Below are 121,325 nucleotides of genomic sequence, written 5' to 3'. Positions count from 1 at the left end.
CTCTTCAATGCCTACTTTGAGCATGCAAAAACCTCTAACTTGAATCTTGAAGGTACTGAAAGTCCACTACAATCTGCCTGTATTCATCCTTCCACTACCCTCTTCAGTGCCTGTGCCGATTTCTGCCTCTAACCTGACAACTTCTGCTTTACAGGGATTATTTCATCACTTACCATCATAGGTGCTATTTTTCCTGGGAGCTACCTCCTTCACATAGCCCTTTCTGACTACAACACAACTATTTCTCATCTGAACCACTGAGTGCTTATAATACACCGGGCACTGGGTTAAGTCTGACACACACGCACTAAATGTTAATAAATATGAGCGAAATTATAGAACCGAATAGTTATCCTGTTCTTCCTACTTTCTGTGGTAAGTAGATTAATTCCTTCAATACAGTAGGTAAACTACATGCTAGACACCAAACTATACATTGAAATATGAGCAAGAAAGATTTGGGACTGGACTTCAAGATGGTAGAAACAATTTCTAAATGGTTGATATGTACAAAATATAAAATCCAAATGTGGGTGCATGTGTATGTATGTATTCTTTCATGTTCTGTAATCAAGTTATTCTTCCCAAAGCATTAAGCTTCTTGAGTACCCTATTGTGTATTTTAATTTTGAACTTGCATCAAGCTTTACTTAGAGATTTCTTCCAATTGGGATGTATTAACAGCCAACATTAGCATGGTAATTTGGGTTGGTAATAACTGATTTTACAGAGAAACTGTTAGCAACTGTAAGACATTTTCTACTGCTATGTAAAATTTTAAATAACATGTTAATCCGTATTTTAAAAATGTCATTTACAAGAAAAATAAAATTAATACATGCTCTGTCATAAGCATTAAGTAGAAAGAACTGTGCTCTTAACATACAAGTATTTTCTTTAGGACAATACAGAATCAGTAAATAAAAAATAGCTTTTTAAATTCAATATATTTGAAATAATCACTCAAATTTAACCTATCCTGAAGAATAGGAACTATGTATTTTAGTATAACCCAGTTTATATACAATAAAAAAATTAGGTGAGTGCACATAAAAACAGCATGAATATGTAAGGATATATATTAAAATGCAAACACTGATAACCTTTGGAAGGGTAATGTGAAAGGAGATCATAACTTTATTCCATAGATTTCTATATATTTGAATTCTCACATTTATTTACAGATTACATTAATTTTTAAATGCCTTTTGGAGCCCAGTAAAACCATCCTTTCCATCTATCATGTTAAAGCTACTGTGTCAAGCGGTCTGTTCAATAATTTATTTCCCGCTATTTTGCTTGCCCCATTTATTTAGTAACTCAAGATTTTGAGCCTGCACTTTTTTTGTTTGTTATTTCTTTGAAGTTGGAAATCAGGAGGCAGTCAGACAGACTCCCGCATGCGCCCGACCGGGATCCACCCAGCATGCCCACCAGGGGGCGATGCTCTGCCCATCTGGGGCGTTGCTCTGTTGCAACCAGAGCCATTCTAGGGCCTGAGGCAGAGGCCACAGAGCCATCCTCAGCGTCCTGGCAAACTTTGCTCCAATAGAGCCTTGGCTGCAGGAGAGGAAGAGAGAGAGAGAGAGGAAGGAGAGGGGGAGGGGTGGAGAAGCAGATGGGCGCTTCTCCTGTGTGCCCTGGCTGGGAATCGAACCCGGGACTCCTGCACGCCAGGCCGACACACTACCACTGAGCCAACCGGCCAGGGCCAAGCCTGTACTTTTAAAGGAAGGAAGTGTTTTTTAAAATGCTTTTTCCTAAATCTTGATCAGTGATTATATAAACATGTTCACATTACCTTGAGAATATTTACAGAACATGGAATTGTATGGAATATTAAAACCAAGTAAATCAGAGTCAAGTTAGGGGCTTGTAGAGTATTGAAATGATTTTTGATAAAGATATTCCAAAGCACCAAAAAGTGTAAACAATGGTTAAGTTGGTAACAGCCATTTTTCTGACAGTGGTGTTTTTTAGTAGACGACCTTCCTTTGAAAGTCTAAACACATTGACAGTATCTGCAAAGACTAAAACCAGATAACAATATAATCCTAATGTTTATTTATCAAATTATCTTTGACTGGCTTTTAAAGTAACGGCAGTTCATTCTTCTACTGGCATACATGGCAAAACGTAAGTACAGAAATCTTTTTCAAGATTTTTAAATGGGGCAACATTGTCAGCATTTGGTACATGAATATAATACATCTATTGACTATCTTCATGAAAATTTGAAGGTAATTAGTATAGCTTGAAATGTCATTTTAGAATGTTACACACAAAAAGGGCCTTACCAAGTACAGAAAAGTGGCATTTTTCTGTGTTTAGAGTACAATTTACAACACAACTGGTTTATATAACAATAAGTAAATTATACTTCAGGCTCCAGAGTATGTGAGGCATAAAATCTGATTAAAGTTTCATATGACAAAAACCCCAATCGTTTTTTTAAATAAATGGCTTATCATTCTCAGATTCAGTCTAATCATCCAAGAAAAAGTAGTTTCCACTCTTCTTTTGTTCTACATCCTAAAAAAGAAAATAGAGAGCAACAAAAATTAACACTGTTCTCCAATAGTGTAGAGGTAGACTTTCAGTCAGTGTGCTTGGTAGTGTTTATCAGTGTATACTGGGACCACTAAAAGGCAAGATTACTATTACTGCTACCCATCTCTCTATACCTCCCTTGGTTCACGTTAAGCAAAGCCCTTTTGCATAAAATGCCTTATTTCACACATAAAATATTGCTATATAAAATACCATTCCCAGGAAAACTTAAATTTCATTTTCATAATTTTAACTTCAAGCTCCTGGTACAAAAGGTCTATCCTGTAAGTTTGAGAACTGCCTATTACACAAAACAAAACATTTCCCTAGTACTGTTTTATCGACTAAGGAACGATCCATCTACCTATTTGTCTAGTTGCTCCTTTATTAGGGTTAAGGTATGACAGATGGTTGGGCAGAAAGAACTGGACCAGAAATTTCTAAAGACAAAAACTTCACAATACTTGAGAAGAAATTCTTAAGAAAATACTAAGCTGTACATAGGAAGTGTTCTAGAATTTAGATCCTCATATCTGCTTCATGTTTTCCAAAACTGACAAAGCTCTTCACTTTTGAGTCAAATTGTCATTTCATTATCCTAGCCAGTGAGAAGTCATTTATAAACAATACACACAGTGAAGGCTAAAGGCATCCAGCATCGTGTTGGGTGCTTGAGAATACATGTGTATGATCTTGTCTCTGCCTCCCAAGAACTCATGGTTTAGCTGCAAAGCTAGCCGAGTTCAAAATCTAAATCCAGTAAATGCTACAAGTATGGTGTATCGTCTAAAGTTTCTAAAGTATTAAGTACAATGGCCAGAGAACCATGACATGTAAACAGCATTTTAAGGAGGAGCTGCACAGAAATAGTTTTTTAGAAAAAAAATTGTGGGTTTTTTTGAGCAACCAAGAGATTATTGCCATCTAAAAACAAATTTCACAGGCTACATCAAGTGTAGGGTGCAAAATTCTTTATATACCACAAAGAAAGAAAAACTAAATTAACAATATTTTTCCATTGTTTAGAATTTTATGCTCATTGAAGGAACTTATTTGGACTTTTAAAATATACATTTTAATCATGTTGCTCTTGTGTATGCACAAAAAAAATACATGAGAAATTGATTAAGGTAGTCAAGAATATTTTTCAATGTCAAACTACCGTAATTTTTCTGAAGGCATTTAAAATGGCAATTAACACAGGTGGTACAACGGTAGGCAAGGGCCACAGACGACATGAGCAGCTCCGCTGGCTCAGGCAGCAATGGCAGCTATACCACAACTGCCTGTAAGACTTAGGTATGCCATCAGATACTAACATGTGAAAAGCCTGACTCCTGAAATTGAGGAAATACAGATTCTAATGAAACAGCCTTCCAACTAAAACATGCTTTACAATTACTTACACTGAGGAATAAATGATTTAATTAGGATAGTTTTTCTACATACCTTAATAGAATTGAGTTTGTTTATCCTTGGCCTGTAGTTGTTTGGATCTCTTCTGAATGTAATTTCAAGCTGAGATAAAAATTTATTCATGCCAGCCAAAAGGGTTTGAGGACTAGAAGAAAAACAGGATCAACTGTGATTAAATTTTACCTCTCAAATTTAGCTGTTTTTCTGGATAAAGACTATTAAGAATAACTTTAGTTCTCTCTAATTCCCCAATCATAAGTCATCTGGATAGTAGTATAATCACAGCATATTTTGCTCAGGAATTTCTGCGTGGACTGTAGTTTTGCTATAATCTGTGCAAAGCAACACAGTTTAACGTTTCTGGTCTGGAAAAAGAAACATTTAAGAAGAAAGTACTACTATACAAAAACAAAAAAGATCATTAGGAAATTACAGAATTTGAAATTAAAATTTTCAGGGGAGAAGAGAATTTAACAGAAAAGGTAATATTTATGTTAAAAATTAGGCAGTAAAGGGAATATGAATAACTAGTTTAGTAATTTTTAAAATTTCTATGCTTTATTTTAAATCTTGCTAAGTCACATCATACATGTGGAATACATATTTTATAAATACAAAAGGGCGGTAGAGCGTCGGCCTAGCGTGCGGAGGACCCGGGTTCAATTCCCGGCCAGGGCACACAGGAGAAGCGCCCATTTGCTTCTCCACCCCTCCGCCGCGCTTTCCTCTCTGTCTCTCTCTTCCCCTCCCGCAGCCAGGGCTCCATTGGAGCAAAGATGGCCCGGGCGCTGGGGATGGCTCTGTGGCCTCTGCCCCAGGCGCTAGAGTGGCTCTGGTCACAACATGGCGACGCCCAGGATGGGCAGAGCATCGCCCCCTGGTGGGCAGAGCGTCGCCCCTGGTGGGCGTGCCGGGTGGATCCCGGTCGGGCGCATGCGGGAGTCTGACTGTCTCTCCCTGTTTCCAGCTTCAGAAAAATGAAAAAAAAAAAAAAATACAAAAGGGGATCATTATTTGAATAAGTAAGCTTCATATGGCCTAAGAAATTGCCCTAACAAATATGTAATTCTCAGTAATTGATATACAAATTTAAAATGAAAAAGGAATTCTGGAAAGCTCAGTAAAGTATTTTTATTAATACTTCAAGTAACTCCATTCCTCCACAATACCAGAAAACATGTTTGAATCACATGAAATTCTGTTTTTAAAGATAAAAAATGGCTGCATTAAGTAAATTCATATGGTTCAACTTAATGTAAGGTTTAACACTAAAAGTATAAGAAATTTCTCAAAAATTGATTTAAATGTTAGGCTTCTTTATATTATAAATGCTTTCAATCAAACTAGTAAGGGAAAAAATGATAGGAAAAAAAAGGGAAAAGGTAAGATCATTCATTTTAACTGCAGTGTACATCAATACCAGACATTTGGGGTCTACTGTAGGTTTTACCACTGGCAATGTAAGTAGATCTTATTTTTTCTGTCATATATTAACATCTATGGTTTTCAAGGTCATTGCAAATCCCAAATCCTATTGTGTTTTGGAAGTTCAAATAATGCAGACAGAAGTTAACCTAAAAGAAAATCTGGGGAGCCCTAGCCAGGAAGTTTAGTTGGTTAGAGCGTTGTCCCAGTAATGCCAAGGTTGCAGGTTCAATCCCTGGTCAGGGCACATACAGGAATCAACCAACGAATTCATAAATAAGTAGAACAATGAATAGATGTTTCTCTCCTTCCTCTCTCTAAAATTAAAAAAAAAAAAAAAAAAAAAAAAGGTGAGAGGCCTAAAACCCTCTATGCTTATATCCCTGGGCCTGGAGCTCTAAACTATAGTCTGAAAACTACTATTCTACTGGGTCCCATCCAGCAGTCCATGTGAATAATCTTGTAAGTCACAGAATAATTCCTAGAATTTCTGGTTCTTAAAATGGTATAAGTAATGTTTATTAGCCGATTGGAAAAATTTTAATAATTTTCTAATTGTTATAATAATTAGGTTGAATATTCTAGAAAGTAGTTTTACCTGTTTGCAACTGTGTTCTTAGAAGGAACACCATCAAAAACAATGACTCGATCTGCTAGATAGGTGGCCATGATGAAGTCGTGTTCCACAACAAAGGCTGTCTTCTTAGCATGGAGTATGAAACTGAAACAGGATTTTGAAACCTCTTAGTTTCCTATCATCAAATATTCAAATGCTGTATTAGGCAGAGTTGTATGCCAGTGCAAATAACCAAAAGTAATATTCTTGTGAACAGGTCATTACCGTTTGACAACTCGAGCTGCCATCAATCTTTGCTCAGAATCCAAATATGCGGATGGTTCATCAATTAAATAGACATCAGCAGGTTTGCCCAAACAAAGAGCTAAAGCTACTCGCTGTAGTTCACCACCTGATAGTGTCTGCACCTATTTGGAGAAGAAGTTTAGCAGACCATGTAGAGACTGCCAGTTTAAAATAATAAAATAACAAAAAAATTAGAATACCTCTTGATCAATGATGTTTTCAATTTGCAGAGGCTTCATTACATCAGTCACAAATTGTGGATGAGTGTAAGCATCTCGTATCTTTTCATGTAGTAACTGTCGAACACTTCCCTGTTTTTAACGAAAAAAATATTGACAGTTTATTTCATTATAGTATACTCTGAGTCATAACAAAGTTCCATAGCAAAAGTACATCAGTTTGCGAACAACAGTTATCACCTGCAAATAGGAATAATTTTCAAGGTCAGTTTGGGTATTAAGTAACTTGACATAATCAGGAAGATAACATTGATAATGACGAATCTTAGGATGCCTACTGCTTATTATTTGAGGAAAGGTCTGAATTTGAGAACTTAAAAGGTAAGCTTACAGAAAATGTCAATGATAAACTTTTTATTGCAAACTAAGTCATCTCAAATAGATGAGTGGTGAGTACAGATAAAAGTTCATTACAACACCAGCAAAAGCTCAAGATTAACTTCATGGTTTCAAGGTTCACCCATATTTTAACAATGTATCAGTATTTTGTTTCTTTTTATGGCTGAGTACTGTTAACATACAATTTTATGGATACACAGTGTTTATCCATTCATCAATTGGACATCTGGGCTGTTTCCCACATTTTGGGTATTATAAATAATGTATTTGTGTGCAAATTTTGTGTTGAGATAGTTTTCACTTCTCTTGAGTGGAAATGCTGGTTAATAAGCAACTATGTTTAACTGTCTGAGGAACAGCCAGGCTGTTTTTCTAAGCCGCTGCACCATTATACATTCCCACCAGCAATGTGTAAAGTTCCATATCTGTATATCTCACCAACACTATTCTTAATTCAAGTCATCCCAGTAGGTGTGACATAGTATCGCCACTGTGGTTTAGATTTCCATTTCACTAAAAGGTCAAGATGTGCTTACTGAACATCTATGTATCTTCTTTGGGAAAATGTCTACTCAAATCCTTTCCCCAATTTTAGATTGAGTTTTAAGAATTCTTTATATGGTCTGGATATGAGTACCTTATTAGATACATGATTTGCAAACAGTTTATCCCACCCTGAGGATGGCCTTTTCACTTTCTTGATGGTGTTATTTGCAGCACAAAACACAGGTTTTAAAAGGTTCGTTTTGAAAAAAGATGCCTATCAGATTTTAAAAGCATTTTCCTAGTAGCGGGAATGAGTTTTTAGCCACTTTTTGATAAAACTGTACAGAAACTAGCTTGGATAAAAATTTTGAGACAGTAAAAGATTCTATAGGTATATATAAAAACTTTTACTTAATAACCAAATAGCAGAGTAACTCACAGTTGATTTGGGACTGATTTTCTGTGGCTTATAACTGACGTTTAGAACTGGTACTTCTCCTGCAAAACAATGCAAATAAATAAGACACTGAAAACTGCACAGGTCTTTCAAGTTTACTATGTGCAGCAGAGTAAAAGGACTCAAGATTAGAGCACTACCTCCTTCATCAGGCTTTAGTCTTCCAGCAAGCATTCTGATAAATGTCGTTTTACCAGTACCTGGCAATACAACACATAACAAATTGACTTAAAAGATGCTTCACAATTATAGTAAATTACCATGTCCTATTGGGTTTTCACTGAGAAATTCGTTTTAAAGATATACACAACACTACTGAATTCTGAAAGGTAACGCAAATACTTAAACTTTCATGATTCACCTATTAGGTATCCTTTTAAACTCAGAAGGAATACAAACTAGTTAAAGCTTATAATGACCATTTTAATGATAGGCCTGTAAATATAAGATTTGAACTACTTTTTAATATAACTAAAATGTTAATGCACACAATTTATTAAAACAGTATTGTCATGATCCATACCATATTATAAAGTCCTTTTACATGAAATACTTAAATTAACTGCAACCCACTTCAATATTCCTCCATTAACTACAGGCTGATCTATTGCAACAATCCTCATAAAAATGTTTTCCTCTATACTTTTGTAAACTGTAAATATACTTTTAAATTCATGAAAGGAACACCAGATTATTTGGTACTCAAATTCATCTTCTAATTATATTCATGATGGCAACCTAATGTTAAAAAATACTGGTAATACAATTATTTACAAAGGTAGACCAGTTTGAATTTAAAATAGGAAAAGCTCCCAAAGAAAGAGTGCAAGGAAGTCCCAGAAGACTACTCCCGAATGACCAGCACTTCCTTACTGGTCAGCATCCCGTGTGAGTAAATGCCCTATCAGTTTACACAAAGAAAACCCAGATTTAAAAAAAAAAATCTTATTTTTACTTAAAGGTTATGAAACAAATATGAAATTGATCGAATGACACTGAGATTAAGTCATACAATGTCACAAAATGTGTACTACACAGAGAAATGTATGGATTCAATCCAGCTTCCAGACCTTTACCTGAGTCAACGTTTTCTATTTAAACGTTGTACCGGGTAGTTAAATCTAAGTTACTAAGTAAACAGAACAGACGATGAAATATCACAAAATTAGAAAAGCTTACCATTTTCCCCCAACATCACCATGATTTCAGAGTCTGTAAACTCTCCAGCTACAATTGCTAGTTCAAACTCGCCCATCTTTTTCCTCATTCCAGGATATTTATACATACACATCTTTTTAACTTCTTCTTCATTTGCTGTCTCAGCCACTTTAAAAACAAGGGATGCATCTCTGAATCTCAAATTTTCTGTTGGCACGTAGCCATCCAAAAAAATGTTTATTCCTGTTGAGAAGTCATTGAGAATAGATTAATTAGTAAAGATCAATTAAAGACTAAACTTTTTCTACAGCAAGAAACTATTATTACAGGCTCTCTTGGGAGCTTTCTAAGCTGGAGATTTGTGATATAATATAGTAACAACATGTTTTATGCATCTAATGCAAGTTTAAGTAATTCATGCATGTATATACATGCCTAGGTACACACACATACAAAACACATCTTTTCATTATGATGTGATTTTTCTAAGATTTTTTCCCCATCAGGTTGAATGCAGAAGTATATGGTACCACTTCTGCTAGTTTTTAAGTCACAAACTGCAAGTATTCTCTAAAAATGACTACTAAAAGTGGAGTATTTTCATAGATTGACATAAAACAAAGTAGTTCAAGGAATTTTTTTTTAAATAAGAATTTAAATTATGAGTATTTATTTTCCATGAATTATATTCATACATTGAAGTTAATGGTTTGCTGCATTTCCCCCCAATTATTTTTGCAGGTTTTAAGAAATTTATAATAATGAACTTCATTTGACATTTTTTTTGGCTTCACTATACAAAGTTAAAACACCATTACCTAAAGTTTTAAAAACTATTAACATTATACATGAGAATCCGTCCATATTAATGTTGTTAAGATCCATAATGGCAGACACACAGAAATGAAAAAGTGGATTTTTCAAGAAACAAGGAAAAGATCTGTTTTCAGTGTTTCCGATATATACACATAAGAGAAGCAGAAGAAAGATAGTAGCTGAAGTTTTGGAAGGTCTTGAAAGAAAAGTCTACGAGTGTTATACATTTCATCTGGAACTGAGAACCACATTAGAGGCCTGTATGCTCTAACTAAAACTAAGTGTTCATTATATTTGCTGACAGAAAAAAAATGAATAGATCTATTTATTCTGGCAAAAAACGGCCTTAAAAAAATCCTCAAACTATTTAAAAACTATGTGAGCTTAAAAAATAAAAAATAAATAAAAACATAAACTTGAAGGAAACTTAAGTGACCACTTAGTCCAAGTGCACAATTTATCAGGTAAGAAAATGAAGACTCGGAGAAATAAGGGACTTTGAGCAAAGCATTAATAAATTGGCCTCTACACCCCCCCTCTTGCAATGCCTGACTTCTCGCCTTCACAGTTCCAAGGCAGCTTTTGCACGTGCTGCACTGTTTTCAACACAGTGAAGAAAAGCAGAAAGGTTAAGTGGTTTGTTACTGGAATTGTGTTTTTAACAGAGAAGGCACATTAAAAACCTCAGCAGGAACTATGCCTTCAATAGCACAGCCTTTACACATGGTGTTTATAACCACAATTATGGAGTGATTGCCAGGTGTCCTCTTCATTATCAACACGATTCGAGAACCATCACTACTATATGGTTTAGAGTAGGTGCTCAAAAAATCCTGGCTAATTGAGGCAAATAAGACATAAATAATATGCATTTATCTCAAAGTACAAGAAGATATGTGACAGCAAATTCTCCCTCACATCTTAAACTATTTATGTACCTGTACTTTTTATACCTTAAAAGCTACTGCAGCCTTTTTTATGTAAGATGTATAATGCAATTTAAATTTCTTTTTCAAAGTGTCTTAGGCAACTCAAAAATTATCGCTTACAGAATATGGTATTTTTTTCAAGATATGAACTAAGTTAGTCCTTTTAGGTGTTTTAGATTGTCAACTTAAAGTAGCACAACCAAGGAGAAGAAATGAAAAGGAAAGAGTGCGAGGAAATGACAAGGAAAAATGCATAGCAGGTCGAGGGCACACTGCTACTATTTCAGGAGCCTCTTAGTGACAGGCTACTTTTTACTTTTGTCTACCTTAGGTAGGGAAGTCCCTCTTTCCTAAAAGTAGAAGGAATATATAAAAATATACTTACTAAACTATTTTATTAGACTTTAGTAAGTTACTAAATTGTACTATATACATACTAACCTATCTTATTAAGACTTCTAGGCAGTCTTAACTTCTACAAACTTAGGACAACAGATGAATTTGAAACAAGATAAGCACTAAATTTAAGAGTTTTACTATTGGTATTGGTCTGTTATAGATCAAGTTGAAGATGTTAAATAAGACAATGATTCTACAGAAGCCAAACTATAAAACAAACTTAATATAGCAAATAAACAATAAAATGGATAGAACATTTCTACCTACCCAAACAAAAAGTTCTGCAAAAAATAGGTTTTATGTAACAACTGATGACTATAACCATACATATAGATTTATTTTCTGTAGTGATTAAATTCCATGAGACCAAAGTTTTATATAAATAATACTAGAACATGTAACTACTTAATATCAATGACACATTTTATAAGCATTAGAGGAAAAGGGGATACAGCATTGCGAAAACAGTTTTGCAAGTTACCTTCTCTTACACTAAAAGGCATAGTGACAACCCCGTAAGCGCTTGGTACACCATATAAACAGCAGATGAAGTCAGAGAGATAATCTAATACACTTAGGTCATGCTCCACCACAATGATATATCTGAAAATTAATACAGATTTAAAATGTAACATATATAAAATTAAAATTGTATTTAATTAGTACTACATAATTTTTTATCATATTATAAATTTTAGGAAAATAGATCAGAAGCAGTATTTTCATTAAATAAGACTATCAGTGTTCATATATCAAATTGGTACCTTAAACTAAAAAAAAAAGTTAACATGAAACAGTTTATGAATAGAAAAAATGTTTTACTAATAAAGAACATTTTTAAACTTGACAAAGCAGAAACAATAGATTTAAATCAGGTGTCGCCTAAACTGTTTATTATGTCATTCAGCTTACACATTAAACCCTACCTGTCCCATGCTAGCTGCAGAAGGGATGCAGAGAATGACGACAGCACCCTTAACCTGGGGATTTCCAATGTATCTGGGAAAGCCCAATCTCCTCTTCCTCAGGTCCCTAGACACAGTTCTCAGTTCCCAATGAAAAAATAACATCCTTAGACTTTAAGACAGCAGTTCTCAACCTGTGGGTCGCGACCTTGGCGGGGTCGCCTAAAGCCATCGGAAAATACATAATGCATATCAAGTATTTACATTCCGAATCATAACTGTAGCAAAATTACAGTTATGAAGTAGCCACCAAAATTATTTTTTGGTTTGGGGTCACCGCAACATGAGGAACTGTACTGCGGGGTCACGGCATTACAAAGGTTGAAAACCACTGCTTTAAGACCCTCTCAAAGTTAAGCTACTATAGTATTTTTACTTCTTTTCTATAGGACACTAAAAAATGGATCTTTCATTACTTTCTAAAAATAATCCACTTTTCCATTTGTGTGGGTCTCAGGGATCTTCTATCTCCAAAAAGGTCTCCTGCCTAAATCCTCACCAGTTGAAGTCCTTCCTACAGTCTCAAATCCTAACTTCTATAGGATCTCTCTTCTGATAGTCAATTCAATTTTCCTTCCCTCATTCTTGAATCTTCGTCACTCTAATCCAACACCTGAATTTTGTGAATACCCCACCACTACAACTTGGCTCCAAACAACCTGAAGCCAGACTGTAATCTCTATCTCCATGATCTTTAGTTTTGTGCTATGCACCAACAGATATTCAAGGAACTTGTGGAAGGAGAAGATGAGGAATTTGGACTTATGTTAACTTGCAATGAGGAAAACAGTGTCCAGTAGTTTCCCGATTATGGAAATGTTTGATCACTATGTTGTCCCATTTGGTAGCAAGTAACCACATGGAATGTGGAGCACTTAGAATGTGACTACTTTGACTTAAGGAAATGAATTTTTAATTTCAATTAAAATAAAAATAGCGCCCTGGCCGGTTGGCTCAGCGGTAGAGCGTCGGCCTAGCGTGCGGAGGACCCGGGTTCGATTCCCGGCCAGGGCACATAGGAGAAGCGCCCATTTGCTTCTCCACCCCTCCGCCGCACTTTCCTCTCTGTCTCTCTCTTCCCCTCCCGCAGCCAAGGCTCCATTGGAGCAAAGATGGCCCGGGCGCTGGGGATGGCTCTGTGGCCTCTGCCCCAGGCGCTAGAGTGGCTCTGGTCGCAATATGGCGACGCCCAGGATGGGCAGAGCATCGCCCCCTGGTGGGCAGAGCGTCGCCCCATGGTGGGCGTGCCGGGTGGATCCCGGTCGGGCGCATGCGGGAGTCTGTCTGACTGTCTCTCCCCGTTTCCAGCTTCAGAAAAATGAAAAAAAAAATAAATAAATAAAAAAAGCAAAATATGGCTAGAAGCTACAGCATAGTTCTAGAATAAAAGAATGAGAGGAAAAAATATCTTTGCAAGAAGCTTAGTCTGGCAAGAAGAACCAGAGTTTTTAAAAGGAAGCTATCACAGTAATCCAGGAGTCAGGCAGGTAAAGTAGGAAGGAAAGGAAAATGGGGGCCAGGTTAATATGAAAAGTACTAGTGAGCCAGTACTCATCCTGCCTTGTGTTCCTGTTTGGTAACATTCCATTATCTGGAGTAATCCTCTTTTACCACTAAAATCTTCAAGGGCCAATATAAGGCAGCATAATACTACCTAGTAGCTTTTACTTTACTTTGAAAGGAAAAAACAAAAACAGGTCAAACCTCCTGCTTTCCTTACTTTTAAATGGAACTTACGCAAACGTCCAAAATGTAAAAAATTTTAGGAGAGCCACTCTATTTTCTGAGGGTTTGAGAAGGAACAGAAATCTGCAGCATAATGAGAAATTTAAGCTGTGAAAATTTATACCCTACAATTAATTTTAGTTTTCCTGTTGGTTTTTAATCTTACTGAAAATAGTCTTAGAGGTTGAATCTCTTGCATTATTTTTTCTTTCTCCAACCCATCCTCTCTTTCTTAGTGTTTATCCAAGGATATGATCTCCAAATCTTTATAAAGCATTTAAGACTGAACGTTTTGTCCTGACATCAGTTGGAATTTCAGGCTGCAGACGTAATTCTTCTAACTTTTTATCAATTTACACTAAAGAGAGATTATCTATACCTGAGATCTAGCACATCTGTGAAAACATCTAACTCAATCATTTTCTTCACTTTGTCAATCTAATTTGTTTTGATACGTTATCCTATTAAGGTTGCTGTCTTCTCATAGGACCATAATGACTTGCCTTTTTATAAACTGAGATACATATCAATGTCACTTGGTTGTAAATCACTATCCTTTTCACTCTCCTTTTTATTACAGTTAAGACATAACTTGGTATTTTAAAAAGATTATGTGCAAAGGTAGATTGGGTATCTTTCTTGCAGCATTTCAATATAATAAAGGGTATAAAATATTTTATGAAAAGGAACTAGAGTATAGAACTAAAGAACTAGGTATTCTTTTCTTTAACAGACTGAGAAGTCCTTAATACTACATTTTATACTCTTGTATTCCTCCAAAACCCTATCATAATGCCCAGGCCTATGAACAAAGTAAAATTACAGCTAATATTTGGGCCAACTAAGATTCTTTCTTTGTTGCTTATAGTCTAAAGATTCTAATTAGGAATATTACTGTGAGGCTTAAATGAGATAATGAATTAATAAATTCTGCAAATTGGCCCTCGCCGGGTAGCTCAGTTGGTTAGAGCATCGTCCCAGTACACCAAGGCTGTGGGTTTGATCCCCAGTCAGGGCACATTCAGGAATCAACCAATGAGTGTATAAATAAATAGAACAACAACAACAAAAATAAAACAAACAAACTGATGTCTCACTCTAAAAATCACTAAATTAAAACAACAACAAAAATGCCTTTGCAAACTACAAAAAACACTGTGGGATTACCTAACAGATTATTAAGAATTCTCTTGTGCTTTGTTCGACCCTGAACAACTGGAATATCTTGGTGTTCCATATGTTCTAAATTTTGTGTGTTTGATTAACATACCCATTTGAGGATTTGGTAAAAGCTAAGGATCTGCTTCCCAGAAACCCACTGATATATACCAGAATTTGCAGATCACTTCAGAGTATTCACAGTTCCCTGGAAACAGGCATGGTAGTTAATCAATCTTGCACTAAGAACCTATGTTTTAGACCAGGGGTCCCCAAACTTTTTACACAGAGGGCCAGTTCACTGTCCCTCAGACCGTTGGAGGGCCGGACTATAAACAAATCCCTATGCACACTGCACATATCTTATTTTAAAGTAAAAAAAAAACAAAACGGGTCCTGGCCGGTTGGCTCAGTGGTAGAGCGTCGGCCTGGTGTGCAGAAGTCCCGGGTTCGATTCCCGGCCAGGGCACACAGGAGAAGCGCCCATCTGCTTCTCAACCCCTCCCCCTCTCCTTCCTCTCTGTCTCTCTCTTCCCCTCCCACAGCGAGGCTCCATTGGAGCAAAGATGGCCCGGGCGCTGGGGATGGCTCCTTGGCCTCTGTCCCAGGCGCTGGAGTGGCTCTGGTCGCAACAGAGCGACGCCCCCAAGGGGCAGAGCATCGCCCCCTGGTGGGCGTGCCGGGTGGATTCCGGTGGGGCGCATGTGGGAGTCTGTCTGTCTCTCCCCGTTTCCAGCTTCAGAAAAATTAAAAAAAAAACAGAAAACAAAACGGGAACAAATACAATATTTAAAATAAAGAACAAGTAAATTTAAATCAACAAACTGACCAGTATTTCAATGGGAACTATGGGCCTACTTTTGGCTAATAAGATGGTCAATGTTCGGTTCCATATTTGTCACTGCTAGCCATAACAAGTGATATGACGTGCTTCCGGAGCCGTGATGTGTGCGTCCCGCATCACCGGAAGTAGTACTGTACGTGAGCAACGCAGCGCTGACCACCCCCCTTCCGGAAGTGCGGCGGGGGCCGGATAAACGGCCTTAAGGGGCCACATGTGGCCCGTGGGCCGTAGTTTGGGGACCCCTGTTTTAGACAGAGGAAGGTAAATTCAAGCAGTAGCTCCAAATGACCAAGATAGAAACATCACTTGTATATGACACTAGCCCCAGTGTTTAATCTTTAGAAATCTGTAAAATCGTCCAAATGGAATAACACAGGCATATACCAAATCTATACTCACCTATCTGGATTTATTAGAGACCGGATAGTAATAGCAGCCTTTAAACGCTGCTTGACATCTAAGTAACTAGAAGGTTCATCAAACATGAAACTGAAAGAGAAAAGCAAATATAACTTGAAAGACAAATATAATTTAACATAATTCTCCGTTGCACGTTATTTTAAAGTACTGTAATATAACTTGCATTTGAACAACAACAAAAACCACCTTACCCTAATGGGGTCCACCCTATAATGGTGAAAACTTCTGTATGCTGCCATTATGAAAAGCAGGGCTGTGTATTGAGTGTGGGACACTCCCAGATCAGGCTAATTTATAAATTGCTACCTGCTTATGAAAAATATTCTGGTATAGAGCAAAGTCATTCAGAGTTTTTCTCTTAACTAGCTAAAGTCAGTTTCATTAAAGCACATGGTCTTTGGGAGAGCAGCGTACAGAATTCTGGGTGTTGTGCAGAAGAGCAAGCGTGCTGACACCAGAGCAGAACCGCGGCGCTAAACCGCGGCGCTCGCGGAGGACGGGAGCCGACGTCTGGGAAAAAGGAGCCCTGGCGCGGGAAGGGAATCACCCTTTCCTTCCCACATGGCAGCCGTCCCCAGTTCGTGTGACCTGAAAGACCTCATGTTCCACTGGAGGGATCTGAAAAATTTGCTGGCTTTGTTGGAGAGCTTAAAGTCTTAAAAAAGATTCCTCCTCTAATGTACAAACAGTTTAAATAATAAACTGCTTTACATTAAAAAGCTCTGAACTGCATGGGTTGTAAAGGACTCCTCTAAATCACCGAGCTTCTACCCTGCAGGAAGAACAGGGAGAATGGGCAGTGGCTGCTTAACTGCTTCAACACCTGACCTCGGAATTAAATCTCAGACCCTATCTGTGTTCCTTCCTCTCAACACCACTACTTTCTTAGCAGTGTTCCAAATAAAACCTCCACAGTAAGGATCGCAATCTAGAAAAGGTGTAAAGTAACCTACATATCAGCTTTCTGTATGCAAACGACAGCACAAGCAAATCTCTGCAACTCTCCTCCTGAAAGGTCTTCCACATTTCGTTCTTTTAGATGGGTTAAATCTACAAAGAACATAGAAGCATTGTGTTTAACGTTAAAGTGTCCTTTTACCTCTGCTAAGCAGAATGTACCCTGCAGGTCATTCTGGGTTTGAATATTTCAGTTGAAAATTGTGTAACATCAAAAGTAAGTGCTACAACTACCAGAGATTTCAGTAATCCATATAAAGACATTTAATTTATGAGTTAAGTTTAGGGCCTATTAAACCTCATACAAAATAAGCACTTACCAAGCTGTTGACATACAATTGCTTGTGTCTTTGTTTCATCCTTTCGGTCCAAAATAGACCCCACTGTCCCCTGTCATAATATACCAAAAATAGTTATCACTGATGTCCTCCAATATTAAAATTGAACTTACATCGATTATACTTCCATTGATAGTATAAAGCATAAATTCCTCCTGAAAGCAACTGACCTTTGCAGCCTTGGGAATCTGGTCTACATATTGAGGTTTGATAATAGCTTTTAGGTCATCTTCTAGAATCTTGGTAAAGTAATTTTGCAATTCAGATCCACGGAAGTAAGTCAGAATTTCTTGCCAATCAGGTGGATCCTGGCAATACACATATAATGACCTGAATTTAATTTAATAATACAATTACCAAGAGGATGGCTGCTATACAAAATAGAACACATGTCCAAACAATACTACTGGCTTCTAACTTAAAATTAAGGATTTAGTTTCAAATCAAGCCATAAATAACAGTTTAATGAAGATCAGAATAATCAGTTAGTAGCATCAACAGATTTTAATTAAAAATTAAGGAGTTTCATTTGTATGTAGTTTCTCAGCATTATACCACAAATAATTTTGAAAATAACTTAAAAAAATATCACATACAGGGGTTCTTGAGTTATGACAGTCTAGACATACAATGTTTCAAGTTTATGACACTCCCATAAAAACTTAAAATAATTGAGACGAGTGTTTCGGCTTACCCCGTTAGCATGCACTCCTGTACTACATGAGTGAACTAGTTTAGCTACACATGGCGGAAGAGCACGCAGTAGTGCGGCATAGGAGTAGGGGAGTTGGCGTCCCCCAGCACGCCTACCTACGCCATTGTGGACTGTTAAAAGCATGAGTATTCCGTTTGTGTTAAGCTAGAGTGTTTCGACTTACACCAAAATTCGGTTATGTCACTGTCATAGGAATGGGACTGCGTCGTAACCCAAGGACCCCTGTATACTCTCCTTCAAAGCCTCAAAAAACCCACCCAAGATACTCATCTTGACCAGGTGGTAGGTAATACATACATCATACTTTCCAAGATTTGGCTTTTGCTTTCCTGCTAAAATTTTTAAAGCAGTTGACTTTCCAATACCATTAGTTCCAACTAATCCTAAAACTTCTCCTGGACGAGGGATAGGTAACCTGTCAAAAATATACAGAAACAATAAAACTCAGACGGGTAGAAAAAGCTACATGACATCTGAATGATCTATTTAATACATTTGCACTCCATACACACCCATTAAGCTAAGAGATCTATGCCACATATTATTGGCTATTAAAAGAAAACCCAGCCAAGAGTAACTGTTAATAGTTAGACATGCATCTATGACAATATTACTCCAAGTTTTATTTATTCAATTTTCATTCAAAGTCCATTCTAAAGTAACAATTCTCCTTTACATATAAGACCCAGTTTTCATGTATAACAAAAATGCTTTAGCAAAAAATGTCATAGCAGGTGCAAGTTCACACTGTTTTGATTTTTTTTCTGCCTGCCATTTACTTACAAGGAGAAAAGTGCCACATCAACCAGAAACATTCCACTTCATTCTCCCTGCTGCAAGAGGCTCCTTAATGCTGGCAGGTTGAGAAACACCTTTTTATTAGTTAAACCTAGACTTCCAGATTCAAAATATTCATGTTCAGCAAATTAAAAACTTCAAAGGACTCCTGTGATTTAACAATAACATCCCCAAATTCAGAGTAATATTCTCTGTAGATCATGAGATTAATGGATCAAGTCAAAGATAAATTTCTTTACAAGTCATTTTGGAAATAAGGGTATTACTAACAACAGTGAGTCTCAACCCCAGTTAAATGTTAGAATCATGTGGGGGCTTTTACAACTTACTGAGGTCCAGACTCTCCATCCAGAGATATGATGTGATTCAGTTGGGCTAAAATCTGGTCATTAGTAGTTTTAAAAAGATTCCCAGGTAATTCTAATGTTAGAATACATGACTGAGATATACATATGATTCTGCATGATGTTACAATATTGTATTTCTCTTTAGTGCATGGGTAATATAATTTTTTCCCCAAGTTTTGCATTTCTCTGAAAATTCTATTAAATGCATTTTACTTTTCTTTTTTTTTTTTAATTTTTTAATTATTTTTTAAAATTTATTCATTTTTAGAGAGGAGAGAGAGAGGGAGAGAGAGAGACAGAGAGAGAAGGGGGGAGGAGATGGAAGCATCAACTCCCATATGTGCCTTGACCAGGCAAGCCCAGGGTTTCGAACCGGCGACCTCAGCACTTCCAGGTCGATGCTTTATCTACTGCGCCACCACAGGTCAGGACTGCATTTTACTTTTGACTGAAGAAGAATGTTGACTTGAAAATATACCTGTGAAGTTTGAAGGCATTGGCACAATATCGATGTGTTGTTTCTTTTTCCAAGTTGCTTGGTAAATTGACAATTGATAAGGCGCCAAAGGGGCATTTCTGTTAAAGAATTAAATTTGTGTTAATTTTTAGAAGTATACATGACTAAAATGGGGAGATTAAGACTTTTTATAAGCAATCTTACAAACGTGGGAGTTGTGCAAAGATATAAAAGTTTTCATTTTCTTATAGATTTAAAAAATAAGTTATGTTCCTTAAAGGTAAGAATCATATCACTAGTTTTGCATTACCCTTAGTGATGCTGTAATCTTAAGGTATTTAATATGCATTTAATACTTATTGAAAAATCTTATAGAACTTGGAGGTCCTATTTGATAGGTATTTTTATTTATTATTATTAAGTGAGAGGTGGGGAGGCAGAGACAGACTCCTACATGTGTCCTGACAAGATCCACCCTGCAAGGCCCCTATCAGATGATGCTCTGCCCATCTGGGGCCACTGCTCTGTTGCTTGGGAACCAAGCTATTTTAGACCCTGAGGCAAGGCCACGGAGCCATCTTCAGCACCAAGGGCCAACTTTGCTTGAACCATTTAAGCCATGGCTGAGGGAGGGGAAGGAAGGGAGGAGGGGAAGGAAGAGGGGAAGGAGGGGAAGAGGGGAAAGAGGGGTAGACAAGCAGACGGTTGCTTCTGTGTGCTCTATGAATTGAACCCAGGACTTCCACATGCCAGCCGATGCTCTACTGCTGAGCCAACTGGCAGAGCCCCCTATTTTTATTTTTTACATTAGATAAGGCTGAGAGGTAAGATAAAACGTGACTGCATCTTCAGCCCATGACAGATCCCTTCCTACCTTGTAAAGTGCTTTAAGGTCATGAATTGTACTCTTTTGGGGTCTGTTTATGTCTTAACAACAGCTAGCATGACATATGGATAAAGCAAGGACTGTCTTTCTATTGTGATTTTTAACCATCTTATATAAAGAAAATCCTTCATATTCCAACCAAGTAAATTCAGATGAAAAACAAGCTTATTCATAGAAAAGCTTACTCAAGTAACAGTTGACTATCAATCAGGTAAATGTCCACAGAAGACTGGCAAGAACCGGAGTGTCATTTAAGACTGGTAACATGGCTAGAAAGTCCAGATAAGTTAAAAAAGGTACATCCCAAAGAGCATCACCTCACATTTGAGATCTGTTTAGTAGAACCGCTCAGTGTGCTCAGGGAACAATTTAAAAGTCTCTGAATATAAGAATTTCTGTGAATTTCCATTTTATGTTACAAGAACACAGATATCGTTAATTAAAAAAAAACCCACCCAAACTTGTTTCCTAACAAAGTAATTACTACCCTCTAACCCAGCGGTTCTCAACCTGTGGGTCGCGACCCACAGGTTGAGAACCGCTGCTCTAACCAAAAAGATTAATTCTTTACATGAGACATTTATTCTGCCAACAAAGTTACCTTCATCTATAAAATCTCTTTATTCCATCAATGTACATAAAATGCTTAGGCTGCAAGTAATTTAGACTTCTCTAAATCTACAAGGAAAAAAATATCCATACTGTTCATATATGAGGTGTGTTATAAGTATCTTAATAGGCCCTGGCCGGTTGGCTCAGCGGTAGAGCGTCAGTTTGGCGTGCGGGGGACCTGGGTTCGATTCCCGGCCAGGGCACATAGGAGAAGCGCCCATTTGCTTCTCCACCCCCTCCCCCTTCCTCTCTGCTTCTCTCTTCCCCTCCCGCAGCCAAGGCTCCATTGGAGCAAAGATGGCCCGGGCGCTGGGGATGGCTCCTTGGCCTCTGCCCCAGGCGCTAGAGTGGCTCTGGTCTCGGCAGAGCGACACCCCAGAGGGGCAGAGCATCGCCCCCTGGTGGGCAGAGCGTCGCCCCTGGTGGGCGTGCCGGGTGGATCCTGGTCGGGCGCATGTGGAAGTCTGTCTGACTGTCTCTCCCCGTTTCCAGCTTCAGAAAAATACAAAAAAAAAAAAAAAAAAGAATAAGTATCTTAATGTTCAGGGCATATATACTACCCCACTGCCATACAGACTTATCACATTAGTATCTTTTCAGCCACTAAAGTGCACACCTCAAACTTTGGAACTTCATTTTTCTATAGCAGTGAAGAAAGAAAAGTTATTCTTTTTTTCATAGAATTAAAAATATATTGTTTCAAATCAGATTTCCAGCACCCAGAATTCTGGCATATAAGAGATTAGTAAATTACTGGCTGGAAGAAATATGTCCTGCTTATATTTTCAAAATAAGGGAAAATGCTTTCAGGTAGCAAAATATATCTGGATACTTAAACTAAGGATTCAAAAACCAATGCAAAATACACATAAGCCTTAGTAGAATAACTGATGGGGTGGCACCCATACTTTGGTAAAGGTCCTTTCTTTTTTTCTAAGTGAGGCAGGCTCCTGCATGTGACCTGACTGGGATCCACTCGGTAAGCCCTTCTGGGCAAATGTTTGAATCAGTCAAGCTATCCTTAGTGCCTGAGGCCAATGCTCAGACCAAATGAGCCATGCTCAGCACCCAGGACCAATGCTCGAACCAATCGAGCCACTGGCTGCAGGAGGGGAAGAGGGAGAGAAGGGGGAGAAGCAGATGGGCGCCTCTCCTGTGTGCTCTGACGGGAATCAAACCCGGACGTCCATATGCTGGGCCAACACTCTAATCACTGAGCCACCTGTCAGGGTGTAAAGGTCCTTTCTAACATATACAATCTACAAATAAAAATATCTAAAATAAGAAGTTCATAAACTGGCTCCAAGATACCTTCTATGAATTTAAGTTTGAAACTCAACATTCTTAAGTCAAAAACCCTAATCAAACTATTCAATGTAACAAAAACTAATTCAGTATTTTGGAAAATTGCACTATTGGAATACAGTCAACAATAGAATAACATATAATACAGCAAAAACAAGCATTTAAAGATTTTATTAAACGGAAAAATTTTGGCTACGTGTATGTGCGCTTCTATTTAAAAGGTATAAATTCAAAATTAAACAGAGACTTGAAAAAAAATGTATGCCACATAACTTGTATTTTTTGTTTTCCTATTTCCAAAAAGTTCTGGTGACAACATTGCTGGAGAATGCCCTTCTCATAAAAAGGGTGGGAAGAAAAAGAAATTTAATTTTACAAAATTGAGTGTGGTGAGGATAATGTTTAAACAAAACGTTGGCTTAATTAAAAAAAAGCAACAATATTAAATTATTACTATAAGTACAATTTTCTTAAATTTATATTCTTTACTCACTGCTTTGTATTTTGCCTCTTTAATTTCATTTTTAGGTTATAAATCTGATCCAGTAAGTAAAGTATCACTTACCTTAATACAAATACCACAACCAATACAAAGAGTTTCAGAAATCCACGCTATTTTGCTCTGGGGTGTAACCTCAATGCACAATTTTCCTGGCAAAGGAAAAGATACTCTTATCAGGCATGTGGGAGATGACTCTAATAAGTTTATTTTGTTTAATTTACTACTGGGGAAGAAAACATGCTCATACAATTGTGGCAGATCCTTAAAGTTTTGTTTTTAAGCTGACTTACCTAAATATTTAATTCATAAAATATACCTTGAAAATGGTAATGTATACTAGAGAAAAAAATGTCAGTTAAATTAGTAAAGTTCTCAAAAAGGTATGTAGTCATCTAATATACAGAAAAATTAAACTTAGAATATAAACAGATATTAAAACTATGAAATTTCTGAATAGCATGGTAGACTTTAATAGGTGTTATCTAAAGTCTTTTTCAGGAGTCAGTAAGTCTATACCTCACTAGTACATTTAAAATTACAATTACTTTAATATAGTTCTTAAAGAATACCAACAATTCATCAATTCTGAATTGCTGTAAATCTACTCTTGAAAATACGACAAAATTTCAGGAACAGTTATTCTTACTAAGCTCTTAAAAGAGAGATTAACATCAAATACAAACATATTGGATTTTGTAGAACAGTAAGAATCTCAGTAACTTAAACTCAGGTTTGTTTCATATTCAATAAATTTAAAAAATATATTTATACTAATATAGTATCCTTTAATGAAAAAAAAAATCACATGCTCATAAAATAATAAAAAAATTCTGTCTTCTTTTTAGATACCAAAGAAACTAGCAGCTAAAGTCTAGAGATTCAGCAATTTATTTATTTTTAAATCTTTTATCTTTAAATGATCCAAAGAACAGCTTACCCATTCGAACCACAGGGCAACTCTTTTTGCACTCCTGCCGACATTTCTTAGGTTTACATTTGTCATGGTTCACAATAGAAATTCTAGTTAATTTATCTGCCATAATTCTAGGTAGGCGTATCCAGCTCTTCTATTAAAGAAAAATTAACAATATGTAATTAGAAAATTAATCAATGTAATTAAGAAATAAGCCTGTCATAAAAGTTAAATAGGACAAACATTATCACTATAGTCAGATACAATTATCTGGAACTAGTAAAAGACTAGTATAAATAATAAAATAATTTAATAAAGTTGGAAAACAAATACATACCATTACATATATACCATTAATCAAAAAATTTATATAAAGAAACAAAAAACACCATCTTAAATAGTCACCAAAAAAGAAAGGATCCAAGAATCAAGGTAAGACAAACAAATGTGAGGCAACTTCAAACAAACCAATGAAAAACAGACAAGATCCCAACAAACAGAATGACAAGTCTGTTTTTACAATAGAGAATAGTTACAGCTAGAGATTTCAACCTTCCCTGAATTTATACATTTAATCCAATCTCAAGGAGGAAAATGTCAACCAAACAAACCAAATTTACAACTGTTATGCCTAAATAAAAGTAGTCAACAGCCAGGAAAGCCAAAAAGACCAAGGGAACTGGGAACCTCCACTTGGCAGACAAGACACAACTCCAGGCCTCAGCACTCAGTATTGACATCAGTGCCGGAGTATCAACAGGAAGATCTGACAGGACAACTAAGACACACCAGGAAGCTGCTGACTCCCCCAAACTAAGCATGACTTCCTGTCTTATCCAACTATAATGACTCTATCGATGAAAATGGCCATCACTAAGGTTCTTAATATCATGTTGGTAAGTAGCAAAAGTAAAAAGTGCATTTCTCTGGGAATCTGCAGTATGCACAGATGAATTTACCCAAACAAGCACTGAAATGAAAAGGAAACCAAGTAACTAAGTATAGACTGTGCTAACTTTTAAAGGGTTTATAAGCCTTGACATTTAACAGTGCCATCAATTACATAGCTAAAGTCAAAAGGAACTTGAAATTCTTTTACAATGTTGGACTTACTGAGAGACTGAAATTAGATGTACTTTTCTTAGGATGGTGGTTAAAGTAGTAAGTCCAAAAAGTGCCTTAATACTCTTTTCCAATATGTAATGAAAGAACCTCAAGCCAAAAGACTACCCACTGACAAAGACATTCTGTTGGGTTTTTCTACCATGACTGATCCTGAGTCGTAGTCTTTTTGACAGACTGTTTCCCCTTGTAGACCTCTCAAGTACCTTGCTCGCAAAAATTAGGGGATTAGGGAAGATACTCCAGTACTTGCAGCCTTTTGTATAGTGCATTTTCACCAATGAAATAAAAGTTGGTTTTGCATCTCATTTGCATAATTGAACTTTCTTTGATTTGTTGTTTGCTTTTCTGATACTATTCTTGTTTAATAAAAAAAAATCAAGTGCTTATTTTTTTTTATCGCTTCATATTTTTTGAAATATCCCCTCATTTTTGTGAGCAGTGTATTTCTCACACAGCACAGTATCATTTGATTTGGAGGGGGATAAGAGATCTTGCCCCTCAGTTTTACTTCCAGACTATTACTCTCTCTCCCTTCTCAAAAAAAATCAGCTTTTGCCTCTCAGATCATCCAACTGCTTTGTCATTTACTGACTATCAGATCACTGGCTCCCACTCTTTGAGGATTTCAGACCTTAACTAACTTTCACCTTCTTTTACAACTCCTGTCATAATTCTTGATTCAGTATGTTCATAGATGAGTATTTTAATAGCCTGTCCTCTCAGTTGATTAACCTCTCTCCTAAAATGATCTTGATTTCACCCTACTTCAGCCACTCATTCTTTGGTCAAACCCTTGACCTCGTCATTATCAATAACTTCAATCCTTCCACAGCCTCCATTACAAACACCTGGTTCACCAACCACCATTCTTATCTTTTCAGCTCATCCCTCTCATACACAGCAATCCAAACCTTTGAATTTCCCCATTTCTCAGACCTACTGCCTCTTGAGTTTTACCACATTTCCACTTTTCCTCAAACCTCTATAACTTCATTTACCTCTGCACCTAGCTAAAATTTCACTGTCATTTATACCCTTATCTACAATCCTAGTTAAATGCAATTCTTTATCTGCACATATATAGCTGAAAATAGAGAAATAAAACAAAGCCATGCTGACTAGCTAGTGACACCTCAAGTGAACCCTCTTCCAACCAAGTCACACTATACCTGTTTCCAGAGATAAATCCATTTGCACACAAAGACATCCACTAAGAAGAATGTCCCAACAATTCTCCCTCCTGCCTGTCATCAATTCTTTCTACTGATTTATTCTATCAGCACTTGAACTCTATTATCTGACTCCACTTTCCCTTTGCTTTATTTCTTCTTTCTTTTATAGAAAGACTAGTCAGTTTTTTTGAATGTCTATTTTCTCTGGATCCATTCCAAACTTTAGTGAATATCATTCTATTTAAACAGCTTGTTACGCTATTACTCTAACAGCTTCCCAAAAGATCTCTTTGCTTTTACTCTTACCTACTTCTATTACTACCCTTGACAGTTCATCCTCAATACGGGAGCCAGATTCATCCTTGTAATGTGCAAGCCAATTCATGTCACTCCTCTACTTAAAACCTGCAATGGCTTCCCTACTCACTCTGAATAAAAGCCAAAGTCCTTAAAATAACCAGCGTGGCACTGATCACCCACTGTTAACATTCTGAGCTCGTCGCCGCCAACTACTTTAGCCGCTCATTTTGTTCCTCACATTATTCCTTGCCGTTCTTAGCGCACGCCAGACACGTTCTTGCTTCCTAGTCTGGCATTTTCTCTTCCCTCTGCCTGTAATATTCTCCTGGTAAATTACATGGCTCACTCCAAGTCTTAAATGTTTATTTCTCAGTGAAGCTTCCTTCTCTAAACTACCAAAAATATACCCAACTGACATTCTGTCCCTTCTTCCTGCTTTTCTTCTTAGTACTACTATACAAGTTTATATGTATTTCACATATATGTATATTGCATTTAAATATTCTCTCTCTACACACACAGACAATATTTTCCCCTCAAGTCAAATGTACTCTATCATAAGGGCAGAGATTTTTGTCCATTTGTTCAAATCAGTGGCTAGACCAGTGATAAACATAGCAGAAGCTGAAGCATGTGAATGAAAAAATAAACTTAAATATGTACAGTAAATAATTTTCCTACAGGTTGTAACAACTTAAAAAATCTTTCAAGTTACGAATATTTCATAGTAATGGTTATCTACTAATGAATGTTCTGGGGGGAAAAAATCACCGAAAAGGAGACTAAATATTTATGTAATACACACAGTTATGTTAATTAATAGGTTCACTTTACCCCTTTAAAATGTTGAAAAACTGGCTTGGATCTCATAAAGATTATAAGAGGGAGAAATCAAATGACTTTTGAATTGGGAAAAGACTTTGAAATTACTTCAGGAAGCTATCATTCTGGAAGTGACAACTGAAGATTGCTTAGTTAGCATGGGTACCATACATATTACGTGGCGAATGAGTGTATTCTCTAGGGTCGTGATGACGAACCTTTTTATAAAAACCACCCACTTTTGCAGTGCTGGTCAAGGTTTTTATAAAAAGGTTTGCCATCATGGCTCTAGGGAATACATCTTTTATCATGAAATTGCTTAAATTAAACTTTATATCTACCAAACTACTATAATGTTTCATCTCATATTTCATCCATTCAAAAAACCAAGTGACTATAATAATTACTATAAATAAATAAACATACCAAAGACAGTAATAAGCTGATTTACATTTTAAAAAGTGATACATTATTTCTGGGAACAAAGAAGGATTGGAAAATATTTCAGATCTGGAGAACTGTGTTTAAAATAGGTACTCAAACAATGACCCTCGCTGTTACTCTTCCAGCTGGGAGGAAAAAGTGCAGCATATATGAAAAGCATTTGCAGTGCAAGGCCAAAATTACTACAGAACTGTGTGAGAGTCATTTAAAGGTTGCTGTTACCAAATGATACTTAATATCACATGAAATATTCTAACCTATGATTATTGTAGATTATTAGTATTATCAAACACATAAGATGGGAGTGGTACTACGCTGATTTCCGAGTCTTAAGATGAAGACATTTAGAAGGGACATTAAATTGACACTGCTTCTTTCCCCCCTTCCCGCTCCCCAGCAATTACATTAAATGTTCTTCTGGAAATTTTTTTTAATAGGGGAAAACAAGGTTTTTAACTGAAATAAAAGAAACCCTTTCGGTTCAAATACAGGTGAAGAGCTCTTGGTTAACACTGACAAAACATTACTGTTCAGTACCTGGTAAAGAAAGAATATTCTCAGAATATGGGAGAAATGTACTGAGGATCACAACACAAATGACACTATCAGTAATGCCTAGTTAGCAGTCCGGTGGAAGAGAGAATACCCCCCACCCCCACCCCAACACTTTTGACAGTTCTCATTTTTATCGACTTAACGATGAGAAAGAGAAAATGGGCTTATACACTTTAAAGGAGGTGGAAACCGGGCACTGACCATCGTGACTACAATGTATGAATCACTGAAAGGAAAATAAGGGCATTCTGAGTTAAGACACCACCCTTGATCTCCAGGAGTTGAAGACATAACTAAGGGGAAGCGAGAATGGTCACCAAGGGGAAAAGTGCCAAATGCTATAAAAGCGTATCAAAAAAGCTAAAGGCGTTCAACCGGGAGATTAGCTGGTAAGCCCAGCTGCAGCTGAGGTACACCTAGCAGAGGTAGAAGGTTGCTCTATGAGAAAAGTAGAGCGACGTCTGACCATCGTTTCTATGAAGGCTGTTAGTGGTCGAGGAATCAACTTCATGAAGGCGGCAAGATGCCATGACTCATTCCATAGTCGCCAAACGGTGTAAGAAAAGGCCATCATCAAATACGCACATGTGAAAATATACCCATCTTACTGTGCCGGGGAAAGGGTAACAGAGGAGTGCTGTAAATTCTGAAGGGGTCTTCCTCTCCAGAAGATGCAGCTCTAGGGGAGGAGCGGGGTAAAGGAGAACCGGACGCGGTGGAGGCTGGGTCGTCGCGATGGCATCTGGTTCCCTTCTCGTAGCCTCTGCCGGGGGCGGCAGGCAACAAGGGCCGGGCACCAGATCAGCTGGAGCGGAAGCACGACGCGCCAGGCCGTCGCCGGCACTCCCAGCTGTCCCATCCTACCCATGCCGGCTGCCACGCGCCGCTGCCGTGCCCATCGCCGTCAGTCGAGGCCTAATCAAGGGTTTTCGTAGAACGCCCCTACGATCTTTAGATCGTGGAGGATTGCAGCTAAAGGTTAACCCTTCGGACTGTTTACGTACCTGGAGAAAACGATCCCCTTGCGGAGGGGAGCGCAGAGACTAAGCAGCTTTTGCCGTCACTTCCCAGCAACACAACGTGTTCCTGCGGCCTCCGGCCAAAATGGCGGTACCCAGCCACTGTCTCACGCATGCCATAGGGACGTCGTGCGCTCACGTGACAGGGAGCGCCGGGCGCGACGGCGAGGACGGACGTCATTGTGATGCGACGCCCATTCAACGTTGTAGGGAAGCCGGGCCAGAGAAACTGAGTGGGAGTGTCGCGGAGCTGCAGGGAATCCTAAAACCCGGACCTGCGCAAACACGGTCTGTGAGCTGTAAGTGCGTGAGCTTTTCCCCGACGTGGTGGATGGTTGTAGCTAGCTATCTCTTCCCCAACTTGTATCTTTTTTTTCCGCATCCAATCTAGTCAAAGCAGGTGGGTCAGGAATGGAGCCTTAGCGGTTGCTCATTGTAGCGCTTCTAGCACAGGTGTCAAGCAGGACCATCAAGTGTCTGGTCCAGGCACTGCTCGCGGGGCGTTCCCTCTTTGGCTTCAGTTCTTTCTGAATTGTGTGGTCAGGAACACAGTCTTATCCGAGCTCCGCGATTTATCCACTTGGTGGTGTTCAGTACCAAGCCCGGCAGTTGAATTCTGCTCCAGTAGAGAGATGGGCCTTTTATTTTTATTTTGATACAGGATGCTTAGAGTGTAATAATTGTCAGAGGTGTAATTGCCTCATCCTAGACCTAACTGCACTTGCAGGTGTCAAATCCATCAATGTGTGATTGAACCTACAGGGGGTCCTCGGGTTATGACACAGTGCCGTTCCTATGACAGTGACATAACTGGACTTTTGGTGTAAGTGGAAACATACCCTAGCCTAAGTCACTTACCTATCCTAACACAGTTGTAAAGTCATAACCTAGAACATAAAAACACAACTAAGCCACAGAAATAGGAAAGGGACATAAACATACTCTATACTGTAGTAACAAAAAAAAAAAAAAAATGACCAAAATGAGTGTAAAAAAATTTCTTACCTTTATTCCTGTGGTTGGCTTGCACACTGGAAGGGACATTGCAAGGTGGAAGCGAGTGACCTATCGGGAGGAGGAAGCTGGAGAGGCAGGAGAACCTGCAGAAGGTGCTAGAGATACTGGGTCAGGTGAATCAGGATTGCCTAAGGAACATGCAGGAGACGCTGGAGATGATTCTACCTGCACTACAGGCATTTCATCTCGAGAAGCAGCTGATGTAGGGGATTCAAGGTCTGTTGCAGGCCTCTCTACCTTCTTAAAGAATTGTTCCAGGCTAGTCTGGAACTAGTTCGCCCATGTAGCCTGTAAGTACACTAGTGGTGTAAGCCGAAACACTCACGTTTCAGTTTTTTTAAGGTTTTATGGAAGTGAGTGTCGTCAACTCAAAACATCCTATGTTGAGACTCGTAACCTGAGGACCCCCTGTATTTATTCCCTTATTTATTCAGGAAATTGCTAATTGGGCATTTAAGTTTTAGGCCTTAACGAATTTTATAGTCCAGTGACCCTACTGTTATTTAGTCAATATCTAAGTGCCTCTGTGGTGATTAGGGAACAACTGAGCTCTAAAAGGAGGCGTCAAGGAAATGGCTGAATTGCTGGCCCAGATTGTGTGTGTGTGTGTGTGTGTGTGTGTGTGTGTGTGTGTGTGTGTGTGTGTGTGTGTGAGAGAGAGAGAGAGAGACAGAGAGACAGAGAGACAGAGAGGGACAGATAAGGATAGACAGACAGGAAGGGAGAGAGATGAGATGAGAAGCATCAGTTTTTCATTGTGGCACCTTAGTTGTTCATTGATTGCTTTCTCATATGTGCCTTGACTGGGGGGCTACAGCAGAGCGAGTGACCCCTTGTTCAAGCCAGCCACCTTAGGCTTCAAGCCAGTGACTTTTGGCCTCAAACCAGAGACCATGAGGTCGTGTCTATGATCCCTCACTCAAGCTAGTGTCCCCACGCTCAAGTTGGTGAGCTCCACGCTCAAGCTGGCAACCATGGGTTTCAAACCTGATCCTCTGAGTCCCAGTCTGATGCTCTATCCACTGCGCCACTGCCTGGTCAGGCCTGGCCCGGCCTAGCCCAGGTTTTTAGTAGCACACATAATGATGTTCCATAGCTGTAAGTTTGTATTTCTGAGGCAGTTTTATAGATTGTTCACTATCCAAGAAGTATTTTTTTCACGTTTGCATAGACTTAACAAGATTAACAAAAGTTGTGAAAGATGAAGTAAACTTTTGGTTTAGAATAGGCCAGTAACTCAGACCTTGAAGCTGTTTTTCTGACTGTCTTCTATAGTAAGAGCACATATATACATAAATGAAGCTTTTGACAATGAGTGGGGAGATGTGATTTTTCTCTGCAGCACATTTTTTTTTAAATGAAGACCAATATTCACATATTTCTGAAATAAGTCTATTTCTGTCTGAGTTTTCTAGGGAAAACAGTCATCTAAATTAAGAATTTTTACTCATAGAAATATAGACCTGCATTATAGAATTATAGGTCAAGTCCACCTCTTTAACAGGGAGCAAAATAAGCCCAGACCTGCCCAATGTCTAGGCTAAAGGAGAGACTTAGTTAAAACTCTGATTATGTACCCTTTTGCTTACTGTACTTTGCTGCTTTGCACATAATATATTTTAGACACAAAAACTGAATTTCCAAGATTTTTTTAAATTACACTGGTTGAAAATTTTAAAAGTACATTAACTGCATTTGAGAACTAGATGATTAATATCAAGGGTCTATTAGTGACTCATTTTGCTATTTTTATTTTTATCTTTTGTACAGAGATGCTTAGGTCCTGGTATAATGTGGGTATTCTTTTTTTCTACATAGAATATTTTTAAAATGACTACACCAAACAAGACACCTCCTGGTGCTGACCCGAAGCAGTTGGAAAGGACCGGAACAGTACGAGAAATTGGGTCACAAGCTGTTTGGTCACTTTCATCTTGCAAACCAGGTAAACAAAACAAAAGCTGTTTATAATATGTACTTATAGTTTCCTTGTATTCTGGACTGACTATAATTAATATTCTTTTTGTTTGTATACTTTATTTTATTTCTAAAATAAATTTAATTGAATTTTCATGTTACATATCTCTTCCAAGCTGCTTTACTAATATCTCCTTGAATTTAACTACATATGGCATAAAGTCTCCTCTTTATCATCCCTTCTCTGCTGTGATTCAGTTATATAGTTAGCATTTTTTGTTGTTGTTGGCTCTTTATATGGGATAAGTGGGTGATACATTTCTTGAGAGATTACATATTTAAAAATAACTTTATTTTACTCTTGGTTGATATAGAACTTTTAAAATTTTTTAATTTTTTTTATTTTTTAGGTGAGAGAAGGGGAGATAGAGAGACAGACTTCCGCATGTGCCCTGCCCGACCAGGATTCACCCGGCAACCCCATCTAGGGCTGATGCTTGAGTACCAAGATATTTTTAGTGCCTGAGGTCCACTTGCTTGGACCAAGTGAGCTATCCTCAGCACTTGGTCCTACACACTCCAATGAGCCACTGGCTGCAGGAAGGGAAGAGGGGGAAAAAAACAGATGGTTGCTTCTCCTGTGTGCACTGACCGGGAATCAAACCTGGGACATCCATATGCCCAGGCCAGTGCTCTGTCCACTGAGTCATTGGCTAGGGCTGATATAGATAGAATTCTTGAGTGTCAGTCCTTTTCTCTCAAAAGTTTGTGGATTCTCTTTCACCATTTTCTTTTCATGTTGCAAATAAGAAGGCCAATGCCTGTCTTTCTCTCTCTCTCTCTTTTTCTTTCTATAACTTGGGATACATGTATTTATATAACCTTTCTCACCTAACCTATGATTTGATGGGCAATTTCTTTCTTTCTTTTTTTAAATTAAGTGAGAAGCAGAGAGACAGACAGACTCCTGCATGCACCCCAACCGTGACCCACCCGGCATGCCCCGTCTGGGGCCGATACTCTGCCCATCTGGGGCCACTGCTCTGTTGCTCAGCAACCGAGCTATTTCAGCACCTGAGACGAGGCCATGGAGCCATCCTCAGCACCAGGGCCAACTTGCTCAAACTATTTGAGCCATGGCTTTAGGAGGGGATGAGAGAGACAGAGAAAGAGAGAGAGGAGGGGAAGGGGAAGGGTTGGAGAAGCAGATAATCGCCTCTCCTGTGTGCCCTGACTGGGAATTGAACCCAGGACTTCCACATGCCAGGCCGACGCTCTATCACTGATCCAACCGGCCAGGGTCGGATGGGCAGTTTCAATCTGTAGACTCAAGCTCAGAAAGATTTTTAGCTCTAGAATCTTTAATTATAATATTCTTGGTTTAGTAGTTGTGTTTCCTTCAGGAACTTGTATTAATTATACATTAAGGTTCCTGTAGTCATCTTTCAAACCAAACTTCTGTTTTTACTTATAATTTCTTTCTTTTTCTTTTTATGAGTTATTTATTAAGGATAATTTGCTTACAATAAATCTCATCCTTTTTAGGCATAGTTCTATGAGTTTTAATAAACATACAGTCATGTAAGCATCATCACAATCAAATATAGAATATTTTCATCTTCCAAAGAAGTTCCCTCGTGCCCCTCTATTGTCAGTCTTCTGCTCCCACCTCCCCATGGAATCAGTAACAATGGCGTCTCTTTCATTTCTGATATTAGTAATTTGTGTCTTCTCTTTTCTTGGTTAGGCTAGCTAGAGGATATTGATTTTATTGACCTTCAGTTTAAAATTTTTTAATTAAATTAAAAGATTTTAATTTAAATTTAAAAAGTTAAAAATTTTAGATTTAAATTAAAAATTAAAAACCAAAATTTAAATAATTTTAATCTAATTATTTTTATTAAAAAAATTAATGATAAAATATATGGTCTTTGCTGTCAAGGAGTTCACAATCTAGTGGAGGGATTATAGCTTTAAGGTAGTGATTATTATACAATGTAATAATATATAGCTTATGTTTAGTAATAATAAGTGACTAAGCTTACTAAATGACAGGTACTATTTTAAGTACTTTATATGTATCAAGTAAAGATTATCTCAGTGAAGTCTCTAAACGTCATAAGTATGCTCTGTATGGTATTTTTATCATTTTCTAAATGAGGATACTGTAGTACAAAAATATCAAGTAATCTGGCAAAAATCACATAGTAAGTGGAAATGCTGTTCAAGTGATCAGCCTCCAGTATGTCATACTGGTTTCCACTAAGTATGGGGATCCTTGCAGGAGTGGTTGAGAGGAGAAAGTGGTTGACTCTGCTTGAAAGGCTCAGGGACGTCTTCATGGAAATGCTGCTTAGTCTGCACGATGGAGCAAGAATAGGACTTCACTGAGTAAGGACATAAAGGCAAGAGGAACAGTACAGCTTAGACAAAACATGGCTCATTCAAGGACTGTAATAGTCAGTGTAGAACAGAATGGCATAGGTGAAGCAACTAGTTAGATAGAGGCCTGATCATAGAGGGCTTTATTAAGCTTTTCATACTTTATTGTGAATATGAGCCCTTGAAAAATTTTAAGTAGCACTGTAAAACGGTGTTTGTTCACATTTGGGAAATAAATACTGTATAAATATATATACAGTATATTTAGATTTTTAAAAAATATTTTAAATGATTTTATTTATTGATTTTACAGTGAGGAGAGGGTGGGAGCGAGAAGTATCAACTCATAGTTGCTTCACATTAGTTGGTCATTGATTGTTGTATTTGCCTTAACCAGGCAAGCCCAGGGTTTTGAACCAGCAACCTCAGCATTCCAGACCGATGCTCTGTCCACTGTTCCACTACAGGTCAGGCTAGATATTTTTTAAAAATTAAAGCAAACAGCTAAGCATTTGTGAGTGCGAGTGATCTTTCTTCCCAGAGTTGAGGTCTTGTTAAGATGATGGAAGAATTCTGGTTAATTTAAATTTGAGGGCACTGACCATCAAATATTCTGGACAAATATATGTATGGTAATTTTATATTTTGAATATATAGCTTTTTCTTTAGCATGAGAATTTATTGTCACTTGTGTTGTTTTTAGGATTTGGAGTGGATCAATTACGAGATGACAATCTAGAAACTTACTGGCAATCAGATGGCTCCCAGCCTCATTTAGTGAACATCCAATTCAGGTAATACATTTTTAAAGATTTTTTATTGATTTTATTGGGATGACATTGGTTAATAAAATTATATAGGTTTCAAGTGTACATTTTCTATATGCATCACCTCTAGATTGTATTGTGTGTTCACCACCCGAACTCAAGTCTCCTTTCGTCTCCATTTATCCCTCCTTTACCTTTGTCTGCCTTCCCCTGCCTCCCTTTCTCTCTGGTAATCAGCACACTGTTTTTTCTTTGTTGTTTTTCTTTTCTTAATTTTTTCTTTTTCACCCAGCCCCTCAACCTCCTTCCCCTCTGACAGCTGTCAGTCTATTTCTATTAGTCTATTTCTATTTTATTAGTTTATTTTGTTCATTAGATTGCACATATGAATGAAATCATATGGTACTTGTCTTTCTCAGACTGGCTTATTTCACTTAGCATAATGCTGATCAATCCATGCTGTGGCAAAAGGTAAGATTTCCTGCCTGACCAGGAAGTGGCACAGTGGATAGAGCAACAGCCTGGGACGCAGAGGACCCAGATTTGAAATCCCGAGATTGCCAGCTTGAGCACGGGGTTGCTGGCTTGAGCATGGGATCATAGACATGACCCCATGGTCACTGGCTTGAGCCCAAAGGTTGCTGGCTTGAAGCCCAGGGTCGATGGCTTGAGCAAGGGGTCAGTGGTTCATCTGGATCTCCCAGTCAAGGTACATATGAGAAAGCAATTAGTGAACAACTAAGGTGCTGCAATGAAGAATTGATGCTTCTCATCTCTCTCCCTTCCTGTCTGTCTGTCCCTGTCTGCCCCTCCGTCTCCCTTTCTCCCTTAAAAAAAAAAAAAGAGAACATTCAGTCCTAGCTAATAGTGAAAGCTTCAGATTTGCTTTAGTTTCTTGAAGGTTTCTTTTTCCCCTAAGTTTGAGTCTGGTGCAAATGGAAAAAGAAAGGCGTGGTTTGCTTCTCTTTATCTGCCTTGCTTCTGCTTGTCTTCTTCCATCTTCCTAACTAATCTCCGACCTCTTCAGGCCTGCTGGAGTCAAAGTGAAGGAAAGTTCCTAATTGCCAGTTTTATCTTGGTGATCTAGCATTGGTGCTCTTTGTACGTGGCTCTGTATTTAAAGCTAACTATGTTATGTATGCTTTTGTGGCTGAAAGAATCTGCTTCCATGGTCAGTTAATGCTGTGGGTGATTCACCTGTTATTGTCTTGATGAGGATGCATCCCTCACTGTCTCCTTCCTGGTTGTGATACCTCTGGTGATACCTCCAGCTCCCTGCTGAGGATTGTTCTTCCTTACTAGCAAGAAGCCAGAATAGCCTGTTAGGTTACAGGTTGATGAAGTTCCCTCTACTCCTAGTATGTGTACACATTTTTTTTTTAATGAATAACTGTTGGTTTTTCTCAAATGCCATTTCTGTTTCTACTTATATGATCATATGGTTTCTCTTCTTTAGTCTGTTGAGATGGTGAATTTCAATGGTTTTTTTTAAATTGTAAAATACTTATATAACATCACTTCTAAGTGTATAGCACAGTGGCATTTAAGTACATTCACATTGTTTTGCAACCATCACTATTATCTATGTCTAGAACTTTTTACCATCCCAAACTGGAACTCTGTACTCATTAAACAATAACTCCCTATTGTGCTTTTCTTTCCCCGGCCTCTGGTCACTACTGTTCTATTTTTCTGTTTTTGTTTTTATATCTGTCAATATTGGCCATTTGACATCTTTGGAGAATGGCTCTTCAAGTTCTTTGCTCATTTTTGAATTGGGTTTTTGTTTTCTTGTTGAGTTTTAGGAGGTCTTTATATATTCTGAATATTAATCCCTTATTAAATATGATTTGCAAATGTTTTCTACCATTCTGTGGGTATAACAGTTTTAAAAGTTGTAAAAGTTTTTAATTTTAATGAAATCCAATTATGTTACAGCTTTCGTGTCATTATCTCATTGATTGGTTATAATTATTGTTTTATTGTTAATCTCTTACTGTGCCTTATTTATAAATTAAACTTTTTCATAAGTGTGAGACTCCAATTACATATTAGTTTGCTTTATACTGTCTCATAGACCACTGACGTTCTATTCTGTTTAATGAGGGATGAGAGCTTTTTGTTTTCTCTGCTTCTCTTTGCAGTTTCTATAGCTATCTTATATGTTCACTATTTTCTGCAATGTTTAATCTGCTTTTAGTCCCATCCAATAAATCTCTTATTTCAGATTTCTTTTTCATGTCCAGAAATTCCATTTGGTTTTTTTTTTTTTTTTACAGGAACAGAGAGAGAGTCAGAGAGAGGGATAGATAGGGACAGACAGGAACAGAGAGAGATGAGAAGCATCAATCATCAGTTTTTCATTGCAATACCTTAGTTATTCATTGATTGCTTTCTCATATGTGCCTTGACCGTGGGCCTTCAGCAGACCGAGTAACCCCTAGCTGGAGCCAGTGACATTGGGTCCAAGCTGGTGAGCTTTTGCTCAAGCCAGATGAGCCCACGTTCAAGCTGGCGACTTCGGGGTCTTGAACCTGGGTCCTTCCGCGTCCCAGTCCGACGCTCTATCCACTGCGCCACCAACTGGTCAGGCTCCATTTGGTTTTTTAAATATCTTTTACCTTGCCTTGATTTCATGTTTTCTTTGAACGAATTTATGGCAGACCGTATTTCCCAGTGTGTTCACATTATTTCTTATTGCACATGCTCTGTCCAGCTTTGCTACTGCCTAATCAGGAGACGCCATCTATGTCCCCCCCCTCCCCCCCTAAACTAGTCAGGCCTTTGTGGATTTCTTGCCTAACAGAATATGGATGTTATAATACTGTTTTTTCCTGAGGCTGGGTCATAAAAAGCAATATGGATTCTACCTTATTTTCTCTCCCTTGGTACCTACCATCTACCACGTTGTGAAAAAACCCACATCAAATGGAGAAGCCCATAAAGAGAGGAGCCGGAGCCCAAGGCCTCTGCTTCGCCCCCAGCGGGCAGCCAGCACCAACCTGCTCGGGTTAACGAGCCGCCTGGTCACACAGTCTTTAGGTCTCGGGTCAGGATGCCCCGCCTGACGCTCTGTGGAGCGTTCTCTTCTGAATCTGCCCACACTCAGATTCAGAAAGAAAATAATGACTACTTTTCCAAGGCACTAAGTTTTGAGGCAGTTTGTTATACACCTATAGATAAATTATAGATATCTTTTAATTTCATCGTTTCTGTCTTGTTTATATTTATTGACTTGTATTTCTTTATTATGGGTCACATTGTTCTTTGTACTAATTTTTTTAAATATTTTATTTTTAAAAATTATTTTTATTCATTAAAAATAAAAATTATTTTATTTTAGAGAAGAGAGAAAGAGAGAGAGATAGTGGGGGGGGGACAGGAAGCATCAACTCCCATATGTGCCTTGATCAGGCAAGCCCAGGGTTTTGAACCGGTGACCTCAGCATTCCAGGTCAACCCTTGATCCACTGTGCCACCACAGGTCAGGCTGTACTAATTTTTTTTTTTTTTGTATTTTTCTGAAGCTGGAAACGGGGAGAGACAGACAGACTCCCGCATGCGCCCGACCGGGATCCACCCGGCACGCCTACCAGGGGTGACGCTCTGCCCACCAGAGGGCGATGCTCTGCCCCTCTGGGGTGTCGCTCTGCCACGACCGGAGCCACTCTAGCGCCTGGGGCAGAGGCCAAGGAGCCATCCCCAGCGCCCGGGACATCTTTGCTCCAATGGAGCCTTGGCTGCGGGAGGGGAAGAGAGAGACAGAGAGGAAGGGGGGGGGGGTGGAGAAGCAAATGGGCGCTTCTCCTATGTGCCCTGGCCAGGAATCGAACCCGGGTCCCCCGCATGCCAGGCTGACTCTCTACCACTGAGCCAACCGGCCAGGGCCTTTTTTTTTTTTTTTTAAATATTTTATTTATTGATTTTTTAGAGAGAGGGGGAGATAGAGAGAGAGAGAGAGAGAGAGAGAAAGAGAAGGGGGAGGAGCAGGAAGCATCAACTCCCATATGTGCCTTGACCAGGCAAGCCCAAGTTTTCGAACCGGCAACCTTAGTGTTCCAGGTTGACGTTTTATCCCACTGCGCCACCACAGGTCAGGCGGGCTGTACTAATTTTTGATTGGATATAGTAAATTTTACCTTGTTAGTGCTGGATTTTTTTTTTTTTTTCTTAAAGAGAATTGGTCTTGGTTCTGGCAGGTAGTTAAGTTACTTAAAAATCAATTTGATCTTTTTGCTTTATTTTTAAGCCTCTTTCCAGTGAGTCTAGAGTACTCTTGAGGTTGGGAGTAGCAAATGTTTTATAATAGGGTAGGTAGTAAGTGTTTTAGGCCTTGAAAACTTGTTTTAGTCTGTTCCAACTACTCATCTTTGCCACTGTAGTGTAAAAGCAGCTGTGGACAGTATGTGAGTTAGTGGGTATTGCTTTGTTTCAATAAAGCTTTATTGATAAAAATAAGTGGCAGGCCACCTTTTGCCTATAAACTGTGGTTTGCTGACCTCTGTGCTAGGGCAGCAGTTCTTCAACTTTTCAGTTTTAGTGCCACCCTAACTTTTATTGAGGTCTCCAAAGATCTTTTGTTTAATTCTTTTAATTTTTTTAATTAAAAAAAATTTTTTTTTTACAGAGATAGAGAGTCAGAGAGAGGGATAGATAGGGACAGACAGACAGCAACAGAGAGAGATGAGAAGCATCAATCATCAGTTTTTCGTTGCGACACCTTAGTTGTTCATTGATTGCTTTCTCATATGTGCCTTGACCTCAGGCCTTCAGCAGACCGAGTAACCCCTTGCTCAAGCCAGTGACCTTGGGTCCAAGCTGGTGAGCCTTGCTCAAACCAGATGAGCCCGCGCTCAAGCTGACGACCTCGGGGCCTCGAACCTGGGTCTTCTGCATCCCAGTCCAATGCTCTATCCACTGCACCACCGCCTGGTCAGGCTGTTTATTTATTTTTTATCAGTATTTACCATATTAAAACTTATAGCTGAGGAATTTAAAAGTATTTATTCATCTAAAATTAAATAATAATTAACCAATTATGTTAATAAGTAACATTTTTAAAATGAAACTTGTCTCTTCCTAAACCAGCAAAAATAGTGAGAACAATGTTACTATTGTACTTTTTTTGTGAATCTCCTTAGTGTTTCACTTAAGAGAAGACAGTTGAAGTCTCATATATATATATATATATATATATATATATATATATATATATTCCTTCGTTAAATCCCATGTCAGGTAGCATCTGGAAAATTCCACTTTATTCTCCTTTTTTTTTTTAAAAAATATTCATTTTTAGAGAGAGAGGGGAGAGAGAAAGAGAGAGAGAGAAGGGGGAGGAGCAGGAAGCATCAAGTTCCATATGTGACTTGACCAGGTAAGCCCAGGGATTCGAATTGGCAACCTCAGCGTTCGAGGTCGATGCTTTATCCACTGCACCACCACAGGTCAGGCATTTTTACTCCTAAGAGAATGATTTTTAAAAAGGGCAAATCATATCTTAGTATTATTAGGAAAATAGTTATGACCTGTTGATTCCCTGGAAGGGTCTTAAGGTCCCCTCAGATTCCCAGACCACTCCTCTGGGGCAAGATTAGCTTCGTGGTTTGCAAATCTTAATCCTTCTGGGATCCCATACAAACGTCCTGGATATTTGAAGAGATATTTGGACTCGCGTTTCAGTTGTTGGGAGTTGGTGATCCCCCGCCTGGGGTCAGCTCTGGGCATTGTTCTGCCGTTGCTTTCCAGTGGTGTTCTTCCCCAGCACTGGCTGGTCTTCGCGTCGTCATGCAGTGTCACCTGTGCATGTGCAGTTGGGATTCATTGAGGCTCAAGGGGACTCTGGAGCGTTTCCTCAGTACAGCTCTGGCCTCAGCTCTGTGAGACTCTGAGGTTCTGCTGGGCTTTCCCAGGCTCGCCTTGGTCGTCTCTTTCTCTCAGGACTCAACCTCCTGTGCTGCCTGTGGGCTGGTGTCTGCAGACAGCTTTCCATATATGTTGTCTGTTTATTCTAGTTGGTTGTGGTGGGAGGACAAGTGCTGTAACAATGATTTCTTCATGGTGGATACCTGACTTTTTGTTTGCTTGTTTTGGTTTTAACTAAGTACATCTGCTGAAAATTTTGTGCTAAGGTCTTATATGTTCTGTGAAGCATGGTCTTTGTTGTCTTAGTCTTTAGTGAAAACTTTTGCTTTAGCATCCTGTTAACATTGATCAGAAACAAACTTACATACAAAGAGGGAGTTCCCTACCTTATATCAAGAATAAAGAAGAGTATATTTGTTTCTCTGTATAGAAATTATTCATTTGCTTCTTGTTTTAGGAAAGTATGCAGACTATGTTTCTTTTATGCCTCAGTCTCTCAGTAATAATGTATCTAGCATGTTAATAGGAAAGGATAAGCAATTTTATAACTATACTGTTTTCTAGTTTTAAGTCTTGTACCTTGAGAATTTGTAGTTACTCTTAATGTAGTGTAGTCATACAGACTACAAAACTGGCTCTGTGCTTTACTAGATGTGTAAGTGAGGACTAGTTGCTTAACCTGATTTTTCTGTAATGTGGGCATAATAATGCCATATTAAGTAGAAATGACACCCTGGCCAGTTGGCTCAGTGGTAGAACCTCGGCCACTATGTGGATGTCCCAGGTTTGATTCCCAGTCAGGCCACACAGGAGAAGCTACCATCTGCTTCTCTACCCCTCCACCTACTCCCTCTCCCCCCTGCCAAATTCTAGTGGCCTGGGTGCTGAGGATGACTGTGTGGAGCCTCACCTCAGGTTCCAGAAATAGCTCAGTTGTCGAGCAGCATCCCAAGATGGGCAGAGAATCTCCCTGGGGCTTTCCAGGTGGATCCTGGTTGGGGTATATGCAACAGTCTGTCTCTCTGTCTTTTTCCTCTCACTTAAAAGAAAAGTAGGAATGAGAACTTCTATAACAGAGCTTCTAATAAAGTGTTTTAAATATGATAGGAATTTATTTCTTTTTCCTCTTCACATAAGAGGAATCTGGCAGTCCAGGAGTGGCATGGAAGCCCACAATGTCTTGTGGACCCAGATTCCCTCTTTCCATTCCACTTTTCTTAGCTCATGGTCTCTGTCCTCGGGTTGCATCATGTCTGTGTCCTAAGCAGCAGGAAGGAGTAGGTGGGAAAGGTTCATGGGTCATGTCTTCCTCTTAAACTATTTCACTCAATCATTTGGCTTAAATCTTACTGATCATAACAGTCTCATGGTCATATCTAGCTTTAAGAGAGGCTGGGGAATAGAGTCTTTTAGCTGGATGTTAAGAAGATAAAAGGGAAAGGGGGCTGTTAGGTTGGCAACTTGGAGTATCTGTTACTAGTGTCTTCTGTTGAAATTTCATGAATTCCAAGTCAGTTGAGAAATTATTCAGGAGTGAGCAGGTGGAGACCAAAATATTACCCCAATAAAACTGACAAAGCTTATGTTAGAGAAAGGGGCTTATATCTGCAGTCAAGCATGTTTCCTAGTATTGAACCCTAGAATTAAACAGACTTACCCAGCCAGTTATGAAAGTGGTCGACAGGTAGAGCCTGCCCCTATTAAAATTGTGGTAGGAAGGAACAAAGCAAATGTTTGCTTCCTGCGAACAGCTCTTTCTCAGCAGAAAGGGAGTAGTGGGTGAGTAAACAGAGAGGCTGAGAAAGTTACTTACATCATCAGAAATGAGAAGTGTTACCCTCGCCCTTCTCCCTTCCTATAATACCTTATCCTAAGAGTTCAGCATGGTGCCAGGCATATAGAAAGCATTCAGTTGATGGTGATTAGTGTTATAATGATGATTTAAAAAAATTTTTTCCATTGATTTGAGAGAGATAGAAGAGACACACAGACAGAGAGTAAGGGAGGAAGGGAGGGAGAGAGAGAAAGAAAAGAATCCACTCGTTCCATTTTTAGTTGTACACTCATTGATTGCCTCTCTTATGGGTCCTGACTGGGGATCAAACCCACAATCTCAGTGCACTGGGATGATGCTTTATCCACTGAGCCCCACCTAGTGAGGACCACATAATGATTTGAATAACCTGAGTAGTTGATCATATTTCTCATAATAATCTATACATTTAATCTTCCCACATGCAGTGCTGTTTTAATTCACCATGAGATAAATTTATAAATAATTTTAAAAGGCTTTATGAGTACCTTTTAGAGTAATAATTTTAAGTTTAAGTTTTTGGTGAGGTCACAATTTCCTTTGCAAAGTTAATGAATCAATGTGTATAGCATAAATTGTACATACGATTTCTGGGGATCCATGAACCTTAGATAATATCCCATAGTATAGATAAAATTTAAAGAAATATAAATACTTACATATTACTATAAACTGGTATCAGTGACTGTTGAATAAGCTAAGTACAATTAGTTAGTAGGCAGTTGATAGTTTAAGATCATGTGAAGCAGACACACACACATTTGAACTACAGTACCCACTACTAGCTTTTTGAACTTAACCAATTTCTTTTTCTTTTTCTTTTTTTAAATTTTATTGAGAGGAGGGGAGGCAGAGAGACAGACTCCTGCATGTGCCCCAACTGAGATCCAGCCGGCAAGCCCTAGGGATGATCCTCTGCCCATCTAGGGCTGCTGCTCTGTTGCAACCAGAGCCAATTTTTAGCACTTGAAGTAGAGGCCATGGAGCCATCTCAGTGCCTGGGGCCAACTTGCTTGAGCCAATCAAGCCATGGCTGTTGGAGATGAAGAGAGAGAGAGAAAGAGAGAGAGAAGAGGAGGGGAAGGGTTGGAAAAGCAGATTGTTGCTTCTCCTATGTGCCCTGACTGGGAATTAAATCTGGGATATCCCACACAGGGCTGACGCTCTACTACTGAGCCAACTGGCTAGGACCTGAACTTAACCAATTATTAGTCTGAGTATTATTGTGGTTTTTCTTTTATTAAATTTTTTTTTACTTTTTTTGATTTGAGAGAGACATTGATTTTTTCCCCCACTCATTTATGAATTCATTGGTTGATTCTTGTGTTTGCCTTGCCTGGGGATCGAACCTACCACCTTGGCATCTGGGAATGATGCTCCAACCAACTGATCCACCAGGCTAGGGCTTTTTTTAAATCAGTGAAATGAAGATGAAAATACTTCCTATCTCACAAGGTTGTGGAGTAAATAAGATAATGAACAGAAACCATTAGTTCTGGGCCAGACACAGTATTCACTGTTGCTGTTGTTTTTACAAAGATTAGTGTTGTTACTATTCTTTGCCTTTCTAACCTCACCCTGATAATCTTGTAGATTCCAGCAACTAAGTTATCTTGAATTTCATAACTTCAAGATAAAATTATTCTGAGCAAAAAGCTTGGTCCTTTAGATCTGCTTTTATAAAAGAAAAAAGTCCTTAAGAGTAATCTTCATGATTTTTGATCTCTCTGTAATAAGAAACAGCTTTCAGTGCCTGCTTATGGCTCATCAAGGAAAAGAGCTTTTGTGTGCCCTTCAGAATTTCCCCTTCTTCTCGTCCCATGTCTCCTTCCTGGCCCTGCAGAAACAGAGAGATGTCAGTTTGATACCTTGGCCTCTTTTGAAAACCTGGTAATGGTATTTATCCTGTCAGCAGTTCCTGGGTATTTAGCATTTAACATCTTCATCTGTCTATTATTTGAGGGAAAGTGCTGAACTTTCCTCATTCCTTTCTGATGAGCAGTTTGGGCTGCAGAAGTGTGGACCCTCATGAAGAGCTGCAGGTTTCCTGCTGTTTTTATAGGTTGACTTTTGACACAGACTACTTCTGTTCAAGGAGCTCATTGTTGTTAAGTTAGTGCCAGTTTATACCGGAACTTAACTTTTTTTTTTTGTATTTTTCTGAAGCTGGAAACGGGGAGAGACAGTCAGACAGACTCCCGTATGCGCCCGACCGGGATCCACCCGGCACACCCACCAGGGGCAACGCTCTGCCCACCAGGGGGCGATGCTCTGCCCCTCCGGGGCGTCGCTCTGTTGAGACCAGAGCCACTCTAGCGCCTGGGGCAGAGGCCAAGGAGCCCTGTGACCAGAGCCACTCTAGTGCCTTGGGCAGAGGCCAAGGAGCCATCCCCAGCGCCCGGGCCATCTTTGCTCCAATGGAGCCTTGGCTGCGGGAGGGGAAGAGAGAGACAGAGAGGAAGGAGAGGGGGAGGGGTGGAGAAGCAGATGGGCGCTTCTCCTGTGTGCCCTGGCCGGGAATCGAACCTGAGACCTCTGCACGCCAGACCAACGCTCTACCACTGAGCAAACCGGCCAGGGCCCGGAACTTAACTTTTAAAGCTCATTTTAAATGAGCTTTTTTGTGGTTTTTGTGGTTGATGTTTAAAATTGTCTTTTTTTTTCTAATAACTAAAGTAACATGCTTATTGTAAAAAATTCAGAAAACATCAAAATCATGAAGAAAATGAAAATTTCCCATAGTTCCAACCCAACAAAATAGTCACTTTTACCGTTTTTGTATGATTTTGTGTAGGCCTTTTTCTATATGTATACAGGGGGTCCTCGGGTTATGACAGTCTCAACATACAACGTTTTGAGTTTATGATGCTCACTTCTATAAAAACTTTAAAAAATTGAGATGTGAGCATTTTGGCTTACTCATTTTTTGTCATTTTTTTTTGTTACTATAGTACGGTGTAAAGTACAGTATATTTATGTCCTTTTTCTTTTTCTGTGGCTTAGTTGTATTTTTATGTTCTAGATTATGATTTTACGACTGGGTTAGGATAGGTAAGTGACTTAAGCTAGGGTGTGTTTCAACTTACCCTAAAAGTCGGGTTATGTCACTGTCGTAGGAACAGAATTGTGTCGTAACCTGAGGACCCCCTGTATGTAAGTTTATATGCCTTCAGAATGTGTTATTTTCCCCAAAATGCAATCTTTCTTTATATATTGTGTTGTAATCCACCATTTTATATCTAACTGTACCTCTGCGTGATTATTTTAAATAATTTTTTAGTATATAATTTATTTAACTAATTCCCCAGTAAGATGAATATTAGGTTGTTCATAACTTTAAAAGAAATTTAAACACAGGGCAATAAACATTTTTTTGCATCCATATTTTTTTTTTTTTTTTTTTTTTTCTGAAGCTGGAAACGGGGAGAGACAGTCAGACAGACTTTCGCATGCGCCCGACCGGGATCCACCCAGCACGCCCACCAGGGGGCGATGCTCTGCCCCTCCAGGGCAGCTCTTTTGCAACCAGAGCCACTCGAGCGCCTGGGGCAGAGGCCAAGGAGCCATCCCCAGCGCCTGGGCCATCTTTGCTCCATTGGAGCCTTGCTGCGGGAGGGGAAGAGAGAGACAGAGAGGAAGGAGAGGGGGAGGGGTGGAGAAGCAGATGGGCACTTCTCCTGTGTGCCCTGGCCGGGAATCGAACCCTGGACTTCTGCACGCCAGGCCGACGCTCTACCACTGAGCCAACCGGCTAGGGCCTTTGCATCCATTTTTAAGTAGTTATATTGTCTTTTAACGCATTCTTAAAAGTTGAATTTGTGGGTCAAAGGCTGTGTACCTACTGACCGGCTATGAAAGTACCTTTTTCTAATCAAATTTGGGTATTAGAAATCATTTTAATATTTTGCAATATAACAAAAGTAATGTCTGTGTTTTAAATTCTATTTCTTTGATTACTAGAGATTGAACATATTTTTTTTAGTCACTTGCATTTTTTTTAAAGAATTTATTTATAGATTTTAGAGAGGAGAGAGAGAGAGAGAGAGAGAGGTGGGGAGATGTGAGGAACGGAAAGTATCAACTCATAGTAGTTGCTTCTCATATGTGCCCTGATCAGGCAATGCCAGGGATTTGAACTGGCGACCTCAGCATTCCAGGTTGACCTATTATCTACTGCACTACCACAGGTCAGGCTAGTCACTTGTATTTTTCTGAGATTAATTTTTTTACATAGTCTTTGCTAACCTTTCTAAATATGTATACTTTTAAAACAGCAGGATTTTATGTTTTGCATTAAGGAATAGATTATATATATATATATATATATATATATATATATATATATATAAAATCTGTTTATATATATCTCTCTCTATTGAATACATATATATATTTTAATGCTTTCCTCTTTGCTGGACTTAATTTCTCACTTAGCTAGTTACCTTCAAGTATTAACATAGGAAATTAAATAATTAGCTAGTAAAGAAAACTAAGTATGTTAAAATAATCTCTTTGTCTAAAATACAAATGAAGAGAACCGAAATGCTTAATGCCTGTTTGCCCTGTAAGGGGCCTGTTTTGGCTAAACTCTTCCTTTTTTGCTCACGCCTTGTTCTTGACCATGCCTTATATATAGGAGTTGCCTTATATAAGGAAAATGTGTATGTATATTTTCATTTTTATCATTGTTAAAAGTAAAGAACATTGAAATTGTTGATTTAAATAGTTCTTTAGCAAACAATGATTTTTAAAATCAGAAGATAAGATGTTTTGGATGTAATCTTTCCATGTGATAAAAGTCATGTTGTTTTTACGTTATTGCTTTTAGAAGAAAAACGACAGTGAAGACATTATGTATTTATGCAGACTACAAATCTGATGAAAGTTATACTCCAAGCAAGATCTCAGTCAGAGTAGGAAACAATTTCCACAACCTTCAAGAAATTCGGGTATGTTTTCAAGTTTTAAAACATATATATTACCCTGTAACTCATGCTCTTTAGAGAATAGTCACATTTGACATCAAATTAGGGAGAGTAGAATGTTAATATAGGGGTGTGGAAAAAGTAGGAAACAGTCATTCATATGGAAAATAATACAATAGTGAATAAATAATATAGGAATAAACTGTGTTTTACATACTCAGAAGTATAAACCTGCTTTTTCCTACACCTGTATATAAAAGTAAAATTATTGATATTTTAGAAAACATTTTTAATTTTTAATATTTAAAATTTTCTTTTGAATTCTAATTGTCACCTTTATTTTTTTCTCAATATTTTATTTATTATGGAAATTTTCAGTCTCATAAGAAAGGGGAAGAATTTTATAGTGAATCCCAATTTACTCACTTCCTAGATTCTATAGTTGTTAATGTTTTGCTCTATTTGCTTAATTCTAATCTAAAAATCCATCTAATACTTATATGTATATCAAACTAAGTTGTACTTATCTGTACGTGTCAGCCCAGGTATTTCAGCATAATACATGATAGCAGGAGTTACTAATACTTGCTTAGGCTCATTTTTCTTTTTCCTTTGTGACAGAGACAGGGACAGACAGGGACAGACAGGCACGAAGGGAGAGAGATGAGAAGCATCAGTTCTTCATTGTGGCTCCTTAGTTGTTCATTGATTGCTTTCTCACATGTGCCTTGACCAGGGGGCTACAGCAAAGCGAGTGACCCTTTGCTTAAGCCAGCGACCTTGGGTTCAAGCCAGTGACCTTAGGCTTAAGCCAGCAACCTTGGGGTCATGTCTATGATCTCTCGCTCAAGCCAGAGACCCCGCGCTCAAGCTGGATGAGTCTACACTCAAACTGGCGACCCTGGGGTTTCGAACCTGGGTCCTCTGCGTCCTAGTCCGACGCCCTATCTACTGTGCCACTGCCTGGTCAGGCTGCTTAGTTCATTTTTAAGGTACAATTTATATAAATTTTGCACAAATCTTAAGTATATTATTTAGTAAGTTTTAACAAAATGCATACCTCTGTGTAGCCCCAACTCATATTAAGATATAGAACAATTTCATTCCCCCCGAAAATTTCCCTCATCTTCTTTCCCAGTCTTCATCTCCATTTTGCCCCCAGAGGTCACTGTTGTTCTGATTTTGTTTATGTATGTGTGTATATATTCATTCATTCCATAGTTCATTGTACCTGTTCTAGATAGAATGTCATGTGAATGGAGTCATACAGGGCGTAACTTATATATAAAGGTTCTTTCACTCAGTCATCCATGTTGTTGCATGTATCACTCCTTCATTCTTTTTTATTCATGAGTTGTAGCTCATTGTTTGAACATACCAATCTTTTGAAGCTATTGGGACAGCTTTTGTGAACTGAATTTTTTTTAGTTTCAAAATATTTATGTTTGTGGCCCTGGCCAGTTGGCTCAATGGTAGAGCCTGGCATGTGGAGGTCCCGGGGTCAATTCCCAGTCAGGGCACACATGAGAAGTGCCCATCTGCTTCTCTACCCCTCCCCCTTCTCTCTCTCTCTCCTCCTCCCACAGCCATGGCTCAGAGGGTTTGAGTGAGTTGGCCCTGGGCACTGAGGATAGCTCCATGGCCTTGCCTCAGGTGCTAAAATAGCTCAGTTACTGAGCAACAGAGCAACGGCCCCAGATGGGCAGAGCATTGCCCCCATAGGGGCCTGCCAGGTGGATCCCGGTTGGGGTGTATGTGGTAGTCTGTCTCTGCTTTCCTACTTCTCACTTAAGGAAAAAACAATTACATTTGTGAAAGATTTTCAGTGATTCTGAATGGTATATTTGTGAAGTTCTGGACCATAGTATTTTTTGTCAGAAAATCATTGAACTCAGATAACCGTTAAAATCTTTTAAACTTGTTGGTTCTGAGAGATCTGAAAAGCACCTGTGGTTTTTTTTAAAGACTTCCAGTTAATCTGTGGTCTGTACTCTTATTTGACTTAATGTTTATATTAATACTCTGTTTCTACATTTTGTATTTATCACATGAATGGGTCACTCATGTTGGGAAGCCATTTGGGAGCAGAGTAGCCTTGTTTTGGTTTAAAATTAAGATTTGTCGTATAATTCCTCAGGCAGGTTGAAGTATTTGAAACACTGGAAATAGTTTTGATTCAAGATATGTGTGGTACATATTTGAAATGTTCGCTAGATGTCACTGTTGTCCTTTAATTATTAGTCTCACAGCCTAGTTAATAAGACCTGAAGTAGTCTTAGTTGTAGTAATTTTAAGTATATGGATATTCAAAAATTCTTTGATACACTTTTGGAAATGTTCATTTTCATATATGATTTCTAGATTTATGTGTTAAATATGTGTTTTGTATTCTGTTTTAATTTGGAGGAACTTTAAATGACATTTGAACCATTGTAAAATACTTTTAATCTAGTCTTTGCTTCTATTATATCATTTAAATGCTAAAACATTAGCCATATAGAATAAGGGCTCTTTTAGGTAGTGTCTTAATTTTATTCTAAGTGTGTTTATATTTCTGTGTAGTGACCACATAGCCTCATGAGACCAGTAATACTAAATATTACCAGGTGATAATGGAAGTTGTTTTCCTGAGAAACTTAATGAACATACTGCTTTTCTGACATAGTTCTCACTAAGGAACCATAATTCTTGTATTTTGCTTTAAAATATTAGTGCTGCCTTTGCAGTTCGTGATAGAAAGGAGACTTCATCTTTTAATTATGTCTTTGTATGTGATTTATTCTGCTTACTTTTTTTCCCTTTATAAGTTAAAGAAATAAGAATCTCATAGCACTTTGTTTTTAAGGAAAAATAAGCAGATTACGATTTTATTTCTTACATTATTCCTCTATAAGATATAAATTGTTACTTAAAAAAAAGTCTTTGCTTCTTCTAACTCAGATAGTAAGTGATTAAAATAATGTGAACTTTGAGATTTTAGAACCATCATTTTATTAGTTATAGGACTGATTTAACTGAGTGGAAAATCCAACTAAATCTTTTTATATTTTTCCATGGATGCCTGCCCACTGGAGGGTGTAGTGAGTATTGGAGTGTTTTAATAGGTTTTCCTTTTTTACTAGAAATTATGGATTTGTTTATTTGAAATACTCTAAAAACCTACTTTCTGTCATTTTATTATTGATTTGAGTGATAACTAAAATTGTTTTAGTTCAGGGTGAGAAAAGCTAATGGGAACCAAAATTATTCTTTCTCTGTCATGTGTTTTCCTTCAGTTTCTTTATGAAGCATGCATTTCTATCTACATCTTTGTTAGCTTTGTTGAAAGATCTCTACAAAGAGATCAGATACTTCATTTGCTGTTCTAGAATGCATATTTTAACCTCTACACATGAGAAGAGACTTAAAATGGAAGTGAAGTTTGTACTTTCTGCTTAATGGCTACAAGATACTATAACTGGGTTTCGCCAAATAGAACATTTTAGACACCAAAGTTAAATTGAATTATGTTGCTCATTCTACCCCCCCAGTTATCCATCTTATACAAATCAGAAACCAACAACCTAAGAACATTTGATAAGACGTTTATCATTTGTTGCCTCTATATAACAGACTTTTCTAAACAGAAGTGAGATTTAACATTCATTTAACATGAGTCTTTCCTGACCTGTGGTGGCACAATGGATAAAAATGTCTACCTGGAACACCAAGGTCACCTGTTCAAAGCCTTGGGCTTCCCTGGTCAAGGTCCATACAGGAAGCAACTACTACAAGTTGATGCTTCCCGCTTCTCCCTCCTCCTTCTCTCTCCCTCTCTTTCTCCTTTTTCTAAATATTAATAAATAAAATCTAAAAAAATACAAAACATGAGTCTTTATGTTATCTTTTCAGAATGCTTTATTTCAGTCGTGATGCTTTTATTCAGTAAGTCATGTTCATTTATTCAAGATGTTATTCAAGAGAAGTTTTCAAATAAAGATACAGATGCTTTTTAAATTTTTAAACCTTTATATTTTAGCATTATGTTTTGGTTTAATGTTGTTCTTCTCCTTTCCTCTCAGATGGAAAAAAATATATGAAGGAAATTTTTTTGTTATTTAATTAGAAGAACCAAAGAATACTGTATCTTAGATGTGAGCATTTGAACATTTTAGAAGACATCTCCAGATAAAGTCTAAGAAAACTTATGTCCTTTTCAATTTGCTGAGTAGGTACAGTCATCTCTTGAACAGCCCCCCTCCCCATCTGCAGATGCTCAAGTTCCTTATTGTTTGTTTGCACATCCTCCAGTACTTTTTCATTTTTATTTATTTATTTATTTTTTTTATGGGAGAGAGGGATTGATAGAGACAGGAAGGCAGTGAGATGAGAAGCATCAATTTTTCATTGTGGCGCCTTAGTTGTTCATTGATTGCTTTCTCATATGTGCCTTGACCAAGGGGCTACAGCAGACCTTGTGACCCCTTGCTCAAGCCAGTGGCCTTGGGCTTCAAGCCAGTGACCATGGGGTCATGTTTATGATCCCGTGTTCAAGCCAGCAACCCTGTGCTCAAGCTGGTAAGCTTGTATTCAAGCTGAGTGAGCCTGCGCTCAAGTCGATGACCTCAGGGTTTTGAACCTGGGTCCTCTGCATCCCAGGCCGACACTCTATCCACTGCGCCACAGCCTGGTCAGGCCTTCTTTATATGTTAAATCGGGGGTAGTCAACCTTTTTATACCTACCGCCCACTTTTGTATCTCTGTTAGTAGTAAAATTTTCTAACCGCCCACCGGTTCCACAGTAATGGTGATTTATAAAGGGAAGTAACTTTACTTTATAAAATTTATAAAGCAGAGTTATAGCAAGTTAAAGCATATAATAATAATTACTTACCAAGTACTTTATGTTGAATTTTTGTTAAGTTTGGCAGAATAAATCTTTATAAAACAACTTACTATAGGTAAATCTATCTTTTTATTTATACTTTGGTTGCTCTGCTACCACCCATCATGAAAGCTGGAATGCCCACTAGTGGGCTGTAGGGACCAGGTTGACTACCACTGCATTAAATCATCTCTAGGTTGCCTACCTAGATTAAGTAGAATACCTAATTCAATGTAAATGCTATGTAAACAGTTGTTATATTGTATTGCTTAGGGAATAATGATGAAACAAAAATGCTGTACATGTTCAGTATAAAAGCAAACCATCATAGAACTAACTATATAGTACACGTTAGCAACAACATAACATTTTTCCTCCAAGTATTTCAGTTGTGACTGGTTGAATCTGCAGATGTGGAACTCCCAGATACAGAGAACCAACTATATTTTTCTTTTTAAAAACTATTGTAGAAATATTTGTACTAAAATACAAAACAAAAGTGGTTTATTAGACATATATTCATAGCTCTCAAAAATATTTCCATGTAGGTCTGAAAAACAACTTAAGTAAGGTTAAGCAGATGCCTTTAACATAAGTGAAAGTTGTCTTTTGGTTCATCGTTAGCATTTCACTTCTAAAATTTGTCATCAAATTTTATCCTTTTGCCAGAAAAGGATAAAATATTGATGGAGTGTAAAATTGAGCACTTAACTGAATTTTAAGTCTTGTTTTCATCATCAGATAATAAAGCTGTTACCGTTTTTGTTTTTTTAAAGAGGTAGCTTGAAACAAGTCTTCCATATTAAGAGAGCTGTGATGATATTTTGGCTCTCTATCTTGTGTACGAAATCAGTATTATGCCATGAGAGTCTGTATATGGTACTTTGACAGAGTGGTTAATAAGTCAGCTCTTCTATTAAAATAACATTTACTATCATAGTTTATTTTTCTTTTTTAATTAAGTGAGAGGTAGAGAGACAGACTCCTGCATGTTCCCCTACCAGGATCCACCCAACAAAGCCCCCTACCGGGCGGTGCTCTGTCCATCTGGGAGTGCTGCTCCATTGCTTAGCAACCAAACTGTTTTTGCACCTGAGGCAGGCCATGGAGCCATCTTCAGTGCCTGGGGCCAACTTGCTCAACCATTGGAGCCATGCTACAGGAGGGGAAGAGAAAGAGAGAGAGACAAAGGAGGGAGGGGAAGGGGTGGAGAAGCATATGGTCACTTCTCCTGTCTACCCCGACTGGGAATTGAACCCTGGACTTCCACATGCTGGCCAATGCTCTACCACTAAGCCAACCAGCCAAGGCCTGCCATTATAATTTGAGTTCCAGTAATGTGTGTGGCAGAATAAAAAGATGTAGTCAAAGGCTGTGACTCTAGCAATTGATCTTAAAATCTACTTATATTTACTTATTATGAAGGGTCTGTTTTAAACAACTTGATATAAAGTGGAATGATTTAGGCAGTATCTACAAACATAAATTGGTTTGAGTGTTTAACTTATTAGGACCTTGGAAAAAATGTTTTTTATTGAATTTAGCTGAAAGAATTTTTTTTTCCAAAGTGAGAAGCAGTTGTGGGGGGGGGGTACAGACAGACTCCTGCATGCACCCTACTGGGATCCACCCGACATGCCCACCAGGGGGCAGTGCTCTGTTGTAACCGGAGCCATTCTAGCACCTGAGTCAGAGGCTATGGAGCCATCCTCAGTGCCTGGGCCAACTTTGCTCCAATAGAGCCTTGGTTGCGGGAGGGGAAGAGAGAGAGAGAGAGAGAAAAGAGAGGGGGAAGTATGGAGAAGCAGATGGGCACTTCTCCCGTGTGCCCTGGCTGGGAATCGAACCCGGGACTTCCACATGCTGGGCCAATGCTCTACCGCTGAGCCAACCGGCCAGGGCCAATCATATGTATTTTTAAGAGAAAAATATTCTTGTATCTCTTGTGATTTCTTTGGACCACAAATTTAGATTATAGATTTTTTAAGATATGTAGTCTGCATTCCCATGCAAGGCAGATTCATGCGTTATTCAGTCAATATTTATTTGGGGTCTATTAAGTGCCTGGCATGGGGTTAGGTACAGGGAAACAGCAAAGACAGTTGTCAGTTGTCGTTTCTGCCCTTAAGCACTTCAGAGCCTGATGGAAGAGACAGGCAAATAAAAGTCAGCAGTTACAATAGTAAACACACACAGGGGACAGTGGGAACACATGGGATATTAGGACAATGGTTTACAAAGATTTTCTAAAAGAGATGATGGTTCAACGGAATCTTAAGCATAAAGGTAAAGCCTGCTTAGCTGGAGGATAGAGGGGAAGCATTCTGAAGGGGTACAGGGCACATGAAGGTGGGGAAGCCTGAGAGCGGGCGCAGGACAGCTGCCAGCAATCACGTGTACCTGGAGGGGGGTGCGAGGGAGTGGCTAGGAAGACTGGAGAAGTGTTTATTCACGCACGTTTATTATGATGGTAACAAGGCTTCTGTGTAGAAGGAGCTACATTCTTGCTGGGGATAAATAAATAGTTGTTACAGTGGAAATGTATAGGCAAGAATCAGATCGTGCTTATTGTCAGGCCCTAAGGCTCTTAGACTTTAGATGATGAAACTGATCAAATGTGATCTTGGGAATACTGGGGCAGGAGCAATATGGAGACCAGGTAGATAATATCCAGGTGAAGATTATGAGGATTTTATTAAAGCTGTGGGTTTAAGTAAGTTGGGTTCAAGAGAAAGGGATGCATTTGAAGGAGAATCAAAAGGATTTGTGATTGATTGCAACCCGGGATATAGTTGCAGTATGGGTAGGGGTTCAAGTAGGTAGGAGAGGACATCTAGACTTCTTCACAGGCTTGGCAACTGGCTGAGTGTTGCCAATAATCAGAGACAGAATACAGAGTTAAGGAACGTTGGGGGTGGGGACAGAAAAAAAGGTTAAGCTAAAGAGATTAATTTTGTCACTGACTTTTGCTATCTTTTCAGATGGACGGTTTTCAGTGGATAGTGAGGTATACGGTTCTGAACCCGAGGAAGTCTAGGTTAGAGGTGTAGATTCGGGAATCCTCAGGGTGTAAGTAGAAGCTGAGGAGTGAGTTTTGATTCATTCCTGGAGTGTATACAGTAGGAAAGAAGAATGCTAGGCCGGGAAACTATAAATGCGAATATCCCAGGATTGGGTAGAAAAGATTACCCAATGAAAGAAGAGTTAGGGACAGGCGATAAATGGGTGAAGGAGACCTGACCTGACTTGGGTGCGAACACACAGTACAATACACAGATGATGTGTTATAGAAACGCATACCTGAAACCTTTATAATTTTATTAACCAATGTCACCGCAATAAAAATATTAAAAATTCACCGGAAAAGAAAAAAGCCAAGAGTAACTGCTAGAGATAAGAAAATTAAGAGAATATGATGTCACAGAAGCTGAGAATGGTGAGGGATATTTGGGTAGAGACTGAAACGTTTTCTTCGTAAGCCTCTGTTACACGTGTTTTCATATGCAATTTATTTAATGCAATCCTGAACTAAGGCAGTTCTTGCAAGTCATTTAATCACTCTTTGCAGTAATAGTTTCTAAATTTATAGGTTGGAGGCTAATGAAATTACTTGTTTTAATAGCTGGAATTCCAGCTTTTCCTACCATAGTATTTGTGCCAAGTCAGAAGATTCTGAAGGGGATTCTTATTTCATAATGCTCCACTTTGGAAGGTTTTGTGCTGCTGGTGCGTACTTAAAGTAAACTTGGAAGCCAATGAGGTCTCCTTCAAGAGTGTGTGCTGTCAGGCTGCTGTTTCCAGCGCTCCGCGGCAGTTGTGGAAGAACTGTACTGTTTGTCGTAGACATTGTGGGAGTAGTAACAGCCAAAGGCAAAGAAGAAAAACAAAATGAAAAACTCTTTATTTAACCCTATGGCCAGGGATAATGCAGTAAAAATCTGTGCTTACAAAAGGGAAAACGACATGGTTTTAGAGACACAGGTTATCAACCGCTTCCCATAAGGAAAGTCTACTGAGTGAGTGTGGCCAGTAGAGCAGGGCCGGGCTGGGCACTCGGCTGAAAGCCCAGCACACTGGTGGAAACAGTAGGTGTTTAATAAATACACCAGCCGTCAGTCCACAGGCTTGCCACTGACCCATACCTGTTTAGTTTGCTTCAAAAAAGATTATCTGGGCAAATTGAATTCCTTCTCAGAAAAATTTGTAAAAAATTTAATTGTGATAAAGAATGATAACATCCTCTTAACCTTTTTTATAGAGAGATGAATGGGGGAGAGAGAGAGGGAGAAAGAAACAGAGAAACATCGATCTGGTGTTCCACTTGCTTATGCACTCATTGGTTGATTCTTGTATGTACCCTGACCAGGGACCAAACCTACAACCTTGGCGTGTTGGGATGATGCTCTAATCAACGGAGCTACCCAGCCAGGGCACCATCTTAACATTTTTAAATTCAGTAGGGTTAGGATGTTCATATTGTTGTGTGACATCTCTAGAACTTTTCCACCTTGCAAAACTGAAAATCTGTATCCATTAAACAACTCTTCATTGTCCCCTCCTCTGTGTCGCTGGCAACCATTATTCTCCTTTCTGTCTCTGAATTTGACTACTGTAGATACCTCTCATAAGTGGACTCATAAGTATTTGTCTTTTTGTGACTGGTTTATTTCATTTAGCACTGTTGTCTCAAGGTTCATTTAGGTTGTAGCATGTGACAGAATTTCTTTCCTTTTTACGGCTAAATAATACTCCATTGTATATATAATTTACCACATTATGTTTCTCCATTCTATCTCGGCCCCTTGGGTTGCTTCCATCTCTTGATTACAGTAAATAAGGCTGCCATAAGCAAGGGTGTGCAGAATCTCTGAGACCCTGCTTTTGGTTCTTTGGGCATGTACCCAGAAGTGGGATTGCGGTATCATACAGTGGTTTTAGTTTTAACTTTTTGCCTATCTCAGAAATCTGACTTAGAAGAGATGGGCAGGTTAGCAGCAATACTTGATCCAGATAGATAGTGACATGGAGAGGGAGGGCAAGGTGAAAGGCCATGTGTAAACTTAAGTTTTTTGGAACATAGAAGGGTATGATGTGTAAGATATGGGAAGAGGCACGATGGTGGAGAGTGGACAGAGGGATGCCAGGATCGAGCATAACCAGCAGAGGGAGGAATAGAGGTGAACCACTGGCTTGTGTCCCCATATTCTTCATTTACTGACCTGTCTGATACCTAGTTGTATCAGATAGTTGTTTTCTTTTTCCAGGGTTCTGGTGGATATATAAACATTTCAGTGAGCCTCCTTTTCCTAAAGGAATTTTTGGGTGAATTTTTATTCTTGGCAGTCAAAATGGCCTGATTAGAACAATAGTAGCAACAGAAAGAGCTTCAGCAGGGTCTTGCTGAAAACCACCTGCTAAAAAACTGTATCATAATTTTAAAGTATATCTTAATTGAAGTGAGTCCACTCAGGACCTTCATTTTTTTTAGGCTTTTAATATATGGTAAATGAGAAATTAATAATCTCCAAATAGTAGATCCTCCCTCCCTCCCTCCCTCCCTCCCTCCCTCCCTCCCTCCCTTCCTCCCTTCCTCCCTCCCTTCCTTCCTTCCTTCCTTCCTTCCTTTTTTTTTTGGATGGGGCCAATGTTGCATTTGAAATAGAAGAATCAGCATGTCAGTTTTGATTTAGATATGTTGAACCATCATTTGTGTTTATTGTTACCTCTACTATTTGTTAAGTACTTTTTACATGTATGTCACTGTGCTAAGCTTTATTGGTGGTCAGATGTAATTACTATCCCTATATTCAAATACAGCTGAGACTTGGAAAGGTTAAGTGAACCTTTTGCTATATGGCTGTTAATGTGAGAATGTTAGAGCTGAAAAACACTTGAGAGGTAATGTACCACTATGAGTTCATGCCTTCTCCAAGGGGACAGCTACTGTTCATTTTGAGCCTTTGTGGCACATGGGAATATAGACCCATTGTCGCCAATTATACTTTTTAAAGGAAAATCAGAAATCTAGACACGAATGTGAAATTTACCAATTTTAAAAATGTGCTGGGCAAATATGGTATATCCACAGGCTGAATATGGCCAAGGGCCACCAGTTAGCAACTTCTAATTGCATCCACCGGGTACGAGAACCAACGTCAGAGACTTGCAGGAGCTTAGATAGTACTTTATTGGCCAAGTTTAACCTGTGCAGGGACGAACTCTCAAGGTGTCCGGAGACACCGTACCCTCAAGGGGTTACAAATGAGAGTCGCACCTGGCGCTTACAGCTAGGTCCTTATATATCCTAAGTAAGCAAGCAACAGAAGCAGATGTGGCAGTTACCTATTCGCTAAGGGGGTCGCACGCAGCATAGCAACAGTGGCTGGGTTTAGCTTAGTGGCGAATTTCAAACATAAACTTCTGATAAGGGTCTCTGACCAATGGAATGCAAACGTTTGTCTTCCTTTGTGCTGATCTTCTTTGTTCTCAGCCTCACAGAGTCCCTATCATCACCTCCCTGTTCCTGCTCCTACACTCTGGCAGTCACAGCACACCTTCCTGAATTTAATATTCCCCCATCTCTTTTGGGCATAAATCAAACCCTTGATTCTTCATCAGTGGGGAGAATGGTATAAGGTTGGGACAGAACCATTAACTTCACTACATCTATCCTCTCCTTTACGAATGCAAGGAGCTTATTAAGGATTATTGGTCCAAGGGTAAGAGCCAATAAGAATAATAGGAGGGGTCCAGCAATTGCGGATATAAGGGTAGTTAACCAAGGAGAGGTCTTGAACCAGCTAGAGCTGTCTTCTTCTAGGTTCCTATTCTTTAATCTGTTTGCAAGTATCTTGATACTCTCTCTAATTACTCCAGAGTGGTTAGCGTAAAAACAACATTCTTCTCTCAAGGCAGCACACAGTCCTCCTTGTTCAAGGAGGAGGAGATCTAGCCCTCTCCTATTCTGAAGGGCTACCTCGGCTAGGGAGTCTATTTGTTTCTCGAGGTATACTACCTGGTTTTGGAGAAGTGCAATATCTTTGGAAAAAGTCATGGACAGCTGTCTGAGGGTAAGTTCCCCTTGAACGAGGGATGCTGTCCCTACTGCTGCTGACCCTACAATTCCTATGGTAGCTATGATAGGGATAAGGAGTGGAGCTCGTTTTTCCCGCCTCGGGGAAGCAACAAGGAATTCGGGGTTTCCCCCATACAGATATACCTGTGGAATAATGTAAGCACTTACACAAAGTTCAGGATGAGTGGGGACTATACACTTGAAGATACCTTGAGTGCACACAAACCACAGTCCTTCAGGCGCCTTCGCTACTTTTGGGCCCTCTAGGGTGGCAGGTAGGGTTTCTTGGTTAAGGCAATAGTCACTGTAATTGGAATTACCTAAGGTGAAATTTGCTAGGAGGTAGCAGGTTCCTTTCCCATGGAACTCTGCTAAAGTAAGAGATCCTTCTGAGAAACAATCCTTCATCTGATCCTGGTTTCGGTCCCTCGTAAGGGTTACTGTAGTGGGAGTCAGTTCCCCACCTCTCGAGGTGTTGGCTCCTAGCCCTACGTAGAAAGGGGGTCTAGGACTAAGGCAAAGCCAGCAAGATTCTGTAATTTCAGGCTGTGTCTTATTAAAGAAGGAAATACCTTATCCAGTAAATCTAGGGCATACATCTCTTGATGGTATGGTCTTTCTAGTAACGGGCTGGGAGTGTAAAAAGGCAATTGATGGTTCTGCTCTCCTGGCTCGACTGGAAAAGAGTCTGCAGTAGGAGTCGTGGTAGCTCCGCTCTGGTCTGGGCCTGACTTATTGTCCAGGAGCTTTGGTGCTACTGGAGTGGGTGCTGCCGTGAGGCTGATAGGGGGCCTAGGTGGCTTGGGTGGCAGCCCGTTCCCTACCCCTCGAAGGAGAGGTCTGTTCTGTGTAGGGAGTTTTCTAATGGTGAAAAAGGTACCAGGATCATGTCCAGTTACATATAGTCTCAGGCCCCAGGTTTTCCCTGAGCTCCAACTTGGGTCATGAGGCTTCTTAATGGTGAGGTTATAATTATCTATAGAACAATCATAATCCCAAGTATCACTATGCCTTTTTCCCCCTAATCTGGTTCCTAACCGAAAGAGGCTTATGTCTGGGTCTGGTTTAGGTGGATGCCATTTAAATTCACTGACAAGCGTCTCACAACCCCACTCTTTACAAAAATAATCTGTGTGGGACCCACAAATGTGGCGCTGTCCGGGAGGAAGTTCAGGGCAAGCATAGTATGGAGTATACCATAAAGCCCTGTTATGGCAATAGGGATCGCATGGTTGTGGGGAAAGACCAACCTTTTTATCAAAATAGTCAAAGTGTTCTGCTCCTAGTGGACCCCTGCCTCTAACATATCTCCAAGCCGCCGGTGAGTCACAAAACTTATCTTCGAAAATTTTTGAAAAGTCAGCTTGGAGGGTCATGGTATCGTCACTATCCCAGGTGTTATTCTGTGCTATAACTGTGCCATCTGCTGTCCTGATTAAAACCCATTCTTGCAACTCTAGTCCCTTGCTGGGTAAACAATAAAAAGTCATCAGTTCTAAGTGGAGGAGAAAGTGAGCTTTAGGGGCTCTCCAGGGGTCTGCTTGACTTGCCATCTCCGAGATCCTTCGTCGGGTGGTTGGGCTGGCTTCACGTGGGAGAGGTGGATCCAGTAGGGCTTTTCAGCGATTCTGACAGCTGTAGGGGTGCTCAACATCACCTGGAACGGTCCATTCCACCGCGGCTCAAGGTTGCCCCGTCTGTGATTGAGAATCCACACCCACTGTCCAGGCTCCGGTGGCTCCGGTAGTCGGGAGCTGTGTTCCGCATTCGATTGGGCTGATCTCTGGAGGGCCTGCACCTCGCTTCTGATGTGCTGCAGGGCCTGCAAGGACTTGAGGAAATTATGATTAGAAATCTCTAGTTCCCCTCTGGTCAATCGAGGTACAAGAGGCACAGGTTGCCCAAATAAGATTTCATAGGGGGCCCATTTATTAAGGTTGGGAGTACATCTAGTTCTAAAAAGGGCGAAAGGGAGGAGCTCAACCCAGTTTTCGCTGGTCTCCTCTCTTAGCTTAATTATAGTTTCCTTCAGAGTCCTGTTCATTCTTTCTACTTGTCCTGAAATTTGGGGCCTATAAATGCAATGCAATCTCCAATTAATACCTAACTTAGTGGCTAATTCTTGAGATATCCTAGATATGAATGTGGGTCCATTGTCTGATCCTAGGGCTAGGGGAATGCCATATCTAGGTATGATTTCCCTTAATAAGACTTTGCAAACTGTGGAAGCAGCCTCTCCCTGCATGGGGAATGCTTCCACCCATCCTGAGATGGTGTCTACTAATACTTATAACCTAACTTCCCAGGGGTCATCTCTGTGAAATCTATTTCCCAAAGTTCTCCCGGAGCTTTTCCCCGATACCTCACAAAGGGGGGTAGCTTCTTACTCTGCGCATTTACTCTGGCACAGATGCTGCACCTCGAGACAATGGAGTGGATAATATCCCTGATGTGGGGCCCTACATAGTACTTCCTGATAAGTTGTTCTAGCTTGTTTTGTCCTAGATGGGTACTAGTATGAAAATTTCCAACTATTCAATATTTCTCTTACTATTCCCTGGGGTAAATAGAGCCGGGAGTCTGGAAGTTCTATCCATCCCTGCTCATTTTTCTTCCCTTTCCACTGCATCCCTTCCTGCTCTTCTTCTGGAGAATATCTAGGATCCGGAGGTAGCGTTGGCTTAGGCAGTAATGGTAAAAGGCTTTCTTGTGGCCCAGTGGCTGCCTCTCTTGCAGCCGAGTCTGCTAGATTGTTACCCTTGACAATAGGAGAGTTCCCTTTTTGGTGTCCTTTGCAGTGGATGATGGCAACTTTTGTAGGTAGCCAAATGGCATTTAGGAGGGCAAGAATTTCACTGCGGTTCTTAATGTCCTTCCCTCCTGCTGTTAGGAGGCCTCTCTCCTTGTATATGGCTCTGTGGACATGGGCAGTGGCAAATGCATAACGGCTGTCAGTGTAGATGTTGGCAACTTTTCCCTCCGCTATCTGTAAGGCTCTGGTTAGACCTATTAGCTCTGCCCTCTGTGCAGATGTTCCTGCGGGTAGTGCTTTCTGCCACAGGACCTTATTTTCTGTGGTCACTGCTGCCCCTGCATATCGCTTAATAAAACTGCTCCCGTCAGTAAAGAGAGTCAGGTCTGCCTTCCCGTATGCTTGATCCCTTAAGTCCAGGCAGGAGCCAGTCACCGTGTCAAGGATTTGCTTGCAACTGTGGGACAAAGTGGAGTCCGGTATTGGCAACAGGGTCGCTGGGTTCAGGGCCACAGTTTCGAGGAACTGAACAGATGGAGGGTTCAGCAGCTGAGCCTGATACTGCGTTAGCCGTGAATTAGATAGCCATCTGTCAGGAGGTGCTCGCAGCACTTGCTCTATGTAGTGTTCCCCAATGACTTGGATGTCCTGCCCTAAAGTAAATTTACTAGCCTCCTTGACTAGTACGGAGGTGGCAGCAAGTGCCCTTAGACATGTTGGCCATCCCGAGGCTACAGGATCAAGTTTCTTGGACAAATAGGCGACGGGTCTCTTCCATGGCCCAAGTTCCTGGCTCAGTACCCCTAAAGCTACCCCACTCCTTTCTGCTATAAATATCTGAAAGGGTTTGGCCAGATCTGGCAGGGCCAAAGCTGGGGCAGCCACTAGGGCCTCTTTAAGCACTTGGAACGCTTGCTTCTCCCTGTCCATGTGAACTGCTCTTCCTTACCCCTGGTTAGTTCGTGTAGGGGTTTAGCTAGTTCTGCAAAGCCTAATATCCACAGTCGGCAGTATCCTACTGCACCCAGGAATTCTCGTACCTGCCTCTTGTTAGTAGGCTCGGGGATCTGCAAGACCGTCTGAATTCGCTGACTGAACAATGTCCTTTGCCTTGTAAGTTATACCCCAAATAACTTACAGTTTTCATCACAATCTGGGCCTTCTTGGCGGAGACTCGATACCCCATTCGCCCAAGATCTTGTAGCAAGTCCGAGGTAGCTTCCTCACGCTCTCCTTCGTCCTTGGCAGCTATGAGGATGTCATCCACATACTGGAGCAGTACGATCGACGGATGGGAGGAGCGGAAAGCCTGCAGATCTTTGCTGAGGGCTTCATTAAAAATGGTGGGGGATGGCCTGACCTGTGGTGGCGCAGTGGATAAAGCGTCGACCTGGAAATGCTGAGGTCGCCGGTTCGAAACCCTGGGCTTGCCTGGTGAAGGCACATATGGGAGTTGATGCTTCCTGCTCCTCCCCCCTTCTCTCTCTCTCTCTCCTCTCTCTCCTTTCTAAAATGAATAAAAAAAAATGGTGGGGTAATTCTTTTTTTTTTTTTTTTTTACAAATTTTTATTAATGTTAATGGGATGACATTAATAATTCAGGGTACATATATTCAAAGAAAACATGTCTAGGTTATCTTGTCATTAAATTATGTTGCATACCCCTCACCCAGAGTCAGATTGTCCTCCGTCACCCTCTATCTAGTTTTCTCTGTGCCCCTCCCCCTCCCCCTAACTCCCTCCCTCCCTCCTGCATCCTCCCTCCCCCCACCTCTGGTAACCACCACTCTCTTGTCCGTGCCTCTTAGTCTCATTTTTATGTTCCACCAATGTATGGAATCATGTAGTTCTTGTTTTTTTCTGATTTACTTATTTCACTCCGTATAATGTTATCAAGATCCCACCATTTTGCTGTAAATGATCTGATGTCACCATTTCTTATGGCTGAGTAGTATTCCATAGTGTATATGTGCCCCATCTTCTTTATCCAGTCTTCTATTGAAGGGCTTTTTGGTTGTTTCCATGTCTTGGCCACTGTGAACAGTGCTGCAATGAACATGGGGCTACATGTGTCTTTACATATCAATGATTCTGAGGTTTTGGGGTATATACCCAGTAGAGGGATTGCTGGGTCATAAGGTAGTTCTATTTGCAGTTTTTTGAGGAACCACCATACTTTCCTCCATAATGGTTGTACTACTTTACATTCCCACCAACAGTGTATGAGGGTTCCTTTTTCTCCACAGCCTCTCCAACATTTGCTATTACCTGTCTTGTTGATAATAGCCAATCTAACAGGGGTGAGGTGGTATCTCATTGTAGTTTTGATTTGCATTTCTCTAATAACTAATGAAGTTGAGCATCTTTTCATATATCTGTTGGCCATTTGTATTTCTTCCTGGGAGAAGTGTCTGTTCATGTCCTCTTCCCATTTTTTTATTGGATTGTTTGCTTGTTTGTTGTTGAATTTTATGAGTTCTTTGTAAATTTTGGATATTAGGCCCTTATCTGAGCTGTTGTTTGAAAATATCAGTTCCCATTTAGTTGGCTGTCTGTTTATTTTGATATCAGTTTCTCTTGCTGAGCAAAAACTTTTTATTCTGATGTAGTCCCATTCATTTATCTTTACCTTCACTTCTCTTGCCATTGGAGTCAAGTTCATAAAATGTTCTTTAAAACCCAGGTCCATGAGTTTAGTACCTATGTCTTCTTCTATGTATTTTATTGTTTCAGATCTTATATTTAGGTCTTTGATCCATTTTGAATTAATTTTAGTACACGGGGACAGGCTGTACTCGAGTTTCATTCTTTTGCATGTGGCTTTCCAGTTTTCCCAACACCATTTGTTGAAGAGGCTTTCTTTTCTCCATTGTGTGTTGTTGGCCCCTTTATCAAAGATTATTTGACCATATATATGTGGTTTTATTTCTGAGCTTTCTATTCTGTTCCATTGGTCTGAGTGTCTATTTTTCTGCCAATACCATGCAGTTTTGATTATTGTGGCCCTATAATATAGTTTAAAGTCAGGTATTGTAATGCCCCCAGCTTCATTCTTTTTCCTTAGGATTGCTTTGGCTATTCGGGGTTTTTTATAGTTCCATATAAATCTTATGATTTTTTGTTCCATTTCTTTAAAAAATGTCATAGGAATTTTGATGGGAATTGCATTAAATTTATATATTGCTTTGGGTAATATGGCCATTTTAATTATATTTATTCTTCCTATCCAAGAACAAGGAATATTTTTCCATCTCATTGTGTCTTTTTCTATTTCTCTTAGCAATGCCTTGTAGTTTTCTTTATATAGGTCCTTTACATTCTTTGTTATGTTTATTCCTAGGTATTTTATTATTTTTGTTGCAATCGTGAAGGGGATTATTTTTTTGAGTTCGTTTTCTAATATTTCATTGTTGGCATATAGAAAGGCTATGGACTTTTGTATGTTAATTTTGTATCCTCCGACCTTACTGTATTGGTTTATTGTTTCTAGTAATCTTTTTGTGGAGTCCTTCGGGTTTTCGATGTATAGGATCATATCATCAGCAAAAAGTGATACCTTTACTTCTTCTTTTCCGATATGGATGCCTTTTATTTCTTTGTCTTGTCTGATTGCTCTGGCCAGAACTTCTAGCACCACATTAAATAAGAGTGGAGAGAGTGGACAACCCTGTCGTGTTCCTGATTTAAGGTGGAAAGTCCTCAGTTTTACGCCATTTAATATGATGTTGGCTGATGGTTTATCATATATGGCCTTTATCATGTTGAGATATTTTCCTTCTATACCCATTTTGTTGAGAGTCTTAAACATAAAATTGTGTTGTATTTTATCGAAAGCCTTTTCTGCGTCTATTGAAAAGATCATGTGGTTTTTGTTCTTTGTTTTGTTGATATGGTGTATTACGTTAACCGTTTTATGTATGTTGAACCATCCTTGAGATTCTGGGATGAATCCCACTTGATCATGATGTATTATTTTTTTAATATGTTGTTGTATTCGATTTGCCAGTATTTTGTTTAGTATTTTAGCATCTGTATTCATTAAAGATATTGGTCTGTAGTTTTCTTTCTTTGTGCCATCCTTGCCAGGTTTTGGTATGAGGGTTATGTTGGCCTCATAAAATGTGTTTGGAAGTATTGCTTCTTCTTCAATTTTTTGGAAGACTTTGAGTAGAATAGGAACCAAGTCTTCTTTGAATGTTTGATAGAATTCACTAGTATAACCGTCTGGGCCTGGACTTTTATTTTTGGGGAGGTTTTTAATAGTTTTTTCTATTTCCTCCCTGCTGATTGGTCTGTTTAGGCTTTCTGCTTCTTCATGACTCAGTTTAGGAAGGTTGTATTGTTCTAGGAATTTATCCATTTCTTCTAGATTGTTGTATTTGGTGGCATATAGTTTTTCATAGTATTCTACAATAACTCTTTGTATATCTATGATGTCTGTGGTGATCTCTCCTCTTTCATTTTGGATTTTACTTACTTGAGTCCTGTGTCTTTTTTCCTTGGTGAGTCTTGCCAAGGGTTTGTCGATTTTGTTGATCTTTTCAAAGAACCAGCTCCTTGTTTTATTGATTTTTTCTATAGTTTTTCTGTTCTCTATTTCGTTTATTTCTGCTCTGATTTTTATTATCTCCTTTCTTCGGCTGGTTTTGGGTTGTCTTTGTTCTTCTTTTTCTAGTTCCTTAAGGTGTGAAGTTAAGTGGTTTACTTGGGCTCTCTCTTGTTTGTTCATATAGGCCTGAAGTGATATGAACTTTCCTCTTATTACTGCTTTTGCTGCATCCCAGAGATTCTGATATGTCGTATTTTCATTTTCATTTGTCTGTATATATCTTTTGATCTCTGCGCTTATTTCTTCTTTGACCCATTCATTTTTTAGAAGTATGTTGTTTAGTTTCCACAATTTTGTGGGGTTTTCCCCCTCTTTTTTACAGTTGAATTCTAGTTTCAAGGCTTTATGATCAGAGAATATGCTTGGTACAATTTCAATTTTTCTAAATTTGCTGATATTGTGTTTGTGGCCCAACATATGGTCAATTCTTGAGAGTTCCATGTACACTAGAGAAAAATGTATACTCTGTCGCTTTGGGATGAAGTGTCCTGTAAATGTCTATCATATCTAGGTGTTCTAGTATTTCGTTTAAGGCCACTATATCTTTATTGATTCTCTGTTTAGATGACCGATCTAGAGCCGTCAGCGGTGTATTGAGGTCTCCAAGTATGATTGTATTTTTGTCAGTTTTTGTTTTAAGGTCAATAAGTAGCTGTCTTATATATTTTGGTGCTCCTTGGTTTAGTGCATATATATTAAGGATTGTTATGTCTTCTTGATTCAGTGTCCCCTTAATCATTATGAAATGACCATTTTTGTCTCTGAGTACTTTTTCTGTCTTGTAGTCAGCATTATCAGATATGAGTATTGGTACACCTGCTTTTTTTTGGGTGTTGTTTGCTTGGAGTATTGTTTTCCAGCCTTTTACTTTGAATTTGTTTTTATCCTTGTTGCTTAGATGAGTTTCTTGTAGGCAGCATACAGTTGGATTTTCTTTTTTAATCCATTCTGCTACTCTGTGTCTTTTTATTGGTAAGTTTAATCCATTTACATTTAGTGTAATTATTGACACTTGTGGGTTCCCTATTGCCATTTTATAAATTGCTTTCTGTTAGTTTTGTATCTTGTTTGATTCTTCTCTTTTGTTTTTCTATCGTTTGTTTTTGTTTGTTTGTATTCCATACTTCTTTCCTCTGTTGCTACCTTTTTTAAGTCAAGTGTTTTTGTGGTGGTTTTTTCAAGGGTGGTTACCATTAAGTAATGAAAAGGGTACCTACCATATTCATTGTAGTACCCTTTCTTATGAGTATTTCTGCACTTCATCGTCCTTTGCTACTGTTAATCTTCATCTTTTCTCCCCTTTTTTTTCTTTTGTTGTCACAGTTTAAGTTTGGTTTTATTGTTTTCTTGGTGGAGCTGTTACTTGTGGTTTTGTTTTCTTTTGTTCTTTGAATCTGGTTGGAAAACCCCCTTTAGTATTTCCTGGAGTGGGGGCTTTCTGATGATAAATTCTCTCATCTTTTCTGTATTTGTGAATGTTTTTATATCTCCTTCGTACTTGAAGGATAGCTTTGATGGGTATAGTATTCTTGGCTGAAAGTTCCTCTCTTTCAGGGCTTTAAATATTGGGGTCCACTCTCTTCTAGCTTGTAGAATTTCTGCTGAGAAATCTGATGATAATCTAATAGGCCTTCCTTTATATGTTGTATTCTTCTTTTTCCTGGCTGCCTTGAGAATTTTTTCTTTGTCATTGGTTTGTGTCATCTTCATTATGATGTGCCTTGGAGTGGGTTTGTTGGGGTTAAGAAAACTCGGTGTTCTATTTGCTTCTTGAATTTGAGGCTTTAGTTCTTTCCACAGGCTTGGGAAGTTCTCATCTATTATTTGTTTGAGTATATTCTCCATTGCATTTTCTTTCTCTTCTCCCTCTGATATACCTATTATTCTTATGTTATTCTTTCTGATGGAGTCAGACAATTCCTGTAGGGCTTTCTCGTTTTTTATTATTTTTGAATCTCTTTCTTCTTCTCTCTGTTGTGCCTCAAGTTGCTTGTCTTCTATTTCACTAATACTATCTTCTATCTGGGCTGTTCTGTTAGCTAAGCTTGTTATCTCATTTTTCAGCTCGTGAATTGAGTTTTTCATTTCTGTTTGATTTGTTTTTATAGTTTCAATTTCCTTGGTAATATATTCTTTGTGTTCGTTGAGTTGTTTTCTGATCTCCCTAAATTGCCTTTCTGTGTTTTCTTGTATATCTCTGAGTATTTTTAAGATTTCTATTTTAAATTCTCTGTCATTTGGCTCCAAGGCTTCCAATATGTTAAATCTTTTCTCCATAGATTTTTCCACATCTATTTGTGTTACCTCTCTATCTTTTGTATCCATAATATTCGATTTCCTTTTTCTTATTGGCATCTGAAGGTGGTCTTGTTGATAGTATTAATTAGAATTAATAAAGAATAAAAAGAAAAAAAAAAAGGAAAACACTCCACACACACAAAAAGTAATAATTTATTATTTTCTCCTTTTTTCTTTCTTTCCTTCCCCTCCTCTCACCTCCTTAGGGAAATATCGTGATGACCTGTGAATTATATTATGCTAAATGGAACAAAAACTGCCTATAATGGAGGGCCTGATTTGGGGTGAAGAGTTCAAGGGGCAAAAAGGGAGTAGGGACCTACTAAGTGAAAAAAAAAAAAAAAAAAAAAAAGGAGAAAATCTTAGACAAGCATAAAATGATTTGCTTGTAAGTGATGGTCGACTAAGAGATATAATGAGAGGGATAAGAGGGAAACAGAAAAAAGGAGAGAAAAAATAATATTTAAAGAAGAAAAAAATAAAAATAAAAATAATAAGTAAAAATCTGTTGTATTAAGTGGAGCGAAGACTAAATACAATGGAGACTTTGGGTTGGGAGGAATGCTAGTGAGTTTAAAAGCAATGTAAAAAGTACCCAAAATGTGGCCTGACCTGTGGTGGCGCAGTGGATAAAGCGTCGACCTGGAAATGCTGAGGTCGCCGGTTCAAAACCCTGGGCTTGCCTGGTCAAGGCACATATGGGAGTTGATGCTTCCAGCTCCTCCCCCCTTCTCTCTCTCTGTCTCTTCTCTCTCTCTCTCTCTCTCTCTCTGTCTCTCCCTCTCCTCTCAAAAATGAATAAAAAAAAAAAAAAAGTACCCAAAATGCCACAAAAACAAACAAATAAAGGAAAACCAAGAACAAAAGCAGAAAGAAAAAAAAAAGAACAAAAAAACTTGAGTCCCAAATTAAATAATTTGTTCGTGATTGAGGATTGAATGGGAGGAAAAGTAAAAGGAGAAAAGAAGAAACGAATAGAAAGGAAAAAATAAGAAAAAGAGAGAAACGAAGGAAGTAAAAAAGGAAAGGGAAAAAAAACAAAGAAAAACAAAAGGGGAGAGAGTGAGAGTTAAGGGTTTTGGAGTGTAACCTTAAAGGAGAGTAAGGATGAAGAAAAGAAATAAAATGTAACACTCATGGGTAGTGTAGTTCAAGAAAAGGGTAGCATAAGATGGGCAGAGAATAAAAGGACCGAGGTGGAGGAAATGCAAATAATAATAAAGGCAATAAGAAAGAAGAAAGAAACAACAACAACAAAGAATTAGTGGAACAAGTTATAAAGTCTGTGGATTTTTCTTGATTTTGAGAGGTTAACTTCTTCCTTTTTCTTTTCTCTCCCTCTTCCTGGTCGGTGACTCTGTACCCCAGGTTCTGCCCCTGTGTCACGCTTAGGTAGGGATTTGCAGTTGATGGGATTCTATGGCAATGTCATATAATTGGCTTTAGTCTCTCTGGTAGTCAAGGCTTGTTGGTGATTGCAGAGTCCAACAATGAGAGAGTTTGCTTTCCTGGAGTCTCTCTCCTAGTGTCCCCTTCCTGAATTAGCAGCCTGGTGATCCAGCTATAAGGCTGCCACTGCTTCTGTCTGGGGAGTAAGAGGCTCAAAGAGCTGGGAAATCCCCACTCTATCCTCACTCAGCGCAAGGCTCTGGGTAAGGCTCTGGCAGTCAGAGCCTCCAGCGTAATCAGGTGGGGCTGGGAGTCAATTGTTGTCAAGGTGACTGTTCAGCGCCTACCATTCAGTTGGACCACTCAACCCAGGCTTTCCACACTTTGTAGCCTGTTTTGGCTGGGAAGAAGAAGCACTAGTCGCTACTTGCTTTATGGATCTTAATATCTGCCAAGTCCCTCTTGTTAGGTATATCCCTGAATATGGAGGCTCTGTCAATCAGAACTTGCCCCCGCCCCTTTAGCGAAAGGTACTGAAAAATATCACGCCTCTTGTCTTGGATCGCTGAACTGGGAGAGATCTTATCAATTAGAGCCCCGTGGGTGCGCAGATTTCGTGGGTTAAGCTAATTTCAGTGATTGGATCTGCAGCTGTGCTCCAGAAAGTATTTCAGGCTGCCTGCGTGCCCCTCCCCCAACGCTTGATTGTTAGCTTGAATGGCTGGGTGAGGTGCCCCGCCCATGCAGAGAATCTCCTGACTAGGAAAGGCAGGTTTGGCGCCCCTCCCGGACCGCGGCACGGGGCGCGCGCACGGTTCTCTGCACGCCGGTGGCCGGGACCCTCCGGACCGCGGCACGGGGCGCGCGCGGTTTCTCAGGGCACGCCAGCTGCCACCAGTGCCCAGGCTGCCGCTCCCCGAGTGTGGGTGGGCAGTTGCACGTGTGGGTTGACTCACCACAGGCGTACTCCCTCCTCGGCAACAGTCCTTTCGCTTTCAGTGTGTGTGTGGAACTCTGGAATGCTCCGAAGATAAATTTTTCTGTTTCTAGTTGATAAATTTGTTGAGATTTTGGGGAGATCTGTCGGACGCGCTGCTCACGGCGCCATTTCCGTGATGTCACTCTATTGGGGTAATTCTTAAACCCTTGTGGTAGTCTGGTCCAAGTGAACTGCCCCACCAGTCCATTATCTGGGTCATTCCATTCAAAGGCAAAGATCTCTTGGCTCTGAGGTGCCAGGGGAATACAAAAGAAGGTATCCTTCAAATCCAGGACCAAATAATAGGTATGGGTTGGGGGCAATGAGCTCAGTAAGGTATACGATTGGGCACCGTGGGATGAATAGTCTCTACCTCTGCATTTACTTCCCGCAAGTCCTGGACCGGACGATAGTCTTGGCTCCCCGGTTTCTGGACGGGAAGCAGCGGGGTGTTCCAGGCTGATTGGCACTTTCGGCTACCTCCTTTGCTCTGCCAACCTCTGGATCATCCCTGTTGATATATACTTTCTGGGCTATTTCTAATAGCTTACTCCTATTCTCTCCCTCTCTGCCTCCAGCAGGTGTTGCAAGTGCCGGGCGATTCCCTGTCTAGCTCGGGCTGGGACCAGGTACTGCCTGACCCTAACCGGTCTAGCAGTGCTAATCAATTGCACCAGGATAGGCGGTTGGTGAGCCGCCAAACCTGGGGGGTTGGTTTCCACCCAGACCTCAGGCACCTGGGCACGCAGGGCGTCTGGAACCCCTTCTTCGGCCTCCTTACCTTCTAGGACGGTGGCAAGTAAGTGTTCTTCAGACAGTGGGACAGTTACTTCCATGCTGACCTCTGCCTCTTCGTTCCCCATAGGGCTTTCCTCCCGTCAGAAGGTTATGGTGGCCTGAAGTTTCTGCAATAAGTCTCTTCCAAGCAGTGGGTAAGGGCAGTCTGGAATGACTAGAAAAGAGTGGGTGATGGTGCCTTGACCTAACTCAGTAATTCTTGTGGTGGCCTATGGGTAGGCTTCTGCTTTGCCTGTTGCCCCTATTATCTTAGTAGTTGCCTTCTGCATCTGGCCCTGTGGTTTCTTTAGGACTGAATAGGTAGGTGGCTCCCGTGTCGACTAGGAAGTCTATTGGCTTTCCTTCGACTGTTAAGGTGACCATGGGCTCCTGGGAGCCGACGGGAATGGAGCCCTGGCCCCGTCAGTCTAAGGTTTGGAGCAAGACCTCTGGGGCTTGTTTTGGCCTCTGGCTGTTGGCCCTCAACTTTGGGCACTCTCTCTTCCAGTGTCCTTTCTCCTTGCAATAGGCGCATTGATCCTTGTTTATTCACTTTCCTTGGCCCTTTCTCTGTCCCCCTTTTCCTTTGGGGGAAGGTTTCTGAGCAGCAATCAGGATTTTGGCTACCTCCTTTGCTCTGCCAACCTCTGGATCATCCCTGTTGATATATACTTTCTGGGCTATTTCTAATAGTTTACTCCTATTCTCTCCCTCAAACCCCTCAATCTTCTGAAGCTTTTTCCTTATATCAGAAGCGGCTTGAGTTACAAAGGCTATGTTTATTAGCCTCCTCTTGTTTTCTTCCGCTTCTGGGTCTAAGGGGGTGTACACTCTATAAGCCTCCATGAGTCTCTCTAAGAAAGCTGCTGGGAATTCTTCCCTTCCCTGGATGACCTCACTTACCTTGCTAAAGTTGGTTGGCTTTCTAGCTGCTGCCTTGAGTCCCCTCAACAGAGCCCAGCGATACTGGAGGAGCGCGTCCCTTCCCCCAGTGGTATTAGGGTCCCAGGTAGGAGGTTGAGACCGGAGAACATCTTCTATTTCCCTTCTTCCCTCCTGAGTTTCCCTTTCTCCTCCCAATACCGCCTTAGCAGCTTCTCTCATTATTCTGTCCCTTTCTTCAGAAGTGAAGAGGGTTTGTAAAATCTGCTGACAATCGTCCCATGTAGGCTGATGGGTCCTAAAAATGGTCTCAAGGAGAGATATTAGTCCCTGAGGTTTCTTGGAAAATGGGGGATTCTGATGTTTCCAATTATATAAATCACTGGTGGAAAAAGGCACATAGATGAGGCGAGTAGGTGCCCGTGGGCCAGCATCTGGTGCCGGTGGCACCTCCCGGAGAGGCAAGATGGCTGCACCTCCCACCCCATAGACCGCCCCTCCTCGGGTGTGGGGAGGGCTCGAGAGCTCGCTCACATCCTGCTGCGAGGAATCTGGTTCCTCCTGCTGCTGATAGGGTGGAGGGGAATTCATTGGGTCTAGGTGGTCCTCCGGCGGTCCAGGCAAAACAGGGTAAAGTCTGGATGGTTTACCAGGCTGTGTCGGGGAATGGGCTTCTCCCTTTTCTTTTTCTTTGACCCCCCCAACTTTCCTATTTCCCGTAGTGAGACAAACCGCTCGCCTGCCTTGCTGGCCGTCCTTCAGACACTTTCTGATGTACCCAGGCTGACAGGTGGCTATATCTACCCACACATCTATATACAGGTATTGGTCTGGGTGGGGTGCTCTATAGACAGTGGCTCTAACAGCAAATAAAGTTGGAAGGTCAAAAGTGCCCTCTGTGGGCCATCCCACATTAAACGCAGGCCATTCCAGCTGGCTCAAGATTCGGAGGAAACCTGGACTCGGCTGCGGACCTCTGTACCCCTGAGCCCTCTTCTGGAAATCAGAAAAATTCTTCAACAGGCACTCGAGCAGGGATCCCGGCACAGACTTTTGTTGTCCCATCCTGGATGACTCAGGAATAATGAGAAAGGGTAGGATACAGGCAACACACACTATTAACACAAGGAACACACTTTTTCTCTCTCACACTCAACTCAGTCATTCGAGCTCAAACAAAATGCAGTGCAGCACAGCGCAAAAAGGATTCCTAATATGACTGGTCACTCCTAAAGTTAACAAATCCAAATACCCAAATTTCAGAGAGCAGCGTCCCGCTTCTGAAAGCCCTAGGTGGATTACCGGCGGCGTCCCACCTACCACTTCAGCAATGTGCGCTCCGGAGCCCAAAAGCCAAACCAAATGAGGATCCTCGGTAAATACTTACTCAGCTCGAGCTGTGGGTGTCCCTCCGGTCTCCAACCCAAAACTCAGCCAAGGGAGAATCCCGGACGAGCCCCCAGAAAATGTTGCATCCACCGGGTACGAGAACAAACGTCAGAGACTTTCAGGAGCTTAGATAGTACTTTATTGGCCAAGTTTAACCTGTGCAGGGACAGACTCTCAAGGTGTCCGGAGACACCGTACCCTCAAGGGGCTACAAATGAGAGTCGCACCTGGCGCTTACAGCTAGGTCCTTATATATCCTAAGTAAGCAAGCATTATACAGAAGCAGATGTGGCAGTTACCTATTTGCTAAGGGGTCCGCACACAGCATAGCAACAGGGGCTGGGTTTAGCTTAGTGGCGAATTTCAAACATAAACTTCTGATAAGGGTCTCTGACCAATGGAATGCAAACGTTTGTCTTCCTTTGTGCTGATCTTCTTTGTTCTCAGCCTCACAGAGTCCCTATCATCACCTCCCTGTTCCTGCTCCTACACTCTGGCAGTCACAGCACACTTTCCTGAATTTAATACTAATCAAGCCCAAGCCCATTATTTTACAAATGGGCCTCAGAGGCTAAGTGAGCTGTCCAGTGTCACACAGGAAGTTGGTGGTATAGCTGGGAATCAACATGTAGTACATTTTCATACAATCTTTTTTCCCTTAAAATCACATTAAATTACAAGTTACTAAAATAGTTCATTTCGTTATTAAGAAAAATTGAAGTGTGTAGCTGAGGAAATGAGCTGGTGAACAACAGGGAATAGACTGACTATATATTCTCGGAATTGCATTTAAAAATTGTTTGCGTTTTAAACATATTCTATTGAAAATTGATTGATACTTGTAATGCTAATGCTTTTGGCATAAACACTTGGTACGTCCAGACAATGGTAGTTGTTCACTGCTAAAAAGAAATGAGCTCTCAGGCCATGAAAGGACATAGAGGAACCCTACATGCATATTACTAAGGGACAGAAGCCAGTCTGAAAAGGCTACATACTCTAAAATTCCACATCTCTGACATTCTGGAAATGGCAAACCAATGAAGACAGTTTTAGATCAGGGGTTGCCAGGAGTTGGGGGTGGTTTGGAGTGATAAACAGGTGGAGCACTGAGGATTTTTAGGAGATTGATGATGATGATCACACTCTGTATGATACTATAACGTTGCATACTTGTCATCATATGTTGGTTCAAACCCATAAAATATACACCACCGAGAGGAAGCCCTAATGGAAAGCCTGGACTTTGGGTGATGATGATGTGTCCATGCAGGCTCATCAGCTGTCACAGATGGACCACTGTGGATGGGGATGTTTATAATGTGGAGGCCCTCTTGGGGGGGGGGGGAGGCAGTGCATAGGGAATTGCGGGACCTTGCTCTCCGTTTTGCTGTGAATCTAAAAGTGTTCTAAAAATGTAGTCTTTTCTTTTTTTAAAGAAAAAACAAGTATGCCTCGCTTTTGAAAATGCATATTACGCCACTTAACTTTTATAAAGACTTACATTTGTACCTGTTTTTGCTAACCAAAAGAGAGCTGAAGAGGATTTTTACTTTTAGGAAAAAAGGTGAAAAGCAGAAATAGGGCTAGGGGTTTGTGTACGCAGAGAACATTCACAGAGGTGGTGGCGCCCTGCAGCAAGGGTGGCCCACCCAGCCCTCCCTGGGAACTGCGTCTCAGCCTCAAGCCCACAGCTTTGAACCACATCTGGGCGGCTGGGCTCTATCTCACTTTATTCTGTGCATGTTATTTTGTGCAAGAAGCTTCCTAAGGGATGAAAAAAGCCTAAAATAATGACTAAAGGGATTGTCATTTACCTTGGAAGAATCTAAGAGCCTGTAACTTGTTCTTGGCATAGCGAGCAGCTCAGGTTAAGCCTGCTAAGGAAGGCGTGTTAGGGAATAAGAACTGAGTGGAAGAGCTCTGCCTGCCTGCCCGCCCCCGTCTAGCTGAGTGCCCAGGAACCTCTTTGCTCAGGAAGCGAGGAACGGATACAAAGTCAAAACGATTCTCAGCTAGTTTGTAAAATCTAGTTGTTAAACATTAGCTTTATCCATTTTAAAATTTTATCATTTCTCTGAGATAATCAGAGAAAGGCACTGAGAAGTGTTCCTGGCTTTAAAACGCTTACTTTGTAGGAAGAGTTGCTGTGTGTTGAGAGTGGATTGTCTAAGGCAAATATGAAATTCAGATTTGAAAAGTTTCTGTTGACTAAGCTCAGGATTATCACTAGCATGGAATTATCATGACTCACTGAACTCCGTTTAACCTGAAACTGTAGTCATTTGAAACTCACTGCTGTTTCCCTAGAGGCATATTGTCCTCGCCATTGGACGCAGAGTTCTCGAACCTTGGCTGATGGGGCAAAAACCCCAGTCTGTTTCATAATCTGCAATCTGAGTTTTAAATATTTTGTTCGGAGTGTGACAGAGGACGAGATCTAAGCCAGAGGAAGGAACATGTTTCTAGATTGTCTTTGCCACATGGTGCTTTCTTTGTGGGTTTTGGTTCTGTCAGATCAGAGTTGGAATCTTGTTACTGTCAGTTCTTTATTTTGTAATACAGCGCAAATTTCTCTGTTCTTTCTGAGCCTCTGTTTATTTACTTACAAAAAACAATCTCAATAGCTACTTTGTTTGGATGGTTGTAAAGATTAAATGAGATAAGGTGTGTAAAAGCTACATACTCCATTGTGTGATATACCATATACACAGTAGATTTCTCAGTCAGTGTAAGCTGATGTTCTTCCATACTTCTTCCTTTAGCTCTGTAGCTGCTTGCTTTATCTGTACTCGTACAGGACTGCACAGGGCCGGAATGTGCTAGATAAATGTGTCTTATCCATTGTAAGGCATGTTCTAATAATAGGTAGTGGGTAGTTGTCTTGAGTTCAATTCCTTGTTGCTGAATTTAAGCATGAAGTGTTTTGTGTTATTTTTTAATGATGACATTTGGCGTTTTAATATCAGTTGTCCAGAGTTAGACAGAGCATACCTCCTACCTGGGTTTTCTAGTTATTTGTGTTTTACTTTAGTGAAATTTCCATTGGCATTGGACTAAATATACATGTTTAACCCTTTGAAACTGCAGCATCAGAAGCATTCTTATTTTGTGGCTTTTGGAGGGACAGTTTTAGTTCTTTTGATATGACCCACTTAATCGCATAAAATTTATTTGATCACATGTTGACCCACTGTGTCAAATTATTAGCTCTCTCTTTATTAACTAAGGTAATTGTTTACTAACTTGGATACTTCCTTTGATTTGGGGCGCTGTTCTTGAAATTTTTGTGCTTATGGTATTTATTTTGATTTATTGGTTTAAAATGTAAGCAAAGCTGACTTCACATTGATGACTTTGAATTCTACTTCGTAGCCTTAATACTTTTTCTACAGGATCTATTCTTTTAAACTAATAAAATATTAATAGTAAACACTTTGTAGAGTAGGGGGTATAAGCGGGCATTTAAAAAAATACGTTATTTGTGCACATCTTACATGCCATGATTTTTAGCCAAGCCAGTATTTTCCAAATAAAACTCTACCCTAATTGCATAAATAGTTTTCAAACATTTCCATTAAGCAGTGAGAGAAGCCCTGAGATCCCTTAGCCAATATGAAGGCTCTTGTAGCAGGGAAGTTGAGAGTAGTAATTGGAATTTTGAAAAAAATGCTCCTGTTAATAGGCATTTGCTTTTAGGGTGCTTGGGCCTAACAATTGAACAAAAACAGAGGTAAATCACAGTACAGTTTTTGCTAGAATATATGTTAAATTGGCTCACTAGATCAAATAGTTTTAAAAATATTACTGTATGAAGAACCATACAGCATGCACTCAAACCAATTGAACCATGGCTGTGGGAGGAGAAGAAAGAGAGAGAGTGAGAGAGAAGGGGGAAGGGAAAGGGTGGAGAAGCAGATGCTTGCTTCTCCTGTGTACCCTAACCAGGAATTGAACCCAGGACATCCACATGCCAGGCCGATGCTCTACCACTGAGCCAACCAACCAGGGCCCAGATCTGGCCTGCAACATTAATTATTAATTTTGCTTCTTGTTAGCTGTGTGAAAATGGGGGCACATTTAGCCCGGCCGGCGCCTCAGGTTCCTCACAAGGGGAATAAGGAGAACCATGCTTGTTTCATTGGATTCCTGAGACAAGTAAGATCAAGTCTGCAAAGTACTGTACTTACTCATATTGCCTGCCACATAGTAAACACTCAATTAATGTAAATTCCCTTTTGTGGTTTTTAAAAATAAATAATGTTTGACATTTTAAAGATTTTTTGAATATTTGAAGTAAAATACAAGTTTATTTCCATAAGAGTAGTACTTTCTACACCTCCAGAGGAATCTTAATAAGAGCACTGGATATCGTATACTATAGGGTTCTCATATCCCTCCCTCCCCACACTAAAAACGATTCTTTTTTAATAAAAAAAGTTTTTAAAATAAGTTTGCATTCAGTATTATTTTTTATTAGTTTCAGGTGTATAGCATAGTGTTTAGATAATTATAGTTTGCAAAATTTTTCCTGATATTTCCAGTATTCACCTGCCATCATACATAGTTACTACATCTCATGTTCTATATTTAGTTATATAAACCACATAGGTAAATACAGGCATAATAACTGATTATTGTTTTTAAAAAACTCAACGTCTTGCCTGACCAGGCGGTGGCGCAGTGGATAGAGCGTCGGACTGGGATGCAGAAGACCCAGGTTCGAGACCCTGAGGTTGCCAGCTTGAGTGTGGCCTAATCTGGTTTGAGCAAAAGCTCACCAGTTTAGACCCAAGGTCACTGGTTTGAGCAAGGGGTTACTCGGTCTGCTGAAGGTCCACGGTCAAGGCACATATGAGAAAGCAATCAATGAACAACCAAGGTGTCGCAATGAAAAACTGATGATTGATGCTTCTCATCTCTGAGAAGCTTCTCATCTCTGATGCTTCTCCGTTCCTGTCTGTCTGTCCCTATCTATCCCTCTCTCTGACTCTGTCTCTGTAAAAAAAAAAAAAAAAAAGAACAAAAAGCTTCAACGTCTTTATGGTGAACTTCCATAAAATAGAAGTTACTCTGTAATTTGTATACCATAACAAATTAATTCACTTTTGAGAAAAGCATATAGTTTCTATTAAATAATATACCACTAACTTAGGGAAAATGACATTACTGTGGTCTGTTAAGATAAACTCAAAATCCCATTAGATTACTGGCATTGTCATGTTTCTGAGGTTAATTGGCTGCATTCAGTTATAGGTTATGAACGGGTCCTACTTGAATAATTCACCAAGCCATCAGGCAGAAAGACCAATAGTTTACAGGACTAATTGACCTTGTCAGTATAATAGAAACACTTACAAGTAAAATTCTCTTTGCCAACAACATTGCAGATGAAAACCCCAGAAGAAACTGGTCTGTCCTGTGCCTGCCCTGGAATGCTCTGATTCAGTGAGCAGACTGTGGGTGGAGGTGGGTCTTGGTGGGCAGAAGTTGGGGGAAGGGAAATGTGAAAGAGATGAGAAAAAGTTTGGAGAGAAATTAATTAGGCAAAACGTTAGAGAGAAACACTTGGCTTTAGAAATGATTTTAACATCTTGAATCTCCAGAATGTAATGTCTTTGAATCTCTGTACAAGTAGTATCTTTAAGTTCGTTACATTTTCACCCTTCTTGTTCTGTGTCTGCCCTTTTGTATAGATTCTGTAGTCATTATTGCAGTGAGCTGTTTTCTGAAATTGGCAAGAACGGACTTTGACAAAGCGCAGTGCTGTAATGAGGTGAAGCATGTTTGTCGTCCTGCAGCCCTGCTGCATTGACCAATATAAGACAAATATTATCTAAAGCATTGTTATATTTTTGAATCTAAAATAACTTTCTGTTTGTTGGTTAGTTGCTTGGTTCGTTGATTGGTTGGTTGAGGTTTGGATTTGTGCCAGAGCGGGGGAAGGAAGAAATGTTGGAAGAGACACAGAAAGAGAACTGTCACTCTATAACAAACTTTGAAAATTTCCCTCTCTCTCTCTTTTGGTAATGAAGCAAACCGTGTATTTTAGTAAAGAACCCCCAGAGCAATACATCAATCTTACTTAAAGAAAGCAAATGTTTTCAAATGCTTTAAGAAATTTAGTGAATCACTATCAGGTCTTGGTCTTTAATGGGAAAAAAAATGAAAACTAAAAACTCATATGGGAGAAATGGGTCCCCACAAGTAGGCTGGAGAAATTGGGCCACAGATACCAGCCTTCATTGTAATACTGTAGAAGGGTGATAACAGTTCCGTTGCATTTTCTTTTTTTAAAAAGGCATCTTTTACATTGTAAGAAAAAGACAATCAAATTCTTAAGTGGGCTTCAAAAATAGTAATAAAAAAAGATTTATAACGGAAAGAATTGATGGTATATTTCACCTAGAGTAAGAAAGACAATGTGTAGTAAGGGATTTTGTGGTTTTACGGCTCAGTGCATGTGTCTGAAAGCGGTTCTCTCAGCAACGTGGGTGGCAGGTTATGCTACCGTATAATGTATTGTAGTTGGCTCTCCACACTTGTCAGGGTTAGTGTTCAACCATTTGGAAAATTTTCCCATTGTTCTATCATGTGAACCAAGACTAGTGTTGAATTCCCAATAACTTACCCAAAACAAAGTTTTAATTAGAAAGTTTGAAATTTTATTACAGCTTATTGTTTTAATACAGTGCTATATATAAATTAGTACTTTCTCTATTATTGCAATTATTTTCAGTCAAAAAGATATCAAAGTCAAGACTTTATTCTTTTTAAAGTGGGTTTCACAGAAATCTCTATACTGAATCTTGCCCTTTTTTCTGTATTAACACTCTGTTTCCATCTTAAGCATTTTGCTTTAGATGGGCCATGGCTCTTGGCAGCTAGTGCATTTCTAGCAAATAATACTGTTTCTAGTAAGAGTTGCAGAGAAAAAAAAACTTAGTGTGAGGTCCTTGTAAACTGAACCTTTGGAACATTACTTCATTTCTTTTTTCCCCCTTTTGTGCTTCTTCTCTATTTGTGTAATGGTTATAAATTATGCCCTTTGAAAAGAAGAATTAAAAACATTTTGTTTTGTTATTTTTGTAGCTGATTTTTTTTTCTTTACCTGCTATTTTAAAGATACACAGAGAAGTAAGCAATTATGGTATTGCAATTCCATTGTACCAGCACCTCCAGAGCACAATCCAAAAAAAACAGAGAACCGCCTGCTGGGTTGTCTGCAGTGTGCTTGTGTGAACATCAGTGTCTGCTGTTCACACATCATTTTTTCACCGAAAGTTCCTTTTAGAATAAAGACTCTGTGTTTTTGAGTGTAGTGAAACATTTGTTGTCCTTATATTTCAAATTTGTGAGGATTTCTGTTTATAGGATTAGTTGTCATAGCTGTATATTACATGATTGTCACTGGCACATCCAGAAGTAGAGAAAAAGCTTCTTTATGTACTATAAAATAATGAAAAATGTCAAGTGAAATGATAAAGTATTGAAGGTAAGAAATTATGAGGTTTTTTTGGAGAGAAATCTATATACAAAGAAGGATTGATTTAAATATTGATTTTTGCCTTTTAAAATCTATTTTATTTATAAAGTGAAGTGTATCTTGGCTAGGTGAATATAAAAATATCATAAAATTGTCCTGTATTTCACTTGAAATTCAGATACTTAAATATGGTGGCTTCTTGACAATGTTGAGTTACTGAATTTTTTCAACTGACCCTATATGATTAATTGATATATATTATGGATCCTTAGATAACATTTTAAAATTTTTAATCTTACTTCATTTTTCTTCTTCTTATGCTGCTGAGTATCATGGTGGACCCAGACAGCAAACTTGTAAAATGTAATGTCGTGTGTTGGCAGTCTGAACCTTTCACTGAAATGCATAAAACATCAGAAAGGGAAAGCATTTACCAGATAACAGGGAGCCTCAAGTTTAAATTCGGTGAAATAGAAGTTGATGCCCAGTCTCCTTTGAGGTTTATTTGAATTATTGAACATCTTTTTTTTTTTTCTTAGAAACTTTCCACATAGAAGTTATACATGTTTTTGCTGAAACTAGGTGTTTACTCATTTGAACTATTTTTCATTGAAAGATAATTTCAGGTTTGTTTGTTTCTAAATTTTCTTAATCAAATAAGAGCACTGAGTTTCTTAATCAAATAAGAGCACTTTTACATTTTATAATAATTATATCAATCCTTTAACTATTGTTTCTTCTGATTATTAGAATGAGATTACTATATGGGACCCGTTACTACCCTCAGTCAATAGGTCCGGTAGGCAGGGACACTTGCTAACCTCTCACATGGTCTCCTCGGTTTGCTTTTTATTAATCTTAACCTCTCAGGCCTATAGATGGAAAAGATCATCTCTAAACAAGATGTGTCTCCCATTTGCCTCCAGGGAAGAGAAGTACAGGCATCGTCCGCGCCTTAGCATGCTGGTTTTGTAGGGGCCTAAGACGCCTGAGCCTCCTGGTTGCCATGAAGCCTAATTGCTCACAGAGCAGCCTGGCACTCTGCCATCTCCCCACTGGGCTGTTTGTTGGTGCTTGTGAATAGAACAGAACTGTCCCTGCTTTTTCTGCTCAGTTGTCACTGGCTGCAGTTTGAGGAAACAAGTTCACGTTCTCCTCAAAATGATAGTCAAACTTCATAATATCTAAGTCATAAGTAGTAGAGCTAATTTAGTGCTTTTAAATTTCATGTTAAATAAAATTCATTACTTTTTACTCCAAAATATTTATTTTGTATAATTCCAGCTTAACTATTCTAGACAGATGTTTTAAATTTGGATAAACACTTGAAAGTACATTATGAGGTAGTTTTTTGTACTTTTATAAACAAAATTGGCCATATATATGACTTATGGGACCAATGGAAATCACAGATCCTACAAGCCAAATGTCTGTGTGTTGAGGGTGGGGGTGGGGGGTTAGTTCAGCTGTTTGGAAACCTGTTATTGAGAAGACTAGAGATGGTTGCGTCTGATTTTTAACCAAGCTGGAGGTGTGTCCTGGGTTTTCCCTGCTGCCAGGACCTATAACAAACACTTCACGTGTCCCACTGTCTTCCAGGTGCTGAGACCGACAGGAAGCAATGAGTGTCATGAGACCTCTGCTTCTTGCCAATCTTCAGTGATCCTCATCTCTTTAACGCCTATTTGCGATTACAGCTTTTTGAATTGCCAGTGTTTATTCATTCGTACTAATATCAGAATATATTCTTGTCTTATTGCACACAGACATATTTTAAGACTACTTTATTGCTTTGATGGTCAGAGTTTTGGCAGGGAAATTCCTTTCAAATCCTGGCTTCATCCTGCACTGGCGAAGTAACCCTCAGCACATTGTATAACCTCTCTGAAGTACAGGCTCCTTGGCTGTGACTTGGGGTGTGGTGTTGGGATGATGACAGGAAGTGTATGTGAAGGCCTGGCCCCTGGTAGCAGCTCAGTGCATGGCCCCGAAGGCAGCAGAGCCGTGAACACTGGTAGTGGTGGTTGCAGGCTGTAAAAGCACCCGCTAGCATGCTTTTCTGTGTGACCTCATGAAACTGGGGACTTGAGCGGCACGTAACCATCAGGTATGCATTTCTGTCCTTGAGTTGATCCAGGGGCATTGGGCTTTGGAGTCAGCCCACTGGGGGTTGAGTTTCTGCTCTGCCCTCTGACTGTGAACCTTGGAAGCGTGGCTTCTCTCTGCTCAGATTTCTTGTGTGTAGAATGGAGGTGAGAATAGTGTACTGCGGAGGCGGGAATCACGAGGCTGGAGCAAAACCAGTACATGTCAGACTCTTAACGCAACGCCCAGCAGAGAGGTGCTGTTCTGAATGTGTGAGTAGTTTGTAATTATGATTATTTCATACAAAAGGAAAAATCTTAAAGCCAGAAAACTTGAGTGGTATCATCCTTAATTAATAGATGTTTCTTTCATCCACTTCTAAATAATTCCCATTACCTTTCTTTCCCAGCCACTTCAGAGCTCTCTGTGTCTCCTTAGAATGCATTTTGGATTGTATTGCAGCTGGATTTCTGCTTGTTCATTACCTTTGTGGAGCTGTGATATAAATCTTCAGATGTCTTTTAATCAAATATATCTGTTGAATGTGTCACTTGTTTTTCATAAGTCCTGGCTTAGTTTTTTAACAAGTTTTGAAGGCAGCTTGATTGTGAAGACTTTTTTTTTTTTTGCGAGAGAGAGAGAGAGAGAGAGAGAGAGAGAAAGAGAGAGAGAGAGAGAGGAGAGAAAGAGACAGGGAGATACGAGAAATATTAACTCATAGTTACAGCACTTGAGTTGTTCATTGATTGCTTTCTCATATGTGTCTTGACTGGGAGCTCCAGCTGAGCCAGTGACCCCTTGCTTAAGCCAGCGACCTTGAACTCAAGTCAGCAACCTTTGGGCTCAAGCCAGCAACCATGGAATCATGCTGATGATCCGATCCCATGCTCAAACCGGTGAGCCTGCGCTCAAGCCAGTGACCTTGGGGTTTTGAACCTGGGACCTCAGCATCCCAGTTCGTGCTCTGTCCCCTCCCTGTGCATCACTTGTCAGGCTTACTGAACATTTTTTTTTTAAAGGTAATTGGGTCTCCATATATCCTTCTGCTTCAACCGGACTTTTTAAATAAGCAGTTATTACTTAGTGGTTACACAGTTTATATAAAAAGTATTTTATAGTGATTCTTTGGGATCTTAAATTCCTGATTCCCTCATCTACTTTTCAGTGGTTTATACTTTAGTGGAAGGCCATCAAACAGCCTGTTTACTTTCCTATTTTACCGACATGTGTACCCAAAAGCTATCTTTAAGCTCTCCTTGTTTTGATAACTTATTTACTATTAAGATTTGTGGTGATAGCATGACAGTGTACTTTTTAATTTGCTATACCTTAAGAATTACTCATGCATGTGAAAAGTCTAAATTTGTACATATTTGCATAATGTTTTCTCATGGCTACTGTACGTACTAATTCTGTTTCATTTTTGTTCTAGGGTAAAACATAAAGTAATGTAAAATGTAAAGAAAACATACGTTTATTTACTTTAGAGCCCATTTAATAGCAAATCATAATTTACCTGGAATGTCAAGGACTTGGAGAAAACTACCCTTCATTTGTAGCATAAGCAGTTCTGCACCGTGTGCTTAGCGCTCCTCCTCCCCCAGGTCCATAAACACTCATGCGGTTTATGTATGTGTAACTTTTTCACAGAAGACACAGAACTTTATGAGCACCCAGAAGCTGAGGGTGTATCCTCTTCTCTTCCCTATCACAGTCCTTTCCCTACTCCTCAGAGGCAACCACTGCCCTTTCTGTGATCATTTCTTTAGTTTTAAAAATATTTTTATCACTTTTTACATTTAATTTTTTAAGTTGAAGTATTTTTATTACAGTAGAAGATGTACACAGGTTAAGTCTGCAGTAGCATCTCTAACAATAGCACTTCTCTCCCGGTCTGAGATCCTGACTCCACTCCTTGCCAGCAGCCCTCTTCTTTTAGTTTTATTTGCTTTCATATTTCTAAATAACACATGTACACAGATGTCTGCAACAGATACATACAGTTCCAAATATTGTATGTGTACATATCGATATTTAAAGACATGGTCTAATGATGTCTCACTGTGAAACATCAGTACTTAGCTCTATGATCTCATGTCTTCTCCAGTATACTTTCCTTCTCTTCCTTGTCATAGTATAGTTTTTTGTGATGTTGGCAGAAATCATTAAGCACATTATTATGACCATATAAATATTTTTTTTCATTAAAATTTTTTTAAATTGATTTTAGCAAGAGAGGGAGGGAGATAGACAGAGAGACAGAAACCCTGATCTGTTTCTGTGTGTACCCTGACCAGGGATCGAACTGGCAACCTCTGCACTTTGGGATAATGCTCCAACCAACTGCGCTATCCTGCCAGGGCCACATATCCTCCACCAGAAATACATATTGTTTCTGTCTGATTCATGTCATGTTCAGTGCTTAAATTTCCCTTTTAGACCTAAGTTTGTTTTCCTGAAATTAATAGTTGCCTCATTATTTTCCTTAATTTTAAAAATGTTACCAGTTATCAATATATCCCTATATTCTGTGACAGAGCTATAAAATACCTCTTGAAACAGTCAGGTCTATGCTCTTGGTTCTACCACTGTTTTCTTGGCAACATCCCTTCTGGGCCTGCAGCTCAGCTCCTGTGTCGGTGTGTGAGTGGGAGTTCAGTCAGGAACAGAGGACTGGGGTGTGTGTGTGTGTGTGTGTAGGGTCATGGCAGTGTATAACAAGCAGTTTTTTACAGGAATTTTACCTTACACAGAAAGAGTTGCTGAAATAGATCTTTATAGCTGTTTTTACTTCTGATGCTGGAACTTGAAGTCCCCAGGCCCAGCCGCTGCCCCACGACAGCGAAGTGAGCCAGCAGGCAGTGACAACCTGTGTGATCTATGAGAGCTCTTGCCTCAATTTGAGTGTGACAAACAAAATGGCTGCTACTTCACTTCTGCCTTCCAGCTCTTGTATGATAATATTTCATGTCCTGCCTACAAAAAACGTGAGGAAGGGAACCGTGGGAAATGTAGCTTAAGCTAGGCCCAGGTTACATTACAGAGCTACCTTAGGTGGCCATGAGAATGTTCCTCAGAGCTATGACTGGGAGGAGTAATTGACTGAAGGCCTCAACTGCTCGTTGAGATCTATCATCAGTTAGTGCCAAGACCATGCCTTCCAAAGGCTTGCTCCAGCCCATGGGTGCACCCATCAGGGGTGCTAAACAACTCGTTCCTGGAGACTCTGGACTCCTGGGCTCCGGGAGTCCCTGGGAGCTGTGCCGGGCTTTCTCTAGAGCTGCCCTGCCGGGACACGGTCCACCCCACCTTCCGTCTCCCTGTCTCTTCCTCTGGGCTTGGGCCTGCTTCACTGTCTGAGAGCTCTTCCAGCCTTCCCTGGCTCCCGTCCATTTTCTCCCAAAGACATTTCCCTTAATAAATATCTGGTGCATCTTTTCATGTCGTGGTGTCTGCTTCTCAGAGGACCTGGCCTAACAGCTGTCTTCTTAAAATATCCCTTCACCATCATGCTGGGAATTTCCTTCACCTTCTCTTTCGGTAGGTTTCCTTGTTTCCCGGGTTTACTTCCCTTTTTTGGTGGACTGCATCCTCCACGTGGGAGGTAAAATTCTTGAAGCCTTGAATGACAGAAAATTTTATTTTAATCTCACCCCCGAGGGATGATTTGGCTAGGTATGGAATTCTAGTTTGGAAGTAATTTTTCATGAATTTTAAGCACATTCTCCATTGCCTCATAGTTTTCAGTGAAAATGTTGAGGAACACTTCTGATTTTTCATGCTTTTGCATGTGACTTATTTTTATCTGTAGAAGCTTTTATAATTATCCTCCTTATTGTTGATGTTTAGAAATCTTCAGTGTTATACCATGCATGAGTGTGCGTGTGCGGCTTCCTGCGTTGTTCTGGGTGCTCAGTGGATCCCATCAGTGAGGAGACACCTGTCTTTGGTTCTGGGAGGTGCTCTTTTATGGTTTCCTTCTCTGTTTCCTCTTTCTGACTTCACATTTGTTAGCTGTCACACCTCCTTCATTGAACCACTGCATTTCTAACTTCCTCTCTCTTGTTTTCTTATTTTTCCAACCAGTTCATTTAATTTCAGTTAATTATTATTATTATTATTTTTGCCTAAACATACATGACAGGTGACCCCTTTTTTTTTTTTTTGTATTTATCTGAAGTTGGAAACAGGGAGGTAGTCAGACTCCTGCATGTGCCCGACCGAGATCCACCTGGCATGCCCACCAGGGGGCAATGCTCTGCCCATCTGGGGCGTTGCTCTGTCGCAACCAGAGCCATTCTAGCGCCTGAGGCAGAGGCCATGGAGCCATCCTCAGCGCCCGGGCCAACTTTGCTCCAATGGAGCCTTGACTGCGGGAGGGGAAGAGAGAGACAGAGAGGAAGGAGAGGGGGAGGGGTAGAGAAGCAGATAGGCGCTTCTTCTGTGTGCCCTGGCCGGGAATCGAACCTGGGATTCCTGCACACTAGGTCGACGCTCTACCACTGAGCCAACCAGCCAGGGCCCAGGTGACCCCATTTTAAATGGAATACAGTTCATATCTCTTTGCCATCTCTTGAGCTTTGGAATATTTTCAGAATCCGTTTCCTTCCTAGTATACATTTATTTTTGCATTATTGCAGATGATATGACTGCAAATAGGTGAAAGAACATTCAAAGTAAGGCTGAGGAAGCAGGCAGGGTGAGCCTTAGCTCTGGGTCTCTGCTGGCCCCTGGCTGGCATCTTCCAAAGCTGCCTCTGAAGAAAGAGATGTAAAATTCTGAATCCTCAGTATGTACAATATCTACTTGAGGTACCTGAAGTCATGAGTCTGGATACAATAATACAGGACAATTTTAAGTATCCTATTAACTCAACAAGAATAAGTCTTTATTGATCTTTAAATTTATCTTTACTGAGTTATCAGTTTCTTGTCATTTATAACATTCTCTTACTATCTTTAGTAAACCATGTTATATATTTTTGTATATGAAACTGTGTTTAAAAAAATTCAGATTGGGCCTGGCCTGTTGTGGCACAGTGGATAGAGCACTGATGGGAACGCTGAGATCACAGGTTCAAAACCCCAGGCTTGCCCGCTCAAGGCACATACACAAGCAGCCAATGGACAGCTAGAGTAAAGCAACTACTTCGTGTCCCCTGTGTCCCTCTTCTCTCTGTAAAATCAATAAGTAAAGTCTTTAAAAATATTCAGATTGCGCCTGACCAGGCAGTGGCGCAGTGGATAGAGTGTTGGGCTGGGATACGGAGGACCCAGGTTCGAGACCCCAAGGTCGCTGGCTCAAGCAAGGGGTTACTCGGTCTGCTGTAGCCCCTGGTCAAGGCACATAAGAGAAAGCAGCCAATGAACAACGAAGGTGTCAAATGAAAAACTAATGATTGATACTTCTCATCTCTCTCCGTTTCTGTCTGTCCCTATCTATCCCTCTCTGACTCTCGCTCTGTCTCTGTAAAAAGTAAATAAATTAATAAATTAATTAATTCAGATTGGAATGGGATACAGATAACCAGCAGGTGAAAAAGTAGGGGGATAAAATTTTTCAAGTAAGTAGATACATGGAGAAAGAAGCCAAAAGGGGGAGAAGGCAGAAAGAAAATCAAGGAGGAGTACAGAAAAAATTATAGCTTAATGGTGATGCAATTTTCATTTATTGAGGTCCAAACTAGAAATGAGAGAAAGAGAGCAAAAAAAAAAGCTATTTTGGAAAAATTTTGCCTTTCATTAATTTTCTATAAATAACTTTTTGCTTAAAATATTTTAATCTTTTTATCAAACATTTATAAAAAATTAAATTTATATATACTCATGTATTTGAATTTTTTTAATCTGTGAAAAAAGTTTAAATATGGCAGTATCAGAATAATAACTTTTTAGAGATCACTGAGAATTTTAAACTGGGCACAATAGGAATGAAGTAGACGCATGAATTGGTGTTTATTACTTCCAGGCAATGTAGTTCCTGGTGAAGCCATTTGAGAGACATTAACAGCTATTTATACTTTGTAATGTACTTTAAAAAATTTATTATTAAGAGAGAGGCGGGGAGGCAGGTAGGCAAAGAGACTAACTCACACATGTGCCCTGACTTGGATCCACCTGGCAAGTCCCCTACAGGGCGATGCTGTGCCCATCTGGGGCTGCTGCTCCATTGGTTGGCTTGGGACGCAGAGGACCCAGGTTCGAAACCCTGATGTTGCTAGCTTGAGCTTGGGGTCACTGGCTTGAGCATGGGATCATAGACATGACCCCATGGTCTCTGGCTTGAACCCAAAGGTTGCTGGCTTGAAGTCCAAGATTACAGGCTTGAGCAACAGGTCACTTGCTCTGCTCAAGGCACATATGAGAAAGCAATCAGTGAACAACCAAGGTGCTGCAATGAAGAATTGAATTGATGCTTCTCTCTCCTTCCTGTCTGTCCCTGTCTGTGTCTCTCTTTAAAAAAATTAAAAAATTAAAAATCTAGATTTTTAGATTTAGATGATCTCCTAGACTAAATAAATCTTTTTTTAAAAATTAAAATTAATGCAGTGACATTGATAAATCAGGGTACATATGTTGAGAGAAAACATCTCCACATTATTTTGACATTTGATTGTGCTGTATACCCCTCACCCAAAGTCAAATTATCTTCTGTCACCTTCTATCTGGTTTTCTTTGTGCCCCTCCCCTCCCCCACCACCTCTCTCCTTCCTCGCCCCCACCACCCCTCACATTCTTGTTCATGTCTCTCAGTCTCATTTTTATGTCCCATCTGTATATGGATTTATATAGTTCTTGGTTTTTTTCTGATTTACTTATTTCACTCCGTATAATGTTATCAAGGTCCATCCATGTTATTGTAAATGATCCGATGTCATCATTTCTTATGGCTGAGTAGTATTCCATAGTATATATGTACCAAAGCTTTTTAATCCACTCGTCCTCTGACGGACACTTGGGCTGTTTCCAGATCTTCACTATTGTGAACAATGCTGCCACAAACATGGGGGTGCATTTCTCCTTTTGAAGCCGTTCTATGGTGTTCTTGGGGTATATTCCTAAAAGTGGGATAGCTGGGTCAAAAGGCAGTTCGATTTTCAGTTTTTTGAGGAATCTCCATACTGTTTTCCACAGTGGCTGCACCAGTCTGCATTCCCACCAGCAGTGCAGGAGGGTTCCCTTTTCTCCACATCCTCGCCAGCACTTATTCTGTGTTGTTTTGTTGATGAGCACCATTCTGGCTGGTGTGAGGTGATATCTCATTGTGGTTTTAATTTGCATTTCTCTAATGATTAGTGATGTTGAGCATTTTTTCAAATGCTTATTGGCCATCTGTATGTCCTCTTTGGAGAAGTGTCTATTCATTTCTTTTTCCCATATTTTGATTGGATTGTTTGTCTTCCTGGTGTTGAGATTTACAAGTTCTTTATAAATTTTGGTTAATAACCCCTTATTAGACGTATTGTCAAATATGTTCTCCCATTGTGTAGTTTGTCTTTTTATTCTGTTCTTATTGTCTTTAGCTGTGCAGAAGCTTTTTAGTTTGATATAGTCCCATTTGTTTATCCTGTCTTTTATTTCACTTCCCCGTGGAGATAAATCAGCAAATATATTGCTCCGAGAGATGTCGGAGAGCTTACTGCCTATATTTTCGTCTAGGATGCTTATGATTTCATGACGTACATTTAACTCTTTTATCCATTTTGAGTTTATTTTTGTGAGTGGTGTAAGCTGGTGATCTAGTTTCATTTTTTTGCAGATAGCTGTCCAATTTTCTTAACACCATTTGTTAAAGAGGCTGTCTTTACTCCATTGTATTTCCTTACCTCCTTTGTCAAATATCAGTTGTCCATAGAACTGTGGGTTTATTTCTGGGTTCTCTGTTCTGTTCCATTGATCTATATGCCTGTTCTTATGCCAGTATCAGGCTGTTTTGAGTACAATGGCCTTGTAGTATAACTTGATATCAGGAAGTGTGATACCTCTCACTTTATTCTTCTTTTTTAAGATTGCTGAGGCTATTCGTGTTCTTTTTTGGTTTCATATAAATTTTTGGAATATGTGATCTATATCTTTGAAGTATGTCATTGGTATTTTAATTGGTATTGCGTTGAATTTATAGATTGCTTTGGGTAATATAGACATTTTAATGATGTTTATTCTTCCTAACCATAAGCACGGTATATGCTTCCACTTGTTTGTATCTTCCTTGATTTCTTTTATCAATGCTTTGTAATTTTCCGAGTACAAGTCTTTAGTCTCCTTGGTTAAGTTTACTCCTAGGTACTTTATTTTTTTGGTTGTAATTGTGAAGGGGATTGATTCCTTAATTTCTCTTTCTGACTGTTCATTGTTGGCGTATAAAAATGCCTCTGTTCTGAGTATAGATTTTATATCCTGCCACTTTGCTGAATTCATTTATCAGGTCCAGTATAGTTTTTTGACTGAGACTTTAGGGTTTTCTATATACAATATCATATCATCTGCAAATAATGATAGTTTTACTTCTTCTTTTCCAACTTGAATGCCTTTTATTTCTTCTTCTTGTCTGATTGCTGTGGCTAGGACTTCCAGGACTATGTTAAATAAGAGTGGTGAAAGGGGGCACCCCTGCCTTGTTCCTGATCTTAAGGGGATTGCTTTTAATTTTTGCCCATTGAGTATGATGTTGGCTGTGGGTTTCTTATAGATGGCTTTTATCATGTTGAGGTATGTTCCCTGTATTCCCACTTTGCTGAGAGTTTTGACCATAAATGGGTGCTGGATTTTATCAAATGCTTTTTCTGCATCTATTGAAATTATCATATGGTTTTTCTCCTTCTTTTTGTTTATGTGATGAATCACATTGATTGATTTACGAATATTGTACCAGCCTTGCCTCCCCAAAATAAATCCCACTTGATCATGGTGTATGATTTTTTCCATATATCGTTGGATCCGGTTTGCTAATATTTTGTTGAGGATTTTAGCATCTATATTCATCAGAGATATTGGCCTATAATTTTCTTTCTTTGTGTTGTCTTTGCCTGGTTTTAGAATCAGAATTATGCTCGCCTCATAAAAGGAGCTTGGAAGTCTTCCTTCCTCTTGAATTTTTTGAAACAGTTTGAAAAGGATAGGAGTTAGTTCTTCTTTGAATATTTGGTAGAATTCAGTTGTGAAGCCATCAGGCCCCGGACTTTTCTTTGTTGGGAGTTTTTTGATAACTGTTTCGATCTCATTTGGTGTAATCGGTCTGTTTAGGTTTTCTGATTCTTCCAGATTGATTTTTGGAAGATTGTATGTTTCAAGGAATTTGTCCATTTCATCTAGGTTGTCTAGTTTTTTGGCATACAGTTCTTCATAGTATTTTCTTACAATATTTTGTATTTCTGTTGTGTCAGTTGTTATTTCTCCACTCTCATTTCTAATTTTATTTATTTGAGTCCTCTATCTTTTTCTTGGTGATTCTAGTTAAAGGTTCATCAATCTTGTTTACCTTTTCAAAGAACCAGCCCCTGGTTTCATTGATCCTCTGTATTGTTTCTTTAGCCTCTATGTCATTTATTTCTGCTCTGATCTTTATTATTTCCTTCCTTCTACTACATTTGGGCTTTACTGGCTGTTCTTTTTCTAGTTCTTTTAGATGCAGGGTTAGGTTGTTTATTTGAGCTTTTTTTTTATTTTATTTTTTCTTTATTTTTTTATTTATTCATTTTAGACAGGAGAGGGTTAGACAGGAGAGGGAGAGACAGAGAGAGAGGAGAGACAGAGAGAGAGAAGGGGGGAGGAGCTGGAAGCATCAACTCCCATATGTGCCTTGACCAGGCAAGCCCAGGGTTTCGAACCGGCAACCTCAGCATTTCTAGGTCGATGCTTTATCCACTGCACCACCACAGGTCAGGCCTATTTGAGCTTTTTCTAGCTTTTTAAAGTGTGCCTGTAGTGCTATGAACTTCCCTCTCAAGACTGCTTTTGCTGTATCCCATAAATTTTGAGTTGTTGTATGCTCATTGTCATTCGTTTCTAAGAATTTTTTTATTTCTTCTTTGATCTCATTCTTAATCCATTTGTTATTTAACAACCTGCTATTTAGTTTCCATGTGTTTGAGAAGTTTTGAGCTTTTCTGTTGTGGTTCATTTCTAGTTTCATGCCGCTGTTATCGGAGAAAGTGCTTGATATGATTTCAGTCTTCTTAAATTTGTTGAGAGCACTTTTGTGCCCTAACATGTGGTCTATCCTAGAGAATGTACTATGAGCACTTGAAAAGAATGTATATTCTGCTGCTTTAGGGTGAAAGGTTCTGAACATATCTATTAAATCGAGTTGATCTAGTGTGTCCAATAAGTCTGCTGTTTCTTTGTTAATTTTCTTTCTTGAGGATCTATCTAGTGATGTTAGTGGGGTATTGAAATCCCCTACTATTATAGTATTGCTGTTGATTTTGCCCTTTAAATCCATGAAAGCCTGCTTTATATATTTAGGTGCTTCTATATTAGGTGCATAGATATTTATAATAGTTATATCTTCCTGTTGGATTACTCCCTTTATCATTATGTAGTGGCCTTCTTTATCTCTTACTATATCCTTTGTTTTAAAGTCCAATTTGTCTGATATAAGTATTGCTACCCCAGCTTTTTTTTCATTTCCATTTGCATGAAATGTTTTTTTCCATCCTTTTACCTTCCATCTATGTGTATCTTTTGTTCTAAGGTGTGTCTCTTGTAGACAGCATATGTACGGGTCCTGTTTTCTTATCCACGCAGCTACCCTATGTCTTTTGATTGGATCATTTAATCCATTTACATTTATGGTTATTATTGATATGTAGTTGTTTATTGCCATTTTATTCTTTAAAGCTGTATTCCTTTTTTGCTATATTCTTTTCCCACTTTGATCTGTTTACAACAGGCCCCTTAACATTTCCTGAAGCATTGGTTTGGTTGTAATGAATTCCTTGAGTTGTTTTTTGTCTGGGAAGCTTTTTATTTCTCCTTAGATTTTAAATGATAGCCTTGCTGGATAGAGTAGTCTTGGTTGTAGGTTCTTGTTCTGCATTACTTTAAATATTTCTTGCCATTCCCTTCTGGCCTCAAGTGTTTTTGTTGAGAAGTCGGATGTCATCCTTATGGGTGCTCCTTTGTAGGTGATAGCTTTTTTTTCTCTTGCAGTTTTTAATATTTCTCTTTATCGCTTAGCTTTGGTATTTTAATTATGATGTGTCTTGGTGTAGGTTTCTTTGGGTTTCTCTTTAATGGAGTCCTCTGTGCTTCTTGAACTTGTGAGAGTTTCTCCTGCATTAATTTAGGAAAGTTTTCAGCTATGATATGATTGAACAAAGTCTCTATCCCTTATTCTTTTTCTTCTTCTTCAGGAACCCCTATGATGCAGATGTTATTTCTCTTCATGTTGTCACAGAGCTCTCTAAGAGTTTCCTCAGACTTTTTGAGTCTCTTTTCTTTTTTCTTCTCTGCTTTCATGCCTTCATTCCAGTTGTCCTCCAACTCGCTGATTCGATCCTCGGCTCTGTCTGTCCTGTTTTTAACTCCTTCCATTGTGGTCTTTATTCCTTATATTGTATTTGTCATCTCCGACTGATTCATTTTTATACTTGCTATTTCTTTATTTAGGTGTTCATAATGACCATCCATTGTTGTTCTAAGATCCCTAAGCATCCTTATAATCATTATTTTGAACTCCGCATCTGGAAGTTTGATTATTTCCATATCACTCAGTTCATCTCCTGAAGGTTTCATTTGGATTGCACTTTTTTGTCTTCTCATTGTCTGTGTTTTGTTTGTAGAGTTGTTTGAGTCTAGGGTTGGTGCTGTCTGCCTCCGGTTTTCAGTTGTGTTATTTCTAGGTCTTCTTGGGTTGGAATCAGCTATTATTTGTAATCCACTTTAGGATTTGGGCATCTTTGAAGTCTTGATTTGTTTGTTTTCTTAACAGTTGATAGTCTTGTTTACTGATCTCAGCAGGGGGCTTCCTTGAAACTGTATCCACGAATGCGGTGGGTGTAACCTGAGACTCTGAAGGCCTCTTCCACCAACTAATCTCTCTGGGGGCAGGGTGTTTTCTCATCTTCAGTAGGGGGAGGTATATCTCTGATCTCCATGGAGACCTGAGTTACTGCCCCTCCTCCCCACTTCTTGTTTTCAGCTGTGTCTTGTTGCGCTGATTAGAGCTGGAGAGATGTCTGGAGATCTCTGATCTGGAAGTAATTCAGTACTCTTTTGTGGGGATCAGTCCCTCCCCCATCTATGGCCGCCTCCAGCACGAATGAGTCAGCTTTTTTTAGATCTTCTCCTGCATTCCTTAGCCTCTCACAGTCTGTCCCTCTCTCTTTCCTTTCCACTTGGGAGATAAGCTGGTCTTTTCAACACACCTCGCTCCCTGGTCACCAGGCAAGTGGCTGTGAGCAGTATTTTCTGCTCTTTTCCCTGGGGTGAGATCCCCTCTGGCCTCTCAGCCTCACCCCCACCCTCTGTTCCAGTAAGCAGGGGAGATTCAGGCGCTCCCTACCAGGTTTGTTGTGGCTTCTTCTTTGCTCCTCAGTTTTTGAGATCTGTTCTTGTAGTCCAGAGTTGGTTTTTCATGCTGATTTTTCCTAAGTCAATTTGTATTCCAGTTTGGTGGTGAGAGCGGGGTGTCTGTGCGTCCGCCTACTCCGCTGCCATCTTCAGGTCCCATAAATCTTTTTTTTTTTGATGCTTGTTTAGTTACTGACATTCTTTTGTTAACATTATAATTTATACTGAATCTGATTATTATATGAATTTGGATTTATTAGGCATATTTTTTGAAATAAAATATGTCGGAAGCATGTTAGATTTATTTCCTACATGTATCAGCATGGCCTTCCATTGTATATATACATTTATATATGTCTAATTCCAATACTAAGACTGCCTAATAAGATGGTATATAGAATGTGCTTAGCAACTGTAAGTATAGACCATGGTAAAAATGTCCAGTAACTAGGAATGTTTAGTTTCATATTGTCATTCTGTCAATGAACAAGAGGCTAATTTTAAGTCATCTTTATTTTCTATTTAAAAATATTTTTTGTAATTTTTCAAATACAGGTGAGATATACTATTATATTAGTTTTATGTGTACAATATAGAGGTTAGACATTTGTATAACTTACAACCTGATCATCCTGATATGCCAAGTACCCATTTGACACCATCCACAGATATATTTTAGAATATAGAATATATTCATTATAATAAATTATATATATATGTATTGGGTGAAAACCTAATCTGACTTTTCTTTTCCTGGCAGCAACTTGAATTGGTGGAACCAAGTGGCTGGATTCACGTTCCCTTAACTGATAATCATAAGAAGCCAACTCGCACATTCATGATACAGATTGCTGTTCTAGCCAATCACCAAAATGGAAGAGACACCCACATGAGACAAATTAAAATATATACACCAGTGGAAGAGAGCTCCATTGGGAAATTTCCTAGATGTACAACCATTGATTTCATGATGTATCGTTCAATAAGGTGACCTGGAAACAGAACAGAAGTCATTAACTATGTCTTTGTTTTCTCTAGGCAGTAAACGTTATACCTGGTATCTTTATTGAAAAAGCATCAGTTATAGTTATTTTACAATTTCTGTATTATAATCGTTATAGCTTTAAAAATTTTGGATTATACCATTTTTATTTTTTAACATATAATAAAGCTCACATATTTTGCATTATTAAAAATGGATTTAAAGCCAATCATAAAACTTTTCTTATACCAAGAGAAAACCAGTTGAACTGAACATTTTAAGATACAAATAACTTTTTACTAACCAGGTGGTTATTTCATATAGTGATCATGCATTAGAGTCATGATTTACTGCATGTTTGAGAACAAGCCTATGTTTTATCAATAAATATTATCTTTAATAAGCCAAAATTACTCTCTTTTTTCTAGCCAGAGGAAGCTTATTCTGTAAATACTGGACCTTTTTATAAAGTGTCAAAATAAGTTCAGCATTAGGTATTCAGTGTGAACCATTCTTATTTGGGGAATATAGCTAACTGTGTCGTCATCTTTTCTGTGAAATACTCTGACCGTAGAGTTGTGTTTTCTGTATTCTGATACCAAATCAGAGATCGCCAGGGTAAGCTGCTATTGATCCTAATTCTAGTGTTGCTTTGGAAGAATTAGTCTCAAATTTGTGTCTGACACTGAAGCATTCCTGAGGGATAAATTGTCTCATGACAAATTTTGAATGTATATTATTTTTCATATATAAAAAGATATGGAAGGAACTTAAATGTATTTTATTTCCATGCATAGGTTAGAAGGAAGAGGAGATTTGATTATGCATACCACTCTCCCCCCATTTCTGTTACTTTTGGGGAGGGTGTTCTTCTAACCACAGAGCTTCCCCAGATTGGCTCCTGCTTGGGAAGATTCCTTGGTGGTTCTGGCATTACTGGAGAGACTGAAATCTTAAGTAGTCAAGTTTGAAAAATAATTCCGTGTTTGCTTTCTTCTGGCAGAGAGTACTAATTTACATGGCTACTATAAAGGTTTTACTTTTTCACTCAGCTGAATCTCTGTTGTCCCTTCTATGAGTTTCACAGGGTTTTGTTGTGTGCATTCTGTTATCTTTGAAAAAAACATGGTAGGTGATCTATAGAGTCACCAAACAGTCTGTAACCAAAACTCATTTGAAGTTGGCAGCTAGTCCCAGTATCACTGTGGGGTGCGGAAAAGCAGGAGAGAAGGATGAAAGAAAAACACAGGAATAGGAATGAAAACAAAGGAGAGAATTAAGGAAATTAGAGTAGCAGTATACAATAGGCTTTATTTAGATGTTTTGCTTTATTTAGTCTGATAAGAAAAAATTCATGTAAACGACAGGGTCTCTTTGTTTAAGAGACAGATAAATCTAATAAAAAACACAGAAGGATTTATTAGTAATAATGTTACTACTTGCTAACCGCTTTAGAAAAATCTGCTTCCAAGAAAAAAAATAAGGAAAACTAATTATCCTTTACAGGATCCAGTCTGTTGTCTCCTACTACTATTTTACAAAGGGACTCCTAAACTTAGGAGGAATTAAGAAGAATGTTGAGAAAATGAGGATATTTTCTACTTCTACTTACTTTTCATGTTTTTCATATGCCAGCTGCTGACCACCTTACTAGGCATGAAAAAACTTGGTACCTGAGGATTACAGAGATAATGCTTGCCCTTATTTTTTTTCTCTTATTTTTTTTTCTTTTCTATTATTTTTTTTTACAGGGACAGAGAGAGAGTCAGAGAGAGGGATAGACAGGGACAGACAGACAGGAATTTAGAGAGATGAGAAGCATCAATCATGAGTTTTTCGTTGCAAGACCTTAGTTGTTCATTGATTGCTTTCTCATATGTGCCTTGACCGCGGGTCTTCAGCAGACCGAGTAACCCCTTGCTCGAGCCAGCGACCTTGGGTCCAAGCTGGTGAGCTTTTGCTCAAACCAGGTGAACCCGCGCTCAAGCTGGCGACCTCGGGGTCTCGAACCTGGGCCCTCTGCATCCCAGTCCGACACTCTATCCACTGCGCCACCTCCTGGTCAGGCAATGCTTGCCCTTATTATTAGTATTAAAGTACAGATAGGCCATGTATTGTAATAACAAAATATAATTATCTAAGGCAGTTCCATTTCTCTTTTAAAAGTGAACAATAGCTCTCTGACAAAGGATTTGTATCTAGAGTAAAGAACTCTTACAACTCAGCGGTAAGACAGTCCAACTAAAAGTGACCAAAAGATTTGAACAGTCACTTCACTAAGGAAGACATACAACTTGTAAATAAGTATATGAATAGATGCAGAACTTCATTGGACATTAGTGAAATGCAGATTAAAACCAAATTGGGATACCGGTTCACAGGTACTAAAAGGGCTACAATTAAAAAGTCAATTGCAAGGGTTAGCAAGCTATGGAAGAACTGGACCTCACACTGCTAGTGAGGATGTAATTAATGTATAGCCTCTTTGAAAATAGGTTGGTAATTTCTTAAAAGGTTAAACATACACCTAATTATATGACCCAGCCATTCCATTCTTAGGCATTACCCAAGAAAAATAAGGCATATGTTTATACAAAGACTTTTACATGAATGTTCATAGCAGCATTATTTGTAATATCCCAAAAATAAAAACAGCCTAAATATTGATTAACAGGAGAATGTAAACATTGTGGTATACCATATAGTAGAATACTACTGAGCAATAAAAATGAACAATTAATACATGCAACAACGTGAATATTTCTAAAATTTTCTAAAATTTATTTATTGATTTTTAGAGAGAAAGAAGAAGAAAGAGAAAGAGAGAAACATCAATTTGTTGTTCCACTTATTTATGCATTCGTTGGTTGATTCTGTGTGCCCTGACTAGGGATTGAACCTGCAACCTTGGCATATTGGAATGATGTTCTAACCAACTGAACTATACCCTGTCAGGGCAATTTATTTATTAATAAATAGGATTTGAGAATCAAAAACTAAGATTAAAAGGCATTTTAATAGTTAATAACAACAGCAAATTCACCAATTCATTTGTAACAAGTATACATTTTTTAGTATTAAACTGTGCAGTTAAAAGGCTTTAATTTTTAAATTTCACATGTAATCTAAGTATAAAACACTTTTAAAATCAGTTTTATTAGCTGAGGCAGTAAAGTCACAAGAAACTGTATAAAACTGGAATTTTAAAACAGCAGTTTATTGAACACTAATAAATACACAACTTTTGAATTAGATGTAATCAGGAAACCAAGATAAGTCTGATGTGGACCTTGCTTTCCACTTACTTACAGCCAGCCTGCTAGGGGATATAATAGTCCTCTAAACCAGCAGTTCTCAGCCTTTTTACACTTGGGGACTGATGAAAATAGAATTATTTCCGGGCTGCTAAGGCAGAAATCGCCCTGAGCATGAGCAAATTGGACTAAGATCATTGGGTCTGTAATCTTCATACAACATCCGGCGGTTCACTGTTTCGCAGACCGGCAGGAAATTTCTGGCCAACCAGTCCGTGAACTGGCAGTTGAAAAACACTGTAACAACCAAATCAGAAATGAGTGTGGTAACATCTCTAATTGATGAATGAGAGGGGAAGAGAGTTGACTTCTTGTTCAGGAAATTAGAGGTGAAGCGAAATAAGATATTGTGGAGGAGGTAGAATTTTGGAAATACTCTTTGTAATATCAGCTAGTTATTCACTTTTAAAGCCTGTTTTTGAATCCAGACTGTCATTGTGTGTGTATAAGTAACAAGAACTAATTTAAAACCCATGATCTGTGTGTTTGAAATGAAGTGAGTTTTTTGCACATTTACTTTTGTTTGGAAGATGACTCTTGTTTGGAAGGTTCCAACAATTAAAACAGACATATCTTGAAAAATAATTTAGACACAATGCTTCCTGTTCTTTTAGCCATTATGACTACTAATTTAATACAGATGAATATACTTATAGTATAAATTTAATGAGTATAAAATTTTATGAGTCAAATACAAGTATTTAATGTTATTAGTGTTTTAGAAAATTGTTACTCCTCTAAACTTCTTAATAAAATGTCAGCTTATGTATTGTTTTTTATTGAATTCTTGGTTATTTAGTTTATTTCATCAATTACCTTTAAAATGATAAAATTTGCAAAATGTGTTGCATTAAAATATTAGGGAAAATAATGCTTTGTGGTTGTGATTATGTGTGGGCACTTTTGCTTTTTGCATTTTTTATGCCAAGATTTCTTCTGCCCATGTCGTTTCGGCATTCCCCACTTCTGCTATGACTCCCTCCAGCAGTAATTTTCAGCCACTGTGCCGGAAGAATTTCTAACACATGCAATACCTGACTATTCAGTCAGGGGCACTGACCTCTTCTCCCTTAGATTGTCAAATAAAAAAATGACAACAGTCAACACAACAATAGCCCTCTGGTGTGAATAAATCAAAATTAGACCTTTTTTTTTTTTGTCAGATCAGCAAAAGATACAGTATATTTTTTGGTGTGTCACAGAATTTTAGTTAGTTTATGTGTGCCATGAGATGAAAAAGGTTGAAAATCACTGTTCTAGATTTTGGTGTTTGGAAATTCTGTGCCTCTTGGTCCGCTATTTAGTCATGACTGTTTTTGTGCAAGGAGAGGAAGATGATGAAGAAGAAATTCTTAGGGATTAGTTTATTAATTGTCCATGGTAACAATTTATTAATATTACCAGGACAAATCTAAAGGCTAATTAGACTTCCCTCAACTATAAATCTAAGAAAATGTCCATAATTAGTGGCAATTTTATATGAAAAGTTAAAATTATTTTTTACTAGTAAAGTACTATCTATGTTTCAATTTTATCTGAAAGTACTTTTTTGTAATATGAAAAATTACAGTTTTGTTTTTTTGTTTTTGACAGAATCAGAGAGCAGAACAGATAGGGACAGACAGACAGGAAGGTAGGGAGATGAGAAGTATCAATTCTTCGTTAAGGCATCTTAGTTGTTCATTGATTGCTTGTTCATTGACTGCTTTCTCATGTGTCTTGACTGGGGGGCTACAGCAGAGTGAGTGACCCCTTGCTCAAGCCAGCAACCTTGGGCTCAAGCCAGTGGCCTTGGGCTTCAAGCCAGTGACCATGGGGTCATGTCTATTATCCCATGCTCAAGCCAGTGGCCCTGCACTCAAGCTTGTAAGCCTGCGCTCAAGCCAGAAATCTTGGGGTTTAGAACCTGGGTCCTCCGCATCCCAGACCGACACTCCATTTACTGCACCACCACCTGGTCAAGCAAAGTTACAGTTTTCTTATTCCACCACCTTTATCTGCTGTCCTTTCTGGTTAGTGGAAACAAGTTGCTATTGCGAACATAAGCAAAATTACAAGTGAACCAATTTTAGGAGAGTTCTACCTACTTACAAAACCTGTTCCTCAGTGAATTTTTTGTTTCAGAAAATGGTATTTCACACTATGTATTATTGCAGCTCTAGAGCGTTTACCCTTGGAGCCATTTTAATTACTGCGTTTGCAACTGGCAGCTTTGCAGTGGGTCCGTTCAGTGATCACCGTAAGATGTTCTTCCACGAGGCGTTTGCTTTTCCCATGTTGAGAGCAAATTACAATTCTCCCCCTGTGGTCCTGGAAGGAACTCCCTGCACTGTTTTTATAGACTTTATTCTGAGACCAGCTCTCCTCTTTACCCTGGCATTCATCTGTAGCTGGACATCCAGATTTTAACAGATCATTTCCTGTCGTTACACAGCAGTATCAAAATACTGATCATTTACCAAGAAGCAAAGTGTCCAAAGGACTGAAGCAGAGAGTTCATCCAGCTGTTTGTTTTCAACTGTTAAAATTTATAAGAATCACATGTTAGGTGGATATGAAGACAAGTGAACTTGAGGATTGTCTCAATATAAGGAGATTGAATGATAATGATCTATTAAACTATTGTTAAAACATAGGTGTTTACCAAAGACCAAGCAAAGGAGTTTACTATTTATTTTAAAATAGTGCTTATTTTTTAAGGTAGCAGCTAATAGGAGAGGAACGTATTCTTCAAAAGTTTTCTTTCATTTGTTTTTGTTAAGTCATCTGAGCTGTTTCAAAGAAAAAAATTCGTTATTTTTTCTTGAAATTGTTGATATTTTAACTGGTGTAATTTTTATTCCTGTCAACTTTTCATACTCAGTAACCCCGAGTCCTGCAGATTTCACCTTAATGATCACTTTTAGTTTCACCCTGGTAACATCATTCTAAGACAGTGTGGTAGTCAATCTGGTCCCTACCTCCCACTAGTGGGCATTCCAGCTTTCATGGTGGGGGGTAGCAGAGCAACCAAAGTATAAATAAAAAGATAGATTTAACTATAGTAAGTTGTTTTATAAAGATTTATTCTGCCAAACAGCAAAAATTCGACATAAAGTACTTGGTTAGTAATGATTATTATATGCTTTCACTTGCTGTAACTCTGCTTTATAAATTTTATAAAGTAAAGTTACTTCCCTGCTTTATAAATCACCATTACTATGGAACTGGTGGGCGGTTAGAAAATTTTACTACTAACAGAGATACAAAAGTGGGCAGTAGGTATAAAAAGGTTGACTACCCCTATTCTAGGCCAATGGCAGGAAGCCCCCAGTTGGACCATTGGTCTTTAGTTTATGCTAAAAAAGAAGTATCTGAACAATGTTTCATCTTACGTCTTCCTGTAAATATAGGTATTGATTCCATGTCACCTATAGATATTTACCAAACGTATGAACCCCAAGTCTGTCAGCACCCCATGCCTCTCACCTGCCTCTTTTATAACTGTTTTTTTTTTTTTCTTAATTCTTCTCAGGCTTTTTTGCTCTAGCCAAGAAAATATGCTTGTCTGTTTTATGCACCTTTATTCATATATTTTTACTTTTATATATGTAACATCTAATGGTGTTTAATCTTGTCACTGTTCAACTAACCGATATGGCTTTCCCAAGTAGAAACTAGCTCAAAAATCACTCTTGAATACCTACCTGATCTTAGTCCTGTAAATTTTTATTCCTTTTTAAAAGCTTTATTGATTGATTTGAGAGAGAATAAGGAAAGGCAGAGAGAGAGAGAGAGAGAGAGAAACATTGATTTGTTGTTCCACTTATTTTTGCATTCATTAGTTGATTCTTGTATGTGCCTTGACCAGGGATTGAACCCGCAACCTTGGTGTATCAGGTTGACACTCTTAACTGAGTTACCCAGCCAGGGCTCCTCCTTTTATTCTAAATCCCCTCAGCATTTTTGTAATCTGCCAGTAGTATATTAACATACAAATATTATACTGTGTATATTGCTAACTCTTGAAGACAAGAAATCAGTCTTATTTATCTTCTACATTGGCATGATTACAATTCTCAACACAATTAGTAGTCACACAGTAAATATGCATTGCTTTAAGCAAGATCTTGCATTGACATACTTTCACATATTTTATCTCATTTTCATAAATCACTGTGTCGGTTACATTTATCTGTGAATAATAGAAATCCCTACCACAATGACAAGTAAGTTTTTCTATTTCTTGTGTATTCAGAGGTTTGGAAGCCCATGGTTGCTTCATTGGCCCAGGCAGCTTCATTACAGGCTCTCGGAGACATTTTAAGTCATCTCTCATGGTCACAAGACAGTTGCTGTGGTCCCAGCTTGACCCTTGAGAGAGAAGGAAGAAGGACAGCCCTGTCTTCCTTTATCAGGAAGGGAAGAGGCCCTGGAAGTCTTCAGCATGCTTGTATCTCATTGGTCAGAACTAGGTCACATGGACATCTATGCCCAAAAGGGAGGAAGGTTTGTCTGGGAAAGCAGGGAGTAGATTGTTGACTTAGGCAAATACTCTTTTCTAGGGTAAACACATCATCTCTCTTCAAAAAATAAAAAATAAATATATAAATATGAAACAGCATTCTCTATGCACAGAGGAAGGGAGGCTAGATATTAGATAGACAATATACAGTATCTGCCACACATAACGTTTCTAAGCCTCAGCAGCCTCACCTGCAAACTGGAACTACTAATAGTAAGTACACCTCAGAGGATAACGGGAGATAATAAGAGCAAGCACCTGGTCCAGTGCCTGGCAAATAGCAAGTATTCAACAAAGAGTAGCTGGTATTAGAGTTATTGTTCTTAGGTTCATGTAGTTTGATCTGAGATCTTTTGGGGGAAGAAATGGCTGTTTTTCTCTCTTCCCTCATGAGTCTGAAACACTGCATGTATGGCAACCTTGGAAGCCCCTTTTCAGTGTCTGTATTTTATCATCTGTTGTATACTGGCACCTCACTATAATAGCAATCAAGTAGAATTTTACCACACAATCTAGGGATTTCTAAATTCTGCAAATTCTGTTAGAAGGTATGGGGGCCAGATCAAATATATTATTTTATCCTTTTGAGCCCATGCAAAATACTGAAAATCTATTTCTTGCATTTTTTAAGCTTACCAAAAAAGAAAAGATGACTAGTAAAACTTTCTAATGTTGTGACCCTGGCCTGTTGGCTCAGTGGTAGAGCGTTGGCCCGGCCTATGGATGTCCCAGGTTTAATTCCCCGTCAGTTCACACAGGAGAAGCAGCCATCTGCTTTCCATCCCTCCCTCTCTCTTTTCTCTCTCTCTCTTCCTCTCCCACAGCCATGGCTTGATTGGAGCAAGTTGGCCCCAGGCACTGAGGATGGCTCCATGGCCTTGCTTCAGGCGCTAAAATAGCTTGGTTGCCCCAGATGGGCAGAGCATCGCCAGATAGGGGGCTTGCCGGGTTGATCCGGTTGGGCCATATGCAGGAGTCTGTCACCCTGCCTCCCTGCTTCTCACTTAAGAAAAATAAAAACAAACAAACAAAAACTTTCTAATGTTGCAAGTTGGCAGAGATGCTGAGCATCCCTTTAAGTTCTCTAAGACACAGGCTCATTCCCGGAAGTAGTAAATGGGGATCACACTCCTCTGACCACACCTAACTGCTCTGAGCCATTCTGAGACCCATTCTTACTTCTGATTCTGGTTCTGAATCCCTCAGCTTCTGGTAGCTACGGCTGGCTTCTGCCCTTCCTTAGCCCTTTGGGATTTCAAGATAAGCACTATTTTTCTAGCTCCAAACTTGTCTCCTCTCAATGTGTTCTCTCAGGCCACAGTGGGGGAGTTTTCTCTATTTTGATCAACTGAGGAGAAGTCCTTATTCTAGATTATCTCTAACAACATGAGATAACATAACTGATCATGTTGGTAACACTGTGCTGGTGAAGAAACGTAACTACAGTTGGGCATATAACATTTACTGAGGCTGGAAGGCATGCAATGCATTTTATAAAGATTTACTTAGGACGGAATAATCCATAGTGCCACTTTTTAATTATTAAGGATACTTTTTTCTCAAATAATCAACATATGCTATTGAATGCCTTAACTCCTGTGTGGAATACAAATAAGCAGTAAATATGTTTCCTGTTAGAAAGATTTACAGTCTACCTGATGATGGCCAGGGACGCATAGAGACACTCTCACATACTCCATGTGAGGTGGTATTGAGGAAAAGAGATAATAGGTATTATTTTAATAGAGATAGATATCACCAATGCCCCAGGTAGTCAGTAAGGTTCTTATGGGAGAGACAGAAATTCACGTATCTAGTAGTATCTGAAGAGGCCTGCCTGGGTTCTGTACTAGTTGAGAAATAGTGAAGATGAAGGCAAAAATATCACCTTTCTTGATAAATAACAAGTCAACAGATGTGCTTTCAAATCTTAGCTAATTTGGGTTTCTAACAATGAATCTGAAGATTCATGTTGTAGTTGGTTGCACTAAATGGGACAGGAAGCTCCCTAGAAGGAGGAGGATGGAACTGAGCTGTATAGTCTCAACTCTTCTTTCGATGTTTACCAATGAGCTGTTTACTTCAAGGATGGAGCAGAGGGGTAGAGAGAGGCTCAGAGTAAAGGAGTTGAGTTTCCTTCCAGCTGCGAATCCTTGGGTGTAGGGAAGGAGTATGTGTATGTATGTATGCATATATATATATAATATATATATATATATTATATATAATTTTTTTCTCTTTTAGGTGAGAGGAGGGGAGATAATGAAGGGGAGATAATGAAGCAGACTTCTGCATGTGCACCAACTGGGTTCCACCCAGCAACCCTATTTGGGGCTGATGCTAGAGTACTGAGCTATTTTTTGCACCTAAGGCTGATACATTCCAATGGAGCTATCCTCAGTGCCCAGGGCCACACTTGAGCCAATTGAGCCACTGACTGTGGGAGAGGAAGAGGAAGAGAAAAAAAAAGAGGTAGGGGGGAAGAAGCAGATGGTTGCTTCTCCTGTTGAGCCCTGATTGGGAATCAAACCTGGGTTGTTCATACACTTGGCTGATGCTCTCTCCACTGAGCCACTAACCAGGGCCAAAGTTTGCCTATATTTTCACTGGTTCCAGAACAGTGAGCAGATTTAAATAGAGGTAAGGTTGGAGGCAAAGGTGGGGGTTTTAGGCATGGGAAAGCATACAGATTTGTGGAGGAGTGAGGAGGTCATATAGACTGTGGTACACAGGTGTTAAACATGAGCATGTAACATCCTTAAGTTACAGGATGGATGAAACACCTATCGCCATTCTAAGTTGAAAAGTAAACTATGAGATAAAAGCTATATCTTTTGAAACAATAATTTTGTGTGAATCAAAATATTTACTGAATATTTATCATATATAATTCTCTAAGATTAGACCTGTAGAAGGCTACCTGAAGGTTGCCTGAGGTAAAAAAAAAAAAAAAAAAAAAAAAAAAAAAATGGGTGGAAATGGAAATCTTTGCTTTTCCAAAGGGCATTCCTTAGAGCAGTGGTCCCCAACCCCTGGGCCACGGACCAGTACCAGTCTGTGGGCCATTTGGTACTGGTCCGCAGAGGAAGAATAAATAACTTACATTATTTCCATTTTATTTATATTTAAGTCTGAACGATGTTTTATTTTTAAAAAATGACCAGATTCCCTCTGTTACATCTTCTAAGACTCACTCTTGACGCTTGTCTTGGTCACGTGATACATTTATTCGTCCCACCCTAAAAGCCAGCCCGTGAAAATATTTTCTGACATTAAACCAGTCCGTGGCCCAAAAAAGGTTGGGGACCCTGCCTTAGAGTATGATGCTTGTGGAGTCAGAAATGTCCACCTCATTTGGATCCATTGTTCTAGGTTTCCTCCTTCCATTCCAGAGATTTAGATAATAGAGTTCTTAGAAAAATCCACTCATTCCTGACCTGTGGTAGCACAGTGGATAAAGCATTGACCTGAACGCTGAGGTTGCTGGTTTGAAACCCCTGGCTTACCTGGTCAAGGTACATCTGGGAGTTGATACTTCCTGCTCCTCTCCCCTTTTCTTTCTCTCCTCTCTAAAATGAATAAATAAAATCTAAAAAAAAAAAAAAATTGAAAAAAAAAAGGAAAAATCCACTTGTAAACAAGACCATCAGAAATCATGCACAGCTCCAAATAAGGCTCTCAAGTGGCCATTACAAAAATATTTGAGTTCTTGGAATATGGCAGGCTGTGTGTTTAAACAAAATCATCAGTAGTGGGAACACAGCTTGATTCCTTTGGGTCCAATTTGTGCTTGTCTTACATCTAATTACTTTTGGATTCAAATTAAGGGAGGCTTCATTTAAAACAGAAGAAGTTTCAAATACTTTGAAACAGTATTATTCATACTTTAATCCCTTTTTAAGATAATGTCAACTGAAGCATGAAATATACTAGTGATATGAAGAAACAATATAATGGAAGCACAATTTCTTGTTTTTTAATAAAAAGTAACCATTTTGCAGAGAGTCTTTGTGTGGCTAGTGAATATGAGAAGAGGAAATATGTTAATGGAAAGTGCCATGTGAAAATTTTTCTCTATTATTTGCATGTTAAAAGGAAGTAACTCAGTAGTATAGGAATTATATAAATATAAGCCCTGATCCTCTATCTACTGTAATCTTTGGCCAGTTTTGTCGGCCTTTTTTTTTTTGAAGTGTGTGTGTATGTGTGTGTGAAGCATAGTGTACGTGCAGTGAAATACATCAAGCACCATCTCAATTAATTAAGTCAGAATGGACACCCATGTCTGTGCCAAAGACTAGAACCGCTCAGGAGCCTGGAGGCCCTCTTTCTGTCCCATCTGAACCAGTCTTCTCTTCCTCCTCTCCGACGTTACCCTCTACCCGGAGTTAAATGGTATAGCTAAGTTTCACCTAGTATGTTTAATGCGTACTTTAAGAAGCATTTGATTTTTTTTTTATTAAACAAGAACATCAGAAAAGCAAACAACAAGTCAAAGAAAGTTGTTTGATTATGCAAATGAGATGCAAAACCAATTTTTATTTCATTGGTGAAAGTGCACTAGACAAAAGGCTGAACGTGCTGGAGTATCTATCTGCACGTTCCCTGATCCCCTCATTTTTGTGAGCGGGGTATTTTTCTTTGTGTTGGTTTTCTTGTACTTAGCGTGATTTTTTTTTTTTTTTTCTGAAGCTAGAAACCGGGAGAGACAGTCAGACAGACTCCCGCATGCGCCCGACCAGGATACACCCTGCACGCCCACCAAGGGGCGACGCTCTGCCCACCAGGGGGCGATGCTCTGCCGCGACCAGAGCCACTCTAGCGCCTGGGGCAGAGGCCAAAGAGCCATCCCCAGCGCCCGGGCCATCTTTGCTCCAATGGAGCCTGGGCTGCGGGAGGGGAAGAGACAGACAGAGAGGAAGGAGAGGGGGAGGGGTGGAGAAGCAGATGGGCGCTTCTCCTTTGTACCCTGGCCGGAAATCGAACCCTGGACTTCCACACGCCAGGCCGACGCTCTACCACTGAGCCAACCGGCCAGGGCTTAGCATGATTTTTGTAATATGTATCCATGTAGTTATAGTTTGTTTATTTTTACAGAAGTATATATAATAGTCTAGTATAAGAATATACCATAATTTTTTCATTCTGTTTTGGTTATTGGAATCAGTTTGAGAACCTTACAAATAATGCTGTTATGAAATTCTAGTACCTATGTTTTGACTCATTGCATGTGCATTTCTGTGAAATGTATATAGGAGCCCAATACCCCTCTCAAAGAGTCTATGTGCTCATGCTCTCTAGATAATGCCAGATCGCTCTCCAAAGGGGATGTGCCCATTCATGTTTCAGTTGCAGGATTTAAGAGTTGCTTTTGCTCCAAACACTCACTAGTCTTTAATGTTTTTGCTTTTTAATTTTAGCCGTTTTGATGACTGTAGTATTCTCTTACTGTAGTTTTAATTTTTCTTTTCTTAGTAACTAATGAGGTGAAGCCACTTTACATATATTTTTTAGAAATTTGGGTAACTATGAAGTATTGTGTGGTAGTCTTTTGTTCATTTAAAACATTTGTCTTCATTTCTTGTGTTGATTTGTAAAAGTGCTTCAGATATTCTGGATATAAACCCTTTGACAGTAATAAGTATTATAATCATCCCATGGTATCGTTGACCTTTTTATTCTCTTAAAGATTTTTTTTTTTAGTGAACAAAAATTATTTTTAATGTAAACCAATTTATGTAATCGTTTACATGATATTTAGTGTTATCTGTGTGCTAAGAAATCTTCATCCTTAACATCACGATGATACTCTCTTATCTTATAAAAACTTTATTTGCTTTGTTGTACCAGTTTTAGATCAACAATCCACCTTAAGTGGTAGGAGTTAAATTTCATTTTTTTCTTCTCTATATGAATATCTAATTTACCTATTTGTCGAAAACCTCTTTTTTCTGCACTCTGCAATGTCACCTTTGTTTTAAATCAAGTATCCATATGTGTGTGGTATGTGTTTGAGCTCTCTGCTCTATTCAGTCTGTCTGTTCTTGCATCAGGACCACACTGTCTTTATTTGTAATATGTTTTGACATCAGGTAGATCAAGTTCTGCCAGCTTGTTCTTTTTTAGAGTGTCTCAACTGTTCTTGGCCTTTTCCATTACTATATACATTTTAAATTCAGAGGATCAGGTTATACACACACCAAATAGAATTTTTATTGGGGTTGCCTTGAATATATAGATCGATTTGAGAACTGACCCTTTTATGGTATTGAGTCCTCTAATTTGCAGAATCTGGCATGTATTTGAGTCTTTAATGTCTTTTGATAATGCTTTATAGTTTCCTAGGGAGACATCTTGTACATCTTTTGTAGATTTATTCCTAAGAATGTGATATTTTTGATGCTATTATAAATGATACTTTTAAGAAGTTTGTTTTGGTTAGTTGAAGTAAAATTGATTTTTGTATCTTGATTTTATAAGTAGAGACTTTCTAACTTTTGTCCTAAATAGAATAATTTCTCTATAGATTCTTTTGGATTTCTTACATTTCTAAATGGTGGCAATTTTATTTCTTATTTTCTTTTCTTTATACTTTTTGTTTACTTTCTTTTTTCTCATTATACTAACTACAGCCTACAGTGATTTATAATATAGAAGCTGAGATGTTAAATTGAACATTGTTTCTGATCCCAATAAGAAAACTTTCAAAATTTTGCCATTTTGAATGTTTGTTTAGTTTGTTTGGGGGAATTAATAGAACTAATGCTAGTCCCTTCCATTTCTAGTTTACCAATTTTCTTTTGTTTTTAAATCTTGAATGAACATTGAATATATGTAATGCTCTTCTTGCATCTATTGAAATAACCATATGATTTTCTTCTTTATTATTAAATTGAATTATTTTGGTTGACTTTTTTTTTTTTTTTTTTTTTTTTGTATTTTTCTGAAGCTGGAAACGGGGAGAGACAGTCAGACAGACTCCCGCATGCGCCTGACCGGGATCCACCCGGCACGCCCACCAGGGGGCGATGTTCTGCCCCTCCGGGGCGTCGCTCTGCCGTGACCAGAGCCACTCTAGCGCCTGGGGCAGAGGCCAAGGAGCCATCCCCAGCGCCTGGGCCATCTTTGCTCCAATGGAGCCTTGGCTGCGGGAGGGGAAGAGAGAGACAGAGAGGAAGGGGGGGGTGGAGAAGCAAATGGGCGCTTCTCCTATGTGCCCTGGCCGGGAATCGAACCCAGGTCCCCCGCACGCCAGGCCGACGCTCTACCGCTGAGCCAACCGGCCAGGGCCTTGGTTGACTTTTGAATGTTAAATCAACATCATTCCTGGAACAAATCCAATTTGGTTATAGACATAATTCTTTTTTTTAATTAATAATTGGGTTTGGTTTGCTAAAAATCAGTTGAGGAATTTTTAAAATCTATGTGCACCATATGGTTTTTGCATCATGAGTGAGGTTGGCCTGTGACATTCCCTCTGTGCTGCCCTCGTCATGTTTTGGCAGTGGAACCACCTTGGTTTCATAAAATGAATGAGAAAGTTTTTGTTTTTATATTTCCTGGAAGAATTTGTGTGAGATTAGAGGAATTCCTTATTTAGAAGATTCACTGTGAAGACATAATTATAGGTTTGATTTCTAATTCTAAGCAGATGGCAAACTATTCAGATTTTTATACTTCTTTTGTAAGTTTTGGCAATTTGTGTTTTGTTGGGCGTTTATGCATTTCATCTACATTTAAAATTTTTTGGTATAAAATTATTCATATTATTATTTTATAATCTTTATAATGTCCATGGGATCTATAGTGTTAGATCTTCATCATTCCTGATATTAGCTATTCGTGATCTCCCCTTCCTCCTTCATTAGTCTCAGCAGAAACTTAGCAATTCTATCCGTCTTTTCTAAGAACCAACGTTTGGCTGTACTTATCCTCTCTGTTGCATATATTTGTTCTATTTCATTAATGTCTGCCATTTTAAATATTCTTTGGGCTTCATTTATCTTATTTTTCCGAGTTTTTGAAGTAAATCCTTACATTGATGGTTTTCAGCATTCTTTTTCTCTAAAATATGCACTTTTTAAAGTTGTAACTTTCCCTCTCAGCATGGCTCTGTTCATCTTATATGAGTTGATAACATTCATTATCATTTGGTTAGAATATTTTCTAATTTGTATTAGAATGTTTCTCTTTGACCTGTGGGTTATTTAGAAGGACATTTCTTCATTTTCTTTAGAAATATATGGGGATTTTCAAAGTATCCTTTCTTATTGATTCCCAGCATAATAACTCTGTGGACAGAGAATATTTTTTGAAATTTGTTGAAACTTTGCCCAGCATATGCTACATTTTTATTAATGTTTCATAAAAATTATATTTGTTCTGTAGTTTTTGGGTGCAGAGCTCCATATATATTAATTAGTTCAAATTTATTAATTGGGTCATTCCATATTTTATATCCAACTATTTTTTTTTGTCAGCTTGTTCTATCATTAATAAGTAAGTTGTATGAAAACCCTACACGTGATTGATGACTTTTCTACTTTTCCTTACAATTCTGTCAGTGTTCTGTTTATAGATATTTGGTGGCTATGTTTTTTTTGTTTTTTTTTTCTGAAGCTGGAAACGGGGAGGCAGTCAGACAGACTCCCGCATGCGCTCGACCGGGATCCACCCGGCACGCCCACCAGGGGGCCACGCTCTGCCCATCCGGGGCATCGCTCTGTCACAACCAGAGCCACTCTAGCGCCTGGGGCAGAGGCCACAGAGCCATCCTCAGCACCCGGCCATCTTTGCTCCAATGGAGCCTTGGCTGCGGGAGGGGAAGAGAGAGACAGAGAGGAAGGAGAGGGGGAGGGGTGGAGAAGCAGACGGGCGCCTCTCCTGTGTGCCCTGGCCAGGAATTGAACCCGGGACTTCCGCACGCCAGGCCGACAATCTACCACTGAGCCAACTGGCCAGGTCCGGTGGCTATGTTTTTAAGTACACACATCCACATTTAGAACTGTTACATCTTTCTGATGAATCAAACCACTCATGATGTATACTTCTTTGTCTTTAGTCATTTCTTTGGCCATAAAATCTACTTTTTTGAATTAACACAGCTATGCTAGTTTTCTTTTGATTAATGTTTCAATGTTATGTCTTTCTTTCTTCTTTTACTTTCCACCATTTTATATCCCTGTATTTCTCATATTTTCTATAAATAGAATATACAGTGGTCCCTCGTTTTTTGCGGGATTAGGTTCCTGAACCCCCCCGCAATCGGCAAAAATCTGCGGAATGGCGACCTTATATTTATTTTATTATTTATATATATATTACGGCTTTATAATCCCTCCCCACACTCTTGTGAACCTTTCCCACACTTATTTTGCTTATTTTACCGCAAAAATAATTAAAATAATAAATATATAAAATATCTATATACTGCGAAATCTGGCGATATAGCAAAATATCTGCAATACAAAATTAGATATAATACACAATTTAAAAATCCACGATACAGTGAGACTGCGAAAAGTGAACCGCGATATGGCGTGGGATGACTGTAAATGGGTTATGTGTTTTATTCAGTTTGAGCTCTGGGAGGAAGAACTTGATATGTGGCTTCTTTGGAAGATAACTGCTTCCCAAACCAATGCCAATAAACCTCTAAACCTCTGGGAGAAAGGTCAGAGAAATTTCAGGAAGATTGTTTCAGGCCAAATTTTGGAGGCTTTTTTTTTTTTTTTGGATTTTTCCGAAGTTAGAAGCAGGGAGGTAGTCAGACAGACTCCCACATGCGCTGGACCAGGATCCACCTGGCATGCCCACCAGGGGAGGATGCTCTGCCCATCTTGAGGGTTGCTCCATTGCAACCCGAGCCATTATAGCACCTGAGGTGGAGGCCATGGAGCCATCCTCAGTGCTCAGGCCAACTTTGCTCCAATGGAGCCTTGGCTGTGGGAGGAGAAGAGAGAGACAGAGAGGAAGGGGAAGGGGAAGGGTAGAGAAGCAGATGGGCGCTTCTCCTTTGTGCCCTGGTCAGGAATCGAACCCCGGACTTCCACATGCCGGGCTGATGCTCTACCACTGACCAACCGGCCAGGGCTGGGCTTTTTAATATCAAGGTAAAATGTTTGGCCTGTATCTTTTAGGAAACCCTTGAAGGGTTTTGAACAGGTAAGTGAGTGATATGTGTTTTCAGAAGGTTAAAGCGGTGAGATTCAACTGCAGCCAGAAGCACTGGAGGCCGGGAAGGCAGGTTCTGAAACCATCCTGGTGACGTGGCCTCTAGAACAACAGTCCAATATACAGGGTACGCATCCAGAAAATGTTTGATGACTGAATGAAAAACCCAGGACCAGAGAGGAATGTGGCAGTGGAAACGCCATAGAAATGGCTGGAAATATACAATACATAGAATTTATCTTCTGCTTATACGTGGCTGGGCAGAAAGTTTAAGTGTAGGTTCCAGATAATTAGCCAATCAGCCTTGAGCCCTTGCTGTCTATTATAAATAGATATTGATAAATCAGGGTGGGGCCTCAGAAGAATCAGGTAAAGAGACAATGGTGAATATATTAACGCATTACAAAGCGTTAAATGTAGGAAATATTTGAAAATGAGTGTAACATTTTTCTTCACCACCACCTCTCCCACATTTAGACTACAGTGTTAGCTTTGCTGTATAGACCAGCATCCTTCTGAGCTTATATAGGTAGTTGCTTGCTTTACATCCATGTTTTTGTGGGTCCTTTTGAAGAAGGACCCTCAGAGGAGGCCATGGTTTCCTCCTAGGGAAGGCTAACTGTTAAGTGCCTTCGCAACCTTATATTATTACACAGTGCCAAAGTCATTCAGTTGCTTCAATGGCAAATAATTTGATGTTTCCTTTTTCTGGGTTTACTCCCATCTTCCCTTCAAATGCAGTTAGTAATCTTTTCTTTTCTTTTTTTTTTTTTTTTTTCTTTTCATTTTTTCTGAAGCTGGAAACAGGGAGAGACAGTCTGACAGACTCCCGCATGCGCCCAACCGGGATCCACCCGGCACGCCCACCAGGGGCGACGCTCTGCCCACCTGGGGGCGATGCTCTGCCCATCCTGGGCGTCGCCATGTTGCGACCAGAGCCACTCTAGCGCCTGAGGCAGAGGCCACAGAGCCATCCTCAGCGCCCGGGCCATCTCTGCTCCAATGGAGCCTTGGCTGCGGGAGGGGAAGAGAGAGACAGAGAGGAAAGCGCGGCAGAGGGGTGGAGAAGCAAATGGGCGCTTCTCCTGTGTGCCCTGGCCGGGAATCGAACCCGGGTCCTCCGCACGCTAGGCCGACGCTCTACCGCTGAGCCAACCGGCCAGGGCTAGTAATCTTTTCTTTAAGAGCTGCTTATTCATTTTTCATTTCTGTGTCTTTTTTTTTTTTTTTTTTTTTCATTTTTCCGAAGCTGGAAACGGGGAGGCAGTCAGACAGACTCCCGCATGCGCCCGACCGGGATCCACCCGGCATGCCCACCAGGGGGCGATGCTCTGCCCCTCTGGGGTGTCGCTCTGTTGCATCCAGAGCCATTCTAGTGCCTGAGGCGAGGCCACAGAGCCATCCCCAGCGCCTGGGCCATCTTTGCTCCAATGGAGCCTCGGCTGCGGGAGGGGAAGAGAGAGACAGAGAGGAAGAAGAGGGGGAGGGGTGGAGAAGCAGATGGGCGCCTCTCCTGTGTGCCCTGGCCGGAAATTGAACCCTGGATTCCTGCACGCCAGGCCGACGCTCTACCGCTGAGCCAACCGGCCAGGGCAGTATGTCTTTTAAAGAATGTAGAATTTGTAGTAATCAGAATTTTAGACTAATAAATCAAAATATGTGATGATTCTATTAGTCATAAATTCATAGTAGTTTCCAGCAGATATTTCTATTGTGTTAATTTCTTGGGTGTTTCCATCTGCTGTTTTTGGCTGCTGAATCTACCTAGTACAGACTATTCTTTGTTCTGTTTTAAATCTTGGATTCTGAGCTCATCTTCAGTAGGGCTTTATCTATAAAATTCCTGGGCAGCCTGGATCAAGAATGTTCTTCCAAGATAGTTTTAGGTTTATTTTGTACACTCAGTGGGGATCCTTGGTTTAGGACTTAATTCTTTGTAATTTCTTGACTGTGGCTTCCTAGATCACACGTTTCATAAATTCAGTCCTCTGTGTTGTGTAGGCCATATCATGAATTCTCAAGGTATTTATTTTCTCCACTCAGAGCCCACGCTCAAATAAACCAGTTTCCCTATTGTCTACTGTCTTTTTTTGCTGGTGGGTTGTCCCCCCAACATACAACTGAGAGTTTAGTCCTTCCAGTTGTATGCTGGAATCTTAGTTTCAATTCTCCACCTTGCAAGAGCCAAGTTCTCATCTCTTATCCTTTGCATTCCTTTAAAACCAAGCTCCAAACTCTTAGATCACAACCCCTGCTCACCACCCACCAGGGAGGCAAACACAGGCTAGCCTGCTCTTTTGCTAGTCCAGTTTTTAGTTGCTTCATTATTCCTGGCACCTGGATATTTTTCTTTTATCTGAACGTAGCTGTGTGGGTTTTTTTTTTAAATTTGTGTGATTTGCCCCTGCATTTTTAGTTGATCTAGCAGGAGGGGTTTTTTTTTATTATTAATTTTAAAGGGGTGACATTGATAAATCGGTACATATGTTCAGAGAAAACAGCTCTAGGTTATTTTGCCATTTGCTTATTATGCTGCATTCCCATCAACCAGAGTCCAATTGTCTTCTGTCACCTTCTAACTGGTTTTCTTTGTGCCCCTCCCCTCCCTCATCTCCCTCCCTCTCCTCCCCCCACCCCGTAACCCCTACACTCTTGTCCATGTCTCTGAGTCTCATTTTTATGTCTCTCCTATGTATGGAATCATATAGTTCTTAGTTTTTCTGATTTACTTATTTCGCTCAGTATAATGTTATCAAGATTCATCCATGTTGTTGTAAATGATCCAATGTCATCATTTCTTATGGCTGAGTAGTATTCCATAGTATACATGTACCAAAGCTTTTGAATCCACTTGTCCTCTGACGGACACTTGGGCTGTTTCCAGATCTTCGCTATTGTGAACAATGCTGCCACAAACATGGGGCTGCATTTCTCCTTTTGAAGCCGTTCTATGGTGTTCTTGGGGTATATTCCTAAAAGTGGGATAGCTGGGTCAAAAGGCAGTTCGATTTTCAGTTTTTTGAGGAATCTCCATACTGTTTTCCACAGTGGCTGCACCAGTCTGCATTCCCACCAGCAGTGCAGGAGGGTTCTCTTTTCTCCACATCCTCGCCAGCACTTATTCTGTGTTGTTTTGTTGATGAGCGCCATTCTGGCTGGTGTGAGGTGATATCTCATTGTGGTTTTGATTTGCATTTCTCTAATGATTAGTGATGTTGAGCATTTTTTCATATGCCTATTGGCCATCTGTATGTCCTCTTTGGAGAAGTGCTATTCATTTCTTTTTCCCATTTTTTGATTGGATTGTTTGTCTTCCTGGTGTTGAGATTTACAAGTTCTTTATAAATTTTGTTAATAACCCCTTATCAGACGTATTGTCAAATATGTTCTCCCATTGTGTAGTTTGTCTTTTTATTCTGTTCTTATTGTCTTTAGCTGTGCAGAAGCTTTTTAGTTTGATATAGTCCCATTTGTTTATCCTGTCTTTTATTTCACTTCCCCGTGGAGATAAATCAGCAAATATATTGCTCCAAGAGATGTCGGAGAGCTTACTGCCTATATTTTCGTCTAGGATGCTTATGATTTCATGACGTACATTTAACTCTTTTATCCATTTTGAGTTTATTTTTGTGAGTGGTGTAAGCTGGTGATCTAGTTTCATTTTTTTGCAGATAGCTGTCCAATTTTCTTAACACCATTTGTTAAAGAGGCTGTCTTTACTCCATTGTATTTCCTTACCTCCTTTGTCAAATATCAGTTGTCCATAGAACTGTGGGTTTATTTCTGGGTTCTCTGTTCTGTTCCATTGATCTATATGCCTGTTCTTATGCCAGTACCAGGCTGTTTTGAGTACAATGGCCTTGTAGTATAACTTGATATCAGTAAGTGTGATACCTCCCACTCTCTTCTTTCTTTTCAAAATTGCTGAGGTTATTCTTGTTCTCTTTTGATTCCATATAAATTTTTTGGAATATGTGTTCTATATCTTTGAAGTAAGTCATTGGTATTTTAATTGGTATTGCATTGAATTTATAGATTGCTTTGGGTAATATAGACATTTTAATGATGTTTATTCTTCCTAACCATGAGCACAGTATATGGTTCCACTTATTTGTATCTTCCCTGATTTCTTTTATCAATGTTTTATAATTTTCCAAGTACAATGGAGGTTTTTTATGTATAGTCTGCATATTGCTGAAACTCAAGTCTTGAATTCTTTTCACATTTAGGCAGTTTTTTTTCTCCCCAGGTTTCTAAGTATCCTGGGCTTTTTAAAAGGACATTACATTCCACAGTTGGAGTGGCCTTAAAATTTCACATTTCTCCTCTTTTGATTTAATAGAAAAAAAGAGTGCTTAATTCTGATATCATTAGACCTTGCCACTTCATAAATTCTACTCAGAGGCACAAAGAGAATAATAATTAACTCTGAAATTCATAGAAGACACACCCTTTTATCTTGGCCTGAGGAAGTAGCCTTGATGATACATCATCCCAAGTGAGTAAGTAACATCAAATTTAGTATGATGATTACCTGAGGGTTCAGGGGAAGGAGGAATTGAGAAGTGGGGTCCTTGGAGAGGCAGATTTGTCATGTCTTATTTCTTAAGTAGCGTATACCCAGAAGTTTATTATATTCTCCACATTTTAAAAAAGTATCTGAAATAGTAAAAATGATTGTAATAGGAATTACTGTCATAATGATATGAATTATCATTCATAATTTCATATAACAGAAGACACACAGTCTTTCTCATTGTCATGTGCATTTAAGTGAAAAGATAATTTTCCATCCTAAAGAGGTAAAGGAGTAAGTTGTTATTTCAGCTACTGTTAAGATTTTGTTATTTCCATATTAGACTCTGTTTCCTCAGGCTTGTTAAAAATGTCCTAGTCCTGACCACAAACTCCAACCTATCCAGTGACCAGGCTATTTTTAACTTGGGGAGTAATTCTGGCATTGTCCAGAATAGCAACAGGTGAAATCTGAGTCATCTCTTGTGCTAAGAAGGTTTTTTTAAGTGTTTTTGCAATCACATTCTCAGCTGCTTTTCCCCCATGTCAGTCACAAGCATTGCTGTGTAGGGATCTCGTTCACGCGCATCTTTCCACAC

General features: G+C 39.3%; 2 protein-coding genes across 4 annotated transcripts; one reads left to right on the top strand and one right to left on the bottom strand.

Moving 5' to 3' along the window:
* Positions 1-2,041: 2,041 nt before the first annotated feature.
* ABCE1 (ATP binding cassette subfamily E member 1) lies at positions 2,042-29,573 on the bottom strand. The gene is made up of 18 exons (XM_066385937.1): positions 29,441-29,573; positions 24,043-24,172; positions 23,169-23,254; positions 19,822-19,919; positions 18,496-18,613; positions 17,654-17,791; positions 17,466-17,535; positions 17,142-17,238; positions 16,168-16,257; positions 11,558-11,679; positions 8,954-9,175; positions 7,915-7,974; positions 7,757-7,815; positions 6,454-6,564; positions 6,233-6,375; positions 5,990-6,112; positions 4,000-4,111; positions 2,042-2,532 (listed from the first exon to the last, which is right to left on the bottom strand). Exons 2-18 carry the CDS (start codon positions 24,143-24,145, stop codon positions 2,485-2,487), a joined length of 1,800 nt encoding a protein of 599 aa, XP_066242034.1. The 5' UTR covers positions 24,146-24,172; positions 29,441-29,573; the 3' UTR covers positions 2,042-2,484.
* A 70-nt stretch (positions 29,574-29,643) lies between these two features.
* Positions 29,644-102,264, top strand: ANAPC10 (anaphase promoting complex subunit 10). Of its 3 annotated transcripts, XM_066385904.1 has the most exons (6): positions 29,644-29,754; positions 32,291-32,417; positions 35,475-35,565; positions 48,045-48,165; positions 72,973-73,039; positions 74,489-74,569. In XM_066385904.1, the coding sequence occupies exons 2-6, from the start codon at positions 32,303-32,305 to the stop codon at positions 74,551-74,553; spliced, it is 459 nt and encodes a 152-aa protein (XP_066242001.1). In that variant the 5' UTR covers positions 29,644-29,754; positions 32,291-32,302; the 3' UTR covers positions 74,554-74,569. The 3 variants fall into 3 exon arrangements, with proteins under 3 accessions (XP_066242001.1, XP_066241986.1, XP_066241995.1); XM_066385889.1 differs by lacking the exons at positions 72,973-73,039; positions 74,489-74,569 and adding an exon at positions 97,999-102,264; XM_066385898.1 differs by lacking the exons at positions 72,973-73,039; positions 74,489-74,569 and adding an exon at positions 97,999-102,264 and having other exon boundaries at positions 29,658-29,743.
* The last annotated feature ends 19,061 nt before the right edge of the window (positions 102,265-121,325 follow it).

This window comes from Saccopteryx leptura, chromosome 1 (assembly GCF_036850995.1).
Source record: "Saccopteryx leptura isolate mSacLep1 chromosome 1, mSacLep1_pri_phased_curated, whole genome shotgun sequence".
Classification (NCBI taxonomy): domain Eukaryota; kingdom Metazoa; phylum Chordata; class Mammalia; order Chiroptera; family Emballonuridae; genus Saccopteryx; species Saccopteryx leptura.
The sequence above is the reverse complement of the archived record's forward strand: the minus strand, read 5'-3'. Positions and strand labels throughout refer to the sequence as shown.

Excerpts from the sequence above, each read along its gene's own strand:
- ABCE1 (XM_066385937.1), bottom strand. The coding sequence starts at position 24,145 with ATGGCAGATAAATTAACTAGAATTTCTATTGTGAACCATGACAAATGT. Across the intron at positions 17,792-18,495 it reads CAAATCTTGGAAAGTATGAT|GATCCACCTGATTGGCAAGA; the intron begins GTATGTATTACC and ends GTGTATTGCCAG. Across the intron at positions 6,376-6,453 it reads AAAACATCATTGATCAAGAG|GTGCAGACACTATCAGGTGG; the intron begins GTATTCTAATTT and ends TTCTCCAAATAG.
- ANAPC10 (XM_066385889.1), top strand. The coding sequence starts at position 32,303 with ATGACTACACCAAACAAGACACCTCCTGGTGCTGACCCGAAGCAGTTG. Across the intron at positions 35,566-48,044 it reads TTAGTGAACATCCAATTCAG|AAGAAAAACGACAGTGAAGA; the intron begins GTAATACATTTT and ends TATTGCTTTTAG. Across the intron at positions 48,166-97,998 it reads ACAACCTTCAAGAAATTCGG|CAACTTGAATTGGTGGAACC; the intron begins GTATGTTTTCAA and ends TTTTCCTGGCAG.